At 38.3% G+C, this 144,179-nt stretch overlaps 1 protein-coding gene across 1 annotated transcript; it reads right to left on the minus strand.

Annotated features, from left to right (window-relative positions):
• Window positions 1-19,603: 19,603 nt before the first annotated feature.
• Window positions 19,604-119,368, minus strand: SEPTIN7 (septin 7). Its single transcript, XM_052638397.1, has 14 exons — window positions 119,194-119,368; window positions 118,987-119,150; window positions 78,566-78,668; window positions 66,253-66,359; window positions 53,397-53,497; window positions 52,438-52,572; window positions 45,559-45,676; window positions 39,159-39,251; window positions 38,044-38,140; window positions 36,743-36,794; window positions 32,010-32,135; window positions 27,493-27,628; window positions 21,666-21,805; window positions 19,604-20,659 (listed from the first exon to the last, which is right to left on the minus strand). The coding sequence occupies exons 1-14, from the start codon at window positions 119,366-119,368 to the stop codon at window positions 20,620-20,622; spliced, it is 1,587 nt and encodes a 528-aa protein (XP_052494357.1). The 3' UTR covers window positions 19,604-20,619.
• Between the last annotated feature and the right edge of the window lie 24,811 nt (window positions 119,369-144,179).

The following is a 144,179-nucleotide window of genomic DNA, read 5'->3' on the forward strand; positions in this document are numbered from 1 at the left end:
GAGGAAATCATCAGAGCCATGAGAGCACGTTTGTCCACAAGAATGCACACTGGAGCATTATTTGTATCAGTGAAAACAAACTTCAAGTCCAATAAGAAAGGGATGGTTAAGTTATATATAGTTTGTACACATATCCAGATTATAATAATTGTTAAGCTCTATTGAATGCTTACCAAATGCCACTCATCGCTTCAAGGGCTTTACTGGTGTTAACTCATTTAATCCATGTGATGGATTACAGAGTGATCCTTAAAATAAGACTGCACAGGAATACTTATGGATAAGGAATACTTATCTTTTTTGTTTCGGCTGTGCAGCTGCAGGATCTGACCAGAGATCGAACACACACCCCCTGCAGTGGAAGCATAGAGTCTTAACCACTGGACCACCAGGAAAGTCCCATTCATGATCTGCTGTTGAATGAAAGAAGCATATTACCAAATGATATTTAAAAACTATAAGTTTATAGCAGTTTGGTTCATAATTGCCAAAATGTGGAAATAACCAATATGCCCTACTGTAGATGAATGAGTAAATACAGTAAGGTACATCAAATAATGAACTATTACTCCGTACTAAGAAGTAATGAGCTATGTGTGCAGCCATGAAATGACATAGACGAAACTTCAATGACTATTTCTAAGTGAAAGAAGCCCATCCGAAAAGGCTACATACTATATCATTCCAACTATATGACCTTCTAAAAAAGGCAAAACTATAAAAATGGTAAAAACATTAGTGATTGATTGCCAGAGGATATGGGGTTGGTGGGAAGGGATGCCAGGTGGAACGCAGAGGTTTTTAGGGCAGTGAAAATACTATAAATGATACCATAATGATGGACATAGGTCACCATACATTTGTCCAAACTCGTTAAGTATTAAGACACCAAGAGTGAGCCATAATGTGAACTAACTATGGACTTCGGGGAATAACAGTATGTCAAAGTAAGCTCATCCATTATAACAAATGTCCCATTCTGGTGTGGGATGTTGATAACATGGGAAGCTATGCATATGTTGGGGGCAGGGAGTATTTGGGTAATCTGCACCTTCCCCTCATTTTTTCCATGACCCTTAAACAACCCTTTTAAATAGTCTTTAAAAAAAAAGATACAACGACATAGTGAAAGTAAAATGACACTAATAGGTCTAAAAATGGAATTACTGTTTTTATTGTCTTCTTTGTAATTTGGAGACTATTCCGAAATAATAATCATTTATTTCTTTTTTAAAAACTGGCTTTAAAATAAACACATTAAAACAAATACATAGTTTAGGTATTAGATGACATCTGAAGGCCTGATGGCCAGAGCATCAGGTGAGGTCACTGATAAACAAATGGGAGAGTGAGCCCAGCTGGCACCACGGCCAGGGAGCCAATGACCCTGGGGCTGACCACAGGGGCCCTCAGCAAAGTGACCTGGCCAGGGCCCCTCTCTGCTGTGGGCCCCTCCTACTGCCCTATTTGCTCAGAAGTTCTGCTGCTGTGAGGTGCTGGCGCTGGGTCAGGAGGGAAGAATCCAGTCACTCTGGCCAGCACTAAACACAGAGTTCAGGGCCTGACATTCTCGGGACCAAGATCAAAGGTCTTATTCTAGCTGTGAGAGGACTTCACTGACTTCTGCTGGTTTCGTGGACTCAGTTTCTCATGGTTCTCTGTCACAGAACTTCACTCCAGAAAGACCGTTTTCTCCTAACTTTCCCCTGGACCCATCACACACTTTCCTTCTCCTGCACATTTTCCAAACTTTCCTGTCCTCAGCTCCAAAAATATCCTTCTTTGTTTCATGTCTATGGATGATGCTGATGAAACATGGTAATGTTGATGCAACTGCTCTAAACTTCGGTGTAATCACAGTAATAATAGCTACCATTTATTTAGCAGTTAGCATGCATTCTTTAAACACATTGAATCCCTCTTAATCTTTACAGCTTATCTGTGGGCAGGTACCAGTGTCCTTCCTTACAGATACTGAAGATTCAATGAGGTGAAGTAACATTTCAAAGGTCCCATCATCAATAAATGATAGAAATAAACCTCAGTTCCAGGTCTGTCTGTGTGACTCACAAAGTGTTTCCACACTTGTGACATTATTTGATCCTCCCATAATCTGTGAGGGTGGCTGGGCAGGTACAGTCATGCCCATTTTACAGATGAGGAAACTGCCAGCAAATGGTCACGGGGGTTTGGGTCTATGAATTCCGGTTTCCTAAATAAACTGTGGAAAATTCTGAAAGAGATGGGAATACCAGACCACCTGACCTGCCTCTTGAGAAACCTACATGCAGGTCAGGAAGCAACAGGTAGAACTTGACATGGAACAGCAGGCTGGTTCCAAATAGGAAAAGGAGTACGTCAAGGCTGTATATTGTCACTCTGCTTATTCAACTTCTATGCAGAGTACATCATGAGAAACGCTGGGCTGGAAGAAGCACAAGCTGGAATCAAGATTGCTGAGAGAAATAGCAATAACCTCAGATATGCAGATGACACCACCCTTATGGCAGAAAGGGAAGAGGAACTAAAAAGCCTCTTGATGAAAGTGAAAGAGGAGAGTGAAAAAGTTGGCTTAAAGCTCAACATTCAGAAAACGAAGATCATGGCATCACTTCATGGGAAATAGATGGGGAAACAGAGGAAACAGTGTCAAACTTTATTTTGGGGGGCTCCAAAATCACTGCAGATGGTGATTGTAGCCATAAAATTAAAAGACGCTTACTCCTTGGACGGAAAGTTATGACCAACCTAGACAGCATATTGAAAAGCAGAGACATTCCTTTGCCAACAAACGTCTGTCTAGTCAAGGCTATGGTTTTTCCAGTGGTCATGTATGGATGTGAGAGTTGGACTGTGAAGAAAGTTGAGTGCTGTAGAATTGACGCTTTTGAACTGTGGTGTTGGAGAAGACTCTTGAGAGTCCCTTGGACTGCAAGGAGATCCAACCAGTCCATTCTAAAGGAGATCAGTCCTGGGTGTTCATTGGAGGGACTGATGCTGAAGCTGAAACCCCAATGCTTTGGCCACCTCATGCGAAGAGTTGACTCATTGGAAAAGACTCTGATGCCGTGAGGGATTGGGGGCAGGAGGAGAAGGGGACGACCGAGGATGAGATGGCTGGATGGCATCACCGACTCGATGGACGTGAGTTTGGATGAACTCTGGGAGTTGGTGATGGACAGGGAGGCCTGGCGTGCTGCGATTCATGGGGTTGCAAAGAGTTGGACACGACTGAGCGACTGAACTGACTGACTGACTGAAACTCTCTTAGGTGAAGAAAACATTGATTATGCTGATGGACTAGTCATGCTGCCTTATTCTGAATTCAGTTCAGTCTAGGAGTTAGATTTTCATTTATTCTCTGAAGTACAATTCTGAAATCATCAATCCTCAGGAGAGGCACCAACGGAAAAGTCTCCCTCTGGATGGAGTATCAGATATGTGTGCTTGATGTGAATACAAACAGTCTTTTGAAAAAGCACTGCCAACAAACCAGCATTAAGGAAGAGATGTGAAGTTAAATTTAAGGAGAAATGAACAATTATGCTAGAAGATGGGACAAACGAGAAAGCAGCACTGAAACATATACATTACCATATGTAAACGTGTGTGTGTGTTAGTCACTCAGTTGAATCCAACTCTTTGTGAACCCATGGACTGTAGCCCACTAGGCTCCTCTGTCCATGGAATACTCCAGGCAAGAATACTGGAGTGGTAGCCATTCTCTTCTCCAGGGTATCTTCCCAAGCCACCATACGTAAAATAGATAGCTAATGGGAAGTTGCTGTATACCACAGGGACCTCAACCTGGTGCTCTGCGACAACCTAGAGGGGTGGGATGGGGTGGGAGGTTGGAGAAAGGTTCAAGAGGGAAGGAACATGTGTATACCTATGGCTGATTCAGTTGATATATGGCAGAAACCAACACAACATCGTAAAGCAATTATCCTCCAATTCAAAATAAATCTTTGAAAAATAAACAAACAATCTAAATAAGTAAAACCCACTCAAGTCCTAAGAATGGGGAACAGAAATTTACCTATAGTAAAGGTGTGCCTTTGACCCCTATTATTTGGAACTAAAACCACACTTGTGAGGAGCCCTGCGTTCCAGAGCAGATATGCTAATAAGCCAGGGGACTGTGATTATTTTGGGGTCTCAATAGTTTGTCCCCTACCCTGCCACTCGGGATCATCATACAAAATATTTGACCTATTTCTTCCTTACAAAACACTTCTTGGCCATGAATTTGTTGGCTGAACCCAGCGGTTCTCCTCTTCCCTACATCTCTGTACAAACATGTTTTGTTGTTTATTTGATCAGGGCGACTTATAGTCAATGTCCCAGAGGATGCAATGGGTGGCCCAGGAGTGGGATGAACATTTAGGAAGCCCTCAATGCATGACTTCCATCTGATTTCACTTGTCCTCAGGACTGCAGTCTGAGTACACTCTGAGTGGCCCTGGGCTCAGCCAGGCCCCCATGACCTGTTTAAGGCTTGGCAGAGAGGAAGACTGGTTCAAGAGTGTGAACCCAACTTGAGGAGCCGCATTGAAAAGATCACCAGAAATAGTTTCTTTACATACACGCTAATTTCTGCAATCCTTTCCTTAGGACAGGACAGGAGCTGAGCACAGCACATGTGTGCTTAGTCATGTCCCACTCTTTGCAACTCCATTGACTGTAGCCCACCAGACACCTCTGTCCGTGGAATTTTCCAGGCAAGAATACTGGAGTGGGTTGCCATTTCCTACTCTAGAGGATGTGGCATTTTTCTTGGGGATAGCATTTATGAAAGAGTGTATGAGTTGCCGGGGCCACTTGGATTTCTTTGGCTTTTTCATCTATCCAAATGTCTAGTTTTCCTGATTCTCTTTACCACAAGCGAGGGTCCTGAGACTGCACCTGGGCATTAGGGCCACAGCAAGAGCAGGAGGAAGGTACAGCCCTCAGGCACACCCTGCTGGGGAAACACCTGTGGTCCCCAGAGCAGGACACTGCTGGGTCTCCAGATCATTCAGTGGTTTGCAGGGCTGAAGCTCTTCTTCTGTGCCTGCGATCTGCAACAGTGAAGTTTATGACCCTGGGGTGATCTCTTCTGGCTCAAGAGGTCTGAAAAGCAAGTCAATTAGCTATGCGATGGAAAACAGCATTTTTTTTTTTCTGCCAAAGAGAGCTATTTCCAGTAGATTTCTATCTGGCCTATTCCCGCTTCTGCTCCTCTCTAATCAGATGACATTTTGCCACAGAGGTGTCGTTGTTGTGGTCTGTTGCTGCTGCTGCTAAGTCGCTTCAGTTGTGTCCGACTCTGTGCGACCCCATAGACGGCAGCCCACCAAGCTCCCCTGTCCCTGGGATTCTCCAGGCAAGAACACATTGCCTTCTCCAATGCATGAAAGTGAAAAGTGAAAGTGAAGTCGCTCAGTCGTATCCGACTCTTAGCGACTCCATGGACTGCAGCCTATCAGGCTCCTCCATCCATGGGATTTTCCAGGCAAGAGTACTGGAGTGGGGTGCCACTGCCTTCTCCATCCGTTGTGGTTTCGTCACCTATTATTTGAATGGATGTGGCATTAATAATTTCCCATGTCAATAAGAATGGTTCAAAAGTAGCATTTGTATCCAAGCAAAATATTATAATGTCTGGGACTTCCCTGGTTGCCCAGTGGTGAAGATCCTTCACACGGGTAATGTAGGGGGCCCAGGTTCCTTCCCTGGCCAAGGAACTAGATCCCATGTGCCACAACTAAGACCTGGAGCAGGCAAAGGAATAAATAAATATTTTTAAAAAATTATATTGTTTGATTGTATCATGATTGAAGTTTAATCATTTATTCCAGGAAGAGGCTGGGACCTCTGTGGGGGCACAGGCACTCAGTTCCTAACAGACCTCCCTGGATGAAGCCGTGTATCATTAGCATTGGTCTATGTCACCAGCGCTATAGGCAAATCCCATTTCCCCAACTAAGACAATCCAGAGACAACTCCCATCACTTCAGGGTCAGCAGACAGGTGTTGCCTGGCTCTCAGTTTGGGTTCTTCTATAAAACAAAAAAAGCCTGATAGGCTTTAGTCTACAGAAGGAGAGTTTTCCCAATGGGGTATGTTAAGAGTCTATGCTTTAAGTAGACCAGTTTACTTTTAATGTCAATCCTGAAAGAAATTAAATGGGAAGTTCCTGTTAGACATAGTGTTTATGGAAACCCAAGAAACTGATGGGTGAGCCCGCATGAATTCACCCAGGTGTCAGGGTCTGAGTGAGTCAACGCCAGACACTTAACATGAACACAAGGGCAGACACAGGTCTGGAAAGCTCCCTGTGTGCCGAGCAGATGCCCTGAAGCCTCATGGCATTGTCTGTAGGTTGATGGCATCTGTGGCAGGACCCCCAAGGTTCAAGCCCATTGTTTTTGCCTGTCTCTCACCCTGTCGGATGGCCCCTGCAGAGCTGTCCCAGTCACCCTCCCAGCCTCACGACCCAGGCATCGCTGCCAGTGCAGGTAGCCCTATGTTCATGTGTTTTCTTTACCTGTGGATCCCCTCTGTCCCCACATGCACCTCCCTTATCACTGTGAGACAGACCCTTGAATGGATGACACGTGCAGTGCCATTGTGTGTTCACATGTATTTTAGTTAATAGGAATAGTAGTGGGCTTGAGACCCTACTCTGTTTCTTACGTTTTTCCCTCTGCCTTGTATTGTTGCTGTGTCTGTATGGTTTGTTGTTCCTCAGGCCTCTATCAGTTTGATGCCAAGAAAACCAAAACCACCAGATGAAAAACACACGTTTCATCAGTTCTGTCTGGTGCTGACTTGCTGAGATTCCAAGACCCAAGCAAATGTTATCCATTTTAGCTTTGGATTTCACTCACAAGGAATTAATCTCAAGAGGTAAACAATATCAGATTTCCCCTCACCTAATTTACTGTAAACCACCCTCTAAGACTGGAAGACATTTAAAGTCAGGTTTCTCCTTTGGGTCCCACAAAGACTCTGAGTGGAGCTGGGGGTGTTACATAGCCCCAGAGGTCCCCTAGGGGTCCAGGTCAGGGCGGCTCCCACCTCTGGGCAGTGCTGTTGTCTCACCCCACAGCACATTCACTGGCCTTCTGTCTTCCTCTGGTAGGACCCTGAAAGGAAGGGGCCCCCAGGGCAACCCCATGATCTCTCTGCTGGGCCTGCTCAGGGCTTGCCACAAGGGCCCACCATGCCCTGCACCCAGCTCCCCCTCACAGGTGAGCACAAGGTGCTTCTTCCCAGACCCTGAGAGATAGAAGGCAGACTCAAGCCACTGTTGCCTTTTCAAATCTCCAAATTACTTGCATTCTACCCCTTTGCACTATGACAGGACATCAGCCTTAAAACCACAAATGTTTTCTGGATGTAAGGAGAGATCAAGATCTTAAGAACAGCAAAGTCTGGTTCTTTTCCTGGAAGGAAGGTTCTTTTCCTAGCTTTCATTTCTTCCTAATTAGTCATAAGCCCACCCTCTCCCCACCCGACAAAGATGAACAGAAATACTTAAACAAAATATCCACGAAACTAAACAACCAAATTTCTCAACCTCTCACTCCGAATCCTGCTACATTGATATTTACTGGATGCTTATGCACTCTGGATGCTCACTGCACTCTGGATGCTCTTCTGAGAGAAGCAAGCTCATTTAATCTGCTCAGCAACGCAGCAAGGAAGAAATAACAGTCTCTGTTCTCCAAATGATGAATAAGACTTAAAAAAAAATGTCAGGGAACTTGCTCAGGGTCAGGTAACAGAGTCAGGACTGGCACCTACCTGATGCTCACAGTTGAGATTTGTGTACATGCTTTGGGCTGAATGGACTTTTAAACTCTCTGCCTCTTAGAAAACTGCATACCAGCTGCTAAGCCTTCCTTTGTCTAATGGCAAGGATGACTTGCTGGACTGCTGTGCATTCTGCCTGCCCTGGCCCGGGCTCTGCCAGCTACAGAAATTCACCCCGTCGTGTCTTGTGCTGCCCTAGCTTCACTGCCTTCCTGGGATGAGCTGGGACAGGCTCTTTCACAAAAAGTTGATAAGAAGTTCAGCCACAAGGAAACTGACCTCTAACTCATTCTCCCTCTTCTCACTTTCAGGAGGATTGTTTACATCTGGGGAAAACAAGACAGCAAAAGGAAGATCTTGTAGTTGGATGTCCAATAGTGGGTACCACAAAACCTCAAACACACATCCCAAAGAGAGGCTTTCACTTGCTGTGAGGTCTCCACTGGCCAAGTCTGACCTTGACTTTGTGGATTCTCCCTTCTTTTGAGGCCAAACAAGTCTGTTGCTCTGCCAGCCCACCCATGGCCCCTTTGTTACGTCAACTTGCAGAAGCAGGAAGCATCATTCATCTGCCGCATGTTTCCAACTATGGAAAATTAATTCCAAAGGACAGACTCATGAATCTACTTGTAAAGGAGGGACACTGGCACATTTCTTCACTGTAGGAACGCCCGTGACTGTGTGCCAGATACCTCGAACATGAGGAAATCGTTTCTCACCAATTGCACCTTTTAGCACAACAGTTTCTTAAGCTGTGGGTGCAGAAGAGATTGTCCCAGTCTGACAGATGGAGAAACTGAGGCAAAGAGAGGACGAAGGGCTTGTTTCTCATCAGAGCTAGAGAGCAAAACCTGTTTCATTTTTTTTTCCCCTCAGATTAAGTTTTTCCACCTGCTACTATAAGGACCCTCACCAAGTTTATGACTCTTAAAAAGCATTTTATTTCTTAAAATCCAAAAATAATAATTAATAGCCCCAAGCACTTAGTGCCACTGCAGCTGCTGAGGCCAGGAACGGTTATTCGGTAGAAGGAGCCTGATGCTGGAGCAGTGCTGCCCCCTGGTGCCTAATGGGAGTATTCCCAGGTTTCCCTAGGTGGGGATCCTGGCGCCTACTTGCTCCCCACTTCATCTTCTCCAGAGAAGTGGGCAGGGCACTGGATGAGGGCAGATCATCCCCCATCCACACATCCATTCCTATAAATTCACCACTTGCTAGCCAATGTCAGCAGGCTTTTCAAGTGGCCAAAATAACCCTGTGAGGGCCCACTATGCGCTGCCACAACCCCTGAAGGAGCACATGAGTGTATGTCTAACTCCTTTTCCAGAGAGGTCCCCCATCCACCAAGAACATGGTAATGCCACTGGGGACGCCTAGTCCTGTGTCCACTCCGACCTGGCCAAGCTGATACTCCAAGTAGAGGTCAGTGTCTCCCCTTCCCCAGCCACCAGAAAGCTGATGTCCTGCTGTCCTGGACCACTACCCAAAACGGGCACCCCTAGAGTGATCACCCTACCCTGAGCCTAGCTTCTCCCTGGCCCAGTCCCATTCCTCCTAAGCATTTCCACTGGGCACTCGAGTTGCTCCACACCACATCACAAAGATAGCAAACTCCTCTGGTACAGGCTGAAGGTTCCTTCCACCTCCTGCTCTCCCAGCTCTTCTCAGATCTGGCCTCTTTGTGATGCTCAGGTCCCCATGAGAATAAGCAAGAGAAAGAAGACCCACCATCAGGCAGACTGGGCAGGGCCAAATCAAGATATGTAGAGGTTGTAAACCCTTAAAGCCTAATGCTCCCGCCTTCCCACTCATCTATCCAATTCAAAATAAAAAAAAAATAAAACTGTAAACAGTGCAACAAAATTTAGGATTCTGAAAAAAATCTTGGTTTCCCATGAAAAGTAATTTGATAGCTTTTTAAAAAATATCACTTCAAAATTTCCCCCTCCCCAACTTTTATAAGCAGAAGTTTGCTATACCTGTTGGGCAGAGCACACAGGGTTGGGGAGGGAGGGAAGTGAGGCAGACTGTGGCATCTCTGAAGTAAGAATGGGAGTGGGTGGAGACAGTGCTGGGATGGGGAGAGGGAACTTGAAATTTCAGAGGGACAGGGCATGAGGAGGGAGCTGCAGGAGAGGGGAAGGGCCCTAGAGATGAGGCGGCTATGGTAGCCCCAGTCATGGGGCCTAAGGAGGACAGAGGGGTCTCTGGGAGGCCACCAAGATCTCCTGCCCATTGTGCTAATCTGGGCTTTGAATGGGTTACACTGTGTTCAAGAACAGTCTTAGTCATTTTATGTCTTGGGGTAACTTGGAGCCAGTATGCTAAAGGTCCAGGTCAAGGTCAGTCCCCCTGGAAATCAAAGGGAGAAGAATGAAGTGGTGATGACTCACCAACTGGTGCTCCCAGGGAGATGAGATGCAAGGCTGCGGAAGGCACCTGATCATGGCTGCTGGCTGCTTAGAGACAGGCAGTCTGTCATAATCTTGCGTGCTTTGCAATCAGTTCAAACCCTAGCCCTTCCATTTACATGACTCCAGACTCCAGTTAAGTTAACTTGAATGCTCCTGCTTCAGGGTGGTAGAATAGTAAAGAGGTAAATCCAATGTTTTTTTCTCTTACCTAGCTTTTAAATTATAAAATACATATTTGTATATAATTAAAACTTCCATTGAAACCATTTTTAAGTGTACAATTCAGTAACATGAATTACACTGACAATGTGCAGCCATCACTACCATTTTCAAAAAATTTCCATACTCCAAACCAAAACTCTGCACTCACTAAACAGTAACTCCCATATCTCCTCCCCCAAGGGCCCAATAACATCTGGCCTTCCTATCCTTATAATTTGCCTATTCTAGATATTTCATATAAATGGAATTACATTTGTCTTATTGTGTTTAGTGTCTTTTTTTTTTTTCATATAGCATGTTCATCCATATTGTAGCCTATGTCAGAATTTCCTTCCTTTTCATGGTCAATGAATATACCCCATTGTATGTGTTGATATTACACCATGTTCTGTTTATCCTTACATCCGTCCATGGACACTCAGGTTGCTTCCTTGTGGCTATTTGTGAATAATGCTGCTGTGAACACAAATGTTCACATCCCTGCTTTTACCTCTTCTGTATATATACCCAGAAGTGGAATTTCTGGGTCAAATGGTAATTCTATATTTAACATTTTAAGGAACCTTTTAAACCGTTCATGCTTTGTTTGGTTGTAATGTTTTGTTCGAGTCTGAGTTACTTCTGTAACATTCTTAAAACTCTTCCCATTAAATAAAAATAATAAAAGGTCTTGAAGTATTTCTGAAAACAATATAAAATCCAACGATTGAGTGGTGTGGAATTCAGGGGCGCCGGGCGCTCTGGAAAGCCACCTCCTGGCACAGGTCTCAGCGTGCATGGGCATACTGCCACGTTCTGTCCCAACAGCCCCTATCCGCCACTGATGCTCGAATGGGAGAAAGAAGGCAGGGTCTGAGGGAAGAGGCTGCATCAACTCGGTGCTGCCTTGAGGAGCCAGGCCCTGTGCAGGTGTCTGCGGCCGCCAGGGGGCAGCAGGGAGCCTGCCTTCCACAGCACCGGCGAACTGTGCAGGGGCTACCACCTTCCACTGCTTTAATCTTCCAGTGGCGGCGGGATTCCCGTGTTGGAAATCTTGCTGCAGGGTGGGAAAAATCGTGGCTGGCCGGGGCTCAGAGATCGGATGGAGAGAATGAGAATGAATGAATGAGTCCATCCCACGTGGCAGAGATAAGTGACACCTAGGTGTCAACCTGGCCACTTGATCCCATCCAAGCAGTGTACATAATATGAACACAAAAACATATATATTTGAAGATAAGGACACTCAAGCAGGTCCATGTAGCAAGGAACTGAGGCCTCCTGACATCAACTTGTCATTAACTTGACAAAGAGGATTTATGTTTTTGATTAAAAGCTCATTAAATTGTTTTAATTATTATTATGAGGATTTGTTTCTAGGAAATACGCACCAAACAACTTAATACAAAGGGCACAGGGCTGCAAATGATTCAAAAATGGTTCAGAAAAAAGTATTTTTTGCCAAAAATGAAAATCAGCAGGAAAAAATTCCTTGAAAATCTAGAAATGGGGAAGAATTATTTGAGCCTCTGCTGGAGGTACCAATAGGGAGCCAACCCTGTAAGCGGGGAGTGCTGAGATGTGGGCTTTGGGTGCATTCATGACACAAGCAGGAGGGACCATTGTAAACCCTGGCCCAGGGTGGGCAGCAAGGAAGGAGGGAGAGAGTTGAAGCCTCATGAGGGTCAAGGTTCAGGGGCTGCTTGGGTGTGGGTCAGAAGATTGTGGGCCAGGTGGAGCTCCCACAACAGCCAACACAGGCAAAGACCCAGAACTGGAGTGTGGGATATGCACGGGCTGACCACAAATGCCCAGGTTGGCTGAAGAATCTGTAACTCATTTACCCACAATCCCTAGGAGAAGTCTGTGGGGGAGCAGCAGTGCTGTGTGGCTCACAGTTATCTCTGTGACCACAGCTCCGCCACCCAGCCTACTGGGTCTGCTGTAGATCGTCCCTTTTTCGCACTTTCAGGCAGGGGGAGAACTCCTCCTCTCTTTTCTGATTCAAACTGTAAAGATGGAGTTAACTAAGGCCCTGGGTTGGGTCTATGGGGACATCTGATCTGAGTGGGGATGGGGCCAGTGGATAGAACATTTTACATGACGAATCACAGAAAATTTGACAGAGGCTTGTAAACCTAAAGGGACAGATTTGCTAGCTTTGTTCATGACACGTAAGCCTACAGAAACTCCCATATTTGGGCAAGATGTGTACAGAAATGTTCACAGCATTATTTGTAGAAGTGTTTATTAAAATATTTAAATAATTTTATTAAACTAAAATTTGAAAAAATATTTAGTAAACGAAAGAAGATATACTGTAGCTGCGGCCTCCTGGCACTCAGCTTTTGTACAGCTGCCTCCCACACTGAACAGGGCTGAGCTGCATCAGCAATGGCATATTGCAGAAAGGGCATTAGGGGACCTTCAAAGCTAGATCATAAAAGGCATCGTGGCTTACACCTTGCTCTCTCTTGGATCATTTGTTCTGGGAAAAAAACCAGTCACCATGTCACAAGGACATGCAAGGAGCCCTATGGAGAAGTCCATGTAAAGGACTGAGGCCTCCTGAAAATCCACTTACTAGTGACCCAACTAAGCCATCTTGAATGCCAGCCCTCCGGACACCTAAATGACAGTCCCCAGCCAGAACTACCCAACTAATCTCTGACCTGCAGAAACTAAGAAATGTTATTATTAAACTGTAGTAAACTATAAATGTTACTAAGGTTAGCAGGTAGTTATTGCTTTGTATACAGCAATGGATAACTAATAACAACATTAAATTTTACAATGAAATTTTTTTTTTTGCTTTCTCTTCTTTTACTGAAGCACAGATTCACAATGTTGTGCTTGAAGTGATTCAATTTTTTATGTATTTCTCAGACTCTTTTCCCTTATAGCTTATCATAAGATATTCAATATATTTCAGTATAGCTATACAGTAGGTCCTTGTTATTTTATATATAGTGTGTATCTGTTAATCACAAACTCCTATTTCTCCCCGTTCTTTCCCCCTTGGTAACCATAAATTTGCTATGAATCTGTTTTGTAAATATGTTCATTTGTATCATTTTTTTTAGATTCCACACAGAAATGATATATTTGTCTTTCCCTGTATTGACTATGCCAAAGCCTTTGACTGTGTGGATCACAATAAACTGTGGAAAATTCTGAAAGAGATGGGAATACCAGACCACCTGACTTGCCTCTTGAGAAATCTGTATGCAGGTCAGGAAGCAACAGTTAGAACTGGACATGGAACAACAGACTGGTACCAAATAGGAAAAGGAGTACATCAAAGCTGTATATTGTCACCCTGCTTATTTAACTTATATGCAGAGTACATCATGAGAAACGCTGGACTGGAAGAAACACAGCTGGAATCAAGATTGCCGGAAGAACTCTCAATAACCTCAGATATGCAGATGACACCACCCTTATGGCAGAAAGGGAAGAGGAACTCAAAAGCCTCTTGATGAAAGTGAAAGTAGAGAGTGAAAAAGTTGGCGTAAAGCTCAACATTCAGAAAACGAAGATCATGGCATCCGGTCCCATCACTTCATGGGAAATAGATGGGGAAACAGTAGAAACAGTGTCAGACTTTATTTTGGGGGGCTCCAAAATCACTGCAGATGGTGATTGTAGCCATGAAATTAAAAGATGCTTACTCCTTGGAAGAAAAGTTATGACCAACCTAGATAGCATATTCAAAAGCAGAGACATTACTTTGCCAACTAAAGTTCATCTAGTCAAGGCTATGGTTTTTCCTGTGGTCATGTATGGATGTGAGAGTTGGACTGTGAAAAAGGCTGAGCGCCGATGAATTGATGCTTTTGAACTGTGGTGTTGGAGGAGACTCTTGAGAGTCCCTTGGACTGCAAGGAGATCCAACCAATCCATTCTGAAGATCAGCCCTGGGATTTCTTTGGAAGGAATGATGCTGAACCTGAAACTCCAGTACTTTGGCCACCTCATGTGAAGAGTTGACACATTGGAGAAGACTCTGATGCTGGGAGGGATTGGGGGAGGAGGAGAAGGGGACAACAGAGGATGAGATGGCTGGATGGCATCACGGACTCGATGGACGTGAGTCTGAGTGAACTCTGGGAGTTGGTGATGGACAGGGAGGCCTGGCGTGCTGCGACTCATGGGGTCGCAGAGTCAGACACGACTGAGCGACTGAACTAACTGTATGACTTACTTCACTTAGTATGATTGTCTTCAGGTCCATCCACGTTGCTACAAATGACATTAATTCATTCTTTTTATGGCTAAGTAATATTCCATTGAATAAACATACACCACACTTCTTAATCCATTCTAGTATGCTCGTTTTAAATGGGGGGTTAAAATGGCCATGTCATAGAATTCTACTGATATTTGAAATTTATGTGAAGTTCGTATCTGGCACATAGTTGGTGCTCAACAAACATTTGTTGCTTCACCTTTTGCTGATTTTTGTTCCCTTGCTTCAATTTCCAAGTGAGTTTTTTCTCCTTTGGTAAGTAGGAATTCTCCCCATTCGGAATAATGTCGAAATGCTCCCACTTGGTCGGAGAAGGCAATGGCACCCCACTCCAGTACTCTTGCCTGGAAAATCCCACGGATGGAAGAGCCTGGTAGGCTGCAGTCCATGGGATCGTGAAGAGTCAGCCATGACTGAGGGACTTTGCTTTCACTTTTCACTTTCATGCATTGGAGAAGGTAATGGCAGCCCACTCGTGTTCTTGCCTGGAGAATTCCAGGGATGGGGGAGCCTGGCGGGCTGCCGTCTGTGGGGTCGCACAGAGTCGGACACAACTGAAGCGACTTAGCAGCAGCAGCTCCCACTTTGTAGGGTGAGTTCACCAGTCCTCATAGCACAAGTTAGAGAGAAAGCCCGTCTCCTCTTCTGGACATGGATTATACCTGGGCCAATCCCATCTGAATGAAGACACCACAGAAGTGAGCTTGCCTCAGTGGCCTCTACCCCTCTTCCAAGTATGACTACAAGGGATGAGGCCTAATTAAGAACTAATGAAGTAGCAGTTTGGGAAAGAAAGTGAAAATTTGAGTTTCTTCTACCTGTACCCAGCAAACTAAAGGTCTAAGGAGAATTTTATTTTGGTATCTGAGAGAAAGAACTGTGTCCCATTAATTATTTTTTTGGTCTGAAAAGCAAACCACGTTAAGCTATAGATTTGTATAATCACAAGATTTATTCCTAGCAAAAAAAAAAAAGACCGCTCCCCCACTCCCAATCAGACAAAATATATGTTCTTCACTTCTAAATACCAAGGGGAGAAAACACATTAATTCCAGGGTGTGTGTCATGGCACCCATCACTTCACCTGCCATTTGCCAAGTTGCTTAAATAACCAGCTTACACAAAACAGAACTTTTCCGGGCCTGGGGCATACATTTAAATATGAAAGACTCCACCGTGAAATTCAAAAACAATGGAGCTAAATGAAGGGAAAAGTTGTAAGCCCCTGCTAGACCTAGTTCAGTACTCCACACTTGGATGAGAGCCAGCTCATGGGGCCTCTGTGGTCTGCTGTTTCCTTGTAAACATACAGGGTGAGACATTATTCCCTGCAACACACCTGTAAGCTAAGAAGGCCTCACTTTGAAGAGGAACAGAACAAAAACTAGACACTCGTTGGCAGAGTCTTACCATTTCCCCTAATTAGCCTCTCCCCTTCTGCCAAGTTCTTACGGATCCCTATTCTCAGAGGTGTCAACTACTACTCCCTGTCTCCATCCCAAAGGATTTCAGAAAGCCTGAATGGCATGAGGTTTCAGCAGGTCCAAAAACACTGCATCTAAAACTGGGTCTGGGTGGCCAGTGTGGTTTCAGGCTGCCCTTTGAGAGCCTGGTACAGAACAAGGTCTCCTTTCACTTGACCCCCCTTTGCTAATACAATGCTGTTTGGCTGGGCCCAGCACCCCATGGGGTAAATGGTTCAGGCCAAGAATAGTCTTCATTCTTCCTGTGAAGCTTTGAAAGTCTTCTAAAGAACACAGGAAATTGTCAGTCCCTATTTTTTGTTGAAAATGGCTGACACTAAACTCTGAACATTCTATGGGTTAATCCCAAATCATGCGAACCAAGTTTGCTTGAAAAGCAGCAATATTTTCACCAGAGATGAGATACTGATAAACCAGCTCAGCATTACTTATTAAGGAGGACGTATTTTTTAACTCTTGTTACTAGTACTGTAGAAAACCTGCTCTTAACCAAAATCAGCTTATTTCTATGGTGTACCCTATTATTGAAACATACCTCATTTAGTAATTCCAAAAAGGCTCTGTGTGCAAAGAAGCATGTCTGGAGGCTTACCATGGCACCATGCAAACTTACCTAAAAGTAGGAAAAAACAAAATTCTTGGTTTGTCATGGTCCTGGCATCACCACATCCTTCAACATTCTGGGAGGGAAGGAAGGTGTTGAACAGTTTTTCAGTTCAATTGAATTTCTTAAAACTCAAGAAAAATCTCTCAAGGTTTAGGCACCTTTACTTGTGCAGTCACAATGTAATCTGCACTCAGATCTAGCAAGGGAGGTATGGGCCTTATTTTAGGGCTGAAGAAACAAATATTCAGAAACAAAAAGTAACATACCTAATTTATACAGATGGGATTTGAACCGAGGTGATTAGTCAGTGGGTTTAGTGTTTTCCGGCACACACCAGGTGGTCTTATGGCATAAGATTGAAGCACACAGGTCCTGCTGTTGCCAAGACCAGTTCACACTCCAGCTTCACCAGTTACCACCTCTCTAATGGATAAGTCACTAACCACCTCCAAAGCTGTTTCCACATCTATGAAAAGGATGACACTGGTATCTATTAAGGATTAAATGAAGATAATGTACACAAACAAGTTGACTGTCTGGGGTAGGGTAAATATCCTGAATGAAGTACACCAACTTATGTTTTTATTTGCAAACTATTAGAAAGGATTTCAATTTACCAGACAATTAGTCTTCCTTTTACATCAAGTAGGATACCATGGCAGGACTTCCTTAGGGATTCAACAGTATAAGGATCTACATACTACTGACTACCATATTAAACCAAGGGCTTCCAAAGTAGAATATATTAGATAATTTATTGGGGCTTGGGAAGCGCTAAACTTTTTTTTTGAGTTTTAAAAATTGTTTCATAATGTTCATATTAACATACTGCTTGCTTGCTTTGCTTCAGTTGTGTTCAACCCTTTGTAACCTCATGGACTAAAGGCTGCCAGGCTCCTCTGTCTATGGGATTTCCCAAGCAAGAATACTAGAGTGGGTCGCTATTTCCTTCTCCAGGGGATCTTCCCTACCCAGGGATCAAATTCATGTCTCTTGTGTCTCCCGCATTGCCAGGTGGGTTCTTCACCACTAGCATCACCTGGGAAGCCCTAACATAGTGCTACCTACATATAATTTACTATATAGGTATAATCACACATACATGCTCAAAAATATTTTCACAAAGAAACAGTATCACGTTTGGAGACAGTGATCTAAATGACTTGCTAAGTCAACACTTTGCTACTGTTGCAGTCTTACATTCTTTCCACCTTTTTGCTCACCTACTACCCTGACCTCCACATTCCTAGGTCTTTTTCCAAGAGAATAAAAGGCATGAAAGGTGCAGAATATGTCAGAATATGTGGGTGGGGTGTGACACTAAGCTAATGAGTCTGAGAAGCAGAAGTCTGTATCTGCTTAGCTTTCAAAATTAGAACCTGAGCTCCACAGAAATAAGCCTCTGCTCCAAGGTGAACTTGATAAAAACAATTAGCTCTCACTTCCACTAGGTGGCAGCACAACTCTGCCATGCGATGTGCACTTGGATTAGGGCGTCTCTGGTCTCACTTAAAGAGCGCAGTGGTTAGAGTTACTCCAATTTATAATGTCTCTCACAATGGAGACTAGGTATTGTCCATTTTGCTGTTTACAAGCTAGCCTTTCCTTATGCTTCTTGAATGTTGTATGTATTGTGAATAATCACATAGCTGTTCTTAAAACTCTACAGGCCATATAACAAAAAAGCCCTTGATAAGCTTGAAAAATAAAGCCAACCATCAAACCACCTGGTCGGTCAAGTTCTGTACGGGTCCTACATCAGATTCAGATAAACCTTCACCATGATACAGACAAAAACTTCCGAAAGTTTTCACTAGGGTAATAGAATAAAGGTGACTTTACAAAGTTATCACAATGCATATTGAATTTTTAAACAGCACCTATGAGAACTTGTTTCTAGAGGCAGTAGTACTTACTAGTTAGACAAGTGGTCAATATAAACTTTCTGATTTTGCAGTCACCAAATTCATTAAGTTATTTTTCCTAAAACCAAACTTTTCTGGTTAAGGGCGTTAACCAAATCTCTATTATAAGAACCAAACCAAACAAAAAAATATCTCTGCATATTTACTTACAATTATTCCTGAATGTCTGATTCTGGTCTTGGAGTAACAGCCAATTAAAAAAAGAAAACCACACACAGCAGAAAGCACTGTATTTTCAAAGACAATCTTTAGTGATGGCCAACAAATAGTTACTGCAGTAATCTTAAATCATGTTTTTAATGCCTCATAAGATCTGCTTTAAAAATAGGATCCCAGAATGAACTTACATGTGAAGTCAAGATTTTCTGTAAAGTGAATGATCTTCCTAACATGCTCTACATACACTTTATATATCTTTGAAAAGCAACAAGGCTCTTTTAAGCATCCTGTTTTATTTAAACCCTTCAGCTTCTAGTGTCAACAAAAATATTGGGTAATCATAATAATCAGTTACTTCCTTTTGACAGGATCATCAAAAGATACGGTGAAACTTTTTAAAGTAATAAACTGTATTGCATTAATCATTAAAATGTCACAAAGCATTTTGTTAAAATCTCTTATCATTTGACTTTAGTGAAAAGAAATTATACCACTCTCTTTTTCAGTTAAAAAATTTCAGTCCAAGGATTTGAGAGTTCACCTGGTAAGCTGAAATTTGTTCTCAGAGAAATGTGTTAATAGGAGACAGTAGTAAGTAGATAAGATACTATATTCTGTAAATTAGAAAATCAGCACAAGTGCATTCTAAATGAAACAAACAAGAGTTACAATCATGGAGAAGGCAAATTCAAATTGAAAAGTTTCTTCTCAAACACACTCCTATCAACTGCAGAATATTTAACACGCCACACTCAATTACATCACAACATTGTTTATTATGTGAATTTTTTACAATACAAACAAAAAAATACAGAAATGCAATAAATGAATACAGCTAAATGCAGAATGGTGACTTTTTTTTCTTTTCAAGAGGCCATGATTCCCATTTCTAGTAAAATAAAAGAGACTGCACATAGGTAGAAATAGGTTGGTTGTTAGCTTCACAATTTTGCCTAGAAATGATCTATAAATGCATTTTCCCCCCTGCTACTTACCATAAAGTGTAAAAAGGGAATTAAAGGAAAGTTTCTTTGTTGGTTCCTATCATATGAAAGATGCTATATTCTATTTTTTAGCAGGGCCAATATATGGAAAATACCTAAATTAAATGTTATTACAAAAATGAAGCAGTAATGAGATTCTGGCTAAAGAGGGTACTAAATGAAAATAATATATATTTAAAGAATTCAAAACAAACAAAAAAAAGGTTGTTATAAAAAAGCTCTAGGTGCATTGTAAGCATATAGGGTTTTTTTTTCCATGTGTATTTTTAAACAATGGAAGTGTCAAAAAATAGGGTCAACTGTGTTAGACTAAATTACATTATTGTATATGCTGCATTGAATGGAACCTCTGTATTATAATTATCATAAAGAAGCATAGTTTGCATCATATTATGGCAATTTATCCTCAATGAAACCTTTCAGAGTCCTTTTATTTTGGAATATCCTGTAAACAATCAAACCACCAGAACATGATTGTACAACAGTAAAATGTTTTCTTGCATTAAATTGAAGACATCTGTTTAATAAAAAAAGAAAAGAAAAATGTAGGAAAGGTACTTAGAGCTGTTAGTTTCTAAGTACACAATAACCCTAGACAATTCAAGGCATCTTAATCTCCATCAAGAACAAAAAAATAATAATAATAATTTTTGTCATGCTGTTAAATCCATCATTAAGGATAAAACCGGTGCAAATTGGTCAAACGGATCCAACAAACACTGATGTCCAAGCTGGCATATTGGCAACTAATACGTAACTGGTGGTCAATAGAGGGTTTAAAAGATCTTCCCTTTCTTCTTGTTCTTTTCCAAGGTTCTAAATGAGTAAACAAAAACAATCAAAATGAGTAACTACTTTATAAACCTAGAAAACATATGGTAGCAATAGCTAAACCAACTACAACTGTGTTGGATTTTCAACTGTGTTACATTTTTATTTTAAAATCAGAAGATTTAGAAGTTAACAATAAGGACAACGCTAATCTATACTATTTTCTTGGACAAATATTTGACAAAATTCCAAGACAAACAGAAAGAAATATGACAAAATCCCATTTTTTTATACAAAAACAACTTTTCCTAAATGAAATAGTACAAATCGAAAAAGGTCAACTGACATCAAGTAAGGTATCCTTTTCTCCTACAGCCATCTGCATTCTGAAATGCTTTTTTTCTCACAAATAAATTTTCGTCTTTCTTAAGGGAAAAGTTAATAGATGCATAGTGTTACTGAACAAATGTCTAAACTTTTGTTCAGCAGTGAAGTTAAATTACAGAATCCTTACAGGGATGCAACTTTTCAGTTTTAAATGGGACTAATGAGGAAAAGAAGACCAAAGTACAAAGACTACCCGATTTTTGAGTAAATTATGAGTAACTAATTAGCTGCATTAGAAACTAGGTATCTAAAACTCTGTCTTAATGAAATAATCCAACACAATAAAAATATACCTCTAAATGTATAAAAGAGAACACTGCAGCAATGCTCTCTATGTCTGTCAAGAATTACACACAACCATTATGTTTAATATTTGACAGGAAGCAGTAAACAACTAATTATGGTGAGTCAACTGAAGAGAATGTTATGAAGGTACTAAATTATAATTATGAAGATTATTAAGTCATAAAAATGTTTGCAGTGGAAAAAATACTATTATAATACAGTGCATCAATCTATGTAAAATATTCATCCATGAAAATAATTTGTGCTTGGGATGTATGGTAATGGACAATGTCTTAAAATATTAATGTTTTTAAAATAAACAGGACAATAATTCTTTAAAACTAATACACATATTTCTTGGGAATCTGATATTAGATACCTTGAAGAGTTCTGTTGTTCTAAAATACGTTGTTGGGCTTCCCAGTTTGCTTTCTCATCTTCAAACTGACGACGTTTTTCCTCTAATTCTTTGTGCTGTGCTTCCAAATTCTTTTTCATTTGCTCATGGCGCCGTTGGAGCTAGTTCAAAGCACAATACATAAAACAAAACTGAGAAATCAGAAATAGATTTCATCCAGGCAGTCTAATGTTAAAAGCTGAGCATTCAGTTCTTATGCTGTAAATTCAGAGTACCACGTGGAAAGCACTGTCTAAAAATCCTCTTTCTATAGGACTTACCACCCAAAATGCCAGGGACCAAAGAGAATAATCTTGGGAAACAAGGGGTTTAAAAAAAAAAAAGTACAATAAGCTACAGTTGTATAGCACTTTATAAGGGGCATACGCATATTTTTATCATCTCATTTTTCCTTACTCACAAACATGTAGGAAGTTGGGCAGAGGAGACACCACTGTTCCCACTCCTAGATGAGCAAACAGTTGTAGCTGCAGAGTTTATGTCACTTGTACAAAGTCATTAGCCAAAAGTGGCAGAACCAGGATCTGAACCTGTCTCATAATTTCAAGTTTAAGAAAGCGAGACAAGTGAAAAGAAAGCAAATAGGTAAGAATGTAAGAGTTACAAGATGAGGAGATAAGGTCCCTGGATTCTTATAAAGCAGCGGTTCTCAAATGTCAGTCTTTGTATGAACCACCTAAACACTTGTTAAAAATAAAGAATCCTGGACCTAACCAGACATACTGAATTAGAATTTCTGGGTTTTTAAGTCTAGACATCCACATTTTCAATAAGCCCCCATGATTCTGAAACAGATGGTTCTTTCTATATTGAGAATTAATGCTGCAAAGAATGCTGGCTGAAAGATAAAAAACACACATGCAAAGTAACTGAAGAAACAAAGAGCTTATCTAGTCCATTTAGGCACTAGTCAATCCATTTCTGTGGAAAACAATCACAGCAAAAAATTAATAAATCTATCTAACTACATCAAATAACAACTATTTATTAAAAACTTTCAGATGTCCAGGAATTATGTTCCGTTAAAGACTGTATTACATCAATTAGTCAACATCTTGAATTTGGATTATAATTTTGCATACAATCTGTTTTCTTTGTTACTTCATAAACCCAAAAAAGTGACTTCATATTCATTTCTATTCCAAATATCTCATGCAGTTTCTACAAAACGAAACCATCTAAGATATATTAAAGCAAATATGAATCAAATTTGAAGTAACATCTTCCTGATGATAGCAAACACATTACTAAGAACATATCAGAAAACAGGAACACAGAGAAATGCCTTTAATTATTAAAAAGAGAAAATGCAAGGGAATTATATACACACAATCCAGCATAGTTACTTCTGAGAAAGAGAGAGAGGGATACAACAGGGGAGAGAAACAGAGCTGCCTCAAATGAACTGATGATGCCTTATTTTTTAAACTGGGCCACAGGGTTACAAGTGTTCATCATTCTTTATCTGTACCTTTCTGTCACATATACATTTTCTTTTGTGTTAACTGCCATGTAGGTTAAAAGTGCAGGTCACAATCCTTCCCTTTGTAGAAATTCTTAGGGTTAGATGTATTACACAGTTCAGAATTTTTCAGATTTCTGAAAGCCAATTCTACTTAGAAAGGTCTATTTACTGTATTTACAAAACAACACCTGGGCTGTCTAAGGTAGCATCTAGCACATTTTTTATTTTTGCAGCAAAGTATATAACTATTCACATCAAGTGGGGATAAAACTGTTAGTTCTGTTTCCGGCTTTGCAGTTTTCAGAGCTTTTAAAGATTCGAAATTGTGGATACATGATTGTAGACTTGTCTAGGATTAAGAGCACAGTTCAGTGCATTCAAATAATGACTTACAGATATGCAGCACTGACCAAGTTAATTTATCATGTAAAAAATGGAAATGAGACAATAATATCCACCTTGTAGGGCTGTGGTATGGACTAAATAACATAATCTATGAAAGATGCTTAGTACTGTGTCTAATACACTGTGCTGCAGGATATTAGCAGCTATGTCCCACACAAATATATCTAGCACTTGAGAAAACATATTATACAAGGTTAAATAGACTTCATATTTATATACTTATATGACTTACAGAATTAGGGCAAACTTGGCCCACATCGCTTTACAGTTTCTTTCAATGCTAATAAAGACTATTCTTCAAAGAGTAGCTAAGTATTACAAAACTCTGTTTTCACCATTCACAGTAATCATTAAAACTCTCAAAAGTTCTATAATTGCTTATGGAAATAAATGCTTAACATAATTGCTTATGACATTTACTCTTAGGAGGAGACCCTAAAATATGTCTTTTCAAATGTAAATTCAACTCCTTTTAGATTTTCACCGAAACCTAAGTGTGGAGATAATGCAGACTCTTGATTATTCCTATTTTTATTTACCTTCTGATAGGGATTCATGGCACCCCACTCCAGTACTCTTGCCTGGAAAATCCCATGGACGGAGGAGCCTGATAGGCTGCAGTCCATGGGGTCTCGAAGAGTCGGACACGACTGAGAGACTTCACTTTCACTTTTCACTTTCATGCATTGGAGAAGGAAAGGGCAACCCACTCCAGTGTTCTTGCCTGGAGAATCCCAGGGGCGGGGGAGCCTGGTGGGCTGCCGTCTATGGGGTCGCGCAGAGTCGGACATGACTGAAGTGACTTAGCAGCAGTAGCAGGGATTCTCCAGATTACTTATTAATTGGTGAAGGGGTAGAGACTCAAATGGATAGATTTAATAAAAACCTAATTAATAAAAAAAACTTAATCTCCTAAATGTCATCTTAATAACAAGTGCTCAGGATATTAGTTTTGCAGAGTTGGCAATCTTAAACCTGGAGAAGCTATTCTGTATCTGCACTGAATTAAACACATATTATAAATGTAACAGTAGTGGAAGTAAGTTTTTTTGTGATAAGAGATTACATGAAAAGCTCAGTAATTTAAGAGAAGTCTAATGTGGAATAGAAACACTTCCTCAAAACTACTGAATACTCTGCATTCTGTCTACTCAATGGATTAGAGTACTTTTGTCGTAATATTAGAGTAGGACTTCCATGGTGGCTCAGACAGTAAAGCGTCTGTCTACAATGTGGGAGACCTGGGTTCGATCCCTGAGTCGGGAAGATTCCCTGCAGAAGGAAATGGCAATCCACTCTAGTACCATTGCCTGGAAAATCCCATGGACAGAGGACCCTGGTAGGCTACAGTCCATGGGTAGCAAACATATATTTAGTCAAAGAAAGCTTATGTATTTTATGCAGTAATTAATTACAAAAGCAAAGAGACCAACTGTAAGGATGTAACAAACTAAATCTGAGTCTTTTCTTAATATGTTTAAATACAAATATTATTATATTAGTGGATCCACATTTAGCCACTGAATTTTATCATTAAAAGTAATTTTTAAAATATTTCATATTGTATGACTGATTCATGTTGATGAATGGCAGAAACACAACACTGTAAAGCAATTATCCTCCAATTAAAAAATTGTTTAAGTATTTCATATTAATGTCATCCTACATATTTAAAAGTAATTTTCAGCACAATGATAATAAATCTATGCTGAGAAAACATCATACTGAAATTGTTGATTTGTGTTTACCTATAGTTTCTTCTACTGTTCTTGGACATCAAGCCAAATTTACTCTATAGATTATTGTGTTAAGTGTTTTTTTCCTCCATCTTTTATTTCTTATCACTTACAGATGGATATGTCTTCATGATCTTTTTGATTAACAGAAACTAAATATATGCTTCAACATGTAGAGGGATTCTAAGGTTACAGCAGAACAGCTTGATGGAATGCTTTGTCACTACCCTACCTGATTTTTGCAACTGAATTACACTGACACTAGGGTCACATAAGGCCCAACTCATCTACAAAATCACAGTCCTTCATTTCTTTTTGTCTGTAATTTATCACAACATGCCCATAGTTTACTTAAGGTTCTTTCTTTCTCCATTCATATGCAAGTAAGTCTGGTCAATTATTACTATCCTAAAACTAGTTTTTATTCTTGTATCTGCCCAAAACTCTTTCTTTCTTATACCGACTATATGGAAAGGCTTAAAATTTCATTTCTCATAATTTGTTAACTATAGCTAATAAAATTTACTTTAGGTATTCTACTATGTCTTCCTACCAAGTATACTTGTATCTAAACAGATTATTAAAATATGTATTATTGTAAATCACACACCAGTAAGGTGATGCTTAAAATTCTCCAAGCCAGGCTTCAGCAATATGTGAACCGTGAACTTCCAGATTTCAAGCTGGTTTTAGAAAAGGCAGACAAACCAGAGATCAAATTGCCAACATCCACTGGATCATCGAAAAAGCAAGAGTTCCAGAAAAACATCTATTTCTGCTTTATTGACTATGCCAAAGCCTTTGACTATGTGGATCACAATAAACTGTGGAAAATTCTGAAAGAGATAGGAATACCAGACCACCTGACCTGCCTCTTGAGAAACCTGTATGCAGGTCAGGAAGCAACAGTTAGAACTGGACATGGAACAACAGACTGGTTCCAAATAGGAAAAGGAGTACGTCAAGGTTGTATATTGTCACCCTGCTTATTTAACTTCTATGCAGAGTACATCATGAGAAACGCTGGGCTGGAGGAAGCATAAGCTGGAATCAAGACTGCAGGGAAAAATATTAATAACCTTAGATATACAGATGACCCCATCCTTATGTCAGAAAGTGAAGAACTAAACAGCCTCTTGATGAGAGTGAAAGAGGAGAGTGAAAAAGTTGGCTTAAAGCTCAACATTCAGAAAACGAAGATCATGACATCTGGTCCCATCACTTCGTGGGAAATAGATGGGGAAACAGTGGAAACAGTGGCTGACTTTATTTTCCTGGGCTCCAAAATCACTGCAGATGGTGACCATAGCAATGAAATTAAAAGACACTCCTTGGAAGGAGAGTTGTGATCAACCTAGACAGCATATTAAAACGCAGAGACATTACTTTGCCAACAAAGGTCCATCTCAAGGCTATGGTTTTTCCAGTGGTCATGTATGGATGTGAGAGTTGGACTATAAAGAAAGCTAAGTGCCAAAGAATCGATGCTTTTGAAGTGTGGAGTTGGAGAAGACTCTTGAGAGTCCCTTGGACTGCAAGGAGATCCAACCAGTCCATCCTAAAGGAGATCAGTCCTGGGTGTTCATTGGAAGGACTGATGCTAAAGCTGAAACTCCAATACTTTGGCCACCTGATGCGAAGAGCTGACTCATTTGAAAAGACCCTGATGCTGGGAATGATTGAGGGCAGGAGGAGAAGGGGACGATAGAAGATGAGATGGTTGGACGGCATCACTGACTCAATGGACGTGAGTCTGAGTGAACTCCAGGAGTTGGTGATGGACAGGGAGGCCTGGCATGCTGCGGTTCATGAGGTCGCAAACAGTCAGACACGACTGAGCGACTAAACTGAATGACTTCCCAGGTGGCTCAGAGGTAAGACTGCCTGCCAATGCAGGAGACAAGGAGTCGTGGGTTCAATCCCTGAGTTGGGAAGCTCCCTTGGAGGAGGAAATGGCAACTCAGTCCAACATTCTCATCTGGGAAACCCCACGGACAGAGGAGCCTGGCAGGTTACAATCCTTAGGGTTGCAAAGAGTTCGACTGAACACACACAGACACATTAAATTTGCATATTACATGTGAAAAAATCGATAGAGCAGTTACATTATCTATCAGTTTCATTTAAGACATTATTTTGAAAAGGAGTATTTTGTCAAAGGTGAAAATCTATGGTTAATTACCTCAGCTTCAGAGTCCTTCAGTTTTTGAACTTTTTCTTTGACCTTCATCTCAAACACCTGTTCCATCTCCATCTCCATCTTCTTCATTTTAGCTACATGTTCCCTTCTTTCTTCTTCCATTTGTGCAAGAGGGCTCCTATTATGAACATTAAAGATAATCATTATATGTCTAAAAATAAAAAGTGTAATACAAAACTGAAACAGTGATGAAAACAATGCTGTATGCCATTACTAAATTCTCTGCTTTCTGTTTTTTGAAAACAAGCTTCAAAAGAAGCTTTTAATTATTCTGACACCATCTTAAATAACACAGAACACAGGTTTGAAGTTTTATGTATGAACATATGAAAAAATTCTTCAGAAACTTTAAAAATGTATAAATATTTATAATCTACAACTTCCTTCCATGAAGTTTCATGACTTGAAGTCTCCCTAAACCTAATGCATATCAAATCTAAAGAAAACACATAAAACAGACTGTATAAGGAAAATGGAAAAGACACATTCCCTAAATACATTCTCAAAAAGAAAAACTAGAAGAAAATTAATTTTTAAACAAAATTTTAATATGAAAAAATGGTACTGAGTTAATGGAGGAGGAGGATGCAGGGAGGCAGAAAAAGACAGTATCAGAAGCAAATGAATATCCTGACATTTCTGACATGCCAGAAAACAGACATCAAAAAGTAGTTCACTCTATTAAAGTCCACAGACTCAAATCTCTGCACAATGTTTTCCAAGATTTTATGTTGAAAAATACTACAAATACGCTTTATGTGAAGGCTAGTATACTTATGGAGAAAAGAGTACGGCAAAATATCAGCAACCTACTACAGTCCCAGAGAAGAAAGAAAAGTGGGCTCTGTGGCCTTCGGGATCTCTAAAAACCTATTCCAATACACTGGGACAGCTTAAAAGAGGCAGGCTCTTTTCTGACTTTGTTGATTAAACACGTATATTGTGCTTCCACAAAAACAAGCTTTGACCATTTAATTACAACCCTAAATGAATAAAGTGGTTAAAAAAGTTAAATTATGGCTTAAAAACAAAATCAGGCTTTGTATTTCATCTATAACTTCAAGGCTAGTCACTTTAATCTTGATTTGACACACTGATTATAGTGACTTCTCTCCTTATGAGGCTGAATACTTCTGACCATCGTAGCACTATTCTTTCCTATCAAGGAGAACAAGAGACTGAGATGGAATGTATTAAATGAACAACAGGACAGAAAGAACACTGTCTACTGATTTTTCTTAGCAAAAAGGAAAGACAAAATGTGATGTAGCATTGTGACCAAGAGGATTTGTTTTTGCAATTAGTGCAAGTTAGAACAAAATGTTACTTAACTAAAGGATATTTCATCAAAAGAATAAACCTGCAGCATGTTTTAATAATTAAACAATTAATCAGAAGTTCTGAAAATGAAAATAAACCAAACATTAACTTAGGAGAATCAACATTCAAAAAGCCAGGTAAACTGGAATAAATTTTAAAGTGTAAATATCATTATTTCACTAAAAGCTGATATATTTATGGCAGGTATTTTTAAGAGGAGCCTCAGATCTCTTGGGTTCTGAAATCACACAACAAACGTGTGTGTGTGTGTTGTATGTTCATACAAGTGTTTTTTCTAGTAAGGGTTCAAAGCTTTTGTTTGATTTCTATAAAACTCACTTCTGCCATACTCCAAAACACTTTTAGGCTCTAGGAAAAAAATACTCATAAAAATGATTTTTGAATTGGCCATCTTAAATAACTGAGTATGTTAAGCAACTTAAGATTATCCAACAACACTGCTGCAACTTGAAAATATATTGTAAACATTAAATAAATTAAGTAAACACTAGAATTTAAGAAAATAAATTAAAATTCAGATGGAATTGTGATTTTAAAGTTAAATATATATTCTTACTAATAATAACCTATCTATAAAATACTCTTTAATTTCATCCTTGGGAGGAATAAGCCAATCCATATAAATGTGAAGAATTTGTAGTATACTTTGCACATGAAAAGGCTACCTACCACCTTACCAAGAGTGGAACACTGTCACCTAAATTATCATTTAAATAACTCTTGGAGGAAAACAGAAGATTGTAGAGCTTTGATGTTTTAAAATATTAAAAATCTTTACATACTAAAAGTGCTTATGTCTTTGGAAAAACAAATGAAATGTCTTCAAGTGTGCCACATCTAAAAGAACAAAAAATACAGAGACTTATTAGCACACATAAATGGAGAAGAAAAAGGTAACCCTCTCCAGTATTCTTGCCTGGGAAATCTCATGGACAGAAGAGCCTGGAGGGCTACAGTCCATGTGGTCACAGAAGTGGGACATAAGCGACTAAACAACAACAAAACACACTTAGAGTAAACCACAATAAAAACAGCAATTAAAAGCAAATCCACAGATTTTACAGTAAAGGGGCTCAGCTGGTAAAGAATCCACCTGCAATGCGGGAGACCTGAGTTCAATCCCTGGGTTGGGATGATCCCCTGGAGAAAGGAAAAAGGAAAGGATCCTACCCACTCCAGGATTGTGGCCTGGAAAATTCCACGGACTGTATAGTCTGTGGGGTCACAAAGAGTCGGACACAACTGAGCGACTTTCACTTCACGTTCCTAAAACAAAAGTTTATGGCCAAATTTGTTGAAGATAGTTAATTTCTTTTCCAAATTCTGTTAATAATCCCTATACCAAATCATTATGAAAGTAAATATGCTATGCAACTATCTTCTGACAGTCTGCTCAAGTTTCTAAACCTATTTACATATGCACACTTTCAAAGAGATGTTCAATATTTCACACTTGAGGTACTTTGTCTTTCAACCTTGTAAAAATACTTGCCTCCTAACCAAGAGTGCTATTTCAGTATTATAAGAAAATGGTCACACATATAAAAAATTAATTTTTTGAAGACTCTTACCAGTCAAAATGATTTTGTAAACCTCTCTAATTGTTAAATTAATTAGCATCTCAATTCTAGTCATCTTTATTAAAGTGCTATTTAGAAAACCGTAATACAAAAATGTGTTTATAATGCAGAAAACAGGAAAAAGGATAACTTTTTGTTATCACAGTTTTTTAAATGAAACTTTATTAGATAGCTAGAAAAACCATTTAAATTATTTCATTGTCTGCCCACCTTTTAATGAAAATGCTTGTTGACACACATCAACAAGCTAAAGCTTATAAACTTAAACTTGTCAGAGAAATTCAATGTAACTCAATCAAAAAAATAAAAAGACCCGGTAAAAGATTTTTTAAAAAACAGGCCAACATAACCTGAACATCATATTAAATCCTCAAAGATGCAACTTCGCTTCTTTTAGGGATCTTTTCAAGGAGATCCTGAAAAATGACTTACCCTTTTCATGTGACCAATAGCAGAATCACAGCAAGGACCACATTTAAGGCTGACCTAAGACCCTACTGTGGTTGTGTCATACAACCTACATTTTGGTTGTATAAATGTATAAATGCTGAAATGTATTACATTTTGAGCATAACGAAAAGAACCAAATTTCATTTAAATTATATGTGGTCTTTCCTGAAGAATTCATTAAGCAAGTACATTTACATACTTTTGCTTCTTAGTTTGGTGGTTTGGCAGGTCACTACGTATACAGACATGTAGCAATTTTCATACAGCATTATCCAAAAGAATTTCAGTTAAATTAAGGATTTCAAAGAGCAACAAAATTTTCCAAACATTTTGGGAAACAATAGTTACTAACATTTTGCCAAGTGAGAGTGCTAAAACTAAACATAAATAAAACAATACCATCATCATATTTTCACGAAAGGACACATGAATAAAAGATGTAATTGAAAAAAAAGAGGGGGGGGGAATTTCAGAAAACTGTCTTTATGTATCTTTAGATCAATGAAAATTTTGTCATGTTCCAAAAGAGTTATGAGGATTACCCTTTGAAAACCTGTATTTTCAGCCATTTCTATGCATTCAGTTACTGATAAAGATGGAGAAGGCTATAGAAAACAAAAATAAAATTAACATATGGGAAAAAGGTAACCACAACTTAACCATCTCAATAAAGCGAAACAAATACAGAAACAGAGTGAATCACACAAGTTTTTTGGCTTCCCAGGGCATGTAAGTTATATTTATACTATACTTTATTAGATGTGCAATTGCATTATGTCTAAAACAATCAACGTATGAAAAAGTAAAAGTGTTAGTCACTCAGTTATATCTGACTCCCTGTGACCCATGGACTGTAGCCCATCAGGCTCCTCTGTGGAATTCTCCAGACAAGAATACTGGAGTGGGTAGCCATTCCCTTCTCCAGGGGACCTTCCCAACACAGGGATCAAACCTGGGACTCCTGCACTGCAGGCAGATTCTTTACCATCTGAACCACTAAGGAAGCCCATAAAGAACACTATTCCAATTTTCTATTGAGTAGCCAAGAGGAATTTGATGGCGACGAAATAATATGATTTTTTACTAAATAAATAATGCCATTCCTGGGAGGAATCGATGTATACTTACTTAGTAAGTTGCCCTTTATTCTTGTTGTTATCAACTCCATTATAAGTCACAGCTGCCAGTTTTCTGCTCCGGTAGTTCTCATAGTGTACATTATTAGTGACATCTTTCAAGTCCTGCATATGTGTTCTGTCATAAATAAAAGACACGTAAGGAATTTGCTTCTATTAAAAAAGCTTTGGTGTAAATTCAAAATTTTAGCAAACAAAAAATTCAGACGAAACTTTTCAAGGAAGACAGCATTTATCTGTCTTCACTTACATGTAAGGGGGAGCAAGATACAATGAGCTAACTTGACATTAATGGAAATTTAAGTTCCAAATTAAAGTTTAGAAACCATAAATTCTCTCAAAACATTTACTAAACAATGACATTGCTAGAGAATAGTATTCACCTTTATAGTATATATTTTATTTTACTAGAGAAGGAAAGGTAGATTAGTTCCTACTGAAGTTCACAAACCTAAAAGAAATTGCTTTCCTTAATATTTCCTTAATATTACTAATATTAGAGTTTTTATTCAGGTTAATATATAGGAATACATAGATTACACATCAAGTTGGATTCAAACTGGGGAATTTTAATTTGGAATAAATTCCTATTTATTCCAACTGTCTGGTAAATGTGCTATTTTGGTTAATGAATGTCTGCTCATAGCAGACATTATCTATGATACATAAAATCAATATATAGGAGATACCTATACATGAGACAATTTTACCATTCCCTAGTGTTTCAAGATGCTAAAAGACTCCTGTGAGCTGCTCTATTGTATCCTTTACCAATGCAATGTTCTTGGATATACATGGTGTGGGAGTACTCTGTATCATTTTATCCTCCTTTTTCTCATCATTCATTCCTGCACTTCTAATCCCCTATCTTTCATCTCCACCACTTTACCAAAACTCCCTTATGAGAGACAAACGTAAAGGTGTTATTCTGTTTTTATTCTGCCTGATAGCCAAGAAACATTTACTATTACTTTTCCCTTTTGTGATGGCCAATTACTATGATTCATCCTCAATTGGACATTTTTGTGCAGTTCTCTGATAGTTTACTCCTATTTCTAACTAAGACTGGGTTTTCCACAAGCCTCATTGCCCTTTATACTTTGCCCCTTGATGAATATACACTTTCTATGGCCACTGGAATTATCTAAAACTCTATCCCTCTCTACTTCTGTCAAGTCAGACAGTTTCTTACTCTGAGCATATCCAATGATGGGGACTGAATTTGTCACTGACTCTCAAACTTACTTCAGAGTTCTTCCAGTCTGCTTTGGGAGCTCTCCTGGCACTCTTGAAGTCAAGTCACTCTAACCCAAGACAACCTTCTCCTTGGCTGCCAGTCTTTTCTATGGTACCAGTAAATGCGACAGGTGACAGCATATAAACTCTTCAACTATACTATAAACATCCCCTTTTACAAAAAACGTGCCATCACCTTTTGCACTCTTGCCACAGAGCATATAATGGGCCCTGCAAAAAACTGATTTGGAGCTGAGATGTGATAAACATTGTTCATTTTCTAGGACACATTACTGTTTTCAATTTCTCTAAGTAGAGAATAATAAAAACAAATAACCGTGCCAGTATAAAACAATCTTTTTGTAATTTTAAATATCATATATTACCTCATCAATGCATCATTAAAAAATCATTAAAGGACCTGAGGTAAAGTACATAGTAGCTGAAATACAAGATATATAAGGTGGACTTATTAACTAGCTATTAAATTATTTTTGTTAATGTCATTAAACACTTTAGATAATGAAAGATTTTTCCCTTTCACTAAAATAACCTTTTTTTATGATTACTTGGTTCTGGTATTTTTCAGGTTATAAAAGTCTCTATTTCCACTTAAATACGTTTTATTTTACTCTTAAAAATCAACTCATTCTTCCACACTTAAAGTAATTAGTATTTTCTCCACAGTTTCTTGAATTTATTTATCTTTTCCATTTCTGATTGCTGATACTATACCATTCTCTTCTCTCCTTTTGTTTTCCTTCTCTATTTGATTTTGGCACTCTCTACTGCCACATCCTGAAATTATTTTTATCAAATTTTCCTCTTTTCCATTGTCTTCCTTGCTTTGCCTGCAACAGTCAGTTCTCTAAATTAGCAAAATGACATATCTTTGAACTTGGGTCTTTCTTAGGAGCAACCACTACTCCTGACTTTAACCTGCAGGATTTCACTTACTTGGAAGTCACAGACATATGGAATATTGGTATTGATATTTCCTTCAAGTATTTATTAAATATCTACTAGGTACCTTTATCATAAAGACATGAGCTACATAACATATACCTTACCTCTCCTCTGAACTTTGAAGGAAAAGCAGTAAAATATTCCTAAACTTATTTTCAAAGTATATTTATCAAGGATGTTTTACACGTTTCAAAGACTATAAATGAAAAATTATGTTAAGAGGCAAAGTAAACATCTAGCAAAAGTGTAAGTGAACATTTATGCCTTAGGAAAGAAAAAAACAAGTGTGCTAAAACAAATTCAACAAATAAATGAAGTTTTTATTAAGCAAAATTGCATAACCATCTACCTCAAGAAGTTGAAGACAATATCTTCATTCTACTTGATAAAAATGTTAAGTAGGATCACTCCCAACCCCACAGATAAACATCTGATGACTCTATTTATCTTAATCCATCTTAAGGCAACTATTTTCATAAATCCTTCTCTATCTGGTTCCGCTCCAAGAAAATATACCACTTAATACTTACTTTGAATTTCTTTAATACATGTAAATGTTCTCATCATAGCATATATCTACTTATATATATTATATATAAAAATTATGTAATATTACATAATTTTAGAATTTTTAGTATTTCCACACATGTATGATTGTCTTATTGCTTTCCTGTAGGAATGGTCCATTTGCTTGTAACGCTTGTATACTACTGAGTCCCACTCATCAGGGGAGGCTGCATACTTTCAAATGTTCAAAGTCTGGCTAGTAACTAGCCTTCCTTTCTATAGTATTTTAGGTACATAGGGAATTATTGATTGCATATGTAAATAAAACACGGTTAAAGATTATCATTGCTTCAAGCACTAGGTAAATAGCATAGATTTAAAATTGAGGAAAATAATAAAATGATAGGGAATGCACTGGCAGTTAATATTTATGAAACATTCTTTACATATATAAAATCATCAGAGATTATTAGCTCTTCTGAAGTCACATTTTCAAAATGGAAGAGAAAGCGAAGAAATGGTAATAGAACCTGAAGCATTGTTTTCTCAAAACCAAGGGAGATGAACATCCTTTCATGTGCATTTGCTCTTCTCCCACTGTGTGAGGCCTGGCAACCGCTGTGGCTGAATTAACACCATCATCTACTTTCTATCAGAGCATCTAGTCATGAGTTCTTTTGAGAAAAATCAATTACATGGCGATCTCAATTTCAAAATTCACTCCCATCTCTTATATTTCTTGAGGTAGCTGCTGCTGCTGCTGCTAAGTCACTTCAGTCGTGTCTGACTGTGTGTGACCCCACAGACGGCAGCCCACCAGGCTCCCCCGTCCCTGGGATTCTCCAGGCAAGAACACTGGAGTGGGTTGCCATTTCCTTCTCCAATGCATGAAAAGCAAAAAGTGAAAGGGAAGTCACTCAGTCGTATCCAACTCTTCACGACCCCATGGACTGCTGCCTACCAGGCTCCTCCGTCCATGGGATTTTCCAGGCAAGAGTACTGGAGTGGGGTACCACTGCCTTCTCCTCTTGAGGTTATCAGTTTGACTCAAATTGTCCCCCTCACTTTTAAGAATGATCTTGTTGCTGTTCCATGATTTCCAATTATCATCAATATTCCTATTACTTCTACATAGCTAAAGAAATTCTTGTATACTGGGAAAGTGCAGAGTAGTGTGAAACTGAAGAGACATCAACTTAAGATGGACATCTAAAACTGGAGGCTGAAAAGAATAGTATGTATTGAGGGTCTGGAGAAGCAAGCATGATGAGAGGAAAAAAAGAGCAAAAGGGTATAGAATAGCATAAAGAAGGAATTTATCTCTCCATGAAAACAATGAGGTTCATTTTGATCCTCTTTTTGTTCCCTATCTCTGGGTCTTTTCAACTTTTTCTTCAGAATTTCCTCTCTGCTGTTAGTTTTCTAATTAAGGTCCTGGTTCCTCTAACCAGAATTAATCCTGTTTTCACATGATTTCCTTCTCCTTCATCAGATGTACAAGGTACAACTCAGGACTGATATTTTTCCCTCCTGGGAGGAAGATCAGTTTTTCACAGTGTTTCAGTAACAAAAGTGCTCCACTCACCAGCTACTAAGCTGTGTATCTTTTAAATATTTGAAGTTCAGTTTCTGACCTAAAACTTAAGCCTTCTCTTCCAGTTTCCATAAGCTTTTCACATTAAAGAGAAGCAAAAGCCTGTTCCTTTCTACTTTCATACTTCTTTCAGTATTAAACCACAACACAAAATACAATGATTGAAAGACCCACTTTCCTATGTATCCCTAGCCACACAGCCTATTTTGTATTTTTCCTCTAGAGTTCAAAACCTTGGCAAAATAATCCAAATTTGTCTCTAGGCTTGCTTGAGACAATTTGTCTCAGTGCTTGCTTCAGTGCTAGAATGAAGATACCAGTTTAAATTAGCTAAATTTATAGAAGACAAAAAACTAAATCTGAGACTAATTTTATTTAGGGAAAGTATAATCTGTGTTATTTTCATCACTGCTTACACTTACCTTATCAACATATTTCTTAGAATTGTAAAATCACAATGTTCACCGTTTTCAACTACAAAAAAAAAAATCAGACCATATGTATTACTTCCACTAAACTCATTCTTTTAAAAGGAAACTGGGTGTTAACAATGAGAGAATATACAAAGTATTAAATACCTTAGGTCAATGTTTCATTAAGACTTTAACCCTATAAAATAGTACTTAATGTTGTGGGTCAAGGGTGGGTGAGGAATCAACTTTAGAAAAACTACAAGTTAACCAAAATGAAAACCTAAGCCAAGAAACTTTAATGTTCTTCTTTTTTTTAATGTATCACTAAAAGAATACTCTTGAAGGGGGATAACCTAAAACTAAAGATACAAAGCAAGTTCCTCTGTGCAGATTTCTAAGGTCTATACCAGTTTTAAAGTCTCAGCTCAGAAACTAAAGGTTACATGGTGATGAAAAGAGCTGAGAGTGACCACAGTATCTCTAGTTGGGAAAGTCACTCGTAAGAACATTAACTTGGAAAATATCCTAAAAATTATGTATATTTTCAAAGTAGTATCAACAAATTATAATCATGACTCAATCTTCATTCCAAGTTACTATAACACTGAAGATTAAGTATTAGTATAAACCAGTATAATGAACACAAATTTCGGGAAATGTATCTAATGCCAAGAAGGCTTCAAAGAATTGACTCTATAACTAAGATTATACTGCTGTTTAAAACTCCTTTAAAAAATTAGTATAGAAGATCTCTTAATAACAAAATTTCTTGCTCTAAAGATATGATGCCAAGAAGTTGACTTCTGCCCTGAAGAAAGCAAAATACAAATCTTTTAATTGGGCTTCTGACAGTTCTCATTCTTTAGGGTCCCAGACCCAATTGAGACTCAGATAGAAATGACAGGCCTTTTCTCCAAAATTGTTTTCAATTTCAGAAGGTTTATTAGATCCCTTGGGAGCAATCTGTGGGCCCCAGGTAAAGAACCCCTGCATTGTAAGTGTGTTTTCAAACAAGAAAACAGGAATAGGCTTAATGGTAGGGCAGAGGTGGGAGGATGAATACTGACAAGTGGCTTCTAAAGTACTACAATGTTAAGATTTAACACATACTTGCCTGACACAGCAGGACATAAGGTCTGAGAAATGTGAATGTATTTAATAAGGAGATGAGACTCAATGAAACTGAATTCAGATCTTTGAAAATCTAGACTATATCAATGCAGCATGCATATTATACTACTTACTAAATACAAATTTTTTATAACATTTGTGAGATCTTATAGAAAGCCATTCACTGAAGAAAACCTTACCTTCCGCAACACCCCAAGGATACTGCCTTCCTCTGACCCTTTTTCCATTAACTTCAATGATAGTATTACTACCTACCACAGCAAGAGGTAAACGGTCCTATAAAACAAAGTATTCTTGTTCAAATACATCTCTGTAGTCCTCACAAATTCAAGAATAAAGAAGTTAACCTTACTCAACAGGTAAGCAAAAAACATTATCACCCTAATAGTTTTTGCATTCACTTTCATAGGTCATTCAATTAATATTTAGTAAATTGCCATTGTATGGCATTATTACCAATGTAAACAATAAACAAAATTATACGTTCACTAAAATTTAAGAATACTAAGGCATATACTGATCAGATTATTTGTCAAAGCATCATTCCAAAAAGAAGTGTCCCATACTGGAAAAATTTTAAAGGGTAAAAAATACATTGGCAGCTACAAGGAAAAAAATGAGACTTGTGGCTAGTTTGCCTACTTGATAATAAATCAACCTTAAAAGCTCTAGAAGCAGACAATGTTATTAATATATCATTTTAAAATCCAGGGTACTTAGGAAACCACTATAAGTTAAAAATACAAAAAATTATGTCGGAATAGATTTTTGATTGATTTTTATAAAAGAACAAAATAAAACATGTTTGGCTCTTAAAGAATAAGCATAATAGTGCTTAAGAGCAAATCCTTTGTCTTCTCATTATGCTTCCCCTTTCATTGCCATTACCTGTTTGTTTCTAAGGCGGAAAATTATAAAATATGAAATCAGTTAATTTAAAACCATCTGAAAACAAGAACTGTTACTTATCTTTCTATTCCATATAATGCTTTATTATACTAACAGTCAAACAACAAAGTTAATCATAAAGGTGAACTAAACAATCAATAATCTCATTTATTTTGTTAAGTCAATTGTTTAAAAACATTTATATATGTATATGCCACATGGCAAGTGGGATTCTTAGTTCCCTGACCGAGGACTGAACTTGGGCCCCCTGCAGTGGAAGTACAGTCTTAACTGCTGGACCATCAGGAAGTCCCTATAAACACTGCTATTTCTAGTCTTTACAGCAGCTATTATAGTATTGCTAAGGCCCTAAAACATGTCAGTATATGTATGGGAATGAACCTACCTTTATCTTTTTAACAAGCTTATTTTCTTCTTCATCATCTGTCTCTGGGAATTCATATATTTTAATTTTATGTTCTTGGATTTCTTTCATTATCTAAGATGAAAGAGGAAGTTAGTAAAAGAGCACCACATATAATTTTAGACATTAGCTTTATTTTTATTATACTCTTCTTAAATTCCTGAGTCTTTAGCTCCAGTTCCTTTACTGTTTTTCAACAATGCAAAATGTAATTTAAAACCAAAATAGTATGCTGCTGTTTTTTTTTTCAATAAAGTTTGTATATAAGTACCATTCTCTAAATCCAATTGCTTCAGAAATGTTAAACTTATAAGGTTGTAATACCCAAAGAGTTCTAAAAATGAAGTAAGAGTCCATAAATGGCTTCACTAGTTGATTTCTATTCTAGTGGTTTTGGGTCATTTATTTATAATGACTGAGATACCTTTAGACAAATTCTTACCAACTATTTTATTCAGCTGAATCAACAGAGCTTAAACTCAACTAAAGTTTTTAGTAGAACTGAGCAAAGGTAAATAAAATAAAGTATAGCACTGGCTCTAGGAAAAAAAAATGTGTACTTATCAGGAAGTATCCTTGCATGTACATGTGCATACACATACATCAAGGAACAACAGATAAAAGATCAGGCAAGCACACAGGGAGAAAACATGCCCTGGAAATTAAGAAGCTAATGAGTTTATAATAATAATCAATGAGAATACAGAAAAAAAGAAAGACAACTTACTAGTAACATCAGAAATGACCTCAAATTAATTTATTTTGTCCAAAATCACTCTAAATTCAAATAAGAATACAGACATCCAAATAGTGTTGAATACCTACCCTATTCAAACTTATAACAAACAAACTGATGGCTAATAAACCTAAACCTAGCTCCCTGCCTGTACGGGTAGCTTAATGCTACACTCACTACCAGGGTCCCCAGCAGCAGTAAAGGGACCTGAAACAAAATGTGCTACATGGCTACCAAAGCAGACAGAACCGCCATAGAAATAAATAAGACCACATATCTTTTATAACTGCGTTATGCATCTATTTAGAAAAAAAAAACCTAAGAATAAATGATGAGGTGTCAGATCATGCATCAACCCAATGTTGGCCAAAAAGTTTATTCAGGTTTTTTGTAAGCTTCCTGAACATACTTTTTGGCCAACCTGATACATGACTAGAAGAAAAAAGAAAGACTAGTAGCTAGCTCTAAGAGCAATGGCTTTTAGTCAGAGGTTGTATATTAAAATAGCCTGAGTAAGCATCTTCACAATAACAAATACAAAGCTGTATCTTAACCTACAAAACCAACTAGTAGAGCTATGGTCCAATAATTCATTTTGAAAAAGTTCTCTACATGATTCTGATAAACATCTCTGGTTAAACACTACCTGCCCCTGGCCCCCTGCTTTTTTTTAAAGAATAAATAAAGAAAAAGTAAACTGACAACCACTGCAAGTGACCAATTTAGAAGTAGAGATCACTGCTTATTCATCTTTTTTATTTCTTCATTTTTAGTACAATTCCAAATTAAGATAAAATAGATATATTACTAATACTATATGATTAGTATCTGAACTTAGAAACAGCAAATTACAAAATAAAAATGGAGCTAATAAATGTAAAATAAAAAATTTCCTGGTAGAAATATCAGATACAGTAAAAATGATGTAGTAAAACATTCTAAAAATTTCTACATATTTAACACAATTTCAAAGCAAATTTCCACAGGTTTTTGTTTTTCTAATAGTTTTCAAGTTATTCTAAAAGTCATACTGAAAAAGATGAAGAACCAAAGTACTTTGTTACAAACGACTAGAAGGACAGTGAGAGATAATAAACTCTAAAATCTACTTTAAAATATTATACAACTTAGCCTCAATTTAAAAGACATACAGTGCTAGATGCTCAGTTGTGTCCAACTCCTTGCAACCCCATGGACTGTAGCCTGCCAGGCTCCTCTGTCCATGGAATTCTCAAGAATACTGGAGTGGATAGTCATTCCCTTCTCGAGGGGATCTTCGTGACCCAGGGATCAAACCCACGTCTCCTGCACTGCAGGCAGATTCTTTACTATCTGAGCTACCAGGGAAGCTCTAAAAAGACATAACACTGGCCTAAAATTTAAAAATAGGCTACTAGAATAGGAAAGTAGTTCCAGAAACTGATCCTACATTTCATAAAATACAATATATAATAAAACAAAAACACAACACTGAGGGAAAACTAAACCCTTGCTTTAAAATGTTCAGCTTTTCTGGAAAATTGAAAGTTAAAGAAATTATTAGACATCACCTTAATCCAAAAAAGTATAAAAAAAAATTATGACAATGCTAGCAAGGCATTGGATCAAACATACCTGTCATAAAAGGAATTTTGACTGTTTTATTGAGAAAGCACCATGAAAAAATGGAGAGGGGGTAATACAATAATTATACCCTTTAAAAAGTAATCCTCTCCCCAGGAATTCAGTCTAGGAAAGTAATTTTATAAAGGGTATGGGGAGGGGCAGTGGCACAAGCTATACAGACAATCTAAAATGGGGCTTCCCTTGTGGCTCAGCTGGTAAAGAATCCGCCTGCAATGTGGGAGACTGCCTGTGGGGATAGGTGGTGGTGGAATCCTAACAGAAACATCTAAAATAGCCTTATTTAAATTGACGAAGGATACGGGGCATTATGGTTTCCCAGATGGTTCAGTGGCAGAGAATCCACCTGTCAACAGAGGAGGCAAAAGAGACAGAGATTCGATCCCTGGGTCAGAAGATCCCCTGAAGCAGGAAATGGCAACCCACTCCAGTATTCTTGCCTGGAAAATTTCACGGACCGAGGAGTCTGGTGGGCTACAGTCCACGGGATCACAAACAGGTGGACACAACTAAACAACTGAGCACACACACTGAAGGGCACTATGATAATACTTATGGGCTCCTAGGAGAAATAGTAAGGTAAGAGAAACCCAAGTAAGATGGTAGGTGTTGCAAGAGGGCATCAGAGGGCAGACACACTGAAACCATACTCACAGAAAACTAGTCAATCTAATCACACTAGGACCACAGCCTTGTCTAACTCAATGAAACCAAGCCATGCCCGCGGGGCAACCCAAGACGGGTCATGGTGGAGAGGTCTGACAGAATGTGGTCCACTGGAGAAGGGAATGGCAAACCACTTCAGGATTCTTGCCTTGAGAACCCCATGAACAGTATGAAAAGGCAAAAAGATAGGACACTGAAAGAGGAACTCCCCAGGTCAGTAGGTGCCCAACACGCTACTGGAGATCAGTGGAGAAATAACTCCAGAGAGAATGAAGGGATGGAGCCAAAGCAAAAACAATAACCAACTGTGGATGTGACTGGTGATAGAACAAGGTGCGATGCTGTAAAGAGCAATACTGCATAGGAACCTGGAATGTCAGGTCCATGAATCAAGGCAAACAGGAAGTGGTCAAACAAGAGATGGCAAGAGTGAACGTCGACATTCTAGGAATCAGTGAACTAAAATGGACTGGAATGGGTGGATCTAACTCAGATGACCATTATATCTACTACTGTGGGCAGGAATCCCTTAGAAGAAATGGAGTAGCCATCATGGTCAACAAAAGAGTCCAAAATGCAGTACTTGGATGCAATCTCAAAAATGACAGAATGATCTCTGTTCGTTTCCAAGGCAAACCATTCAATATCACAGTAATCCAAGTCTATGCCCCAAGCAGTAATGCTGAAGAAGCTGAAATTGCATGGTTCTATGAAGACCTACAAGACCTTTTAGAACTAACACCCAAAAAAGATGTCCTTTTCATTATAGGGGACTGGAATGCAAAAGTAGGAAGTCAAGAAACACCTGGAGTAACAGGCAAATTTGGCCTTGGAATGAGGAATGAAGCAGGGCAAAGACTAATAGAGTTTTGCCAAGAAATTGCACTGGTCATAGCAAACACCCTCTTCCAACAACACAAGAGAAGACTCTACACATAGGCATCACCAGATGGTCAAAACCGAAATCAGATTCATTATATTCTTTGCAGCCAAAGGTGGAGAAGCTCTACACAGTCAACAAAAACAAGACCAGGAGCTGACTGTGGCTCAGATCATGAACTTCTTATTGCCAAATTCAGACTTAAATTGAAGAAAGTAGGGAAAACCACTACACCATTCAGGTATGACCTAAGTCAAATCCCTTATGATTATACAGTGGGAGTGAGAAATAGATTTAAGGGTCTAGATCTGATAGATAGAATGCCTGATGAACTATGGACAGAAGTTCGTGACATTGTACAGGAGACAGGGATCAAGACCATCCCCACGGAAAAGAAATGCAAAAAAGCAAAATGGCTGTCTGGGGAGGCCTTACAAATAGTTGTGAAAAGAAGAGAGGCAAAAAGCAAAGGAGGAAAGAAAAGATAGAAGCACCTGAATGCAGAGTTCCAAAGAATAGCAAGAAGAGATAAGAAAGCTTTCTTCAGCAATCAGTGCAAAGAAATAGAGGAAAACAACAGAATGGGAAAGACTGGAGATCTCTTTAAGAAAATTCGAGATACCAAGGGAACATCTCATGCAAAGATGGGCTCAATAAAGCACAGAAATGGTATAGACCTAACAGAAGCAGACGATATTAAGAAGAGGTGGCAAGAATACACAGAAGAACTGTACAAAAACGATCTTCACAACCCAGATAATCATGATGGTGTGATCACTCATCTAGAGCCAGACATCCTGGAATGTGAAGTCACGTGGGCCTTAGAAAGCATCACTACGAACAAAGCTAGTGGAGGTGATGGAATTCCAGTTGAGCTGTTTCAAATCCTGAAAGATGATGCTGTGAAAGTTCTGCACTCAATATGCCAGCAAATTTGGAAAACTCAGCAGTGGCCTTAGGACTGGAAAAGGTCAGCTTTCATTCCAATCCCAGAGAAAGGCAATGCCAAAGAATGCTCAAACTACCACATAATTGCACTTATCTCACACACTAGTAAAGTAATGCTCAAAATTCTCCAAGCTAGGCTTCAGCAATACGTGAACTGTGAACTCCCTGATGTTCAAGCTGGTTTTAGAAAAGGCAGAGGAACCAGAGATCAAATTGCCAACATCTGCTGGATCATGGAAAAAGCAAGAGAGTTCCAGAAAAACATCTATTTCTGCTTTATTGACTATGCCAAAGCCTTTGACTGTGTGGATCACAATCAACTGTGGAAAATTCTGAAAGAGATGGGAATACCAGACCACCTGACCTGCCTCTGGAGAAATCTGTATGCAGGTCAGGAAGCAACAGTTAGAACTGGACATGGAACAACAGACTGGTTCCAAATAGGACAAGGAGTAGGTCAAGGCTGTATATTGTCACTCTGCTTATTTAACTTATATGCAGAGTACATCATGAGAAACGCTGGGCTGGAAGAAGCACAAGCTGGAATCAAGACTGCCGGGAGAAATATCAATAACCTCAGATATGCAGATGACACCACCCTTATGGCAGAAAGGGAAGAGGAACTCAAAAGCCTCTTGATGAAAGTGAAAGAGGAGAGTGAAAAAGTTGGCTTAAAGCTCAACGTTCAGAAAATGAAGATCATGGCATCCGGTCCCATTACTTCATGGCAAATAGATGGGGAAACAGTGGAAACAGTGTCAGACTTTATTTTTGGGGGGCTCCAAAATCACTACAGATGGTGATTGCAGCCATAAAAATAAAAGACGCTTACTCCTTGGAAGAAAAGTTATGACCAACCTAGATAGCATACTCAAAAGCAGAGACATTACTTTGCCAACAAAGGTCTGTCTAGTCAAGGCTATGGTTTTTCCAGTAGTCATGTATGGATGTGAGAGTTGGACTGTGAAGAAGGTTGAGCACTTTTGATGCTTTTGAACTGTGGTGTTGGAGAAGACTCTTGAGAGTCCCTTGGACTGCAAGGAGATCCAACCAGTCCATTCTGAAGGAGATCAGCCCCGGGATTTCTTTGGAAGGAATGATGCTAAAGCTGAAACTCCAGTACTTTGGCCACCTCATGCGAAGAGTTAACCCATTGGAAAAGACTCTGATGCTGGGAGGGACGGGGGCAGGAGGACATCAGAGGATGAGGTGGCTGGATGGCATCACTGACTTGATGGACCTGAGTCTGAGTGAACTCCGGGAGTTGGTGATGGACAGGGAGGCCTGGCGTGCTGTGATTCACGGGGTCACAGTGTCGGACATGACTGAGTGACTGAACTGAACTGAGAAGAAAATTAAAGCAGGAGACTATTTTCAACAGTTATTTTTAATATAGTGTAAACAACCACACATACACAATAAAGTAGCAGGAGGAACACACTGTAACACATTATAATGAAAATATGAAAAACTACAAATTACATGAATAATATTAGAATCCTAAGAATTCCCAAAGTCATTTTACTTACCTGTTTCTTAAACTGTTGGCATTCTTCTGGTGTGAGTGTGTCTGCTTTGGCAATAAGTGGAATGATATTCACTTTTTCATGCAAACGCTTCATAAACTCAATATCCAATGGTTTAAGTCTGAAATACACAATATTTAATATGACTGGATTGACCAATTTGGGAGAACAGACTTCTTACATTCCAATGCTAAAATTACATACATTGAAACTACTTCATTTCCTCATGAGAAACACTCTCTAAACATGTATATTGGGCCAGCAACAGTGAGGAAGAACAGGATTTCAAGAAGCACTGGAATGCCTAAGAAAGCTTTGACTCCTGCATTTTAACACCCTGGTCACAGCATGTGGGCCGGAAAGTAGAACTGGAAAATCCAGAAAGGCTCCTAATAAGCTTTCTTACAAGAGACTCTACTTATCACTCAAATTGGGAAATCTGTCTTGTTTGTAAATGAAAAATTATAGTCCTCTTTTACTTCTTGTTACCCAGTATATTTCTCAGAGAAGGGGCTCAGAAGAACATCTTCTTCATCATCCCTTTTATTCATTACACTCTAACTACTGCCTCCACTTGGCCACTATACTTTTAAGGTCACCAAATACTTTCAGGCTGCTAATATAATTAGCCAGCAGCAGCCAACTCAGAAACACCGTGTTTAATGGTATTTTTAATTTGCCCATTATGCAGCACTGACATTACTCTCACAAGCTGTTCACTTAATTTCCAGGAACCTCTTTGTAAGCTAGTCCCTTAAAAGGTACATGCCTCAGAATTCTCTATTAGGTCTTTTCTTCTCTACATTCTATGAGCTTATCATTAACTACAACAACTTCTAATTATCTTTTATGGCTTAGTAACTCCCAAGTCTTTATACCTAGCCCAGATCTCATTGTTACGTTCCAGGCTTGTGTTCACCTGATGGAAATACTACTCAGACAATCCATTCTGGCACCTCAAAATCAAAAGTTCATCTGAACCCCCAAATACCCCCTCCCCTTCTATGCTTTCTATTTCAGTAAGTAACACTTCAATCCACCCAGTTACTCAAAGCTGAAACCCAGGACTCAGATTGGATAAACTTCCTCTATTTATCCATTCCAAAGATTCACCAGAACCTGCTGAACAAATAAAAATATTTATATATTTATCTCCTTTCCATTACTTTGGTTCAGGCCACCAAACTTCGATAATGACAAGAATCTGTCTGGTTTCCCTCAAAATCATGCACACTGCAGTCAGTACGATGTTTCTAAAATCCAATTCTGATCAAGTCATTCCCAGACTGAAAACCTTACTAAGCCAGATTCCTTGAGTGAGTGTGGCCTAAGAAGCCTGTGAAAACATAACGTCTTCAGCTGTCCTCATTTCTCACCATCCCTTAGCATTTTTTGCTACTTCCGACTTCCAATATGCCAGCCTTTTTGAACTTCTCACAGTATCTTAAAATCACCATACTTTGGTCATATTGCCTTGGTCTGGAACAACTCCATTCCCATCGCCATTCTAGCTGGCTTGCCTAATTCCTATTTGTCCTTTAGGACCCAGCTTACTATTCTCATTTCCTCTGAGAATTCTTCTCCAACCTAAAACTAGAAGCCTAAAGGATCACAACACTGAATCTGTCATATAGTAACCACCTACTTGTGTATTTGTTCCTCCCATCTTCTCACTAGAAGATCCTTAAGAGCAAAGGCCTTTGTCTCATTCATCTCTTCTGTAATATCTAGTACAGTTCCAACACTTGAGAAGGTGTTCAAATATGTGCTGACTAAAAAACTAAGCTGCTATAATTTTCCTTACATCTTTGAATAACTATAAATGAAAATCAGCTATTCCTCACAGGCAGAATACACTAGACTAAACATTAATATTTAACAAAATAAATGAAGGTAACAGCAGTATTTTGCATAGAAATATAGTATTCGTTCGCTTTGATAAAACATGAGGAAAATGGAATAAAGATCTAATTTTATTATAAATTTTACAGACTAATATTTTAAAATAAACAGAAAGCCCTTGTTTGAGTTCTCTTAGCATACTCTAGTTTAATATATATACTGTTGGGTGTATTGGGAGGTTGTCCACATACTAATGGGAGAAGGCAATGGCACCCCACTCCAGTACTCTCTTGCCTGGGGGGTCCCATGGACAGAGGAGCCTGGTAGGCTGCAGTCCATGGGGTCGCTAGGAGTTGGACATGACTGAGCAACTTCACTTTCACTCTTCACTTTCATACATTGGAGAAGGAAATGGCAACCCACTCCCGTGTTCTTGCCTGGAGAATCCCAGGGACAAGAGAGCCTGGTGGGCTGCCGTCTATGGGTTTGCACAGAGTCGGACACGACTGAAGCGCCTTAGCAGCAGCAGCAGAGACTAATGAGATACTCCTTTTTTACTGATGAATAATACTATACTTCTTTGTGGTAGTGATGTGGTGACTGGCAGAAAGACAGGGTAAGAAGGCAGGAAGGCAGATATGGAGAAATGAGACAGCTTCAATTCTAATTCTCATCTTAAATCCTTTGAATTTTGATATTAGCATTCAGAGAACACTACAGAAAGAGTGTGTGGCTGGAATAACACTGTATTTATCTATAAACAGCACCCTTATCTCACTAATGGTAACTGAAAAACCTTTTGATTTTGAGAAAATATTTAAGTTTTTGCCTGTTTTTCATCAATCATTACATAACAACACTAAATATAAAAGTCTAGGCTCAGTCAATCAATCTCGGATTTGGGACTGCCCTGGTATTTCAGTGGTTAAGAATCTGCCTGCCAATGCAGGGGACACAGGTTTGATCCTTAGTTTGGGAAGACTCCACATGCTGTAGAACAACTAAGCCCCTGCGCCACAACTACTTAGCCCATGTGCAGCAACTACTGAAGCCTGCACACCCTAGAGCCCATGCTCTGCAGGAGTAGGCACTGCAATAAGGCGGCCAAGCACCTCAACTAGAGTAGCTGCTGCTCACCACAACTAGAGAAAGCCCACACGCAGCACTGAAGACCCAGCAGAGCCAAAAAATAAACAAATTTTAAGAGAGAAATATGGAGCACATAAAATAAACTTAATTATTCCACTACATATTTTTTTTAAAATCTCACATTTGTAAATTTTTAGAGTTTACCTTCCAGATTATATGGAGGACAAAGTTAAATTACTACCACTACCACCTCATTAAATTGGTGACAGAAAAGAATTCAGTCAATCTATAATTTTAATGAATCTTGCAAGGAGATCCAACCAGTCCATTCTGAAGGAGATCAGCCCTGGGATTTCTTTGGAAGGAATGATGCTAAAGCTGAAACTCCAGTACTCTGGCCACCTCATGCAAAGAGTTGACTCATTGGAAAAGACCCTGATGCTGGGAGGGACTGGGGCAGGAGGAGAAGGGGACAACAGAGGATGAGATGGCTGGATGGCATCACCGACTCAATGCACATGAGTTTGGGTGAACTCCGGGAGTTGGTGATGGACAGGGAGGTGTGGCATGCTGCGATTCATGGGGTCAAAAAGAGTTGGATACGACTGAGTGACTGAACTGAACTGAATATAAAATATTAAATTGTAATCCAAGTTAACAAGATTTTATGCTTAAAGTAAAACAACATTTACAGAACGTTTATTATTTCAACTTTCCAAGAGAAAGATACTTGAAAATAGCCATGACAAGGAAATCAGGGAAGTCAACTTCTCAAACATAAAATGACAGGGCTGAAGAATATTAAACCAGTTTTTACAAAATTAAACTTTAGATATAACCTTTATAAAAGCCCTGATGAAACCCTCTGTCCTTTTAAACTAGAATACAAATTTTAAAAGCTTACAAAATGCCAACAGAAAACACTTATATTTCACAACAGATTACATACTGGTTGAAATTTTTCCTCTATCCATTTAATTTTATTTCAGATCATCTTTTCCAACAAATCTAATTTTTAAGTTGTTTTTTTTTTTAAACACAAAGGAAACTCCTTTATAGAATTTCTAACAGATAAACCCTTCCCTGGTGACTCAGACACTGAACAATCCACTTGCAATGCAGGAGACCCAGGTTCGATCCCTGGGTCAGGAAGATACCCTGGAGAAGGAAATGAAAATCCACTCTGTATTCTTGCCTGGGAAACCCCAGGGAGAGAGGAGCTACAGTCCATGGGGTCACAGAGTCGGACACGACTGAGCGATGAAACACTCACAAAGAGAAAAAACCATTTAATACCTCAAAGCCTACAGCAAAATAAGTAAAATGAATAGAGGGCAAATATTTATTAAACATATATAAAAATACATAAAAATATTTATTAAACATACATACGTATATACATTTCTAAAGGGAAAAAAAAACTCTATAAAACTGACATTTTTTTCAAAGTGGCAATCAAAATTCAAAAGGTTTGTAAAAACACCATTTAAAAATTCAAGTTCCAAGTCAGTTACCAACCACTGAACAAAGGAAATGAAGCAACAACAGCTGAAATCACAAATTAACCCTTTGTTCAGTGATGACACCTGGTGGAGTAAGGGACACAGAAAATACACTGGTGGACCAATCTACAATTACTCCAAAAACAGAACCACTAAAAAGGGAATCCAGGCACTACCCAGGTAGAAAGGTCATAATTCCTCTACTATGCTGCCTGGAATTTCACTCTTTAGTGAGCATGGAATTTGGAACTCTCTACAGAAAATTCAATGTCATATTATGTCACTTAATCCACAGCAGCATATACCAGTGGCAAAACTTTGTTCCACTTCTAAAAATAGTTAAGCTGACAAACTACTCAAAAGCACACTGTTATACTAAGAAATTAAAATCTGGAACTCTCATCCCTTGTGACAAACAAGAAATGGTCCCAAGCCACTACACATAATATCAGAATTTTTTCTTTAAAAAAATTTTATTTCCCACGCAATTTTAAGGAATATATTTTCCCTCAGGGGATAAGAGAAATGTGATTCCATGAGAATTACTAAGTGTTGGAGAGAGTCCAAAAGATCTGAAATAATAAAAAGTGGATATAAACTGACAAATTTCTATTGACTTAACTACAGGTTGAGATTTTACTTTGCTGGCTTTCAGGAAAAAGTCCTAACAAGTTATATTAGAATGATAAATATACACACACACACACACACACACACACACACACACACATATAAAAATTCAAGAAGAAACTAACAAGTTATCAGAAAAAAACTATACAGTATGGTATTTTGAGGGTTTTTTTTTTTTAGCCTTTTAAGTCGATAAGTCAATTTTGGGCTTTAGGCTTTAAATATATAATTTTCTGAGAATACTATAGAAGAATATTAGAAATGAAAAAGAAACAGCTGCACCACTACAATCAGACAGTGCAAAAATGGTAAACTATAAAATTAAGGCTTTCTGCTCAACCAAGATGGTGATAATGGGCACTAGCCTATCTAGGCAAAAGATGAAGAAGAAAGCAGAAAACAAAAGAGAAAGGTATGCTTTTGAAAGTGTGCTTCCCTGATAGCTCAGTTGGTAAAGAATCTGCCTGCAATGCAAGAGAATCCGGTTCAAATCCTGGGTCGGGACGATCTGCTGGAGAAGGAATAAGCTATCCACTTCAGTATTCCTGGGCTTCCCTTGTGGCTCAGCTGGGAAGGAATCTGCCCGCAATGCAGGAGACCTGGGTTTGATTCCTGGGTTGGGAAGATCCCCTGGAGAAGGGAAAAGGTACCCACTACAGTATTGTGGCCTGGAAAATTCCATGGACTCTATAGTCCATAGGGTCAGAAAGAGTTGGACACGACTGAGCGACTTTCACTTTCTCTTGAAGGAACTGGTTTACACTACTGTAATTTTGGTGTTAGATGACAATGCTATTTAGTCTAATGCTATGAAACTGTCCAGTCCCTTTTGGTGGAGAGATGGTGGAATTACAATCATCAGGGGGCGGAGTTATGCTGAGTCATTTAACCAAAGACTAAAGAAGAGGGCTTCCCTGGTGGCTTGGATGGTAAAGCGTCTGCCTGAAATGTGGGAGACTCGGGTTCGATCCCTAGGTCAGGAATATCCCCTGGAGAAGGAAATGGCAGCCCATTCCAGTACTCTTGCCTGGAAAATCCCATGGACGGAGGAGCCTAGTAGGCTACAGTTCATGGGGTCGCAAAGAGTCAGTCCCGACTGAGCGACTTCACTTTCACTTTAAAGAAGAGTAAGTACAAACATCTGCAGTTGACGATGACATGCATATCTCCTCAAAATAACAAAGAAACACAAACGACCAAAACAGGAGTACAGGCTGGCCATACAAACAAACAGTCCAATCAGATACATGTCTAAATACTCAGATCTTAATTTTAACTCCTAATAAGTAGAAGGTTAGTACTGATGATAGGATACTTAAATAATTTGACTGTGACAGCTAAGGTCAAATAGAAGATTAGTGAAATAGATTTACTGAAGAAAGAAACAGCACATTAGAACCTTGGTATTTAAGTTTTTTGGCAATGTTCTCTACCAGATGTATAATAAATAATATCTTTGGAGTTTCTTAGAATATGTCTAAGCTAATTGTTATGGCTGTTTCTCCTTATTTGATTGTTCAATCTGTGGCAGACTGGTCAACAAGAAAGCTAAATTAGCCACATTGAGATGCGAAACCATGATGAAAACAATATTCCTCTCCATGAAGCACAGTCTTACACATGAGAAACTAAGAAGTAAAATCATTTTCAGCGTGGCTAGGACTTACGTTTTTTATAAATCATTTTTATATGGAATTTGGAACTTCACAAGTTGTATAGTTAAACATACTCCACAGAGATAAGGATTACTAACACATGCACCCAAAGATAAGTAATAATAAAACAACGAAAAGGTTATCAGAAGTATTCAGGTACTTACCCATGTCCTGAAGGAGCAATGAAGTATAAACAACACTGCACTCTGTTATCAGGCATCTGACGTCTGTTCACTCTAGATTCTGCATTTAGGTAATCCTCGAACTTACTATCAATGTAGTCAATAACAGGCTGCCAGCTGTAGAATGCAAATAAATAAAATAATTAAGTTGAGATTCCACTTATGAACAGTGCTTCCCAGATGGCTCAGTGGTGAAGAATCCACCAAGATCCCTGGGTCAGGAAGACCTTCTGGAGAAGAAAATGGCAGCCCACTCCAGTATTCTTGCCTGGGAAATCCTATGGACAGAGGAGCCTGGCAGACTGTCCATGGGGTCAACTAAAGAATCAGACATAACTAACTGATTAAATAACAAAAAACACACTTTATAACATGAAAAATTACACCCAAAGAGTTTTAGGTTTCAAATGAAAAGATTAAACAACACAGAAGCCTCATGATGAATTTATTTAGGTATTTCAAAAGTTTAAGAAATTTACTTCAAAAATAATGCAGAACTCAAAGAAAAATAAAAATATTTTTATAAGCTCCTAATATCTTATTTCCAAAAAGAAAGTCATGGATGTTTTCTTCACTTACAACTTACAGAAAAACTGAAGGTCTAAAATCATATTTAAGTTAGGGTGTGACAGAAAACAGATAAAATTAATAGCAGAGAATGAAAAGTTCCAAATTTCTTATAATAATGAGAATTCTTTTATCTATGTTTTAGAGTCTATCTTCAAAATAATTCTATGAAAAGTGTTATCATCATTTTATAGAAAAGGAAATCAGTTCAAAGAAGTTAAGCAACAATGACAAGTGGCAAAGTTGATATATGAACCTAAGCCATATTACTTAAATTTTAGTAACCATAGGTGAGAAGATTTAAAATGTTAAAAAAGTCTAACCAGCCCTATTCCCAAATGCAATGGAAAGCAGTAGGGACAAACCCTTCTTACCAATTACTATTATCCACTGCATCTCCAAATCCTGGGGTATCGACTATTGTGAGCAGCAACTGAACACCACCTTCTTTGATTAAAACTTTGGATTGTTCCACCTGTAAGAGTCATTGTGTACAGATATTAATAACATACATTATATCTGTGGTTTCCTACAAGGTAAGATGTAGGGAGACGAGTGTTAATCAAAACTAAATACGAAGCTTTTTGTAAAGTAAATCTACCCACCCAGCCACTTTCTTTAGAATCAATTACTGTAGATGTTGAGTGTCCAGGTTACTTAAAAGTACATATATATAAATAATGGGTTTATAGCTCATAGTTGGTATAGAGAAGGAAAACAGGAACTGATAAAATATTATTAATTATTAAAGCCATTTAAAATTTAATAAATGCACATCTAATAATACAAATAAACAATGTGCTTGAATGATCAAGTAATTCACAGAGATCAAATACGATTTATCAGAAAGTACATTTAATCTACCATTTGCAGTAAATGTTTTCTGGATTATCTCCATCTACTTTGGTCCCAACCAATTACTCAAGTGAACTTATTTCCATTCCCAAATCTTTCTCAGCATGGCTATAATTATTTACACTTGTGTTTACGTCATGACTAAGAGCCAACTTTCTTCTCAAATGTGTTATTGTCCATTCAGGTCAAAGCGATCAGCAAAATCCAGGCATTGAAAAAAAATGCATCTGGTAGGGTAAAACCCTACTAACTGAGTAAAATCTTCAGTTCTCTTTAGAGTTTGTAAAAATGTTCTATTTAAGAAAAGGAACTGGACTTAATAACAGCATTCTTCCTACAATCTAAGATACTCTGTAACCCCAAATTCTGTTTTAGAATGTAAAAATCATTCATCTTGGGACATATGCTGCTCCTACTTAAAGCAAACATTCATTCAAACAGAAAAGCAGAATCATTCTCCCAGAAAAAGATAGGCTTTCATTTAATTTATATATAGTGTTTACTAAGACTAGAGGTTCCAAGTATGCTGATAGGCTAACTTAAGAGGCACGAATTAAACTTTGAATGTTACATGCCATAGAATGGCACCAATTAAGTACTACTAGACTTAGAGAGGGAAATGTAATCACATGAGAAACAATTTCAACTATCTATGTTGATTAACAGAGTTGGGAAAGGAAAAGCAATTAATTTCTGGGTAGGAAAAGTTTGGTTTACCTTTACAGGTTAAAAAATGGATAATGTCTTTCCATTACCCTCACATTTTCTTACAGATGCTAGCTGATGGATGAAGAGACTGAAGAGTTGAAACTAAGACTGCAGAGCTAAAAGTGTATAGCAGCACTGCTCAACAGAACTTTCTGAGATGATGGAAATGGTTCTATATCTAAACTATCCAATACATACTAGCTGCTTGTCCATGAGGTTAACAAGTTCTTGAAATCTGACTAGAGCAACTGAGGAACTGAATGTTCAATTTTATTTAACTTAAACTGAAACAGCTACACTTGGCTTTGTTGCTATTGTTGTTTAGTCACTAAGTCATGTCTGACTCTTTGCTGACCCCATGGACTATCGCCTGCCAGGCTCCTCTGTCCATGGGATTTTCCAAGCAAGAATATTGGAGTGGATTGCCATTTCCATCTCCAGGGGATCCTCCCAATCCACATGTGGCTTAGTGACTACTGAATTCGATAGTGAAGATTGATAGCAATCAGAAATTATTTTGTTAAAAGAGCATTATCAAAAAAGAAAGTTGCTGAAACTGAAATTTGGACATGCATATTCACAGAAATGCTTCCAATCTTTTAGACAAATAAGAGACAAAGTTCTTATCTTTTAGACCAATGGTTTTTAAACTGCTTTGACCCTAATGTAAACTGTCGGTGAAAATTTTAGATATCCCAAATGTAAGCATATTTATTTATCTACCTAACATATAAAATTGGTTATCTGAACATTAAATAGCAGGAAGTGTCAATTTCTCTGTAAATTAAAAAAAGCTAAACATCAATAGATACGGGCTCTACTATTTTCTGGTCACCTTCAATATCAACGATGGTTGCACACTGCTTCGGAGAATACTGTTTCATACCACATAGCTAAGATAATACAGTCTGTCTGATATTGAGTTACTCTAATAATATAAGGGAGGCAAAATAACTGTGGAAATAATCAGACTCATCAGTGTAGATTATCAAAACTAAAAAAAATTGAGTGATATTACTTCATGTGGCTTAGAAATTCACATTCTATATATCTAGTAGTTGTCTATAGTTAAAAAGGACAATCTGGTTATATGTCAATTATATTTCAATTTTTTAAAAAAGAACAATCTATTCAAATCTAACAGATCTCAATATATATATCATTTGCCTCCATCTCCCTCATAAAAATAAGTTATCCATTTATGGTAACTGTCACTGAAGCAGAAATATCCAAAGTAACCATCCCTTCACCTAAAAATTCTCAAAAATTATTTTAAATGACACAGTATCATGTATTAGAACTGATGTAAAAATCTAACTGTTCTACATGAATCATCTCCTGATTTTACTCCAAACCATTTCTGGTTCTCTCATTACCAAACAAAGAACATTTCTACCTCCAGTACTGGGCTGTATACTAATCACACACCACAACAGCTTAAATTTTAAGATTTTTGCTCCTTTGTTTTTAAAAAAATTAGTTCAACAACTTAATTGTTTATTGGAATGATAATACAAATGAAGATCTGCTTTTCATATGAAAGTTTCTTTCCTTCTTTGGCCTATGAAATTCCGTGTATCCATACATGGTCAAATACAAAGAAGACGGCAACATATGGAAGAAATCCAGAAAACATAACTGTAAACTAGTGCCATTCACAGGACCCAACTGTATCCTATCATCTGGCTTTGCAAGTATCCTCATGGGATCCATGGTAAACAAATTAGTTCAAGTCCAGGAATTTCAAACTTTTCTTAAGAAATCTATTCCAAATGGCCACTTTCCCATGCACTTTACTTAAGCAGGTCACACCAGCATATTTTACGGCATCACTCAGAGTTCTCAAAGATTAAACACATAATTTAATACAAAAGGAATGAATGAATCAAGGGCACTTTCAAACGAGCTTTTCTCTGAAAAATAAAATTAAAGCCTATTATATTGTTTATGTATAATAATGAAGGGCTATTTTGGATTCCTAGATTCCAGAAACTCACACTTTTTCTAATATTTACAGTTTTTCAGTCTGAGAAAAAGTCAAACTTTCACTGTTCATACAGCTTCACGTCTTCCATTTCTGAAAGACTATTAAACACATTACACTTTTCTAACTTAATGTTTGAGATTTTTTAAGATAAAGTATTATAACTATATTAACATTTGAGGAGAAGGCTAAAATTTTCTGTTAAGAGCATACCTCCACCTATACTTGCTCAGGAGATGGCATTACAGCCAAAGCTCTGCAGACTCAGCTAGTAGAAACTTGAACAGTCTGCAATACTCCACTTGGCTCAAACACAAAATCTATTCTAGATTATTTAATAACTCAAAAGACAAGCATCATCATATGTACTTCATTATGTTCAGCAAGATACTTAGAGAGGCAATGACCAACAGAATAGTAATGCTTAAAAACTACTTCCTTCTCACCAAGACTGAGAACGAACTGAGAAGAAACTTGATCCAAGCACTAATTCTGCCTTCTACTCTCCGAACCACTATATACCTCATTCCCCTCTCTCTTTACACTGAAATCTTAATTCCTATGTCCCTTTCATTTTCTATTAACAAACCCCTCCCAAAGCCTTTCTTTTCCTTTCTGGTGAAGATACTTTTCCATAAATTTCATAAACTTTAACTATGACAGGAATTTCCAGGTCATCTGATAGTCTTTTTATTTACTCCTTCACCTCATGTCTCTTCTAGTATGACTCTTCCCAAGTTCTATCTTGGGGCTTCCCATGTGGCTCAGCAGATAAAGAACTTGCCTGCAATGCAAGGAGACTTTTGTGGGTTTAGTCCCTGGGTCAGGAAGATCCCCCGGAGGAAGGGAATGGCAACCCACTCCAATCTTCCTGCCTGGAGAATCCCATGAACAGAGAAGCCTGGTGGGCTACAAGTCCACAGGGTCACAAAGAGCTGGACACGACTGAAGTGTCTGAGCACACACACATGCACACAAGCTCTACCTTACAATCTCTGCCACCATGCTCAGCAAAGTACCTGATCTTCACTGGAAGACAAGAACATTCCCAATTTGTTGTTGCTGTTTATTTTTAAATTTTTTTAAACTCAAGTACAGTTGACTTACAATGTTTCAGGTGCATGGCAAAGTATATAAATATACAATCCTTTTTATTTACATTCAAATGGATATATACACTCTTTTTCAGTTCTTTTTCCACTGTAAGTTATTACAAGATATTGAATATAGCTCCCTGGGCTATATAGTAGGTCCTTGTTGCTTATCTATTTTATATAATGTGGTTCAGTTAAGTTCAGTTGCTCAGTCGTGTCCAACTCTTTGCGACCCCATGAATCACAGCACGCCAGGCCTCCCTGTCCATCACCAACTCCCGGAGTTCACTCAAACTTATGTCTAACTAGTCGGTGATGCTATCCAGCCATCTCATTCTCGGTCGTCCCCTTCTTCTCCTGCCCCCAAACCCTCCCAGCATCAGGGTCTTTTCCAATAAGTCAACTCTTCGCATGAGGAGGCCAAAGTATTGGAGTTTCAGCTTCAGCATCAGTCCTTCCAAAGAAATCCCAGGGCTGATCTCCTTTGGGATGGACTGGTTGGATCTCCTTGCAATCCAAGGGACTCTCAAGAGTCTTTTCTAACACTACAGTTCAAAAGCATCAATTCTTTGGCGCTCAGCTTTCTTCACAGTCCAACTCTAACATCCATACATATAACGTGGTATGTATCTATTAATCCCAAATTCCTAATTAATCCCTCCTCCTTTCCCCTTTGGTAACCATAAGTTTGTTTTCTCTGAGTCTGTTTCTGTTTTAGAAATAAAATTCATTTGTATCATTTTTTTTTTTTTTACATCTTTTTAAGAATTTTTATTTATTTGGTTATGTTAGGTCTTAGTTGCAGCACTCAGGATCTTTAGTTATAGTATGAGGGATCCAGTTTCCTGAAGTGAAGTCGCTCAGTCGTGTCTGACTCTTTGCGACCCCATGGACTGTAGCCTACCAGGCTCCTCTGTCTGTGAGATTCTCCAGGCAAGAGTACTGGAGTGGGTTGCCATTTCCTTCTCCATGTATCATGTTTTTAGATTGCACATATTAAGTGATATCATATGGTATTTGTCTTTCTCCTGACTTACTTCACTTACTGTAATATCTGCTGCTGAAAATGGCGGTTTCATTCTTTTTTGTGGCTGAGTAATATTCTACTATGCACACACACACACACACCCCCCCCCTTCTTTATCCATCTGTCAGCGGACATTTAAGTTACTTCCATGTCTTGATAATTGTACACAGTGCTGCCATGAACACTGGGGTGCATCTGTCCTTTTGAATTTGAGTTTTCTCCAGATATATGCTAAGGAATGGGACTGCTGGATGATATGGTACCTGTTTTTAAAGGAAGCTCCATAGTGTTCTCCATAGTAGCTGCACCAATTCACATTCCCACCAACAGTGTAGGAGGGTTCTCAAGAGCATCCCCAATTTTTCTGAAGCTTTTTTGAATGTTCTCTTCTGTTTAGTGGAATAGATTTCTTTTTTCCCTGAGGCTAATTTCTCAATCTATGGTGGGGATTTGATCAATTTCCATTTCAAAGTCATCTCAACAACTATTTAGACTAGTTCCCCTGTATCTTCAATCTCTCATCTCTTAGGAACTGATTCTCCATAGGATACAAACATTTTCAGGTCTTTTTTAGAAATAAAAACCAAACCATTGTCTCTGCCCCCTACACTGGACCTCTAGGTATTCCCTCTCATCCCTTCCTTCATAGCTATTTCCATCTTCACTGACTCACAAAGTCACGTCCCAACTCACTGTCATCCTGCCCTCTATTCCTATGATTTCACTAAAATATACCTTGCCAAAGTCACCTCTATACCACCCTAGAGCAGCATCTTTCTCACTATATCATGACTTTTTGCTATATCCTTCACATGACTGTGACAACCTTGAGAACTCTATGTCCATCATCCTTGTAGCCCCCAAACCTGGTAAAAGACAAGTATTTAAATACCTGCTCTGTGTAAAACTGCCTCAAAAAAAATTGTCAAAACTGGACCAACATTAACAGTAGAGTTTCCTAACTGGATTCTATAAAAGATGTTTCAAGGAGTCATAAGAAGTTATCTTAGGGATAGGATTCATTGCTTTCACTTCTCACCTCCAAAACTTGTTTCCATCTAATCTAAAATAGAAATTTACTGAACTTCATAAACCAAGAAAAAAGTTTTAAAGATGACCAACATAAGGCAGCCAACTAAAAATCTGGGAAAAATAAAAATAATAAGGACTTCCCTGGAGGTCCAGTGGCTAAGACTCCACACTCCTAATGTAAAAGGCCTGGGTTCAATCCCTGGCTAAGGAACTAGATCCCACATGCTCCAACTAAGACCTGGCAAAGCCAAATAAAAAAAAATAAAATTTTCAAAAAAAAAAAATCTGAAAGAAAAAACAAATCTAGCACTGTCATTTCACAAAAGAAACTGAAATGGACTCAGTCTAAGAATAAAGGATGGTCTTTCCCTATGAAGGTTGCCAACTATCACCTTTCCCTAGGAGATAGCTGGCAAACTTTTGCTGAAATGAAATATGATATAAAAATTTTCAAATGTAAGATCATAGAACTTGCTACCATGTATATAACATTGCATTAATAATATTTTTCTTGAAAATTGTTAATCTAATCATCTATGTTTGAGATGAGACTATGAAGTAGAGCTTAAGTGTTCAAATTTTTTCTATAACTTTAATCAGTCTGTTGGGAAACTATATATATGAATGAAAGTAAAAGTAACATGGTGCCATTTCATTCAATTAGAAATATTCTGGAAGAACTCAGGAAAAACAGTTCACTCTCTTACTTTCTTTCACAGAGATAGGATGAAATCAGTCCACAGCAGGCCAGAAACACAAGGAGTGGTCCACAAAGTATAGTACCCAGACTGGTAGTTGAATAGCTTGGAAACTTAAAAGAAATGCCAAATTCTTTGGGCTCTGCCTCAAATATGGGGAGGGGGACCTGACAGACTGAGCAAGGCTTCCAAGTGATTGTGAAGCACAGTGTACTTTGAAAAGACTAGTATAAAGAACTACAGGACCAGAATGTCAGCTTACATTCAGAAGTGCACAGCTTAGGTTTCTAAGGCCAAAGATAGGATGTTGGGAATTAATCTCAGAAGACTTCTATCTATTACTGAAAAGTTCACTCAGATCAGAACCACTGATACACTGGAAACTCCGAATCATTTGCCTGCTCAGAGTAGATAGTTTCTCCTTTCTCCCAAGACTGTGAATGTGAAGGAATTTCTTCTTTAAGATACAAACAAGCCTCTTGTAAATAAATAATGCTAGAAGAGATTATGAGATTGTGGTCTTTATAGAAGTTTCACTCCCTATTTGGCCACATCACAGGATGTTACTTCTCTTCTTTTTGACAGTTGGAAGTGTTCCAGAAAGCCTTCAGGTCAGGGAAATTGCAGACATTTGCTTTTTGAAACTCAGGATTGTATATTTTTCCTAGTCTAATATGTCTGGGCTAAGATGTAATACTTCTGATCACTCTTCACTGAGAGAATTTAAGAGCTCCCAAGAGCAGATCATCTGCTAGATTATTGAGCTTGGTGAAAAACCACTCAAATGTAAAAGAAAATTACACTCTATTCTCTAACAACTGAATGACTAGGAATAGGCCATGTTCTCTCCTAGGTAAGTGGAGAAAAGAGTTCAGACAACCTTCATCTTGTTTCCAGTGTACCAAGGAATACCTCCATGGTACATCAGGAAAGAGGACTTCCTGGGATTTTAATAAGGATCAATCTAGCTCTCAAATGTTAAAGGTCTTACTTTTGGTAAAAGGAGGAGATTTAATAGTGGTACACAGGCCTTTGTCTTAAAAATGTTACTAGAGATAGCCTTAGTCTAATTATGCCTTTGTTTTAAAAAAAAAGGAGAGCTGGGAGAACATTTACAACAGAAGAGGACAGCTTTGAAGTGTTACCTTAAAAGAAGGTAAAGTGAGTTTAAGACAGCATTATTCTGGAGACAGACCAATATAAATAGAATTCTGACAAATTGAGAGCTTCTCCCATCTTTTACCAGATACCAGCCTAGGAGAAACTACCTGCAATAACTGAATGTAAGGGACCGTTATCTCGGTAAGAAACGTCTGCAAATCTCAAGAAGTTAAAAATAGGACATATTGAGATGGTCAAAACACTTCATGAAATCTGAACAATTAATGAGTATAAAAGACGTTCAATCTTATAAGAAATCAAAGGGAAAAAAATGAAATGTCTTTATGTATACACACAGGTGCATGTACACACACATACACAACAGAAAGGAGTACTTATGTCCACCAAAAGATATATACAAGAACATTTATGTCAGTCAAAAACTGAAAACCCATATGCTTATCTACAATGAAGAGGACAGGCTGCGATATAGTCATATAGTAGAATATTATAAAACAATGAAAACAACTACAGCTATACAACATGAATAAATACCACACACATAATCCTCAGTGAAAGAAACCAGACTTAAGATATAATTAAATGAAATTCAAGAACAGACAAAATCAATCTATGGAGATGTCAGAAAGGTGTTTATTAAGTGGGAGTGGGTATAATATTGAGTGAGAGGAGACACAAGGAAGCCTTCCAGGTTCCTAGAAAAATACTGTATCTTAATCTGGGAAGTGGTTACTTGGATATATGAATTGCTGCTGTTGTTTAGTCACAAAGTTGTATCCAACTTTTTGCGACTCCATGGACTGTAGCCTGCCAGGCTCCTCTGTCCATGGGATTCCCAGGTAAGAATGCTGGAGTGGGTCATCATTTCCTTCTGCAGGGATCACACCCACATCTCCTACTTCAGCAGATTCTTTACCACTGGCCACCAGGGAAACCCAGATATATGAATACATATGTAACACCAAGTTCTATGCTTAAATTTGTGCCCTTTTAGTACAAACTACACACCAACTTAAAAATTAAATGCAAAAAAATTCTGCTTAAGACAAAAATAATCAACAAAATTTCAAAAAAGATCAAATTTAAAATTTCAAAGATTCTCAAATTTGAAATCTTTCCACTTAATCTACGATAGTGTTTTATAAAATTTCACAGACCAAAAAAAAAAAAATAGAAACAAAACTTCAAAGATCCTCAAACAAATTTTAAAAAATTGTTTGTTCAGTCAGTCAACAAATATTGGATGCTAACATGTAACAGATGCCGTGCTAGAAACTTAGCTTGTAAGGGTGAATAAAAAGGAGTCCCTTCCCTTAGAGAGTTTATAGAGTGGTCAAGAAAGGCTTCATTAAGAAAGTAACTTTTAAGCAGAAAACTGATGAAAATTAGGTAGGAAGCCAGCCATGAGGATATTCCAAGGAAAACCACTGCAAGCAGAGAAACAAAGTGGAAGGCCCCTGGAGTGGAAGAGATCAGCCTGCTCAAAGGACAGCAAAGTGGTTGGTTTGGCCAAAGCAGGATAAGCCAGAAGTATAAGAACTAGGTTGAGGAGTGCGGGTCGGGGTGGGGAGGGGGAGAAGGGATGGGGGTAAAGCAAACTCTCCTTGTTTGAGCAAATACTTTGTTGCAAAGTATGTTAAACTAGATTTCCATGTGTTGAATTCCTTAGATTGCAAGTGCCAATACACTTCATCTGTTCAGACACTAGCAAAAATCACTGCACTGGGTGAATCAAAAGAGCTAAAAGTACTGTCCACTTGCTTATTTTGTTTAAATAAAATAAAACATGGTAAGGTATGAAACTTTTATGATTAAATTGCTTCCATCATCCACCAAGAAGTTTACTGGAATTTCAAACCTAGTACATAATGGTCGGTCAATACCCTCCAGAGTCCAGCTTGAAAATTCAAATATAATAAGCAATAATGAACATCATGTGTATACCATTTAAAAGTAAAAACAACACAACACTAGGTATTCCTTACTAGCTAGCATCAGATAGGAGAAGGCAATGGCACCCCACTCCAGTACTCTTGCCTGGAAAATCCCATGGACGGAGGAGCCTGGTAGGCTGCAGTTCATGGGGTCACGAAGAGTCGGATACGACTGAGCAACTTCACTTTCATGCACTGGAGAAGGAAATGGCAACCCACTCCAGTGTTCTTGCCTAGAGAATCCCAGGGACGGGAGAGCCTGGTGGGCTGCCATCTATGGGGTCGCACAGGTCAGACATGACTGACGTGACTTAGCAGCAGCATCAGATAGATCAGCCTTAAGACATAATTCCATTTTTTACCTTCTGACTTAATTTTCCATTTTTTAAAACTAAACTCATATATTACATAACTATGAAGAAATAACCTCACTGATCAATTCAGTTTGTCTAAACTGCCTAACTGGAAAATCTATCTCCATAGATAAGATTTTTCAAGGAAAAGGCAATATAAATAAAAGAAAAATGACAATTTTTTGGACCAAACATCATTAAAAAGTAAAGCTAATCCATTTATTAAGAACTCGCTAATCTACTAAGCTAACACTAAGTTTCTAAAGTATAGAGACAGCATAGTTTTATACAATACAGACTATACCATAGTGCTCAGATTTGTGTCCTAGTTCTGGCACGCTAACTACATGATATCAGGTATGTCATCATCTCTTCCAACATCTGTAAAATAGGGATGATAACACCATTTACCTGAAAAAGTTACTGCAATAATTAAATAAATGTATCTAAAGTGTTTGGAATAGTACCTGGAAGATGTTAATGATTCACTAAGTGTCGTTTTATTATTAATGTTGACCTTGCGTTATGCCAGGTGCTAAAAACTACAAAAAGGACTCAGAAAATTCCCTCACCAGCACTAACAGCCAAGAACACCACTGGTAGATATATGACTATTAATATTTAACAGACATTTTACAATAAATATTCCTGAACTTAGGAATCTACACTGTGGGGTTCCTTAACATTTCTATACAACTAGTTACTAATTCTGGATTTAAATACTTAAATTAAGAAAATTTAAAGTTTATCTTGTTGCTTAGGGTTAAAACATCCAATATATCACAAAATAAATAAGCAATGTAGTATAGTATCAAGTTTTTAGAACACATTTTTTAACAGGTAATTTGAAATCTCAAACTCCGTAAAGGATATTTTAAAAATTCCTGAAACAGAGAAAACTTTAAAGAAGAAACAAAATATCCAGCTCTAGCATCACTGCCTCAATAAGACATGCTTCTGCTACAACTGTTCACTCCACTACTTTTCTGCTTATGTGCTGTGTATTACTGTATCAATCTACCAACAAATCTTTCAATCAACAGTTTAGAGCAGTGCTGCCTAACAAAAATGTAATGTGAACTACATAAATAATTTTTAAAATTTCAGTAGCCACTTTAGAAAGTAGCAACAGATGAAATTATTGAATTTTACTTAACCCAATATAACCAATTAATCATTATTACAAAATGTAATCAATAGAGAACTTTTAATAAAATAATGTTTTTAAAAAAAAAACAAACTAAGACTTCAAAATCTGGGGTATATTTTATACTTGCATCTTAACATAGACATCTCATATTTTAAGACCGCAACAGCCACATGTGGCTACCAGCTATTGTCCTGGACAACATATCACTAGAACTATAGAGAGTCTAGCACTTTGCTAGCAGCATTAGCATCACCTTAGATTTGGTTAGAAATATTGAATCTCAGCTCACTTCAGACTTCCTAGAACAGGAACTAAGTGTAACAAGCTCCTCAGATGATCTGAATGCACATTAAAGATTGAGAAGTACTAAATTAGACCACACATAGCTTAAAGTATTAACAAACTGTTACTGTCATTTAACTCTCACGTGGTATCATGCTGTTCACTAAAACAAATACTAATGGCTTTGACATAAGTCATGTTTTCTGTACCCTGTCCAACAGAATTTTCAGCAATGGTGGAAATAATCTGCACTGCTCCAAATGGTAGCTACTTGCCACATATCACTACGTGAAATATACCCAGTGCAACTGAAAAACAGAATTTTTTGCTTCAATGACTTGTAACTCTTTAAACTTAAATAGCTACATATGGCAAGTAGTTACCATATTGCAGCATAATTCTGAAAGTTATCATTTACTGTATCACAGCATAATCTCTAGGAGGATCCTTAAGACAAATTCTTAAGGTTCTAAATCAAGAAAGTCCCTCTAATTACATGCACTTCTCAATCAATCACTCTCTCTTTTTCAACAACAACCATGTTTACTAACACTTTACACTGGCTAAGGTCAGATTTGAAATCTACCTATATATAAATATAATACAAGTCACAGAATATGTTTTGAGGGGAAGTACAGGTGGCTCAGTAATAAAGAATCCGCCTGCCAATGCAGGAGACACAGGTTGGATCTCTAGGTCAGGAAGATCCCTTGGCATAAGAAATGGCAACCCGCTCCAGTATTATTACCTGGGAAATCCCATGGATAGAGGAGCCTGGCAGGCTACCATCTATGGGGTTTCCAGAGCTGGACATGACTTAAGAGACTTAAAAAACAGTAACACAGAGAACATATTAAGAGATCTTACTTAACCAAGTTCGTAACAAAGCAGATGGACTGTATAACAAAGTATCTATAAAAAATAATTTATAGAATGTGTTTTGTATCTGTTAATATTACCCCATCTTATCATCAATTAACAATACACATACCTGTACAGTCTTTTTTATTCTATGGGAAGGACCTGGATACTCTGGAGAATACAAATCTGTGAGGAATAATGAGTTGATTAATGTTGACTTTCCCAGTCCAGATTCACCTAAAAGAAACAGAGGGGGAAATCTGTTAAAATTCAGTCAACTTATCACGCTTAAATATTCAACCAGTGTTATAATCAAACTTGCTTTCATCCAATTACTTCTTGGAGGACAAGGAAGTGACATTACAAAATATACTATACTCTCTATTACAGTAAGTTCTTAGCCCTAATTTTCTTACCTATCAAGTCAGACCTGTATTTGAAAAGGATTTTTGGCTTCATAATTCTACAATCTGTGTTTTTTAAAAGTAATGTAAAAAAACAAAAGTAATGTATCTGATACAATAGTCACCAGTTTTTTTAAAAAACAGTGATATACTCCTAGAGATGAAAGTCATGAAGGAAACATCCCACTTGGATTATATATTGCTGCTTCAGTGCAATAAAGCATAAAAGAAGTATAAATGCTTTTTACAATTAATGAATGACCAAAGCAAGAAATCAGGTAAGTACAAAAAAGTAGTACTTTTGTACTTTTACTTTTACTTTTTTGTCTGCTGACAAAAAAAGAAGAAAAATTAATCACAATGTATTTTAAAAGCAAACCACAAAAAAAAACCCCACTTCTAATTTACCCATATACCAATCAATTTAAGTATACTCTATAAACTAGATTCCAAAAAGTCATACTTTTCATACTTCTATATACTTTTTATAAAAATGCTTCTGTCTAAACTGAGAAAGGAGCGAGGTAAGACAATTTCCACTAAGATTCACATACTCTTCTCTATCCCTTCATGTCAAGTCTAAGAGACCATACCAAATGTACAGCTAATTTTTACTAAAACATCAACAACTTTAGAATACATGTAATACAAAGTCAAAATAAATTAACAATCATTTAATAATTATCAATTAACATGGCACCAGTTGTTAGTAGTTCAGTTAGTTTAATAGGCATCTTTATCCAATATAACTGATATGACAAGTTTTTTATGAATACTATCACTCTTTCATATGGTAGGGGAAGGATTAAACTTTCCCTCTAATTTTCAACTGTGGCTAGCATTCACTAACAAAAATAAAGTTTTCATCTGGAGGGAAACAGCTAGTTTTAAAATATGTGAATCATAAAAAGTAAAGATTTTGTCAAAATATCAGAGTGGATACCAAGGAATCAAAAGTGTAACGTGATTGGTGGTTCATTCTTAACTAAAATTTTTATGATAGAAGACTAGGAATTGTTAATTTTGTTACAGATGGTAACATTTACAGTGATAACATGATATGAGATTTCCACAGTATTTCTGTCATACTCCTGAGAACAGATTTTAATTGAATGATCAGTAATTTAGCTGACATACACTGACCTGCCTCTTGAGAAATCTGTATGCAGGTCAGGAAGCAACAGTTAGAACTGGATATGGAACAACAGACTGGTTCCAAATAGGAAAAGGAGTGCGTCAAGGCTGTATATTGTCATCCTGCTTATTTAACTTATATGCAGAGTACATCATGAGAAACGCTGGACTGGAAGAAACACAAGCTGGAATCAAGATTGCCGGGAGAAATATCAATAACCTCAGATATGCAGATGACACCACCCTTATGGCAGAAAGGGAAGAGGAACTCAAAAGCCTCTTGATGAAAGTGAAAGAGGAGAGTGAAAAAGTTGGCTTAAAGCTCAACATTCAGAAAATGAAGGTCATGGCATCAGGTCCCATCACTTCATGGCAAATAGATGGGGAAAGAGTGGAAACAGACTTTATTTTTGGGGGCTCCAAAATCACTGCAGATGGTGACTGCAGCCATGAAATTAAAAGATGATTACTCCTTGGAAGGAAAGTTATGACCAACCTAGATAATATATTCAAAAGCAGAGACATTACTTTGCCAACTAAGGTCCGTCTAGTTAACGCGATGGTTTTTCCAGTGGTCATGTAGGGATGTGAGAGTTGGACTGTGAAGAAGGCTGAGCGCCAAAGAATTGATGCTTTTGAACTGTGGTGTTGGAGAAGACTCTTGAGAGTCCCTTGGACTGCAAGGAGATCCAACCAGTCCATTCTAAAGGAGATCAGCCCTGGGATTTCTTTGGAAGGAATGATGCTAAAGCTGAAACTCCAGTACTTTGGCCACCTCATGCGAAGAGTTGACTCATTGGAAAAGACTCTGATGCTGGGAGGGATTGGGGGCAGGAGGAGAAGGGGACGACAGAGGATGAGATGGCTGGATGGCATCACGGACTTGATGGACGTGAGTCTGAGTGAACTCCGGGAAATGGTGATGGACAGGGAGGCCTGGCGTGCTGCAATTCACGGGGTCGCAAAGAGTCGGACACGACTGAGCGACTGAACTGAACTGAACTGACTAGGAGTTATGGACTAAGCTAATGATATGAAAATGAAAATGACTACTTCAATTCTCAAAGGCATTTCTAGGGTAATACACACTACTAATTACAATTTAATTTAGTAAGTGTTTCAGTAGTACACATTTAGTGTGCCATGTAAAGAGTCAAGGAAGTTATTATTTGGGCTTAATGAAGAAAACCTCTTCATATCATCCACTTACTTGAGAGTTCTGGGCAGAGTAAGAACAGAGCCCCAAAATCTAAAGCTTTCTCCCTTTTAAATATTAATCTATTAGTTTCAACCATTAATAAATTTGGAGGCTATTCAAAGTTTTTACAAACACTGTTTATCAAAATACATGTAAATGTAACGACTGAAACACTATACACCTCTGCAAGTACATTTCGTTTCCAAACTAATTTTTTTCCACACTTTTATCTCCTTTTAGTCACTTTTTTCCTATTGCAGCCCCAAACTACAATTTTATCAATTTTTTTAACCTGTGTTACGTAAGAATAAAAAGATAATTTCTCCTATTCATATGCCAGTTAACTCTGTAACAGTTAAATATTAGTTTTTAAACCCTTCAAACTTATTTCAGCTCTTTCTCTTCCACTTTCTTCCTGAAAATTCAGTCCAGAAATCATTATCTGAGGCTGATGATACCAGGTGAACATGCTAGAGGGAAGGCACAGTGGCCCAGGGCAGGCTAATAGGCGTCTACAAGATAAAGACCTCTTCCCAAAGAGTCTGGGAGAAGGCCTGAACTCAAAAACGATGAAGAAGGCATGAAGAGTGGCTTGCCACAAGGTGTCACAGCACTTGAAAGGGGTGAGTAGGGATACTCCACCACAGGGAGGAAGAGAAAAGTCTGGACAAAGATTAGTTTCATACAGGAAAACTGATCAAATAAGTAAGCACAGTTAAAAAATTATGAATCATTATATTGTATACCTATAACTTATATTGTACAGAAACTATAATTCAATTTTTTTTAAGTAAACATATGCTGTGATAATGAACTGAAACTGGAAATACCAGTGTAAACATGATGATTTTCAACAAATATAATAGATGGAGATACACTATGGATACAAAAGTATTTGGTTTTGTTTCCATATATATGTGGGGCTTTTCTGGTGGCTCAGACAGTAAAGAATCTGACTGCAATGCAGAAGACTGAGTTCAATCCCTGGGTTGGGAAGATCCCCTGCAGAAAGGAATGGCTATCCACTCCAGTATACTTGCCTGGAGAATTCCATGGACAGAGGAGCTTGGCAGGCTACAAATCACGGTGTTGCAAAGAGCTGGACACAAATGAGAGACTAACACTTTCACTGTCTCTATATACGTATGTATACAAACATACATTTGCTATTTTCTGATTCTGATGGTATATTAATGGCTATGCAGTAGAAAATCCTTGAGGAAGAGAAATACACAAGTATTTAATGGGCAATGAGGCATTGTGCATTCCAAATGTTACAGAGGGCAAAAACCTGTGTACTGTACTTGTAATTTTTGTCTTTACAAATGTTACAAAATTAATTAAAACATTATCTCAGCACAAGAATCACAATAAATCAGTGTCACACACTTCCAATTATGCAGAATACTTTGTACCTATAGTTCTCAATTTTTAGGTGAATTAACAACCTCTCTGAAAACCCAAATACACAATCTCTCCCCAGAAAATAAATGATAAAAATCTCAACTGTATTTCAGGAAGCTCAGTCAGTGAACCCATTTAGAGCCCCCTCATGCTCAGTTGTGTCTGACACTTTTCGACCCTACGGACTGTAGCCCACCAGGCTCCTCTCCATGGATTCTCCAGGCAAGAACACTCTAGTGAGTTGCTATTTCCTCCTCCAGGGGATCTTTCTGACCCAGAAATCAAACCTACATCTCCTGCGTCTCCTGCATTGCAGGCCGATTCTTCACTGCTGAGCCACCGGGGAAGCCCTAGTCATCCCTATTTTCCCCTTAAAAAGTCAGCACCATAATCTTTAGTATCTTTGTTGTTGTTAAGTAACTCTCTGCCACCCATGGTCTGCAACATGCAAGGCGTCCCTGTCCTTCACTACCTTCTGGAATTTGCTCAAATGCATGTCCATTGAGTCGATAATGCAATCCAACTATCTCATCCTCTGTCTCCCCTTTCTCCTTCTGCACTTAACCTTTCCCAACATCAGGGTCTTCCAGTGAATCAGTTCTTCGCATCAGGTGGCCAAAGTATTGGAGTTTCAGCTTCACCATCAGCCCTTAGGATGGACTGGTTGGATCTCCTTGCAGTCCAGGAGACTCTCAAGACTCTTCTCCAACACCACAGTTCAAAAGCATCAATTCTTCGGCACTCAGAATTTTTTATGGTCCAGCTCTCACATCCATACATGACTACTGGAAAAACCATAGTTTTGACTAGATGGACCTTTATCGGCAAAGTGTTATTTCTGCTTTTTAATATATGCTGTCTAGGTTTCTCATAGCTTTTCTTCCAAGGAGCAAGCATCTTTTAATTTCATGGCTGCAGTCACCATCTGCAGTGAATTTGGAGCTCAAGAAAATAAGTCTGTAACTTTTTCCATTTTTTCCTTATTTGCCATGATGTGATAGGACCAGAGGTCATAATCTTAGTTTTCTGAATGTTGAGTTTTAAGCGGCTTTTTCACTCTCTTTCATCTTCATCAAGAGGCTCTTTAGCTCCTCTTCACTTTCTGCCATTAGGGTGATATCTGTGTATCTGAGGTTATTGATACTTCTCCTGGCAATCTTGATTCAAGTTGAGCTTCATCCAGCTACCACTTCTTATGTTGTACTTTGCATATAAGTCAAATAGGCAAGATGACAATATACAACCTTGATGTATTCCTTTCCCAATTTGGAACCAGTTGGTTGTTCCATGTCTGGTTCTAAGTGGTGCTTCTTAACCAACATACAGGTTTCTCAGGAGGCAGGTAAGGTGGATAATATCACTTTAATGATTCATGGTGTAGTTAACTTGGACTTTTGTTCTTCTCTACTATATTCCCTTACAGTGTTTTCACCTATCTTTACATTTTCCCATTAAGCATCTGTAACAGTTAGAGCATACATGGAATGGGGATATCCTCAACATACCATAAATCTCCTAAAATTCAGGAAAAATATATTTTATCTTTGAAAAAAATATTTAGTAGCACAAACTTTTAAGAAAATAATTTGCTAATGTTTCTAGAGCCACAAAATATTCAAACACTTTGCTGCAAAAATCCAACTTCAGGGACTATAAACAGTGATACTGCCCTCTGCTCCCAATACATATACACAAGTCCTATGTGTTTAAAGATCTCCATTGCCCTGTCATTTGTAACAAGGGTAAAAACAAATTTAAAGTCCACTAATGGAGAAATAAGCTATAAAAACTATCATATATTCTGTCACAAATTAGAATACAATGTAGTCATTAAACATCTCAGTTAAAATGTTGACCAAAATTTCCATTCTCTAAAATTTTTACTGCAGCATTATTACAAAATTAAATACACAAATCATTCAAAAGTCAAATGAGAGTCTAAAATTTGATACAGCCACAGTTGGAAATATGCAGCTGTTAAAAGTGAAAGATTGAGGATAAACATAGCAAAATGTTAATGATAATTATCTCTTTCTGGTAAGTCATTTCATTTCTTTAGTATTTCTTAATTTTCACAAGTTTCAAGTATCATTATGGAAAAGTCTCCTTTCTGAGAGATGCATCTTACTGAGGCCCTAAACAGATCCCACCATGTTTACTTCCTTCCTAGAAAATAATACAATATAATTATTTTACATATTGTTTACTTATATGTCTATCTCCCTAAATAAGCATAAACTCCAGTGATCTTCTCATAGAAGAAACAACATAATTACTGTAATTTATAACTGTAATAATGTAATATAGTATTTATATAGGAAGAACTAGAATGAATTAAACCAAAGGGTTGAGTAAGAGAACCAACCAAGCACATATATCTTTAAGCTTGTAATAAATGGTTTTAGGAAGACTAATTAACCATTTGAAAAATAAGGTAAAATAAACATCAAATTCCTGTCTCACATCAAAAAAATTCACATGGATGTAAACTGCAAAATAAAGAAAGTAAACCTTAGTCTATATACTTATATACAGTGCAATTCCTAATAAGACTGAATCAAGCAAGCAGGTATCAAAGACAAAAGCCAAAAGAAAAAAAGACTACACGGACAATATAAAAATCAGGTTAATATATAACATGACACAAGAAAAATTCTGACAGAGTCAATGCCCAACCACAACCACAACAACAATACCCTTAAAGCATCTATACAAGGAAAAAAAGGAATATAGCTTTTAAAATTAAACTAGAATATGATTTATAAAACCAAAGATAAACAGAAATAATTAAAAAGCTAACCAGCAACAATACTATGTAGAATGAAAATAAGACACCAATTTTTAGGTATTAAATTGACAAAGAAACACTGTAATATCCACTGATGGTAGTATGCTATCAACACCTGGTTAGTGTGCAAAGTGGTATACAATCTATCTTAGGTCAATTTGGTATTAATATTAAAACCCTTAAAACAACTCATAAGCTTTCATAAAAAAATACCAATTCAAACTTACAAAGCTTAATCCTAAAGAAGTAAATAAAAATGCAAGGACAGATATAACTACAACCATGTTTACTCTAAATACATTGATACTGGACAACAAGGCAAATTCTGGTATACCCAACCTACAAAAGCCAATGAAATCTGCATCTCAATCATAGCTAGATTATCAAAAAATATCTATTATTAAAAGATGATCATAATTTACTGCTAATTTTATAAGACAATCACAGACATTACAGATACATACAAACAGAAACACTGTATGTTTCTATGCTTAAGAGTTACCACTGGATGACAGATTATGGTAATATTTATTTTCATTTTGCTTTTCTGCTTTTCCCAATTTCTACAATGAAACACATTAACTTTATTACAAAAGCACTTTTTAAAATATGTAGCTGAAACTCCTAGAAGGAATACAAAAATCTAAATAGTAGGTAAGTTTTTTCCCCCTAAACTTTCTCTGCTTTGGCTAAATTAGTTCTCTGAAATAAAATTAATATAACAAAAATGCACTATTTTAAAGTGTACAACTCAGTGGTTTTTCTGTATTCACAATGTTGTGCAATCATCATTGGTTAAATTACTTTTATTACTAAAAGCAAAATAAAAATACAGAGCTCAGGGCAGAAAATTCTGAAGTATTAAAGCATTTCAAGTAGTCAACATATCTTAATGTCAGAATTAAGCATAATTCCACTGAATGCCCAATAACCTAGATACAAAATGGCCAATACTACTTTTCAATTTCTTCAACTAACTAACTACATTAATATAAACACCAACAAGAAGGTGGGGGAAGATTATCTATGACAGTCATTGTTTATTCTGTCACTCATTAAATACCCCCTAAACTTTACTAATAAGTCATACATAAAATACACATTATGATAAACTCTGAATCCCCAAAATGGCTAAACCACCATATTCTACTGCTAAGCTCCTTTTGCCAACAAAAAGGCCAGTGCTACTAAAGACATTTGATATAGGTCAACTAAATTATGACAATTAAAAAAAACCTCTGCTATAAAAATTTTGCAAAGCTTAGTCTCATAGAAATGATTAAGCTGAATTTTATCTTCAAAAAATCCAAAGTAACAGATTTAATGCCATTTGCTTTTCAAAATATTTTCTGGTCAGATAAAGCAATCTACCTTAGTTCTACCTCTTTGAAAGACTCTAGTAAAATCAGGAATTTACAATTAACATTTTATTCTCAGAGCATGCTTCTTTTTAAGTGAAATCACTCAGTCATGTCCAACTCTTTGCTACCCCATGGATTGCAACATTTCAGGCTCCTTCATCCATGGGATTTTCCAGGCAAGAGTACTGGAGTGGGTTGACATTTCCATCTCAGAGCCTAGGCAAGTCTAATTAAGAAGCACACAAAAAACTGTCAAGTTCCGAGCCCAAACAAGTTTGACACTTTGCTACATTAAAGACCTAACTGGCTTCATTATTTAATATTGCTGACATTGGGTTTTAAACTAAATTTTCAAATAAAGATTCAAAATCAAGAATTCCAATCTCATCCCAGAGGCAAGCAAGGTCTTTAAAATCTACGTTAGCCTACCCTTCCAGCCTTATTTCCAACTATTACAAAGTGAACTCTTCAAGGTAGGATCCTAAAATCAATGTACAATGCCAATTAATCTTAAATCTCCCTCTGCTCCTCCATATCATCCATAAAGCACAATTACATACAACCTGACAACTTGTTTTCTTCCTGCACTGAAACAGATACCTTTTTCTTGAGCACTTAAGAAGTAACTAGTTTATATTAAGGCACCTAGACTAACTGAGCAAAGTGACAGCCATACACTATGAAAGTATGTGGAAGCTGGAATGACTAGGGGAACAGAAAACTCACCTCTCCCACTTGATGCTGACCCTAGGACAGAAACTACTCATTTCAGTAGAATGGCAGGAAAAAACTGCTTGCACTATTTAAGTTATCTACAATTCTCATTTCTTTTTCTCTCTGTCCCTCTCGTCTCTTTAATTTTTTTAGGGAAAACAGAATATCTAGTTGAAATCATACAAGTTCAAAGCATAATGGATGCACTATATCCAGTATTTCCAAATGAGCCTCTGCATCTTGCCTAGAGAATCCCGTGGACAGAGAAGCCTGGTGAGCTGCTGTCCATAGGGTTGCACAGAGTTGGACACGACTGAAACAACTTCAGCAGCAGCAGCATAGTGCTTAAGAACACACCAGACAGAGATAGACTGGGTTTGGTTCTGGCATCTGATAGCAGTGTGACCATGAGCAAGTAACTAATATCTCCATGCCTCAGTTTTTGCATCTTTAAAATGGAGAAAACAATAATACTTATATCATATGATTACTGTTAAGGACTGTATGAGTTACAGAAATAAAGTGTCAATACTTTATATACTTGAAATATTGCCTGACATATAGGTGCTGATTTTTGTTGGCTATTGTTTTTCCAACTGGACTGCCCACTCAATGTCTATCCCAATTCTATTCTTCAAAAATCTGCCCTAATACCTCTTCCTCAAATAAAGCAGTAATAATGTCCAACCATGGATAAGCTCTCCTATACCTTTAAACATCTGTTCTTAATTTCTATATGACTCTACTAACTTGTATTTACTTCCCGAAAATGTTATCTTTTTATGTATATTTTATATCATTATGTAAATTATAAGCTCCTTTAGGCAAGAAAATACAGGAATACCAACAGGCCTCTTTTATACAAAAAAGTCTCTGAGGTAAATAATAAATATTGCTTATGAAGCAAGGTTACTGGATAAAGGTTTCCCAACAAAGGGTGAAGAGATTAAGAAATCAACTGTTAAATATAGATTCTCAGTTTGTATCAATGTATAAATCTCAAACCAAAAACTGTTTTAAGAGTCGAAGTTGCTCTGAGCATAAATCACAAAAATGAGGACTCAGTTTATAAGGAATAGCTTGTAGTCTCTAAGTCAAGAATGTTACAGCAAGATTAGCTTTAGCTTTCTATGATATATACACAGTGCTGTCAGATATGGCCTGCAGTCTGAAAAACAATGTATAAAATACTTAAAAGGTGACTTTTACGTGTCACACATTGCAACTATGTACATGAAAAGATTCAGACCTTGTACTCAAGTCTACACAAAGACAGTTAATTAAACAGTAAGGTATGGGGGGGAAGACAGAATAATAATATTGATACCCATTCTCTTTTATTCTCATTTTAAGTCTTATCAAACAAAAAAAACAAGCTATAGTTGACAAAAGGTCTAACCAAAAAAACTAGTAAGAATCAGCATCTTGTTCCCATGGTGGTAACACTGATTAAATATATCTATGAGGGCATGTATTAGTTAAGTGGAAAAAATACAACACTAACAATACATAGTTGCAACATGTACAATGGTTACTAACTACTACTACTAAGTCACTTCAGTCGTGTCCGACTCTGTGCAACCCCATAGATGGCAGCCCACCAGGCTCCCCTGTCCCTGGGATTCTCCAGGCAAAAACATTGGAGTGGGTTGCCATTTCCTTCTCCAATGCATGAAAGTGAAAAGTGAAAGTGAAGTCGCTCAGTCGTATCTGACCCTCAGCAACCCCATGGACTGCAGCCTACCAGGCTCCTCCGTCCATGGGATTTTCCAGGCAAGAGTACTAGAGTAGGGTGCCACTGCGTGCTGAATATAAAATGTTCAAGTGTTAAATGTGGCAACAACAACAAAAAAATTAGTAAGTTACATTCAGAGATTCCATATTTCCTTTAAAAGTCAAGATCAGCTGATTATTATGTATCTTTCACCTGGAAAAATGTCACAGCAATTTCAAACCAAATATCTGGCCTTGACTCCCAGACATTACTAAGCAGACACTCAAAAAGTCACTCTTTAAGTTTTAATAATATAAATTTTTTGAAAACTGTTATGGTTCTCCTAATGGACCTAGGAGGTTTTTTTACAAATTAAAAAATGATCTTTTATTTGTCTACAGTTTGTCACTTAAGATCACTAACATTACACAGTAAATGTAAATGTAAGATGCAGTATTTCTTCACGTATAATGATTTATGTTACCAACCTATGAACAGGTGTGTCCTGCATATTTTATGCACCTATCTAGACCCACACCTCTGCTCTACAGCAGCAATTTGCAAGCCAGGTATACCATACTTTTTATTCAGCCAGAGGCAGACAAGTATCAAGTTTGCAGATTTTGTACCACGTTTTTGTGCGTGTGTGTGTACCACGTTTTAACTATGAATTATTACAATGCAGATACTTCCAAACAGCCACAAACTGACCCTCAGGAAAAATATTCTGGTCAGTTGATAAAATATTCTTACCTTCAGTGAAGGAGTATTTCATACCTAATTCAATAATCTAATTCAGCACCAAAATAAAATACCAGGTATGGAATATAATTAGCAAAATTTAATGCACAATACATAAAGATCCAGCATCAACTCAGTTTTCTTTGTCAAGGATAGTTAATCCAATAATTCTGCCTTCCATCTTCTTAAATAGAGAAATATAATAAATTGCATCAAATTGAGGAGCCAAGTTATAAAGTCAGCCTATATGAGGTGAAAATAGTATAAAGTCATTTAAGATTAAGACTGTCATTTAAGAAAACTAATCTTACACATGGTAAAGTGTCTTTTCATATATGATGATGTTACTAAACTACAGTTAAAATAACCCCTGACAATCTCTCAAAATCGATTACAGGCAGGTAAAGGTGTTCACAGGATGAAACACACGCAAGAGAAAAATAAGAGTGAACTAAAGAAGGAGAGTCATCTTTCACTTATTCCAGAGCTTACACTCAATGAATGAACTCCCAGGGCAATCACTGCATGATTATGATCCTCTACCCCATCCTTCTTTTTCAGATTTAGAGAACATATGTTTAAGTTAAACACTTGGATGATATGGCTTCAATGCACTACATGAGCCAAAGAATAAAACTATCCTGGAGTAATAAGTAACCACCAGATGCTATTTCCTTTTGTAGCATCAACTGAGGAGAACTTCTCCAGTTTTCTGTTCCACTAGCCACCTCCCACTGCTTTTCAACTTCTACTTCCTTTCCCTGCAGTTTTCAAAACTGCACCACCTACAAAAAAAACAGGCAAGAAAATACTTAAATCCCACTATGCTACCAAGTTAAATTTTAAAGTGTATCTGCTTAACAAAAAACATATAACATTGATTGCTGCAGTTATTTGGGCTATTGTTTTCTTAAAACATTCAGAGTTCATTAAACAGTTTGAAACTTGGATCAAAATTCAGCTTTAGTGAGAAATTATATCTTACCCACAACCATAAGTGTGAATTCAAAACCTCTCTTCACTGATTTTCTGTATACTTGATTTGGGAGATTTGCAAATCCCACATAGCCTTCAAGATTCTTCTGTTGCTGAGAAAAGTAAAAGAGGCTCAATTATTAATAAGTCAACAAAATGCTTCTATCATACATTTTAAATTCTCTTCATTAACTTAATTTTAGAAAATCATACAAACTCTTACTCCTGGTAAATCAAACTGATTTTATAGTATTACCGATAAAAGTATTAATCGAAGAAATGGACAAAATAAATTGAGCACAAGTTGATTAACAGTAGTCAACTATAAAAGTCAATGAGATTGTCAGATGACATCACTGATTCGATGGACATGAGTCTGAGCAAGCTCCAGGAGTCGGTGATGAACAGGGAAGGCTGGTGTGCTGCAGTCCATGGGATTGCAAAGAGTCAGACATAACTGAGCAACTGAACTGAACTGAACTGAGTCAATTATAAAAACCCAAGGGAATAAAATAAAAATTAAAAAAACCTGCCTCAGAGCAAAGATTTCAATTTATAGTAAGTTACTGAGATTCTGATCAAGCAAGGATTTTTCACAATAAAAAAATTCAAATCCCCTTAAGATTATATTCAGTTCAGTCATTCAGTCATGTTCAACTCTTTGCAACCCCATGGACTGCAGCATGCCAGGCTTTCCTGTTATACTATATATTATATTATATAATTAATTATATATTTTATATTAACAATATGTTATATAACATATATTCCCTGTTGTATTATATATATAATCTTATGTAAGATTATATTAAGGACTCTTTTAATTATTCCCTTTGCTCATACTAAAAACCACAGGCAGGAGTTTCTTGAAATTCACCTTCTTATTTATGAAATAAAATCAAAATGTGGAGTTTAAAATTTTTCATAAACTCTTAAAAGCTCTCATGATCAATGTCAACCAGTAAACATTATCTTTCAAACTCTTATACTAGGTCCAATAATGTCACCTCAATGTTTTTACTGGACATCAGATTTATCCTGGTTTTAAAGCAAACTTTAATTTCGTTTTCTGTATAGCTTTTGATTCTTTGATAAACGCACCAATAATTTCATGAGTAATTCATACAAACCTACTTCTAAATTGGCACAGAAAATCAGTGTTACTTTCAACTTACCCATTGGTGAGAAATACTGTCCATAGTTCAGACCATCTGAGTGAGTAGTCTTACTGATTAATTTACTTAGAGGCAGGTCTTATTCATCATTAAAACATAATGCCATTCATCATTTAAAAAGAGATACACATTTCTCTTAAAGGTTTTTGCCACATTTAAATTCTCATCCAAAAACACTCATATGGGATCAAAGTAATAATTCAATACATTTGGATTTAACAAAGAACAGCACCCTGCATTCCTCACTAGTATCACATATATAACTAAATATTCCATCCATAATCTTTTACCTTTTTTTAAAATTCATATAAATTAATTTTAAGACAAATGTTGAGCAGATAAATAAGCCAATTAAATTAGAGGCTAATTTTAAATATACTAGTTAGGACACTGAACAGAATATTTTAAAGTCAAATATTTGAAAGCCTACTATGTGCAGAGCTAAGACTATGTATTAAATTTAAAGCTTCCTTGATTCATATTTCATCCAATTGTAACTGAAATTTAACTTAGACCAGAAAAAAGCCTCTGTATTAATTATGTAGTATACTCACAGCTACTTTGTAAAGAATATATTTCCATCATTCCAGTGTTCCAGATTCCAACAGAACAGATCCACAGAGGAACAGTAAACGAGGAATTCCAAGAATCATTCATGGCACATTCAGTCCAAACAGGGCAGAGAAATCCATTGGAACACAGTAAAATGAAGGGGGGGGGGAAATCAAAGTTACTTACATGTAACTCAACAAATTAAAGGTAAATTACAAATATACTGAAAGTAGACTTTTTTCTACTCACATCAAGGAAATATTTTTTTGTTGGATATAAGGCCCAGTGAGTCCATTTTAGCAGCTTTCCTGATAAAACACAGAATCAAAGACCTCCTGTCTTTTCATAAAGGACAATCACTATGCTTTGCACCTGAAGTCTTACAAGAAATGATGAAAAAAGTGTAAAGTATGAAATTTCAAGAAGATATACAGGGACCAACTTTAAATTCCAAGAAGAAAAAAAAAATGTAAATTTCATACAATTTTGCTTTGTCAGTCACTGGATTAAGACAGACCAGATCAGATAAATGCCAATATTTTCGCTAGGATCTTTATACAGTATTACTATATTTCAAGTAATTAAACTAAAGTTCAGAATTGGAAGAAACTGGGATATAGGAAAGGAAGCTAAAAACAAGCTAAAGACAAATGGAAAGATGAAGTAAATGTGACCTATGAAAACTGAAAGGCAACCAACAGAACACAAAGAAGAAAATACGACTATCTTTGGACAAAATGTCCGTAAAAAGGGTATGTCTTTTTTTCTATATTGAACAAATCTATGAGTTATATCACAACCTAGAAAAGACAATGATTATTCAAATGTCACCTCCACAGAGAGGACTGCTCTGAATACCCTAACTAAAACTACAATCTACTCCTCATCTCAGCACTTTGTTGCTTTATGTTTTTTTTTCCCTTTAGCACCTATCACCATCTAACATACATACAAATCTTGTTTATGGTGATCTCCACCCACTCTACCTCCAACTAGAATGTAAACTCCATCAAGGTACAGATTAAAGGAATTACAGAAGTTGTGACATCAAAAAGAGGAAGCCATCTGACCATCTGAGAGAACTGAAGAAGTTTTCGAGAAAATATTTTAGGTTACATATTCAAGAAACCCACCATACAAAAGGTGTAGAAAAATGTCTCAGTCTACCCGTGTCTTATTCATTGCTTTATCCTCAAGTCACAAAAAAGTCTTAGGGACAACTGGGAGACTGAAGTAAGAAAACAGGGAAAAGCATTCTAGGGCAAAGTGGTGGGTCCTAAAGTGGAGGTGAACCTGGTACTTTCAGGAACAAAAAGAAAGCATATGAACTCCACAGAAGTAAGGTAGCAGACCAGGGGACAAGTGATAGAAAATAGGTCAGGGAGGCAGGCAGGGGCCAGATAACGTGGGACCCAGTCAGAGCAGGAAATCTGAGTGTTATTTTAGGCATGATGGGAAGCCACTGGAGGGTTTTACACAGGCAAGTGACCTGACCTGATTTGTGTTTTAAAGATAGTTCTTACTGCTAAGAGAAGAAATGGAAATAAGAAAACTGCTAAGAAGCCTACTACAATAGTTTAAGAAAGAAAGGGTATACTGAATTTAGATGGTGTCAATGTAAGGAGAAAGATTCAGAACAGGTTTTGAAGGAAGAACTGTCAGGACACTTCTGGTGCATTACATGTGATCAGTAAAAGAGACAAAAGATACTCTCACTACTTGACTTGAACAACTCAATGGCTAGTGATAGCTCCACGGAAAGAGGGAACAAAGACGAGGAAAAGAGTGAGTGGTGAGGGCCAAAATCACCAAAATCAAAAAAAGCTTTGAATGTGTTGAAGACTCTATTACATATTCAAGAAGAAATGGTCATAAGCAGTTAAACATATGAATTCAGAAATTCCAGGGTTGACTGTTGCTGAAAATACAGATTTAGGAAAAACAAGCATATAGATAGTACTGAGAGAGGATTATACTCTCAAAGAGAGATTATAGATGAAAGGGGTTCTAGGCAGTTTCCTGGGGCTTCCCTGCTGGCTTAAGAATCCGCCTGCAATGCAAGAGACCAGAGGGTTGGATCCCTGGGCTGGGAAGATCCCCCTGGGGGAGGACATGGCAACCCACTCCAGTATTCTTGCCTGGAGAATCTCCATGGAAAGTGGAGCCTAGTGGGCTATAGTCCATGGGGTCACAAAGGGTCAGATACTTTGCTGAGCGACTAAGCACAGCACAGCACACAGGCAGTTTCCTGGAGCACTCCAACACTGAAATGTTAGGCAGAAAAAGAGTAAGAAAGATCAGTCAGTGAGGAGGAAAGAAAACTAGAAGGGCTAAAGGTTACTCAACTGTGTAAAATGCTACTAAAAAGTCAAATGAAAAATACCAGAGATGTGACCATAAAATCTGGAAATAAGATTACTGGTAATTCTACACAAGAGCAGTCTCAGTAACTCAGGAAGAAGACTGACTAGTTTGAGAGTAGATAATTCTCTGTATATGTTAACTAACATAATTTTTAAAATAATTACATGTTATAAATTATTTTAAAATTAAGCATGTCATTTGCCAGTTTCCCCATATGACTGAATTCCCAGAGGAAGAAAATCATGTCATATTCATCCCTACATTCCTAACAAGAGTGCTGATACACAGGAGTTGTTTAAAAAAAATAAACAAAAATACACTTTCAGGAAAATTTCTCCTGAGAAAGAAACTGTGTCTAAACACAAAAAGACAGATTTAGGGAATATACTAAAATATAACATTGGCTGACTAAAACACATAAACTTTTCACATTTCATAAGAATCTTGCCTTCCCCAAATTCTAAAATCAACCACAGTCTGTAATTCAAAAGATTTAACCACCCACTGATTCTTTTTCTGGACAAATATAATGCTCACAGTGCCAGTGTGAAATATAATCTCTGGATAAAGAAACATTATTTATAGACCTGAGTGACGTAACTGTGACACTTATAAGCATGCAAATGTAGATAAAAGTATATTCACCCAGGCTTCACCCAAAATACCTTAAGAGTATTACTTGATTTCAATCATCAGTTATGTAAGAAGAAACAGTTATCAAATCATCTTTTCTAAAAGCACATGTTAAATCTTTTGGTAACTAAAAGATATGGCAAATCTCTATGCCAAATTCACATTTAAGAAAATCAAACTACAATTCCATTGCTTGCTATTTCACTACCTGTGGGAAAACCAACTCAAATACAACACCCAGTAATTGTAGTCATTAACTTAACTTAAACTTACTTCTAGAAATCAATTAGATTCAAAGAACAAGATGCCTCAAAATGATTTCAATAATAGATTATTGGAACTCAAGATTTGTTTATATTCTCTACCATTTGTTCTTATTTCAAAGTAAAGTTATCAAAACCTTGGCATCTGAAAACCCATTATCATTTTTAACATTTGAATATTAATATTTATAAATTAACATATATTTTCCAAAGGAGAAAACAGCACCTTATTCTGAAAATTGCTAAATATGCTTTTGGGGAACAACAAAACTGAGTTGTAATAGGAATTTGAGGGAAAATTAAAACATTTTTATAGGATCTACTATAAACCCTCAACTCTCTCCATCACTCACATAGAGCCAGACATCCTGGAATGCAGTCAAGTAGGCCTTAGGAAGAGTCACGATGAACAAAGCTAGTGGAGGTGATGGAATTCCAGTTGAGCTATTTCAAATATCCTAAAAGATGATGCTGTGAAAGTGCTGCACTCAATATGCCAGCAAATTTGGAAAACTCAGCAGTGGTCACAGGACTGGAAAAGGTCAGTTTTCATTTCAATCCCAAGGAAGGGCAATGCCAAAGAATATTCAAACTACCACGCAGTTGCTCATCTCACATACTAGCAAAGTAATGCTCAAAATTCTCCAAGCCAGGCTTCAACAGTATGTGAACTGTCAACTTCCAGATGATCAAGCTGGATTTAAAAAAGGCAGAGGAATCAGAGATTCCAACATCTGTTGGATCATAGAAAAAGCAAGAGAATTCCAGAAAAACATCTGCTTTATTGATTACACCAAAGCCTTTGACTGTGTAGAAGACAACAACTGTGGAAAATTCTTTAAGAGATGGGAATACCATAACCACCTTACCTGCCTGAGAAATCTGTATGCAGGTCAAGAAGCCAACAGTTAGAATCAGACATGAAACAACAGACTGGTTCCAAATTGGGAAAGGAGTACGTCAAGGCTGTATACTGGCATCCTGCTTATTTAACTTATATGCAGAGAACACCATGCAAAATGCCGGGCTGGATGAAGCACAAGCTGGAATCAAGATTGCCGGGAGAAATATCAATAAATTCAGATACACAAATACCACCACCCTTATGGCAGAAAAGTGAAGAGGAAGGAACTAAAGAATCTCTTGATGAAAGTGAAAGAGGAGAGTGAAAAAGCTGTCCTAAAACTAAACATTTAAAAAACTAAGGTCGTGGCATCCAGTCTCATCACTCCATGGCAAACAGATGGGCAAACAATGGAAACAGTGACAGACTTTATTTTCTTGGGCTCCAAAATCACTGCAGATGGTGACTGCAGCCATGAAATTAAAAGACACTTGCTCCTTGGGAGAAAAGTTATGACCTGCCTAGATAGCATATTAAAAAGCAGAGACATTACTTTGTCCACAAAGGTCTGTCTAGTCAAAGCTATGGTTTTTCCTGTAGTCCTGTATGGTTGTGAGAGTTGAACTATAAAGAAAGCTGAACACCGAATAATTGATGCTTTTGTTCTGTGGTGTTGGAGAAGACTCTTGAGAGTCCCTTGGATAGCAAGGAGATCCAATCAGTTCATCCTCAATGTTCTTTGGAAGGACAGATGGTGAAGCTCAAATTCCAATACTTAGGCCACCTGATGTGAAGAACTGACTCACTGGAAAAGACCCTGATTCTGGGAAAGATTGAATGCAGGAGGAGAAGGAGGCAACAGAGGATGAGATGGTTGGACGGCATCACGGACATGAGTCTGAGCAAGCCCCAGGAGCTGGTGACGGGCAGGAAAGCCTGGTATGCTGCAGTCCATGGGGTCGCAGAGTCGGACATGACTGAGCGACTGAACTGAACTCACCAACTTTACAAAAGAGATAGATATTCAGCCCCAAATTACTTAATATGACCAAGGTTCTATTTCTCCACTTAGTAACTACAATAATAAAAAAGGGGAAAAAAATCCCACTATAAAGATTCAAGGAAGGTTTACATCAGTAACTTAAAATTCCAAAGGTAAATTTGGTCTTTTCTATATAATTCAAATTCAAGCTGTATCAACTTTGAATTTTAAAACATAGATAAACTGCAAGCTTTCTCCTAAAGTTTATGTAATTCTAAACACAAAAACAACCACTCAATACAAAAGACAAAGGTACATAAATTTAGTTGTCTACTTATTAACTTTAACAGAAGCCTTGTATCATACACATAGACGAAACTATCTAGCACTTGAAATCCCTACCATCTCTTACATAACTCAAGGGGAAAGTTACAGAACTTCACTACTGAAAAGTCTTAAGTATTTTAAATATAACTGGTGCAAAAGTACCTAGATTCTAGATTTAATATAACAACACTACTAAGATGTTACAGGATCACATAAGTGTTTCCTAAATATTAGCTTTACTGTCCCCTCCTCAATTTTCTTTGAAGGTCATACGTTAGTTTGCATGCCCCTAGCTCCTCCGTTTTTACTGAGATGAACAACTGTGTACAAACAGAACCAACTTTCACTTTCTTAATCTTATTCTGGATGCTTGGTTACTCTACCTAAAAGATTTAATATCTGTATGAATACGTGTAAGAGGTAACTTTAAAATAATAAAATTTTTTCTTTGCTCTGAACTTGGAATTTAAATTTCTTCTTATAGAATTACTGGCCACACTCATTTAACATAGCTACTGGATTCACATAATGTATGTATCACAAATTAGGGATATAGAAGCTAATGAAAACAAGGTCCCTGCTTATGAAACTAAGAATCTGAGGTCAGAGAAGTTAGAAGGCAATTCTATTAATACAGTGATAAACACTATAATGGAAGCAAGCACAGGAAGACAGCTATGAGAACAAAAACGACGGGTGCTTTCTCCCATCCTGTTGTCAGAATCTTCAGATTCTAAAGGACTAGCAGGCCTCAGTCTGATGAGAAATTTGGGTAGGTGCTGCACAATATGGACAAGCAAATTGGCAACTGTAAAGGCCCAAAAGCAAGAGAAGAAAGTACAGATCTTTTTGGTAACTAGAAATAGTTCAGTACACCTCATAATCAAGGTCTAGGAGATGCAGAGTTGGAAGTCAAGCAAAATCCAGATCACAAAGGACTTTGTAGGCCACAGTAAAGAACTCAGACGAGGCATCATCTTGAAAACTTATGAAGAGTATTAAAGAATTTTAAGCAGAAAACTGCACTATCACATTAATTCACAAGCCAAGTCACATTCATATTTTAGAAAATTACAACTAATAAGAATATTGAGGAGATACTGGTAGCAATTTCAAGATCTGCTGCAGTAGCCCAAGGAAGAAATTAGGACCTGAATCATGACAGAAGTAGCAAGGATTAAGAGAAATTAAGTTAGAACACTACTGTTCATTACAGTAGCCACTAGCTCCATGTGGCTACTGACCACTTGAAATTTAGCAAGTCTGAACTGGGATATGCTCTGGCTCCATTGGTAAAGAATCCACCTGCAATGCGGGAGGCCTGGGTTCGATTCCTGGGTTGGGAAGATCCCCTGGAGAAGGGAACAGCTACCTACTCCAATATTCTGGCCTAGAGAATTCCATGGACTGTATAGTCCACGAAGCTGCAAAGAGTCGGACAAAACTGAGCCACTTTCACACACATACTAAACATAAAATACAAACCAGGTTTTTTTATATATACTTATTTTTATTTATTTATTTGATTGTGCCGGGTCTTAGTTGAAGCATGTGGGATCTAGTTCCCTAACCAGGGATTGAACCCCGGGCCCCCTGCTCTGGGAGCATGGAGCCTTAGCCACTGGACCAGCAGGGAAGTCCCACAAATCAGGTTTTAAAGACTTATTATGAAAAAAAAAGAATAAAATATCAATTTTTATACTGATTACTTATTGAAATAAAATTTTAGCTATATTGGGCTATATAAAAATGATACTAAAATTAAACTCATTCTTTTCAACTTTTTAACATGCCTGCATGCAAAGTCACTTCAGTCATGTCCAACTCTGTGCGACCCTATGGACTATAGCCTGCCAGGTTCCTCTGTCTATGGGATTCTCTAGGCAAGAAGATTGCAGTGGCTTGCCATTTACTTCTCCAGGGGATCTTCCTGCCCCAGGGATTGAACCCACGTCTCCTGCACTGCAGACAGATTATTTACCATCCGAGCCACTAGGGAAGCCTAGGCTACCAGAAAAGCTTAAATTACATATGTGACTTACATCAACTTCTAATGAACAATGCTGGGTTAGATATTAATGAGCTGAAGTGACAAGCCTCTGTAACTTGTGGGGGGAACAGCAAGACATAAATTCTAAATTTATGAATTTAGACTGAGCTGGATTAATGGTGGTTCCAGTCACTAAAAGCAAAATTCACTTGAGTTTAAGGTGCTAAAAAATGGGCTTTAGGAAAACAAGTATCTACTAGGCAGCTATATATATACAAGTTAGAAGTTCTAGAAATGTCTAGGTTAGGCAGATACTAACATTTTAAGGCAGATATGAACATTTTAAGTCATCAACATTTAAATGGTATGAAGGCCATGGGTTATGAATCCAAGTACAGTATTCAAAGTAGGAAGCAGGCCACAACCAACAACAAAATCCCAACTCTATGACCTACACAACCTAGGAAAAGGTGAAAAAAGAAGAATGAGGAAAACAGTTTTTAGAAGCAGTTCAAGGAGGTCAACTGTAGTGGCTTCCTTCAAGAAGTGGTCAACTGTACCACATGCTCTGGAGTGGTCAATACAGAGATAGAAAAGAATCTATTTAACATTATCAGGGACCATTGTCAGAGCAGTGGACTGATAAGGGAAAGACGGATGGAGGCATAATGGAAATAAATAAGTAGTAAGTAACTGCAGACAGTGAGCGTAAACAAGTCAATTTTTTCTGAATGCTTATCTGTGAACAGAAGAGCAACAGAGTAGAATTTAGAGAACAACAAAGGGTTAAGGCAGGGTTTTAGGAATTAAAAAAAAAAGGATGGTTGCATGCTTAAATGCTGCGAGTTTGGGGTCAGTAGATGCAAGTTATTACATATAGAATGGATAAACAAGGTCCTAGTATATAGCACAGAGAACTATGTTCAATACCCTGAGATAAACCACAATGGAAAGGAATATTAAAAAGAAAGCATATGTGTATATTAACGAGTCACTGCTGTACAGCAGAAATTACACAACATTGTAAATCTACTATACTTCAACAAATAAATTTTTTAAATAAAAATAAATTTAAAAAAAAGCATTACCTAGACAAGTGGCTAAAGAAATGAAGGTAAACTAGGATACAGATAACATTTTGGAGTGAAAGACAGGATTTTCTTTAAATATCAGACAGAAAAATCATTTGCTAATCCTAAAGGGACTTACCAGGGAATTTTAAGAGAAAAAGATTTGAATCTGCTGCTGCTGCTGCTAAGTCGCTTCAGTCGTGTCCAACTCTGTGCGACCCCATAGACAGCAGCCCACCAGGCTCCCCCGTCCCTGGGATTCTCCAGGCAAGAACACTGGAGTGGGTTGCCATTTCCTTCTCCAATGCATGAAAGTGAAAAGTGAAAGTGAAGTCGCTCAGTCATGTCTGACCCTCAACGACCCCATGGACTGCAGCCTACCAGGCTCCTCTGCCCATGGGATTTTCCAGGCAAGAGTACTGCAGTGGGGTGCCATTGCCTTCTCCAAAAGATTTGAATCAGCAACCATCAAAACAAAAAGAAGGGCTAGGAATACACAGCAGGCATCCAAGCAATTCTGTCCACTAGTTTAGGATAAATCTGTGATGGACAAGGAAGCCTGGCATGCTGCAGTCCATGGGGTCGCAAAGAATTGGACACCACTGAGTGACTGAACTGAACCATGTGATCTTTTACTCCAGTAGCAATCTGTAACTGAATGTAAGCCAAGACTGGTATCTGAAGCTGTTATTTTGCAGAAAGGGCACACAAAAACGACAAGGCATCATGAGAGCTGACAAGTATGGTTGAAGTGAATCACTGAACAAAATGGAGAGGGTCAAGGATCCAAGGGAGGAAGTAACGAAATGAGACAGCTAAGAGAATATGAAGCTGTAGACAGAAAAAGCCATATACTTAAGTCTTCAGAGGTGGGACAGAAGTTCCAGATGATGATCACATGGAGCCGTTAAAATGATGGCTTAACAATAATCCCAGATGTGTAAGTTAAATTATTGAACAAGTTTTATATATGGTCACTAAATATGCCCCAGAATAATAACAAGGCTTGGAGTAGAAAGAAAAATTGTTTGGTGCCATCTTTAACAAATAAAGAGAAAACAGGGATACGGTATCTGACAAATTTAAGAAGAGTGAGAAAATACTGTTATTAAATAGCATAAGCTTTAAAGAAGCAGGGCTTTTTTAAAAGGAAGAATGGTCTACAATCTAGACAACTACTGATAGAAATATAAGATGAATTATCTATGTAATAAATATTACAACAGACACATGAGTAAAAAGGTGAAATTAACATTTTATTTCACCCAATGTATATATAATATCAACATCTCAACATTCAGTCAATATAAAAAGTTATTATGACTCACTTTACATTATTAATTTTTCTATATGCTTTTGCTTTGTAATAATCTTTGAAATATAGCACACCTTATTTAGGACTAGCTACATTTCAAGTGCTCAAGAGCCACATGTTGGTAGTGATTACCCTACTCGATATAGAAATGGAAATTTCATAGATATAGAACATTTTCATAATTACCAAAAGATCTACTGGAGAGCACTGAATTAAATGAACAGTAGTACCCAGTAGTGTGAGGATGTGGGAAAACAGGCACTTTCACACATTACTGGTGAAATATAAATGAAACCACTTCCCTAAAGATCAACTTGCCCACATGCATTGAAAACTTAAGTCTTCATGCTCTCACACTCAATAAATTTCACTTCCACAAATGTATACCTTATAGATTTATAAAGTTTAGATAAAACAACATTCAACAAAGCAGTGTTAAGGATAATGAAAAATCATAAAAACCAAAGTTTCAAAGACAAGTGAAACAAATATTATGTTACTCCCATGTGTTAAAACACCATGCAGAAATTAGAACTTTTAGAAGACCAGACATGACAAATACCAATATCCTGAATGGAAAAACTATTATTAGACAGCTGGCATAGTAATATTTACTTTTAAAGATTCTCTTATGTGTACACTGGAAAACAAAAGGATATACAGTGGAGTGACATTAAAGAAATCAACAGAGTAAAGACTTAAGAAAATTCTCTCCTTCATTAAAAGCAGTAAGAGGCAAAATTATCAAAATCAATTTCTTCTGAACTCTGGAAATGAACAAAAGGGTTATAGCAATTCAAAGAACACTTACTCAAGAAAAAGGGCTGGATGTCAGTAAAAACAGCAGTTCTTGTTGCATTTTAACTTGCCCATTCGTATCTTCCCTCACCTGTTTTACAGTAGTCTTGAAAACCAACAGCATGCAATCATGGCAAAAATCAGCATAAAAATCATGGCAAAAAAAATAGGCTTCTTCAAAGCTCCATTCCCCAAAAAGATTATTTGACCTGTCTGACTCCTTGCAAGACCCCACAACCAACCAATAGGATAATTAAAGACTTCAGTGACAAAACAAGACAAAGAAAACACTTTACAGAATTAGTTCCTCTAAAGTCTCTAAACAACAAAAAACAATAATAAATCCTGGGGTGGAGGAAAGAGGGGAGATGGACAATTTGACCACAGCTGTCACGCTGTTTTGCTTAAAATGCCCAGTTTTCAACAAAAAATTATGAGATGGAAAAAAAAAAAAAAAAAACCCCAAGAAAGTACAAAAGTATAACCCACATTCATGGGGAGAAAAAAGCAATCAACAGACGCTAACTCTGAGAAAACTCTAACATAGGCAAAGACTTTAAATCTGCTATTTTGAATACATTGAAATAACTAAAGGAAATCATTTCTAAAAAACTAAAAGAAAGTATAAGAACTACATTCACCAAATAGAGATGATTAATAAACAGAAAGAAATTATTTAAAAGAACCAAATAAAAATCCTCAAGTTGAAAAGTGGAGGGCTACCTTGGTGGCCCAGTGGTAAAGAAAATGCCTGCCAATGCAGGGGACACAGGTTGGATCCCTGGTCTGGGAAGATCCCACATGGCACAAAGCAAATAAGCTGGTGTGTCAGAACTCCTCAGTCTGTGCTTCAGAGACTGGGAACTGCAAATACTGAGCCCACGTGTGGCAACTATTGAAGCCAATGCACCCTAGAGCCCATGCCCCACAAGAAGAGAAGCCACCACAATGGGAAACCTGCACACCACAGGGGGAGAAAAGCCCCCACTCCCGAAGTGAAATATCACTATAGAGAAAGAGGTTCAAAAACTGATACGAGCTAGCAAAATAAGATCGTCAAATAACATTTACCAGGCTAAGGAACAGAAATAGTAAGGGAGGGAATAAAAAACTACACAGCCAGAAAGTGTGGAACAAAATCAAGCATACCAACATACACATATGGGAGTCCATGAAGTACTGGAAAAAAGGACATACGGAAAAAGACAACAAGAAAAAGAGGCAAAAAGTATATTTGAAGAAACAATGGCAGACAACATCCCGAATCTGAAGAAAAACATGTCAACACAATAAAAGCTCAGCAACTTCAAACAGAGAAAAAGCAGAGATCCACAGCTAGAATCATCACAATCAAATTGCCAAAAAATAGACAAAGAATCAGGAAAGCAGCAAGAGACTTAAATGACTCTACATAGGTGACTCAATATGAATAATGACAAACATCTCATCAGAAACCACACAGGCCAGAAAGTAGATGGATGACATATTGAAGACACTAAAACAAAAAGAATGTCAACCAAGAATTCAGTATCTACCAAAGGCATCTTTCAAAAATAAAGCTGAACCTAAGACATTCTCTGATAAGCAAAAATTGAAAATTCCTCACAATCAGATAGAAACACTACATAATAAGCAAACACAAAAGACAGTACAAATGTAATTTTTATTTGCAACTCTCCTATATGATTTAAAGGCACACTTTACACAGCAATTACCCTTATGGCAGAAAGTGAAGAGGAACTAAAGATCCTCTTGATGAAAGTGAAAGAGGAGTGTGAAAAAGTTGGCTTAAAACTAAACACTCAGAAAACTAAGATCATGGCATCAAGTCCTATCACTTCATGTCAAATAGATGGGGAAATAATGGAAACAGTGACATACTATATTTTCTTGGGCTCCAAAATCACTGCAGATGGTGACTACAACCATGAAATTAAAAGATGCCTGCTCCTGGGAAGAAAAGCTATGACCAACCTAGACAGTGTATTAAAAAGCAGAGACATTACTTTGTCAGCAAAGATCCATCTAGTCAAGGCTATGGTTTTTCCAGTAGTCATGTACGGATGTGAGAGTTGGACCATAAAGAAAGCTGAGCGCCAAAGAATTGATGCTTCTGAACTGTGGTGCTGGAGAAGATTCTTGAGAGTCCCTTGGACTGCAAGGAGATCAAACCAGTCAATCCTAAAGGAAATCAGTCCTGAACAGTCATTAGAAGGACTGATGCTGAAGCTGGAGCTCCAATACTTTGGCTACCTGATGCGAAGAACTGACTCACTGGAAAAGACCCTGATGCTGGCAAAGAGTGAAGGCGGGAGGAGAAGGGGACGACGGAGGATGAGACGGTTGGACGGCATCACCAACTCGAAGGACATGAGTCTGAGCAAGCTCCTGGAGTTGGTAATGGGACAGGGAAACCTGGCATGCTGCAGTCCATGGAGTCACAAAGAGTCGGACACAACTGAGTGACTGAAATTACAAAGCAATAATTATTAAATTTTGTTTTGGGGTTTATAAACCAGAAAGAAGTAATTTGTATGACGTTAGGAGCACAAAGGAGGTAAAAGGAAATGAAAAGTACAGGAGCAAAACTACTGTATTTTACCGAAACTAAGCTGGTAGTAACCCAAATTATAATGTTATAAGTTATTAAAGGTAATCTCCAGAGCAATAAATGAAAAGATAAATAACCTAACTAAAAATTGGGCACAGCACTTCAATAAACATTGCCCCACAGAAGATGGGTTTCCCTGATGGCTCAGATGGTAAAGAATCTGCCTACAATTTGGGACACCAGGGTTCGATCCCCGGGTCATGAAGATCTCATGGAGAAGGGAATGGGAACCCACTCCAGTATTCTTGCTTAGAGAATCCCATGGACAGAGGAACATGGCAGGCTACAGTCCATGGAGTCACAGAGTCAGACACGACTGAGCAACTAACACTTTGGTTTTTCCACCAAAGATATACAAATTGCCAACAGGCACATATAAAGATGTTGAGCATCATTAGCCATTGTGTGCTTGCATGCTAAGTCACTTCAGTCACATTCAACTCTGCCTGCCAAGCTCCTCTGTCCATGGGATTCTTTGGGCAAGAATACTACACTGTCAGGCAGATTCTTTACCACTGAGCCACCAGGGAAGCCTTACTGTATAAATAACACATAATTTTGTTTACAGATTCACAATGTTTTCATATGGACTTATGTTTCCTCTTTTGGATATATATACGTAGGGATGTAATTGCTGCATCTTAGGGTAACTTTCTGAGAAACTGCCAAACTGTTTGCTGAAGCAGCTGTGACATTTACATTCCCCCCAGTAATGTGAGAGGGGTTCAGTTTCTGCACATCCATGTTCACACTTGTTATTAGTCTGTCCCTTTAAACTATCACTGTTGGAGTGATAGTATCACTGTGGTTTTCTTGCAATTCTCTAATGGCTAACGGGGCTTCCCAGGTGGTGCTGGTGGTAAAGAACCCACCTGCCAATGAAAGAGATGTTAAGAGACACTGGTTCAATCCCTGGGGCTGTAAGATCCCCTGGAGGAGGAAATAGCAACCCACTCCGGTATTCGTGTCTGCAAAATTCCATAGACAAGTCAGCCTGGTAGGCTGCAATCCTTAGGGTCTCAAAGAGTCAAACATGACTGACCACATATGTACATGAACAGCCATGCAATAAAATATTTAATAATAAAAAGGTATGAAGTACTGGTGGATGCTACAATATGGTTGAACCTTAAAACATCATGGTAAGTCAAAGAAGCTAATTACAAAAAAAATTCTATGATTTCATTTATATGAAATGCTCAGAATAGGAAATTCTATAGAGATGGGAAGTAGATTAGCTGTTGTCAAGACCTGGGAATGGGAGGGAGCGGGAGTAACTGTTAATATACACGGTTTCATTGGGGTTGATGAAAATGTCCTCAAATAAGACATAACGATGGTTGCACAACTCTGTTAATATACTAAAAATCACAGAATTGTTCAATTTAAAGGGATGAATTTTACAGCATGTGAATTGTATCTTAATAAAGCTGTCAGAGAATCAAGTATGTAGTGTCTATAATACACTACTTTTCATATATTGGGTTGGCCAAAAAGTTTGTTTGCATTTTCCTGTAACAGCTTACAGAAAAACCCAAAAGAACTTTTTGGCCAACTCAATATAATTTTTATATCTGTTTTCCTACATGTATCTTCTTATCTGTGAAGATGATAGGAAGAAATTAAAAACTAAGAAAGAAACTATTAAGACTGGTCACCAAAACAGACGGGTGGTTAAATGGTAGAAAAGGAAAATGAGATGGGTAAAAGTGTAAAAGAGATAAGACATGGAAGGGACATTTCCAGACATACTGTTTTACAGAACTGACGATTAATACCACAGTAATGTTTTACCTAGAGTTGGACATCACAGAGTGTCAAGTCAAGTGGGCCTTAAGAACGTTACTACAAACAAAGCTAGTGGAAGTGACGGAATTCCAAAAGAGCTATTTAAAATCCTAAAAGATGATGCTGTTAAAGGGCTGCACTCAATATGTCAGCAAATTTGGAAAACTCAGCAATGGCCAAAGGAATGGCAAAGCCAGTTTTCACTCCAATCCTAAAGAAACGCAGTGCCAAATAATATTCAAACTACCATACAGTTCAGTTCAGTTGCTCAGTTGTGTCCGACTCTTTGCGACCCCATGGACTGCGACATGCCAGGTTTCCCTGTCCATCACCAATTCCTGGAGCTTACTCAAACTCATGTCCATAGAGCCAGTGATGCCATCCAACTGTCTCATCTTCTGTCATCCCCTTCTCCTCCTGCCTTCAATCGTTCCCAGCTTCAGGGTCTTTACCACAAGTTACTTCTTTATATCAAGTGGCCATAATATTGGAGCTTCAGCTTCAGCATCAGTCCTTCCAATGAACATTCAGGAGTGAATGCCTTTAGGATGGACTGGTTGGATCTCCTTGAAGTCCAAGGGACTCTCAAGAGTTTTCTTCAACACCACAGTTCAAAACCATCAATTCTTCAGCGCTCAGCTTTCTTTACAGTCCAACTCTCACATCCATACATGACTACTGGGAAAGCCATAGCTTTGACTAGATGGACCTTTGTTGGCAAAGTAATGTCTCTGTTTTTCAATATGCTGTCTAGGTTGGTCATAGCTTGTCTTCCAAGGAGTAAGCATCTTTTAATTTCATGGCTGCAATCACCATCTGCAGTGATTCTGGAGTCCAAAAAATAAAATAAAATCAGTCACTGTTTCCATTATTTCCCCATCTATTTGCCGTGAAAGTGATGGGACCGGATGCCATGATCTTAGTTTTCTGGAATGTTGAGTTTTAAGCCAACTTTTTCACTTTCCTCTTTCACTTTCATCAACAGGCTCTTTAGTTCTTCTTCGCTTTCTGCCGTAAGGGTGGTGTCACCTGCATATCCGAGGTTATTGATATTTCTCCCGGCAATCTAGATTCCAGCTTGTGCTTCCTCCAGCCCAGCATTTCTCATGGTGTACTCTGCATATAAGTTAAATAAGCAGAGTGACAGTATACAGCCTTGACATACTCCTTTCCCAATTTGGAATCAGTCTGTTGTTCCATGTACAGTTCTAACTGTTGCTTCTTGACTTGCATACAAATTTCTCAGGAGGCAGGTCACATGGTCTGGTATGCCCATCTCTTTAAGAATTTTCCAGCTTGTAGATGTTTTTCTGGAACTCTCTTGCTTTTTCCATGATCCAACAGATGTTGGCAATTTGATCTCTGGTTCCTCTGCCTTTTCTAAAACCAACTTGAACATCTGAAGTTCACAGTCCACATACTGTTGAAGCCTGGCTTGGAGAATTTTGAGCATTACTTTGCTAGTGTGTGAGACGAGTGCAACTGTGCGGTAGTTTGAGCATTCTTTGGCATTGCCTTTCTTTGGGATTGGAATAAAAACTGACCTTTTCCAGTTCTGAGTCCCCTGCTGAGTTTTCCAAATTTGCTGGCATATTGAGTACAGCACTTTCACAGCATCATCTTTTAGGATTTTAAATAGCTCAACTGGAATTCCATCACCTCCAGTGACTTTGTTCACAGTAATGCTTTAAGGCCCACTTGACTTCACATTCCAGGATGTCTGCCTCTAGGTAGGTGATCACACCATCGTCATTATCTGGGTCATGAAGATCTTTTTTGTACAGTTCTCTGTGTATTCCTGCCACCTCTTCTTAATATCTTCTGCTTCTGTTAGGTCCATACCATTTCTGTCCTTTTATTGTGCCCATCTTTGCATGAAATCTTCCCTAGGTAACTCTAATTTTCTTGAAGAGATCTCTAGTCTTTCCCATTCTATTGTTTTCCTCTATTTCTGTCGTTCTAAGTCCAGTTCTAACTATTGTGAGAACTACAAATACAACTCACTGCTGAACAACCATCAACAGGAGAATGCTGGATCCCACCAAAAAAAGATACCCCACGTCCAAGAGCAAAGGAGAAGCCCCAGTAAGATGGTAGGAGGGAGTACATAAAGGCTATATTGTCATCCTGCTTACTTAACTTATATGCAGAGTACATCATCTAAAATGCCTGGCTGGGTGAATCACAAGCTGGAATCAAGATTGCCGGGAGAAATATCAACAACCTCAGATATGCACAGGCTGCCGCTGCTGCTGCAAAGTCGCTTCAGTCATGTCCGACTCTCTGCAACCGATAGATGGCAGCCCACCAGGCTCCCCCGTCCCGGGATTCTCCAGGCAAGAACACTGGTTGCCATTGCCTTCTCCAATGCATGAAAGTGAAAAGTGAAAGTGAAGTCACTCAGTTGTGTCCGACTCTTAGAGACCTCATAGACTGCAGCCTACCAGGCTCCTCCATCCATGGGATTTTCCATGCAAGAGTACTGAAGTGGGGTGCTATTGCTTTCTCCACAGATTTGCACGTAATACCACTCTAATGATAGGAACCAAAGAGGAACTAAAGAGCCTCTTGATGAAGGTGAAAGAGGAGAGTGAAAATGCTAACTTAAAACTCAATATTCAAAAAATGAAGATCATCTGGTCCTATCATTTCTTGGCAAATGTGTACATGCTAAGTCACTTCAGTTATGTCTGACTCTTTGCAACCCCATGAACTGTAGTAGCCCCGCGAGGCTTCCCTGTCAGTAGGATTCTCCAGGCAAGAATACTGGAGTGGGTTACCATTTCCTTCTCCAGGGTATCGACCCATGGATCAAACCCTTATCACTTATGTCTCCTGCACTGGCAGGCAAGTTCTTTACCAATATCACCTCCTGGGAAGCCACAGATGGGGCAAAAATGGAGTAACAGTGACAGACTATTTTCTTGGCCTCCAAAATCACTGCAGATGGTGACTGCAGCCATGAAATTAAAAGACACCTGCTCCTTGGAAGTAAAGCTACGACAAACCTAGACAGCGTATAAAAAAGAAGAGATGTAATACTTGGCCAACATAGGTTCATACAGTCAAAGCTATGGTTTTTCCATAGCTTTTTTCCATGTGTGGATATGAGTGCTGGACCATAAAGAAGGCTGAGCATCTAAGAACTGATGCTTTCAAATTGTGGTGCTGGAGAAAACTCTTGAGAGTCCCTTGGACAGCAAGGAGACCAAAGTAGTCAATTCTAAAGGAAATCAACCTTGAATGTTCATTGGATGGACCGAGGCTTAGCTGAAGCTCCAATACTTTGGCCACCTGATGCGAAGAGCTGATCACTGGAAAAGACCCTGATGCTGGGAAAGACTAAAGGCAAAAGGAGAAGGGGGCAGCAGAAGACAAGACAGTTAGATAGCCTCACCAACTGAACAGACATAAATCTGATCAAACTGCCAGGACTGTCCTCTGTGGAGGACAGAGAAGCCTGGTGAGCTACAGTTCATGGGGTCACAAAGACTCAGACATGAGCTAGCAACTAAACAACATTTCGTATATCCCAATGAAAAAAAGAACCAAAACCTGCCAGAATGTGAGAAGGACTCAAAATGGATAAGAAGCAGTAACAAAACTATATTTCAAATGAGTAACATAACAGCAATGAACAAAACAGGTAAGAACAGAACACTGGACACCAGTATGGTGCCTGTACAGTATGAGACTAAAGACAAAAAGAGGTGTATACAATACCACACTCTAGGAAGTAAATATATTTATAATAGTAATTCTGAAATTACATTTACATGTACACCAGAACTGATCAAATAATAAATAAATTGTAGATAAGAGCCAAGGTTTCCACTGTTGGAGAAAGGAGTTACAAATAAGGAAAAAAGAAAGGCTAGACTGAATCTGGTGTCAGTAGATTAAAACTGGTTTATCAGTATGAATTCATGGTTTTTAATATATATGAACAAATACATTTACACAGAGATTGGTCAAAAAATACAAGTTCTTAGAACTATTTGTTCAAAACACCTAGAAGTAGGAGCAACTAGCACTTTTAGAGCTGAGACCTTGGCTTCTAAACAGTATTCTGAGATAAAAGGTACCTGAACTCCTTGAAAAATGATCAACTCCAGGCCTGAGGAGGAAAAATAAAAGACAAACCAGAAAATAAAGAAGTGCTCCAAAACAAATGATGAGGCATGTTGAAAGATGAATACGAGCTAACAGCAAAGAGCTTCCAATAGTCAGATTCAGGATAATCTGAGCAATAAACAATGACAAAATTAATATTTATGTGTCCTACAGTATTAATAAATAACTGAATGAATGAATGTGTGAGACAGAACAATTATTTCTTATAAAAGAATTCCATGGGTTCATCCCTGGTCAGGGAACTAAGATCCTGCAAACCATGCAGAGCAGCCAAAATAACCCCAGAAAATCATTACTAAGGAAAGCAGTACAGCAGTATTTGTGGCAGATAAGAATTATTGATAGTAGATAAAGATATGATGAGAAATAAGTTATTTGCATAATGCAACAAAAAACTAGTATCTAAAATATACAACTCATTAGACAATACAACTTAAAAATGGACCAAATATTTCAACAGACCATCAAAGACATATAGATGGCAAACAAGCACATGATAAGATCCTCAACATCATTCAATTCAGTTCAGTCGCCCAGTCATGTTCGACTCTTTGCGACCCCATGAGTCACAGCACGCCAGGCCTCCCTGTCCATCACCAACTCCCGGAGTTCACTCAAGACTCATGTCCATCAAGTCGGTGATGCCATCCAGCCATCTCATCCTCTGTCGTCCCCTTCTCCTGCCTCCAATCCCTCCCAGCATCAGAGTCTTTTCCAATGAGTCAACTCTTCGCATGAGGTGGCCAAAGTACTGGAGTTTCAGCTTTAACCATCATTCCTTCCAAAAAACACCCAGGACTGATCTCCTTCAGAATGGACTGGTTGGATCTCCTTGCAGTCCAAGGCACTCTCAAGAGTCTTCTCCAACACCACAGTTCAAAAGCATCAATTCTTCGGCACTCAGCTTTCTTCACAGTGCAACTCTCACATCCATACATGACCATGGAAAAACCATAGCCTTGATTAGACGGACCTTTGTTGGCAAAGTAATGTCTTTGCTTTAGAATATGCTATCTAGGTTGGTCATAACTTTCCTTCCAAGGAGTAACTGTCTTTTAATTTCATGGCTGCAATCACCATCTGCAGTGATTTTGGAGCCCAAAAAATAAAGTCAGCCATTGTATCCATTGTTTCCCCATCTATTTCCCATGAAGTGATGGGACCAGATGCTACGATCTTCATTTTCTGAATGTTGAGCTTTAAGCCAACTTTTTCACTCTCCTCTTTCCCTTTCATCAAGAGGCTTTTTAGTTCCTCTTCACTTTCTACCATAAGGGTGGTGTCATCTGCATATCTGAGGTTACTGAGATTTCTCCTGGCAATCCTGATTCCAGCTTGTGCTTCTTCCAGTCCAGCATTTCTTATGATGTACTCTGCATAGAAGTTAAATAAGCAGGGTGACAATATACAGCCTTGACGTACTCCTTTTCCTATTTGGAACCAGTCTGTTGTTCCATGTCCAATTCTAACTGTTGCTTCCTGACCAGCATATAGGTTTCTCAAGAGGCAAGTCAGGTGGTCTGGTATTCCCATCTCTTTCAGAATTTTCCACAGTTTGTTGTGGTCCACACAATCAAAGGCTTTGGCATAGTCAATAAAGCAGAAATAGACGTTTTTCTGGAACTCTCTTGCTTTTTCGATGATCCAGTGGGTGTTGGCAATTTGATCTCTGGTTCCTCTGCCTTTTGTAAAACCAGCTTGAACATCAGGAAGTTCACGGTTCACATATTGCTGAAGCCTGGCTTGGAGAATTTTAAGTATTACTTTACTAGCGTGTGAGATGAGTGCAATTGTGCGGTAGTTTGAGCATTCTTTGGCATTGCCTTTCTTTGGGATTGGAATGAAAACTGACCTTTTCCAGTCCCGTGGCCACTGCCGAGTTTTCCAAATTTGCTGGCATATGAGTGCAGCACTTTCACAGCATCATCCTTCAGGATTTGAAACTGCTCCACTGGAATTCCATCACCTCCACTAGCTTTCTTCCTAGTGATGCTTTCTGAGGCCCACTTGACTTCACATTCCAGGATGTCTGGCTCTAGGTGAGAGATCACACCATTGTGGTCGTGAAGATCTTTTCTGTACAGTTCTTCTGTGTATTCTTGCCATCTCTTCTTAATATTTTCTGCTTCTGTAGGTCCATACCATTTCTGTCCTTTATCGAGCCCATCTTTGCATGAAATGTTCCCTTGGTATCTCTAATTTTCTTAAAGAGATCTCTAGTCTTTCCCATTCTGTTTTTTTCCTCTATTTCTTTGCATTGATTGCTGAGGAAGGCTTTCTTATCTCTTCTTGCTATGCTTTGGAATTCTGCATTCAGGTGCTTCTATCTTTCCTTTCTCCTTTGCTTTTAGCTTCTCTTCTTTTCACAGCTATTTGTAAGGCCTCCTCAGACAGCAATTTTGCTTTTTTGCATTTCTTTTCCATGGGGATGGTCTTGATCCCTGTCTCCTGCACAATGTCACAAACCTCCGTCCATAGTTCATCAGGCACTCTATCAGATCTAGTCCCTTAACTCTATTTCTCACTTCCACTGTATAATCATAAGGGATTTGATTTAGGTCATACCTGAATGGTCTAGTGGTTTTCTCCACTTTCTTCAATTTAAGTCTGAATTTGGCAATAAGGAGTTCATGATCTGAGCCACAGTCAGCTGCTGGTCTTGTTTTTGCTGACTGTATAGAGCTTCTCCATCTTTGACTGCAAAGAATATAATCAATCTGATTCTGGTTTTGACCATCTGGTGATGTCCATGTGTAGAGTGTTCTCTTGTCTTGTTGGAAGAGGGTGTTTGCTATGACCAGTGCGTTTTCTCGGCAAAACTCTATTAGCCTTTGCCCTGCTTCCTTCCGTGTTCCAAGGCCAAACTTGCCTGTTACTCCAGGTGTTTCTTGACTTCCTACTTTTGCATTCCAATCCCCTATAATGAAAAGGACATCTTTTTTTGGCTAAAAGGCCTTGTAGGTCTTCATAGAACCGTTCAACTTCAGCTTCTTCAGCATTACTGGTTGGGGCATAGACCTGGATTACCGTGATATTGAATGGTTTGCCTTGGAAACAAACAGAGATCATTCCGTCGTTTTCGAGATTGCATCCAACCACTGCATTTCGGACTCTTCTGTTGACCATGATGGCTACTCCATTTCTTCTAAGGGATTCCTGCCCACAGTAGTAGATATAATGGTCATCTGAGTTAAATTCACCCATTCCAGTCCATTTTAGTTAGCTGATTCCTAAAACGCCGACATTCACTCTCACCATCTCCTGTTTGACCACTTCCAATTTGCCCTGATTCACAGACCTAACATTCCAAGTTCCTATGCAATATTGCTCTTTACAGCATGAGACCTTTCTTCTATCACCAGTCACATCCACAACTGGGTATTGTTTTAGCTTTGGCTCCATCCCTTCATTCTTTCTGGAGCTATTTCTCCACTGATCTCCAGTAGCATCTTGGGCACCTACCGACCTGGCGAATTCCTCTTTCAGTATCCTATCATTTTGCCTTTTCATACATTGGGTTCTCAAGGCAAGAATACTGAAGTGGTTTGCCATTTCCTTCTCCAGTGGAAGACATTACTCATTAGTAAAATGACAATTATAATCACAATGTTTTATCCACTAGTTATTCCACTAGAATGGCTAAAATTAGTTAAGAGTGGCCATCCCAGGAGTTAGTATGTGAAACTACTAAAAATTTTTACAAACTCTTGATGGGAACATAAATGTTAACATTTATGTTACAAAATGGTTTAGCAATTTCTTAAGAAGGTACATGTACACCTACCTATAACTTAGGCTAACTATTTACCCAAGAGAAGAGTAACCATGCACCACTATCAAAATTTTTTAAGCTGACAAAGTAAAAAGCCAAAAAGAAGCTACATACAAATTTTAACACTGGTTATATTTTGCTAACTGGATTTGGGGGTAATTCACTTTTATATTATTTCTATTTTCCAAAGTTACTATTAAGAAACCTAAAGCATTTTCATAAAAAAAAAAAAAATCAAACAGAAAGCAAATGAAGTCATTCACAAGTTAGTGTGAGTGTTTCTTCTTTATCAATCAGATCTTATTTTCCATTTCTGACATATTCATTAGACTGGAAAGAAAGAAATTATACGAGGTAATTCAGACAAGATTTCAATCATGATGTGAACAGGGGCAAGGCAGAGAAATAAAACCTGGAGGACTAATAAAATAAGATGAATTAATAGCTGATTAGTTGTATATCAACTTCAGAAAAATTATATACCACAAGACTCCATCCTTAATTAAGCCCAGATGCTGGGAAAGATTGAAGGCAGGAGGAGAAGGGGACAACAGAGGATGAGATGGTTGGATGGCATCACCAACTCACGAGTTTGAGTAAACTCCAGGAGTTGGTGATGGACAGGGAGGCCTGCCATGCTGCAGTCCATGGAGTCGCAGAGAGTCGGACCCAACTGAGCAACTGAACTGGACATTATTTAATATTGTGATGAAAACAAAAGATACACTTTAAGTATACACATGATAAAAGCTGAAAAAGTTAATAAATACTTTATATGACACATTCAGAACCCAAATGAAATCTGCTTCAGAAATACATGGATCCAATTGTGCCCTTTTTCCCACCCTCAAACCACAATCTAAAGGATAAAGTTTCAGTTAAGGACACAACTATAAAATGGACTGCAAATGAGGAGGAGGGACACATTTCACCCACTCAATCAAGTACGTCTAATTAAAAAAAAAAAAAAATCCTGAAGAAGCAAGATAAAATACTGGCAGCACAAGGGGGAAAGGTAGAGACATCTGAGTTGACAGTATACTCTCTAAGTCAGTATAAGAATTAAGGTTTCCCTAAAAGGTAACTTAACTTTATGCCTCATTAACAGATTTATATAGCACGTAGAAGGTCACAAAAGATAGATTCAATCTGCAATTTTAAGATCACAAGATATTCATTTCAGTCCTGGTATTAGCAGGGTTATGTACCAAATGAAGTTCAAAGGGGAGTAAAATTGGCTGGAGGGATATGACTCCCTACCATATAAACGCTGTTAAAGAAAATGGAAAGACTAAAAGTCACAACAAAAGATAGCTGTCTTCAAACTACAAAGCAATAATATTAAAAAGAGAAATCAGACTTATCTTTTTGGTCCTAGGGAGTAAATGAGAATATCTGAATGCAAATATCAAAGACCGATACATATAAAAATAGGAAGAAAAAAATTAATAGTGACATCTATTCAAAGATGAAATGTGTTATCTGAGAAGGCAGCTGAGTTTAACAGACTAAATCAGCTCTGTTTGTTAGAAATATAACACAAGTCATATATGCAATTTAAAATTTTCTAGAAGCCACATTTAAAAAAGTAAAAACAAATAAGTAAACTCAATTGGATGGCATCACCAATGGACATGAGTCTGAGCAAACTCCAGAAGATAGTGAAGAACATGGAAGTCTGGTGTGCTGCAGTCCATAATGTCACAAAGAGTCAGACACAACTTAGCAACTGAACAACAAAAACTCCACTGTAATAATAAATTTTTTCTTTAACTCAATATATCCAAGACATTATTTCCACATGTAATCAACATAAAAATGAATTAGATATTTTATATTCTTTAAGTCTTTGCAAAATCCTCTGTGCATTTTACACTTATATCAAATGTCAATTCAGACTAGCAATATTTCAAGTGCTCAACAGCCATATATGCTTGTCGCTATAATACTAGTCAGAGTTACAGTCACAGGCATGTTGCAGGGGGAATTAAGAGTATTATTTGCATAATTAGGTTAAATGACAATACATCTTCCAATCTTGAGATCTTGTGAAAATAGAAGGATGAAAAAAAACAAGTTTTAATAACATAGGCAAAATTTTTAAAGGATTAACTTTGGTCCATTTTAATCAGTCACTACTGTACCTTGTGTACTCATGATATATATGCATTCTGTACATAACACAGTTCTAGCAAAGAGTTCAAATTATTTCCAGCATATACCTCTCAAGTCAGCTTCTAAAAGATTTTAAAGCCATTTCCTGCCAAAATACTGATTCCCATGACTCATAAAATGTTCAACTGATATTCATCTTAACATTACTTGCCTAATAAAAAGGTAGGTAGAAACAAAGAATTTATTATCTGATTTTTTTAAAAAATTCCTATAGCTAGTACACCACCATACACAGGAAAACAGAAATTCAATTCCTGTTACAGGCCAAACTGCATACACCCAAAACTCTTATGATGAAGCCCTAATCCCAATGTAATTGTATCCGGGAGACAGGGCCTTAAGGGGGGTAACTAAGGTTAAAGGAGGTCATAAGAGTAGGGCCCATCATGTGGAGCCAGTATCCTTACAAGAAGAGGAAGACACACTGGAGATAACCCTTTCTCCTCTAGAGGATGCACAAAGGCCACATGAGGACACAGACAGAAAGTGGCCATATGTAATTCAGGAAGACCCTTCTCAGATACCAAATCTGCCAGCACCTTAATACTGGACTTCCAGCCTCCAGAACTGTGAGAAAACAAATGTCTGTTGTTTAAGCCACCTCATCGGTGGTTTTCTGTAATGGCAGTCCTAGCCGACTAATAAAGTTCTAAGAAAATACTAGTTAAAAAATTGTACTGCAAACTAAATTACATTACTGCTGAAATTATTAATTTATTATGATAAATGTTGCTGTATGTTTATAAATTTACTCTACAACAGAAGATTTGAAAAGCCTGCCTTGTAGAGCTACTGAAGCAGCCAAAGTAATCTGAAACCTCAAAACAGAAAATTCTAACTTTTTCCATAACCTAGGTCTGTTAATTTATTCCATTATAAAAATAATGGTCTCTCTTTCAGCCATCTTGGACCCTGTGGAGGCCTGCTGGGAACAGGACTTCTAAAACAACAAATATGTCTGGAAGGCTGTGGCCCAAGGCCACTTTTGCTGGCTATAAGCAGGGTCTATGGAACCAAGAGGGAGTACACAGCTCTCCTGAAAATCAAAGGTATATATGCTTGAGATGAAACTGAATTCTATCTAGGCAAGAGACGTACTTATGTATACAAAGCAAAGAACAACACAGTAACTCTTGGCAGCAAACCTAACAAAACCAGAGTAATCTGGGGAAAGACAACTCATGCTCAGGTAAACAGTGGCATGGTTTGTGCCAAATTCCGAAGCAGCCTTCTTGCTAAGGCCGCTGGACACAGACTCTGTGATGCTGTACCCTTTGAGGATTTAAACTCATTGAAAAGCAAACAAATAAAAGTACGGATTTGTTCTCTTGTGTTTCTGCTAACCACACACACACACACACACGCACACACACACACACATACAAACAACAGTCTACTCAAGAGCAGTACAATACGTAGTAATGCCAGAGATCAGTAAAGGGCTCAGAAAAGCATGCTACCCATCACAATACTGCAACTAACTACGCCCCCCACAATATTTGTAATATTAGCATAAACAGTAACTGAAAATATATTTTTACAAATTGACAATGCTGTTACCTACTAGGAGAGTAGTCTTCAAGAAGTTTAAGTTAGGGAGAGGATCAAAGATGGGAAAAGCTTCCCAGAATGAGTAGTTTTGAGGTTAGCCTTCGTTAATGGATGGATGTGACTTCAAGATAGGTAAGAACAGCATAAGCAAAGAAAGAATACAAAACATGATTTGATCTAAATAGAAGGAAAAAGCCAAGCAAAGAGACCCTAAAATGACTACCCAAGTTTTTAATTAAAAAATATATAAGATAATCGTACATCAATAAGAGTCCCCCTTCACCTCAAGTTTTGCTTTCCAAGGTTTCAGCTACCAGCTGTTAACTGTGGTCTGAAAATATTAAATGGAAAATTCCAGAAATAAGCAATTCATCAGTTTTAAATTGCGTGTTGTTCTGAATAGCATGATGACATCCCACACCTTCCTGTGCTGTCCTGCTCTGTCCAGCCTATGATGTGACTCATCCCTCTGTTCTGTATATCCTGCCCATTGGTCACTTAGCCTTCTCAGTATAACCAGATCACCCGTTATGATATTGCAATGCTTGTGTTCAAGTAACCCTCACTTCATAATTTTACTTAATAATGGCCCCAAAGAACAAGAGCTGGAATTCTGCCAATTTGCATATATGAAAGAGAAGCTATAAAGTACTTCCCATAAATGAAAAGTGAAGGTCTTGATTTAATAAGGAAAAAGAAATTGTACCTTAAAAGGAATCTTCTATCCATGAAATTGAAAAAGAGGAAAAAAAATTTATGCTACGTTTGCTGATACACTTCAAACTGCAAAGTTACAGCAACAGTGCCTGATAAATGGAAAAGGAAAAGCCATAGTGCAAGATAAATGGAAAAGTCAGGATGGAAAAGGCATTAAATCTATGGGTGGAAGACATGAACATAAAACATGTTACAAATGATGGCAACAGGTCACACCAGAAAGCATGCAGCCTGTATGACAACTTTAGCAAGCAAGGGATCCCCTAAAATGACACCAAGCCATTTACTCCAATATGAAATGGTTACATAGACTCAAGAATAGATTTCAACTGAAAAATGTAAAAATTGTTGGAGAGGCTGAGTCGGCCAATGAAGAAGCCACTGCCACATTTCTGGCAGAGTTGAACTTGAAAGAGAGACCACATTTTTATAACCACCTTTACTACAGTATATTGTTACAACTGTTCTGCTTTATTATTAGCTATTGTTGTCCATTTCTTACTGTGTCTAATTTATAAGTTTAACTTTATCCTAAGTATGTATGTATGTATAGAAAAAAACAGTACAGACAGGGTTCAGTATTACTATCTGTGGTTTCAAGCATCCACTGGGGACCTTGTAATGTATTCTCCATAGATAAGGGTGTTCAGTTCAGTTCAGTCGCTCAGTTGTGTCCAACTCTTTGCAACCCCATGAATCGCAGCACACCAGGCCTCCCTGTCCATCACCAACTCCCGGAGTTCACTCAGACCCACATCCCTCGAGTCAGTGATGCCATCCAGCCATCTCATCCTCTGTTGTGCCCTTCTCCTCCTGCCCCCAATCCCTCCCAGCATCAGAGTCTTTTCCAATGAGTCAACTCTTCGCATGAGGTGGCCAAAGTACTGGAGTTTCAGCTTTAGCATCATTCCTTCCAAAGAAATCCCAGGTTGATCTCCTTCAGAATGGACTGGTTGGATCTCCTTGCAGTCCAAGGGACTCTCAAGAGTCTTCTCCAACACCACAGTTCAAAAGCATCAATTCTTCGGCGCTCAGCCTTCTTCACATCCATACATGACCACAGGAAAAACCATAGCCTTGACTAGACGGACCTTAGTCGGCAAAGTAATGTGTCTGCTTTTGAATATGCTATCTAGGTTGGTCATAACTTTCCTTCCAAGGAGTAATTGTCTTTTAATTTCATGGCTGCAATCACCATCTGCAGTGATTTTGTGTGGACCACTGTAAAAATATAGCTAGAAATCTGAAATCTACTATCTGCTGTAACTTGGAGCTATACTCTGGATGGGTAAGCTACATACCCTTTCTGAGCCTTAGACTGGGACAACGTATTTATGAGGTTATCATAAGATATATATGAAATACTTGAAATATTTGGCACTTCAGATACAATAAGCACAATAAATGACAGTTGTTACAGTGGTTGTGCAATAGACAACAGCTATTATCAAGGCCTCTGGACTGTTATCTTGCAGTTAAATGATTTCCAAACCTGGCTATAATCAGAAACATCTGGGAAGCTTGATAAAAACAAATACCTAGGTCCTAAGCCTAGAAGTAGGGAATTAGAATGTTCTGGTAGGGCCTAGGAAATAAGTTTTTTTGTTTTTTTTTTTAAAACAAGGACCTTAGAAGGCTATATTATAAATAGATATTTAAAGTTCTACAATAGGTCGATTATTTTATGAAAGTAATATTTTAGTACAATAATCTGTATTACAGAGTCATTAAATGAAATGAGAACAGTCTTTTATTCACCCTAGTTAGATTCTAATTTGTTAAATGGCATCCACTAGTGACACTAGTTAAACGGAATCCACTCGTCCTTCAATTGAAAAGCACTGGAATCTCCAAGCCCTAGCCAAAACCCTTCAACATAATTTCAAGTAAAAGGTGTCTCCATCAAGCATCAAACTTTCCCCTTTTCACTTGTTCCTAGCCAGTACTAATGTTGATGGCCTATTTATCTCACAACATCGTACATGCATGTTTTTGGTATTATCTTTGCACTTCCTCCATGTTCACCAAACACTTAAGTTTCAAAAGGATAGAGGCTGCAACTTTTCAGCAAGTCTATGATTATTTCAAACTTTCAGAAATGTAAAAAAAAGAACAACATCTGTGTAATTATCTTTTTAACAGCACAGCACCATGATCAAACACAAACAAGTATTTTTGGTGGGTCTACTTGCCAAATTGCCGGGAGAAATATCAACAACCTCAGGTACACAGATGACATCACTCTAATGGCAGAAAGTGAAAAAGAACTAGAGAGTCTCCTGATGAGGGTGAAAGAGGATAATGAAAACGCTGCTGTGAAATTCAACATTAAAAAAAACTAAGATCTGGCTGATTCATGTTGATGTTTGATAGAAAACAACAAAATTCTGTAAAGCAATTATCATTCAATTAAAAATAGATAAATTTAAAAAAAAAAACTAAGATCATGGTATACGGTCCTATCACTCCATGGCAAATATAAGAGGGAAAATGTGGAAGCAGGGACAGATTTGATTTTGTGGGCTCCAAAAATCACTGCGGATGGTGAATGCAGCCATGAAATTAAGATCCTTGCTCCTTGGAAAGAATGCTACGACAAACCTAGACAGCGTATTAAAAAGCAGAGACATCACTTTGCCGACAAAGGTCCACACAGTCAAAGCTATGATTTTTCCAGTAGTCATGCATGGATGTGAGAATTGGACAATAAGAAGGCTGAGCACCAAAGAACTGATGCTTTTGAACTGTGGTGCTGGAGAAGACTCTTGAGAGTTCCCTGGATTGCAAGATCAAACCAGTCAATCCTAAAGGAAATCAATCGCTGAGTGGTTCCTATTGGAAGGACTGTTGCTAAAGCTGAAGCTCCAATACTATGGCCACTTGATGCGAATAGTCAACTCTGGAAAAGACCCTGATACTGGGAAAGATTGAAGGCAAAAGGAGAAAGGGGTGGCAGAAGATGAGATGGTTAGACAGAACCACCAACTCAATGGACATGAATTTGAGCAAACTCTGGGAGATAGAGGACAGAGGAGCCTGGTGTGCTACACAGTCCATGAGGTTGCAGAGTTGGGCACAACTTAAAGATTAAAAAACAATAACTTACCAGATAAGTCATTCTAGTCATTTTGTAGGCTCACACCTGAATTAAGCAACTGGTTAAGTAACTCTTACTTTTCTGTATTAGATCAACTTTTATATTCTAATACAAAACATGACAGGATTGACTACAGTTCTAAGATTGGGGCTTCCCTGGTGGCTCAGTTAATAAAGAATCTGCCTGCAATGCAGGAGACCCAGGTTTGACTCCTGGGTAGGGAAGATCCCCTAGAAAAGGAAATGGCAACAATTTCATTCTTTCATGCCAAGTTCTCATGTTTACTCAATTTGCCCTTCTCAGCAATCAGAAAACAGACTACAAGTTGTACTCAGAGCAAATTTGGTTTTGCAAATTATACAATGAGTATGTATTTTGGTTTCCTTAGTTGTTTTCTATTTGCACATTATTTTATACATCCATAAAACAAAAATCATTTCTACTTAAATGTCTTCCCTTTTCACTCAGCTGTCAGAATACACTGTACAAAATATAGCTGGGCATTAACTTCCCAGAATACTTCTCGCTGGCATCCATATTGGCTGAGCAATGGGAGGGCCACCAGGAAGGACTCTTGAGTCAGAATGACTGGCCAAAGACAATCTGGAAACTAATTCCATCACCATAAAACCTGAGACTGACAGCCAGGAAGCAGAGCAGTTCTCCTGGGGTTCTTTACCCTTCTGCTCTCCACCTGGGCGCCCTTTTCCAGTAAAGTCTTGCTTTGTCAGCACGTGTGTCCTCGGACCATTCATTTCCGAGTGTTAGACAAGAGCCCACTCTTGGGGCCTGGAAGGGGTTCCCTTACCTGCAACAAAAGCACTAGCTAAGGCAGAAATGAAATACAAGCTGTAAGTTCAGAGCTGCCTCTAGGGAACTATGGCATTGTGTTTCCAAACCTGACACTGCTTCCATCTTGCTGTCATGCCTGACCTGTTAGTCACCATATCTGGGCTGCCATGTTGTTGTTTTTTTTTTAATTAAAAAAACAAACAAAAACAGAATGTAGCTGGGAATTAAAATGGAAATCTAACCCAATACTTAACAGAGAGCAGAACTTCAATAAAGAAATGAACCAGGAAATAATGACTGAGCAGCTAAAATACAAAGATTATTAACAGCAAGCTGAACAGCTACAAACTTCAAGGACAGAAGTTAGGTACATTCCTGAGAGCACAAAAATGTGAAAAACTATGTGTAATTTAAAAACAAAAATGACTCTCATATTGCATTATTTAACAGTCCCATATATAAGTCATAGCACAAAACCAAATATTCCTGACAGTGATTTTAACAAGTTCAGTATATTCTTATGAAAGTAGAGAAGCTAACTGGATTATACATAACAAATGCCTTTCTCCAATAATATGAAAAATATAAATTAAAAACAAGTTTAAGATACTAAACTAACAAATGCCCTAGGAAAATAATTGGGGAAGGCAGAGGAGGCTTAAGGATAACTCTTTTCATACTATTTATAGTTCTAAAATAATGAAACTAAACATCTTGAAATAATAAAATGGCTAGACAATTAGAATATCAATATTAGAAACACCATATACATACTTAAAATAACCTATATATAGATTAATAAACCAGGGTTGAGAACCACTAACCACTAATATACCACTAATCACAACCATGAAAAAAAGTATGTAATTAAGAAAACAAATCAAACTTCAGTGATTGAAATATTAATAATTTAGTGGCTTTTTTCCCCTCTTGGTTAATGTATTTAATCACCAAAGAACTAAATATACCTATTAAACTTTTTAAAATTAAAAATGGTTTAAAATGTTGATGCTTTAAGGTAAGACTAGTTACTGAAGAAAATTTTCCTTGTATAGACCCAAAAACATGTAACAAATGAGGTAGTACCCTAGTCATTATAATAGAATAACCAGAAAGCACTAAGATTGCTATGAAGATTTTGCCTCCTCTTGCACAAATAATTACCTCACTCAAAATATTTCTAGTATTTTCGAAAACTGATAGACAATATATACCAAAAGCTTCCTCAAAAAAGGAAGAACTCTGATTATAATCTGAATGAACAATTTAAACATATAAGAATAAAAAAAAGTCACTCATATAAAGAAATACTAGCAGTTTGAAACAGCTACTGCTTTGAAAGTACCAGTAAAAATTTTTAATAACTAGACATTTTAGTACTATTTAAGAAATTATTAACCTCAGTCTGTCTAGCTGTGAAGAACACATAAGTTTCACAAAAATCACTTTATTCTAATTTCCCTCAAGTTTGCTCTCCAAAGTAAAACTACCAAGTCTTATAAAAATATAAAAAAATTTATTCACCAAACTAGAGTATGGCTTTTCTTCAATACAGACATTCAATTACTAAACATAAAAATTCAAAGCACAGATGAATAAATTTACAAAAACCTTAAAATGTTTATTTTCCATCCTAGATGTCTCTCCTGGCATTATTGAGACTCTACTATGCTCATTAGCTGTCCCACAGGCCTCTTAATTTCATGTTTTAAATTACCTATTCAAGAAATGATACCTACTCCTCTCTATCCAAGGGACTCGCAAGAGTTTTCTCCAGCATCACAATTTGGAAGCACCAATTCTTCGGTGCACAGACTTCCTTATGGTTCAACTCTTACATCCACACAGGACTACTAAAAAAACCACAACTTCGACTATATGGACCTTTGTCAATAAAGTGATATCTCTGCTTTTTAATGTGCTGTCTAGGTTTGTCATAGTTTTTCTTCCAAGGAACAAGAGTCTTTTAATTTCATGGCTGCAGTCACCACCCACAATGATTTTGGAGCCCAAGAAAATAAAGTCTGTCACTGTTTCCACATTCCCCCCATCTATTTATTTGCCATGAAGTGATGGGACCAGATGCCATGATCTTAGTTTTTTGAATTATGAATTTTAAGCCAGGTTTTCACTCTCCTTTTTCACTTTCATCATGAGGCTCTTTTGTTCCTCTTCACTTTCTGCCATTAGAGGGGTATCATCTGCATATCTGAGGTTGTTGATATTTCTCCTGGCAATCTTGATTTCAGCCAGGCATTTTGCACGATGTACTCTGCATGCAAGTTAAATAAGCAGGGTGACAACACACAGACTTGACATACCCATTTCCCAATTTTGAACTAATCTGTCATTCTATAACTGGTTTTAACTGTTGCTTATTAACCTGCAAATAGGTTTCTTGGGAGACAGGTAAGGTGGTCTGCTATTCCCATCTCGTAAGAATTTTAAAGTATCCACACAAAGAATTCAGCATAATCAATGAAGCAAAAGCAGATGTTTTTCTGGAATTCCCTTGCTTTTCTAAGACCCAATGAATGTTGGCAATTTGATCTCTGGTTCCTTTGCCTTTTCTAAACCCAGCTTGTACATCTGGAATTTCTCCATTCAGGTACTGCTGAATACTAGCTTGAAGGATTTTGAGAATTACCTTGCTAGCATGTGAAATGAGCACTAGCTACCTAGGTGATTCTGATTTCTAAGTCTGAGAAATACCAAGTGGCAGGAGTTCTAGGAGGAAGAATTATGAACCAGATGTTTAACAAAGACTTTTTTTCTTCTCCATCTGCTATAATCTTTCAAGGGTTCTTCATCACCTAGTATGGTGGTTCTCAAACTGGCTCTCCCAGGTGACATTTGGCAATGTCTGGAGACATTTTTTTTCATTGTCATCACTGGGGAGGATGAACTGCTACTGGTATCTAGTTAGTAGAGGCCAGGGATGCTGGTCAACATTGTACAATGCACAAGACAGTCCACTCCTTCCAAATTAAAAACGCCAAACTGCACTCTTGCCCAGCCTGAGAAACACTGATCTGAGCCCCATCTCAAATGAAGCTATCAAAAGTACTTAGTTGTGGCCCCAGAGGTAAACAAAACAATAGAATTAACAAATCTTCAGTAAAGTCAATTTTTAATCCCACACTGGTGAGGAAGAAGGAGGGGGGGATTATCTTTATATTGTATATGGGTCTTCCCTGGTGGCTCAGATGGTAACGAGTCTGCTTGCAACACAGGAGACTCAGGTTCAATCTCTGGGTTTGGAAGATCCCCTGGAGAAGGAAAATGGCAATCCACTCCAGTATTCCTGCATGGAGAATCCCATGGACAGAGGAGCCTGGCGGAAAACAGTCCATGGAGTCACAAAAGAGTTGGACACGTCTGTGCGAGTTTCATTTGTATACAAGTCAAACAAATACAGATAAAATGCAAATGTCACAGGAATATCTAAAATAAATGTCACATAAATACCTAAAATACACTTCAGAATAAAGTACGCAAGATTAGGCTTTACTCCCAACCTCAGAGGATACTTATGTACTCTCCTCAATCTGCAAAGTACTTCTGAAATTAAAAAACATTGCTTAAAATAAAATACACAAACTTCAGGACAGGCATGACCACATCTTTAAACTACTGCCACTAAGATTTTTAGGTCTATTTGTTACTGCACCATGGTTTAACCCAGAACTATTCGAAGTATAGTCTATAGAGGAACCAGTCTGATTGTTCAATGGTTTACACCAGAGAAGTACAAATGTAGAACACAGAAATGAAAATTTTTATACCAGAATAACTTTATGTTTAGTGGATCTTTAAAAATTGGGGCTTGTATTTTTGCTCTTTAAAATTTCATCTGCATTAGTAAAAATAACTTGCAATAACTTGTACTTTACAATTGTGTCAGTCAATAGTGAATTGGAAATTTAAAAAAATAAAAAAACACTGTTTGAGCAGCAGTAACCTAAACCTATCATTGACTTATACATCTAGTAAGTGGCAAAGCCAGGATTTGACTGCATGTCTGTCTGACACCAAAGTCTTTTTTCTTAGTCCTTATACTATACTTCTGTTATTATTAATACTTTGAACTCAAATCCCCATCTGTAATCCCTATCTCTGTAGAGATACACTGCACCAAGTATGAATTACAAGGACCTTTTGTGTGTCTCACCTAAGGCCTTCAGTGCTGAATGCTAACCAAGGTGCCTTTTTGGTCCCTTTTACCCAAGCTCATGCTCAAAATCTGGCTCTCCACATCTTCCATAATGCAAAAGGACAAGACCAAAAACATTTTTTTCTCCTCAAAGTCAAGAGCAGAGACATTTAATGATATAATACTATCTTCTTTTGCAACCCACCCTGCTTTCTATATAACTGTGGGAGATGACCTCCTCTAAAGGAAAAGTAGATCTCAGATCTTTCTAACCACACCAGCTACATAAAGTACACAATAAATGAATCAGAAATAAGACAATTTCATTTAGTCTTACATCCTCACACTAAGACCTCTATCATAAAGTTTAAAGATCTTCAACTTCACCAATCCATACTGCACATCTCCCTAAGTGTTTTTACAAACTTTTTTGATCACAGTTCTCAATTAAAAAAAAAAAGTTATGTCTCAACACAATATACAATACTTACACAACAAAATTTACCACTCCAAATTTTTACAATGTACTGCTATTTTTTATTTCTTTACTACTTTGTGAAGTATTGGTAGAAATCCACAAAACTGATTTCAACATCCATTTGTCTCAACTCACAGTCTGCAAAACACTGCTGTAGAGACCAAATGTAGGTCTACATTTAACAGTGTGCTCTCATCTGGCAAGCCTAACCTATAATCACACTACCTTAAAATTCTACTCCTCAAAAACACATTTTTTATACATCAGTTTCATTGTGCAATAGATCTTGTCATTTAAAGTCCAAACTCTGTACAGAAAAATAAAAGTTTTGTCTCAAAATTTAGTAAAATGTATAAATGTTAAATTAAGTTTCTACTTCTGATCAACAACTGAAGCTAATAGTTTAAGCTAATAGTTTACTAGCTTAAAATGTGAAACATGCTCTCAGCTGATAATTTAATTAGATAATAACACTCTATTGGCAAATACAAGAATAGAGTCTATAGTAAATACATATACCATCAATTTATAACAAGTCTGAAACCAACTTAACCCACTATCTTCACACCAAGTGGTCTACTCATCTGACCACTCCCTATTATTGAGATCTTGGAAATCTAACTCTTCCTCCTTATCATTTTTTGTTGCTGTTTAGTCACTAATCCATGTCCAACTCTTTTGCAACCCCATGGACTGTAGCCCGCCAGGCTCCTCTTTCCATGGGATTTCCCAGGCAAGAATACTGGAGTGGATTGCCATCTCCTTCTCCTGGGGATATTCCTGACCCTGGGATCGAACCCTCCTCTTCCCTATCTCAGGAGGATTCTTTACCACGTGAATTGTCATTTTTAACCCTCTACAACTGCTCTAAGGTCTTTCAGGGGTCCTATCTTGTCTCAGAACAGCTCAGAAGTCCTGACATGTAGTTATTTAAGATTATTTCTTTGGGAAAATATGCAAATCCAAAGAATCAATTATATAACAAAGTTTTGAAACAAACTATTGGTAACTGATATGTATCTGATACATAAATTACCTTTTCTGTAGTTATGTATCGAATATCTCTAAAGCAAAATCAGAAACCAGACACTTTTACTTTACACAATTGTAATAGTTTCTGCAAATTAAAATCTACTTGCCATAAACACACAATAAATTTTTCAGTTATGAGCTTCAATTCTGTGAGCCTAAGAGCACGTGATATTTTTAATAACTGTATTGAGAAGACCTGGCTCCGTCATGCTGTCCAAACACAGAAGGACACAATGCTACCATACAACCATCTACGGAGCTTCCACATTTATTTCATAGTTCCACTCAACCCAATCTCCTCTAGCCCCACCCACTGAACAGCTGGGTGGGATGAAAGATTGTTTCCTGCCCCCGTTCCCCCCTCCTCCCTGCTCCTCCTTCCCCTGCTATTTGGAGGAATAAGAGATACAAGAAACATTAACTAGATTGGTAATTGTTTATACACTGCTAAGGCAGTATCCTTCAGTCTATCAGGATTTCATAAACTTCATCTCTACCTGTGCACCTAATGCCAAAAAACTTCCCTTCTAAACTTGCTTATAAACAAGTTTTTATAAAGGGTAGGGAATTGACTTTACTCATCACCTTAATAAATACATAAAATGCTTTAGAATCTAGATTACCTGTTGATTTCGATTACCAAGGGTACTCAGAAAAATATCCTTCCATTTCATCAAAGTAACAACACCAAGAGAAACCACAGTTGAACTAGAACAATAAAGTCGCAAGAATAAACTAATTCAGTATCTAAACAAACACCTGGACCTCACAACCCAGATATGAAACAGTGCACTCTAAAATGTAACTCAGCAAATGGAAATGTGTTAGAAAAATTTCAGTTGCTAGTTCCTACTATATACACAGTATGAAATGGAACTCGGGAGTGGAAAATGTGAATGAAATGGCCTCGTTCTTTTTCCAATACGTGGAGGAGAAAAGGAAATGAAAGGGCTTCTTAAGGGAAGAAATGAAAATACTTAAATATTTTCAAAACTTAATTTCCTTAAACATCGCCAATCCGTATCTCCAACTCCCTCCCTTTTCCAAAGACCCTTCCCAGCCCTTCGGCTCCTCCGGAGGGCGCCCTTACTAAACGTTCTCTTTTCCCCTTTTCTTAAAAATTAAGCCCAAACCAGGCTCCTCATCCTCCTTATTCAAGCTTTGCCCGCCATCCACCGGCCTCCGGGGCCGCGCCTGGGGAAAGGAAGCCCCAGAGCCGGGGAGGGGGAGCAAGGAGGCGACACGGTCGCTGGAGCCGCTGCAGCAGCCGCCGCCGCCTGCACCACAGCTTCAGCCTGGTGCATCCCTCTTCCTCCCTCCCCGCCGCCGCCCTCCCGGGGCCGGCCCACACAGCACCCTCACCCGGACGCGCACACACATTCCCACCCTCCTCGCCAGGCCCACTCCCCCACGAGGGGAGCTCCGCCGCGGGAGCTGCGGCCGCCGACGCGAAGAAGCAGGGCCGCGGAGCCGGAGGCCCGGCAAAGGAGACCCTGCTCGGGGTCCGGCGGCGGAGGCCGCGGCTCACGTCTCTCCACTCCCCGGGCCCGCCCGCCGCGGCACAGGAAATGCCGCCGCCTCGGTTCTCCACACATTCAATTCAAACTGTCACTGCCGCCGCCTCCCCTCCCCCCGGGTCCGCCGCCGCCACCGCCGCGCCCCGGGCCCGCCGTCGCCCCCCACCTCACCTGCTTTCGCCCCAGCGCCTCGCCTCGCCTCAGGGCGTTTCCCCCACCACCACCCGATCGGGTGGCCGCAGAGCCCCCCAGCGTCCCGAGCCGCCGACCCGAGTCGCGACGGCCCAAAGCTGAGACTCACCCATGGTGCTGCTGTTGACGCTCCTCTCCTCAGCAGCAGCGGATCTCGCACTGACCGACATCCCCTCCCCCCTCCGCGACCAGCCCGGGCGCAGCGCAGCCCGCCGATTCTCCAAAGCCGCCTACGCCGATTCCGCGGCGTAGCCGCCCGGAGTCGCTGCTCCGCTTACGCAGGCAACAGCGGGCGGACTCCTCCACTGGTTCTTGCCGGACTCCCGCTCCCTCCTCCGCCCCTCCGCCCCCTCAGACGAGGCTTCCGGGCCGAGCGGAGGCTGGCTTCGATCTCGCGAGATTACTTCATCGCTGCCCCGCCGACTTGCTCGTTTTTCGAGCATGACTTCATTGGCGTCAGCGCTCTTTTGCTGCTCGGGTTTAGCCGCCATGTTAACATTGGCAGGATCTGGCACCTCCGGGGTCATGGATAGTCAGGCTTCTGTGCGTGTTTCTTCAACACCGCCGCTAAGGTTAACGCCTTACGTTTGTGGGTGAAAAGCCTGGGGACGCTGAGAGGGAGTGGCCCGTGGGGTGCGAGGGTGTGGTTTTGCCCTAATCAAAGATGGCTGCCGTTTGTGCAGCCCCGCGCGTTTTCACGTCAGGTTTCGGAGCTGGAGGAGCCTCTGGGTTGGTCTCTGCGCTTACTTACGAAATTGGCGTAAGGCAAAGAGGTGCCACTAAAAGAGGCCAGACTGGGAGGCAACGCTTTGGGTAGGGGTCGCCTGTATGCCTTGGCTCCAGGTTTACTGGCCTGGCAGTAATGTGAATGCAAGTGGAGAGATACTTCGAGGCGGGTGTCTATACCCCCATCCGTCCCCGGTTCCTCAGTTTCCTTCACATTCGGAATGAAAAGTGAGGTTAGGCCCTGGTTACCTCGACATTGCCCTCGCGCTGTCACTTTCCAGCGGCCTGGCACAGCGAAGAGGTCCACTGCTGCAGCTTCCACTGCGGACTCTTCACGATCACACTCGTATTGGCTCAGCCTGTTGGGGCCCGGTTTTGTCCTCGTGGTGCTCACACCATAGTTGAGGAAATGAATGGACACACGTGAAACTATTGGGTATCAGTTAAAAAATAAGGGTTAAAGTGTGTGGTCGCCTACTGTTAATTAGCAGTGAATGTTGCTCAGTCGTTGGCGCCTTCCCCAGCTATTTTCTAGTGAAAGTAGCCTCCTTTTGCTCAGAACAACACGTGATCTTTTGTACCTTTCATAAAAATTAATCGCTGTCTTCATTGTATAGTTCATGCACACGTATTTTGTTTCCTGTTAAACTTCATGTTATGGAATTGTATGCATATGTAATTATCATGAGCTAACAAAAATGTTCATAGCATTCTTATATTAGTGCAACAATTTAAATATTAACTTACAGGAGAATGGATGAACAAGTGACATTATTGGACAAACTGAAATACATAGAATGCAAAAAAACGGAAATTAATAAACGAAAGCTACTAGTATTAATTTAGAGTTCATTAATATAATATTGAGGAAAATAACTTACAGAAAGATGTATACGGTGTATCATAAATAAAAATTTAAGAAACTGTGAAGATCATATAAGGAAATTATAGATACCAAATTCAGAATAGCGATTAGTTCCAGAGAGGAGGAGAAGAGAACGTGATAGGTTTCACTTAATAGGATGTTTTTTCTACCAAAAATAATTTGCAGAAAATGTGGCAAAACCTTAAAGGTGGGTGAAGGATACATGGATGTTAAATTGTAATTATTTTCTGTACTCTTTTCTATAGTTGAAATGTTTCCAAGTAATTTAATAAAAATTTTATCTAAGAAAACAGCTCATTTTGTATCTTGATACTGTTTCTTAAGTATCCGTTTATACTAAATTGCTTATATATATAAAGTGTGTTACAACTTGACTGGTCAACCAATTTCTGAAACTTCACAGGAGTGCTTTATTAGAAAACTTTGTTAAATTTCTTCTGTGGAGAAGGCAGTGCAGCAGATAATTTAAATGTGTGACTTATGGAGTCAAACTGCTTGGGTTCACATCCCATCTCTACCATTTACTAGCCAAATGCCTGAGAGGGCAAGTTGCTTAAATTTTCTGTGATCCAATTTCCTCACCTATAAATGGCAATAATCCTTGTCTAATTGAGTTTTTGTGAGAGTTAGATGTGCTCAGTCCATAGTACAGTATATGCTTAATAAATTACCTACAAATGGATTATTTTAAAATATAAAATATGCTGAATACTGTTATTGTTTAATAAAATCTAATAGTTTATAAAGAAGAAAGTCTCCCATCTCTATCGAGCAGATCTCTTAATAGATGTGAAAGAGGTGAATTTTGTTATTTTGCTCTCTGAAAATGGATAAATTATTAATATAAATAATATTAATAAGTTATTTGCCTGGGTTTGTTCATACTCTCCTACAAATTCCATCACACACAATAATTTCCTTACCACTTTCCACTGAAAATTAAAGGGAAGATTATAGGCAGTGAGATGATGACATCTTTTGGAACTTTCTCTCTGAGGAGTTCTAATAGTAAATGATAATATAATGTGTATGTGTACATGCACCTGTGTGTTAGAAATTATATGGGGAAGGAGGGAATGGAGAGAGAAAATTATAGTATTAGTTTCATGATCTCTACTGCACTGTCTGCAGTATTATATTTGTAAAGAAAATTTAGTCTAGACCTTAACCTTCTGACTCAGAAATAGTCTTTTAAAAACAAAGAACTGGAACTTCCCTGTGATAAAGAGGATAAGAATCCACCTGCCAATGCAGGGGACAAAGGTTCGTTCCCTGGTCCAGGAAGATTCCTCATGCTTCAGAGCAACTAAAGCCCATGCGCCACAACTGCCAAGCCCACACGATGCAGCCACTGAAGCCCCTGTACCTGGAGCCTGTGCTTGCAGCAAGAACAGCCACACCAGTGAGAAGCCGTGAACTCCAACAAAGAGTAACCTCTGCTTACCACAACTAGAGAAAGCCTGTGAGCAGCGAAGACCCAGGATAACCCAAAAAAAAGCGCAAAACTATAGGTTTGCCAACGTAAAAAAAAATAAAAACCAAAAACTCATCTGAAATTTGGACAGACTATGTAAATTGTTTTCACTGCATATTTACAATGTCCAGTCTCAGCTTTGCCAAGCAATGCTTGTTTCCCTAGTTAGCACTCTTTTCCACAACAGCCGCTTCAGATTTGCTCCATTGTTTTCAGACCATCTCCCTCATTTACTCTCAGCAAAAAATAGAACCCGTCAGAGAGGAACTCCAAGAACCTCTTGCCCCCACATTCATAAGACTACATGTGTCTACATCCACCTTTCAGATATCACAATGGATCAGGTGCCCTTCCCCATCTGAGATACATATTTCTACATATTCCTTGTATTCCATCTCTTTAGCTTATTCTTTGGATTGTCTCTTCCTACCTTCCCAGGAACTTCGCTCAATGGATTATTTATTTACTCAGTAAACTTCTGGGTTCTGTCCCTATGACTCCACTGAAATTCTCAACAAGGTCATGAACAACCTTTTCATTCAACCAAGTGGACCCTTTTTAATGAATTTTTGCTTGAACAGTTGACACTATTGCCTACGGCCTGCTGTACTTATGTCTCTTGATTTGTGAAACCACACATTCCTAGCTTTCACCCTGGATCTCTGGCTTCTCTATTTTATCTTCTAGGATCTTCATCTTCTGCCTGTCACTTATGTGTCCATACACCTCAGAGTTATATCCTAGTCAATTTATTCCTATCTCACTTTTTATACTCTCCTTGGGTGAGCTCATTCACTTCCATGGCTCAGTGACCATGTATATGCTGATAACTCCTAAGAATATATTTCTAGTCCAGTTCTCTCTCCTTACTATTCTGCACACCTGACTGTGCTCAAAATATATGTCATGATGTTCCAAGATATCTCAAAACAGTATATCTGAAATTAAACCCTTCATTTTCATTATATGTGCTTTCATGTTCCCAGTCTCTAAATGATATCATCGTCAAACTAACTGCCTAAGCTAGAAATGTGGGTATTAGATTCAACCTCTCCCTCTCTCTCACCTACAGCCATCACAAAGTCCTGGCAGTTTTCCTTTCTCGTATATCTCTAATTTATTTCTCTCCATCTCCACTGCTACTGGCATAGTGGTAAAGAACCTGCCTGCCAGTGCAGGAGATGTAAGAGATGCAGGTTCAATCCTTGGGCTGGGAAGACCTCCTCATGTAGGAAATGGCAACCTGCTCCAGTATTCTTGCTTGGAAAATTCCATGGACAGAGGAGCCTGGCAGGCTATAGTCCATGGTGTCAAAAGAGTGACAGCAACATACCCACACAGTTTGAACACAACTGCGCATACCAACACACACACATACTACCAGGACTATTATTCCAGCTTGACCAATATAATTAATACCTCCTGCAACAGTCTTATCTGCCTGTTACCCTGTTCTACTCCAATTTATTCTTCATATTGTACCCAGAGTGACCTTTCTAAACTTTAACTATGTCAGTCCCCTGTTTGAAATTTTCAAATTATCCTTCAGGAAACTTATGTGATACATTTTCTTATTAATGGCCAAACTACCATGCCTTTCTCTAAACTCTAGCAAGTCTTGCTTCTCACTATCTTTGGGCTACTTTACTCTCCCTTTTATACTTGGATTGCTTACCAAGCTTTCTCCTTTAAGCGTCATCATTGTTTCTAAAAGCCTTCCTTGATGTACCAAGATTGGACAAGCTACCCTCTTATCCCCATTTTTGTTGTTGTTCACTCTCTAGCGGAGAAGGCAATGGCACCCCACTCCAGTACTCTTGCCTAGAAAATCCCAGGGATGGCGGAGCCTGGTGGGCTGCCGTCTATGGGGTCTCACAGAGTCGGACACGACTGCAGCGACTTAGCAGCAGCAGCAGCAGCGGTCTCTAAAGTTGTGTTTGATCTTTGTGCCCTATGGACTGGAGCATGGCAGACTTCCCTGGTCTTCACTATCTCCCAGAATTTGCTTAAACTTATGTCCATTGAACTGATGATGCCATCCAACTATCTCATCCTCTGTCACCCTCTTCTCCTGCCCTCAATCTTTCCCAGCATCAGGGTCTTTTCCAATGAGCTGTCTCTTTGCATTAGGTGGCCAAATTATTGGAGCTTCAGCAATAGTCCTTCCAATGAATATTCATGGTTGATTTTCTTTAGGATTGACTGGTTTGATCTTCTTACTGTCCAAGGGACACTCAAGTGTCTTCTCCGGAACTACAGTTTGAAAGCATCAATTTTTCAGTCCTCAGCCTTATTTAAGGTCCAACTCTCACATCCATATATGTCTAGTGGAAAAACCATAGCTTTGACTATATGGACTTTTGTCAGCAAAGTGATCTCTCTGGTTTTTAATATGCTTTCTAGGTTGGTCATAGCTTTTCTTCCAACAAGCAAGAGTCTTTTAATTTCATGACTGCAGTCATTGTCTGAAGTGATTTTGGAGCCCAAGAAAATAAAGTCTGTCACTGTTTCCATTTTTTCCCCATCTATTTGCCATGAAGTGATGGAACCAGATGCCATGATTTTCATTTTTTGAATGTTGAGTTTTAAGACAGCTTTTTCACTCTCTTCTTTCACCTTCATCAAGAGGCACTTTAGTTCCTCTTCGCTTTCTGCCATTAGGGTGGTATCATCTGAATATCTGATGTTATTGATATTTCTCCTGGCCATATTGATTCCAGCTTGTGATTAACCCAGCCTGGCATACATAGAAGTTAAGTGAACAGGGTGATAATAGACAGCCTTGTTGTACTCCTTTCCCAGTTTTGAACCAGTCTGTCGCTCCCAGCCCAGTCCTAAGTGCTGCTCCTTGACCCGCATGCAGCTTTCCCAAGAGACAGATAGGGTGGTCTGGCACTCTCATCTCCTTAAGAATTTCCGCAGTCTGTTTGACTGTGATCCACACAAGGAAGTAGAAGTAGATGTTTTTCTGGAACTTGCTTGCTTGCTCCATGATCCAATGAGTGTTGACAATTTGATCTCTGGTTCCTCAGCCTCTTTGAAACCCACTTTGTACATCTAGAAGTTCTTGATTCATGTACTGCTAAAGTCTAGCTTGAAGGATTTTGAGCATAACCTTGCTAGCATGTGAAATGAGTGCAATTTTATGGTAGTTTGAACATTCTTTGGCATTGTGCTTCTTTGGGATTGAAATGAAAACTGACTTTTTCCAGTTCCATGAGGCTTCTTTTGAATTTCCCAAATTTGTCAACATATTGCATGAAACACTTTAACAGCATCATCTTTTAGTATTTTAAATAGCCCAGATGGGCAAAAAAAAATATGTAGGCTAATTATCTGGATATACATAACTGAATATAATTTTTAGGTGAATGTGCTTTGTAAACTATGGAATGTTATATGAATTTAATTGTTTTGGTAATTATCTGTGATAAATATGGACCAACCTCCTAGCTTTGGTATTAGAACCAGGACTACCTATCACAATCTGATAGCTGACTTGAAGGTAAGAATTTTTATAGCTGTTCATTTCATATCACTCAAATTTAATCAATAAAACAGTGTGAAATAGACATTACCCTTATTTTTTAAATGAGGAAACCAATGTTCAGAAAGGTAAAGTGATTTACTTAAGGTCTCAGAATTTGGAAGAGCCTGAGACAACTTTCAAATACTTCATGGCTTTCCAATACACAAGACCTCATATGAAGAAACTTGTTCTTCTGTTGTCCTGAACCCTATTCTCATTTGTTAGACATTCGGTCTGGTGCAAGGGTAAGAAGGCATTTTATTTGTTTGTTTTTTTTATAATTTTCAGGTACTTCTACCTTTAATGCAAGAAGAAAGACATATGAATGATATTAGGTCTGTCCAAAGATTTTCCTGAAGGACCAACTCAAAAAGTGACAGTATGGGGCTTCCCTGGTGGCTCAGTGATAAAGAATCCGCCCACCAACGCAGGACTCAAGTTCAACTCCTGATCCAAGAAGATCCCACATGCTTGAGCCTGTGCTCTGCAATAGAAGAAACCACTGCAATAAGAAGCCTGCGCAACGCAGTGAAGAGTAGCCCCCGCTCACTCCAACAAGAGAAAAGCCTGCAGAGCAACAAAGAGCTAGTGCAGCCAAAGGTAAAGAAATTTAAAAAATTATTTTAAAAAAGAAAGAGTATGAGATGGCACTTCTTATAGAACAAGTTTTTCCTGTTTACTACACTGCCCAAACTTAGCAGACATAGGCAGGCTGGGTTGTAGGAGTGGAGCTTGAAATTTCAGATGTGTATTTTATGAAGTGGGTCAGGCACTCTGTAATATTTGTTTGTTAACAGTAATGTCCAAATACCCAAAAAGCCCTTGAGTACTTTTATTTCCTCCTTTGAAGAAAAGTGGAAGAGCACTGAAAAGTGATAAGCCTGGCATGGTACAGTCCAGAGTCTGGGGTTGCAAAGAGTCGGACATGACTGAACGGCTGAAGTGAACTGAGAAATGATATGTAAAATAAAGTCATTAACTGACTAAAACTTTTTTCTTGTGAAAATTAAAAGCATAACTTACAAAGGCTGAAGCTAGTTTAGTTTCATATTGTTAATGAATATGGGAATATATTTTGTTCAAGTCAAATTTTGAATATGAAGCCTTGTAATTCAAGGTATTTCTCAAAAGGAATATTCTACCACCTACAAAATCTCTTTTAAGTGTAATGAAATACAAACACAGGGAATCAAGGTGAGTATGCTTTAAATATTTTTGTATTTAAATTTTAAATATTTGAAAAACAATAGTTTTAGTGTTAAATTCATGATTAAAAAGCATAGTTATTAGAGGAAAGTTCTGTTGAGGTCAAATAATGTAACTAAAATGATTGATTGTTAATGTTTTGCAAACAAAGCGGAATAGATATTGACATGCTCTTTTATAGATTAAAAATCTACACAGTACAGGAAGTCAAGTGACACTTGCAAGGTTATACAAGGAGTGAACAGAAATTAGAAAAAAATAAAGCCTCATACTTCCTCTTTCTTTGTAAAGAACAAACTTTACCTCACAGAGGAAGAGGAGCCAAAAGACATAGCAGTGATAACAAAACAAAAATAAGATAAAATAGAATGAGAGAATCATGTAACTTGAAGACCAGAGATTTAAAAAACAGCAAACAGCTCTCATTCTTGAATTCTTTACCTTAGAGGGTAAGGAGGGAGTGGGGGAGAAAGCAGCACAGAAACAGGATGTCCGGATCCAGACTGCCCCAGGAGGCCTGATTCACCTTGACTTATCGCTGGTGCCTCAGAGAATTTTCAAATTCCAGGGCTCTCCTGGAAATTTGCTTCTAATGTTGATGAGAGTCCCACTTTCCTCTTAGGACTCCATGGTCCTGATAACAGATCTGCAGCACGGTTGCCCCTGGGACTGAGGGAAAAGAGGAAGCCATCTACCTTGAGGCTTTCTTGCCAGTCATCACCTTGTTGTGAACCATCCAATCTGATTACACGGTAGAAATACCACTGAGCACAATATTGGAGAAAAATCCAAAGTACATTAAAAAATCTCTTACAAGTGGAAAATGCCATTGTTGCCAACTCCCTTTGGCATTTCCTACCCCTGAATCATAAACTGACTGAAATAGGAAATAGGAACACATGGTTTTATGGGAAACCAGCTGCCTTCAACAACCAGACTTAATATATTGACTTTGGCAATGATTGAATGCCTCCTGCTATATAAGAGGTTTGTGAAAGTGAATTGAATAGTACTTAAGTAAGTTTGTGTGGATGGAATGTGTTACATTAGAACAAGGCTGTCACTTTAAGCAGTGGGAACTTATCCTCTCAAAATCACTTTTCCTAGTAGACCTCTGAGTGACTGACTGTTTCCTGAAGGTGCACCTCGGAGATCTCACATCCAGGAAAACAGGAAATTCAGAGAGGAAGCGAATGCCTGTGCCAGACTAATGTGCTTGCTTTATGTGAAGCAATCGCATTGGATTGCCATGGAGATTTACTGGTGGAGGACAAATGCTTAGTTAAAACACTCTGTCATTACTTCCTTTATGAGGTTTCCAACAACCAAAAGACTCTTTCTTATACTAAACTTTTAATCATTTGATGTTCATTTGATCCTATTTTAGATATGTATCTGATAAAAAAAAAGATCAAATATTAATGTTTGTGATTTTTACCACAGGTATCATTCAATTCATGGAAGGAATTATGATTAAGATTTATTTATAGGTTTTAGCTGATACTCTTTTTTCTTTGATTTGCTTCTAGAAATTTGGCAATAAATGATAAATCTTGCCAGTCAACCACTAAAAACAGATAAACAGGTTTTATGAAACAAAAATAATGGCCATCATTAGCATCCAAAATAGTAGCAACACAGCAGTAAACACAAATGCTTAATTATAGGTATTTCCCCCAAGAATTCTTATTTCAAAAGGCTATATTTGTGTCTTAATAGAATCTAGTATCTTAAGAACTGGAAGAATCCTAACTACATCTGCTGCTGCTGCTAAGTCGCTTCAGTCGTGTCCGACTCTGTGCGACCCCTTAGATGGCAGCCCACCAGGCTCCCCTGTCCCTGGGATTCTCCAAGCAAGAACACTGCAGTGGGTTGCCATTGCCTTCTCCAATGCTGCTGCTGCTGCTAAGTCGCTTCAGTCGTGTCCGACTCTGTGCGACCCCTTAGATGGCAGCCCACCAGGCTCCCCTGTCCCTGGGATTCTCCAAGCAAGAACACTGCAGTGGGTTGCCATTGCCTTCTCCAATGCTGCTGCTGCTGCTAAGTCGCTTCAGTCATGTCTGACTCTGTGCGACCCCATAGACGGCAGCCCACCAGGCACCACCCCCCCCCCCCCCCCCACCGCCATCCCTGGGATTCTCTAGGCAAGAATACTGGAGTAGGTTGCCATTTCCTTCTCCAATGCATGAAAGTGAAAAGTGAAAGTGAAGTCTCTCAGTCGTGTCTGACTCTTAGCGACCCCATGGACTGCAGCCTACCAGGCTCCTCCGCCCATGGGATTTTCCAGGCAAGAGTACTGGAGTGGGTTGCCATTGCCTTCTCCCCTAACTACATCAGCCACCTACAAATTCAGGAACTTCCTCAAGTATTATTTTTTTCGTGTTATATATAAGGCCACAACACCAACTACTGAAACTATAAATGTTAGAATCTGCATTTAAATGAAGCAGATGTATTGCAGATGATATTATATTTTTTACAGCCTACAGTTCACATATGGCATGAGTGTAACTCTTTTCCTTTTCAAATTTATAATACACAAATGAGTAAACTCTTCTGAAATCCTTCTTTCTGATAAAAGCATTCATTTAGTTGTTTATTACTTCAAAATATGTTTTTGGTTTGAGCTCAGTGTCCATGACATTTAAATGCTGTCAGTGAGCATCAGACAATTAAAATGTTTTCTCTTGTAAAATGTAGCTGCTTTTACAAATCTGTGAGCAAACATGACCATGAATTACTTTTGCTATGAGACTGCAGACCGTGAAGATGGACTAAAACTTAGCTATCTTTTCATCTTATGTAAACCTAGCATAATGCCTTGCATATAGTAGACACCCCAAATTTTTGGAAAATATGAAAACATTTTGGAAATAATTGCATATGTTTTTAGGATTTGCATATGTCTTAGGAAACTGAATAGAGTAGAAAAAGCAACACCAAAAAAGGGTCAAAAAAAAAAAAAAAGAAACTTGAAAATGTTGTAAATAGGAAGAGATTACTGTCTCATCCTCATGTTTGCTCTTTATCCTCAATTTCTATTACACACAAACACATTGAGGAAAAAGTCATGCAAAAAACAAAACCAAAAAACACTTTCCTACACAATTCCCCCCTCCTCCCAGATTTGACAAGGTGGAAATTTTTCTGGGTTTGTTTTTTTTTTTTTAGCTTCACCATGAGATTTCTGAGTTTGTCTGTTTTCTTTTGGCATCCTTCTGAGATTCAAATGAAAAGCTTAGCCGACTCTGCTATTGGTAAAGTTGAGCAGAGAAAAAGAGGTCCACCTTTCCTTCTATCTCAGTCCTGATCAGTTCTGAATAGAGGCAGGCCTGACTCTTTGCTTCCTAAGATATACTAACCTGTTGAAGAAAAGTTAGGTCAAGTTCCCCAAACCTACAGTTCAGTGTGGTGTATAAGCAACTGACATGTACTCTTGGAAAAAAAAAAAGAAGAGAATGAAGAGATCACAGAAGTAAAAGCCTCTTTTTCAGTCACAGGCAGGTACTCTCTCTCGTCCTTTCCTTTAGTGTCTAACATGCAGCAGTCTCGAGCGAAGCAATCTCTCACTTTATAAGTAAAAGGAATTGCTGAAGAAAGAAAGAAATATTAGGAGATCTAGAGACCAATTATTCCAGCTACTGTGGCTGTGTAACTCTGGGTGAGTCACTCTTCTTCAGGAAATTGAAACTATGTCAAATATGTGAGAGTTACTGAAGTTGGCTGCAGAGGAGAATGTGGATCCTCGGGTAATTTCAAGTTTCCTCCCTACTTCTTTCTCTGAGAAGCACACACATCAAATATAATGAAGGCTGAGGGGGAGGGGATGGTCAGGCAGAGGGAATGTGTTAAGATACAGTCTCAAGAAATGTGTGAACTCAACCTAGCCACTAGGCTAATATAGGGTGATTTAATTATCTTAATCCAAATATTTATCTAATGAACTTAAAATACTCTGCAAAGGTGAGCTATTTATTCCCCTCAGTCAGTGGAAGAAATCTGAGAGAAATTAAGTGGAAAAAAATTTGTTTTGTTTCATGGTTCACATAATGAAAATGGAGGATAATTCAACAGGAAAATATCTTATAATAACTTCTTCCTGTTAGTGCCATACCAGAATGAAGGTGAAGGTGAAGGTGAAGTCGCAGTCGTGTCCGACTCTTTGCAACCCCGTGGACTGTAGCCTACTAGGCTCCTCCATCCATGGGATTCTCCAGGCAAAAATACTGGAGTGGGTTGCCATTTCCTTCTCCAAGGGATCTTCCCGACCCAGGGATCGAACCCAGGTCTCCCACACTGGAGGCAGACACTAACCTCTGAGCCACCAGGGAAGCCCAGAATGAGGTACATCAAAAAACAAATTGTTTACAAACATCCAAAGATCTTTGAAATCCTAGACATTGTTAGGGACTAACGTGTATTACATCCAGTCCTCAAAAAAAAAAAAACTGTTTGAAGCAAGTTTTACCATTTTGATTTTATCATGGCAGAAATCAAGGCTCTGTTACATATTCAGGATACAGAAAATTATCTTCCAGCTTATTGTCATCTTACCACATTTACAGGTCATTACTATATTCTTTCAGTAAACTACCACCTTTCAATATACTCTGTCTCTGTATCTATCCATCCATCCACCCATCCATCCATCTCTCCATATTTGATAGTCACTAATCAGAAATATTTGCCAGAACATTTTTGCATTTACAAGTGATTTTGATAAGTAAAGGAAAAAATTCCATAATTTTGGGCTCTCCTTAACAATGATCAAGAGGTGGTGGGGGAGTACCAGGAGAGCCACTCTTGTTTACTCTGTTTATTGTAGGGTAGGGCAGTACTGGTATTTGGAATACTAATAAAGCAGAGTCTGGGTCTATAACTTCAGTTATCAAAAGAAAGAGGCTTTGATGGATTGTGCCCCCTGATTACAATCTCTGTGAGAAACACACACATACGTATTGTTCCCTGTAAAATGAAGACTTTGTACAAATAGGCTGTACAGTGGGATGAAAAGTGCTTCAAGAGAATCTCTGGAGCAGCAGGACTCTTGATCATCATACCCCCTGAAATGTTTTCATTTCTCTTCAGATAGCAATGGGATCAATTTAAATGTGCTACCACCTACCTACAAGCGTGATTTCAGGGAATTCAGCATATCTTCCGAATCCTTCCTAGCTCCTTCCTCTGATATCAACATCATTCCTCTAAGTGCCTGCTCTTCAAAAGCAGTAGGTCCCCAAAGCACAAGACTTTCATCTGTCATCAGACATGTACTACTTGATGTGAATGGAGATGAAGACTATGAAAACAATAGTCCCCTCTTCAAGCACTGAGGAAGAAACAGGTAAAACTGGGGAGGCTCGGGACACAAAGGCAAATTTGCCAATTTCACTATGTTGCCCAGGACATAATCTGGGGATAATGAGAACCCTGTCGGTCAGGAGTCATAGGGAATTTATTTTAACCACTAGTGAATAAAGTGAGTAGGAAATAGATGCCTAATGCCTCATGTTAGCAGAGTCCTTTATAGTCAAATGATCCTCCTAGCTATCACCCCTGGGTGAGCCTAGCAAGCCTCTGCCCCAGTTTCTGTGCATACCATGGATAGACAGAATATAGGGTTTGCATTCAGAACAGACTTAGGTTCAACTACAACTCATCCACTTATTGGCCATTTGACCTTGGGCAAGTTAACCAGTCTCACAGGGCAGTCAGGAGGATGTAATGCGATTTTGTAAGTAAAGATCTTTGTACAGTGCCTGTTACACAAAAGGAATCAAATACACAATCAGTTCTTTCTGGGTCTCTGCTGAGAATCACACCAGGACAAAAGCCCAGCCTTGAACCTAAGCCCAGTCAACTCTGAGTCCTAACTGCTTGCCCAAATCCTGCTGAATTTTTATCTAAGCTTGCACCCTCTTTTCTTATACTTTCCAGTAACAGGATGAAGCTTCAGGTACATATCTTACCTGCTTTATATCTACCAACTACACTCCATGGATGGCAGTACCAGTTTTAGTCAGACTGGAGGCTGCTCTGGTCCCCTTCAGACTTGGTGATTTAAACCAAGGGTTCTCAATACTTCTGGAACCACCCAGACCTAAAACTTTACTGTATGTAGAGCAAGAGAATATGCATTTTTAAAAAAGCTCCTCTTCCCTCACTGGAAGGGCTATCTCACTAATCTTCACCCATTATTGATTCCATGCAGAAGTTGCCAGCATGATGTGAAACCAAGACTGAAGTATTTACCTTGCAGATAGTGGGTGCTTAATACATGTTTATAGAACAAAAGAAGGTTTGCTGTTGGATGTTATTTTTTTTCCTTATGAAGATATTTAGTCATGGAATTTAAAAATAATGGCACATACTATATGTGCAATGAAGACTGGTTTCTGAATGATTAAAGCCTGTTTTCTTTTGGGATGTATTTTGGGAAGGCAACTATTTGGGAGAATGCCTGTGAGTACAGAAGTTCCATGAAAGTCAACGAAATGACAGTGTATGGAAGAGTTTTATGAAGCACGAAGGAATATTTGAAATAATAATGATGTTATACCATTCAAATCTTAGGGTTGGGTAGTACATTCTAATTTGTTCTAGAAAAAAGGGAACTGGGGCAAGCACTTTCTGATAGGTTACAGTGTATATCAGCAGGAAGGGGAAAAGCAAGAAAGGGGGGTCTTATTTCTATACAAGCACAATAAAAGGACCTATGTCCTTTTTTCCTTTTAAAACAATTTTGTTAGTGTGGAGAATTTCAAGCATATCTAAAGTAGAGAGAAGAGTTGTAAATCTTCATGCCCATCACACAGCTTCAACAATTTTCAACACTTTGTCTATATTGGACCAAGCTACGTGATACAAAATAAGGTTTCTGAGTTTGAAGATCATTTGAAAAGAATGTGTAAATAAATACTTTAGGACTAGGTCAACATTCTTTGGGAAGATTCAGAGATAACATGTACTCCCTGAGCCCATATACATATATTTTTCAACATCTGGCTAACAATTCAACTTTGAGTTGGATGATTACAGCATCCCAAACTCCACACAATCTCCTGATGAGTGTATATAATAGAGTACTTGCCTCTAAAAAAACAACTTATTTATTTTTAGAACTTAAGAAAATTGTGAGCATGTTTCCCCATCTGGGCTACAAAGAACCAGTGAGCCTACCTTACTGTGGTTTCCACATTTGTGGCTACAGATATTCCACCACCAAGCTAGTATTATGACAATCCAGAGCAAGACAGGCTGGAGGTCTGGGTTCATCGACTGAAGACAGTCTCTGAGTGTGAAAGTTTATACTCTAAGGCAAAATATTAAGATGAGTAGTTTTATGTTGAAAACAAGTAATTTCCTGGGAATCACTATTACTTGATTCAACCATTTATTTAAGTATATGGTAATGTGTCAAGGTTTAGCTTTTCTACCATTTCTTTTTCCAAGTAACCAGTCTGTATTTTCAATTTTTAGTACAAAGTCGTTGAGTCCTATGTTATACTCTTCGACAGTGGAAAGTGAAGGCTGAATCTTAGTGAAACCGTTGTTTGGGAGGAATCTACCATATCATGCTTATTATATATAGTTTCATGTTAAGCACACAGATCAATATGTATTTGTTGAATGAACAAGATTGAGTTGTTCAAAAATACATATCTTCCTTCCAAGTATTCTTCTAGCTGCTCATGTGTTTTATTATCACATTAATGTGTTTTAGTCATACAAAAAACATTACCTATCTCCAGTGTATTTTCCTTTGGGATTCAAATTCCATGTTGATAATCTTTCTCTCTGGCCTATTAGTCCCTTTACCTTGAACTCTGTGACTCCATCTCATTCTGCCTTAGATATTCCTTAGTGTCACTTCATCTTAGTTTTTACCACCATCCATAACCCCTCCACATCTGAGACTTTCAAATTTGAAGCTTCCTCTGACCTCTACTATTTATCTCTTCTATTACCTCACTTTCTCTGACCCCCGGCCCCCTTCAAATTTTCAGGCCCAATCCCTTTGCTCTTTTTCCTTTAGTCAGCCTTCCTGGCCTCTCAGGATGTCCCAAGGCACCTACTTGAGGACAGCTTTTCTCAGGGACAGTTTTTCCACTGTGCTCGCTGCACCTGCATGCCAGTGACTTACGTCACTTATCTTGGGTCAAAACAGTCCTGCCAATCTCCAGCCCTGGTTAGGCCAGCCATCTGTTTCTTATTCCTTTTCTAGGCAGCTGAACAATTCTGGAGAAAATGGACATAACTGGGTTGATTGGATGGTCTAACATATATTTTTTCAATTTGCCTGGAAATTCAATAACCCTGGGAATTCCCTTTCTTACCTCTCATCAATTCACCCTTAAAATACATGTGGCTGTTGGACTTCTCTGGCAGTCCAGTGGTTAAGATTCTGCACTGTCAATGTATGGGGTACAGGTTCGATCCCTGGTCGGGGAACTAAGATCCCACCTGTTGTGGGGCACATCCCCCCCAGCAAGAAAAAGAAAATAAACATAGCTGTTGTTCCAACCTTTCATACTTCCTTTAAATTTCTGCACCTACCTCCACCCTCTTTTTGCTACCGTGGGAAGCTGGAGATCATCTGATATGAATGCTACATAGATTTCATTCTGTTCAAATTATCACCCATTCCTTTTGTCTTCTTTCCAACCTCTGAAGACTTTTCCTAATTTCCTTCTAAGGCTAGCGTTTCCATCTTTCCTATCCTCTCCTCCCTCCCTAGGTCCTTCTTGACTTTGAGCCCCTTCCATCTTCTCCTCTTCATCTACTCCCCTTCCATTTCTGTGCCTCCCTCAACACCTACAAACCTTTCTCTCCTGGGTTAATCCTCTCCCTTGATTCTAATTTCTACCTTGGTTTCTTCTCCCTCTTGATCCTCACAGCATCATCAGCCTATGGAAAGTCCTGAAGCCAAAAGCTTTTAGATCTTCTGTTCAAACTCTGTTTTTAGCAGAATTTGACAATATTCACCACCACCTTCTTACTTGAACTGTCATCTCTACTGGAGCCCACATTATATTGTTTTGGTTCTTCTGTCTCAAGGACTGCTTCTGTTTAGCTTTTTTCCAAAATTCCTAACCTGCCCCACACCTTCCCTACCTTAAAACAAGTCTTTTAAATATAAACTTTCCGAAGATTCAGTGTTCAGTCCTCTTAAGTCTTGACAGTCCCTTGGCAGCTCATAGTTTGATCTACCTAGCTACCCCCTTTATAAGACTGACTCTCAGCTCTGTACCTTTAGCCCTCATCTGTCTTCCCTTAATCAGACTCTGTTCCTAACCATATGCTCATGTATATATGATCGATGTATAATACACATTGATGTATTACAGACATCTTAAAGTCTGATCTAAATTAAACTCATCACTTATCATTCCTGAGTTTTATCTTCTAATCAATCCAATGAAGTCTCTTTCCACCATTATCTTTCAAGTCAATCTCTGTCTACTACATTCTTTCAGAAACTCATTTTCTTTAATTCTCCCCCTACTCATACCCTAAATGTTAGCTTTTCTGAACATCACTGCTGGACTCATCTTCCAAATCTTCAGATTTAGGTGGGTCACTTTGGGCTTAAAGATTTTCCTTTCCTCCCCGCTGCCTTCTGTAGTCAAAGTTTTCTGTGATTTGGTCCAAATCCATCACTCTAACCTTAAATCCCACTCAACTCTTGCACCCCAGTGTGTGACAAGTCATATGTACCCCCCTATCCCCTCGCCTCGCCTGTGAAACAGGCCCTGCGCTCAGTTGCCTTTCATAAAATTATTGCCTTTGTCACTTGCCCTTCCTTCCAGATAAACTTTTGCAGGTTTACCTGGTTGCCAAAGCCTAATTCACATCATTCTCCTTGAAAATGCTCTTTCCCCAACACCAAAGTCAAAACAAGAGCCTCCCCACATTATTAGTTCAGTTCAGTTCAGTCACTCAGTTGTATCCGACTCTTTGCGACCCCATGGACCGCAGCATGCCAGGCCTCCCTGTCCATCACCAACTCCCGGAGTTCACTCAGACTCACGTCCATCAAGTCCGTGATGCCATCCAGCCATCTCATCCTCTGTCGTCCCCTTCTCCTCCTGCCCCCAATCCCTCCCAGCATCAGAGTCTTTTCCAATGAGTCAACTCTTCGCATGAGGTGGCTAAAGTACTGGAGCTTCAGCTTTAGCATCATTCCTTCCAAAGAAATCCCAGGGTTGATCTCCTTCAGAATGGATTGGTTGGATCTCCTTGCAGTCCAAGGGACTCTCAAGAGTCTTCTCCAACACCACAGTTCAAAAGCATCAATTCTTCGGCGCTCAGCCTTCTTCACAGTCCAACTCTCACATCCATACATGACCACAGGAAAAACCATAGCCTTGACTAGATGGACCTTAGTCGGCAATATAATGTCTCTGCTTTTGAGTATACTCTAGGTTGGTCATAACTTTTCTTCCAAGGAGTAAGCATCTTTTAATTTCATGGCTGCAGTCACCATCTGCAGTGATTTTGGAGCCCCCAAAAATTAAATCTGACACTGTTTCCACTGTTTCCCCATCTATTTCCCACGAAGTGATGGGACCGGATGCCATGATCTTTGTTTTCTGAATGTTGAGCTTTAAGCCAACTTTTTCACCCTCCTCTTTCCCTTTTCATCAAGAGGCTTTTTAGTTCCTCTTCCCTTTCTGCCATAAGGGTGGTGTCATCTGCATATCTGAGGTTATTGCGATTTCTCGCGGCAACCTTGATTCCAGCTTGTGTTTCTTCCAGTCCAGCATTTCTCATGATGTACTCTGCATAGAAGTTAAATAAGCAGGGTGACAATATACAGCCTTGAGGTACTCCTTTTCCTATTTGAAACCAGTCTGTTGTTCCATGTCCAGTTCTAACTCTTACTTCCTGACCTGCATAGAGGTTTCTCAAGAGGCAGGTCAGGTGGTCTGGTATTCCCATCTCTTTCAGAATTTTCCACAGTTGATTGTGATCCACACAGTCAAAGGCTTTGGCATAGTCAATAAAGCAGAAATAGATATTTTTCTGGAACTCTCTTGCTTTTTCCATGATCCAGCGGATGTTGGCAATTTGATCTCTGGTTCCTCTGCCTTTTCGAAAACCAGCTTGAACATCTGGAAGTTCATGGTTCACGTATTGCTGAAGCCTGGCTTGGAGAATTTTAAGTATTACTTTACTAGCGTGTGAGATGAGTGCAATTCTGCAGTAGTTTGAGCATTCTTTGGCCTACTACTGTGGGCAGGAATCCCTTAGAAGAAATGGAGTAGCCATCATAGTCAACAAAAGAGTCCGAAATGCAGTACTTGGATGCAGTATCAAAAACTACAGAATGATCTCTGTTCGTTTCCAAGGCAAACCATTCAATATCATGGTAATCCAAGTCTATGCCCTGCCCAGTAACGCTGAAGAAGCTGAAGTTGAATGGTTCTATGAAGACCTGCAAGACCTTCTAGAATTAACACCCCAAAAAGATGTCTTTTTCATTATAGGGGATTGGAATGCAAAAGTGGGAAGTCAAGATACACATGGAGTAACAGGCAAATTTGGCCTTGGAGTACAGAATGAAGCAGGGCAAAGGCTAATAGAGTTCTGCCAAGAGAGTGCACTGGTCATAGCAAACACTCTCTTCAAACAAGAGAAGAGAAGACTCTATACATGACATCACCAGATGGTCGACACCAAAATCAGATTGATTATATTCTTTGCAGTCAAAGATGGAGAAGCTCTAGTCAGCAAAAACAAGACCAGGAGCTGACTGTGGCTCCGATCATGAACTCCTTATTGCCAAATTCAGACTTAAATTGAAGAAAGTGGAGAAAACCACTAGACCATTCTGGTATGACCTAAATCAAATCCCTTATGATTATTCAGTGGAAGTGAGAAATAGATTTAAGGGACTAGATCTGATAGACAGAGTGCCTGATGAACTATGGATGGAGGTTCGTGACATTGTACAGGAGACAGGGATCAAGACCATCCCCAAGAAAAAGAAATGCAAAAAAGCAAAATGGCTGTCTGAGGAGGCCTTACAAATAGCTGTGAAAAGAAGAGAAATGAAAAGCAAAGGAGAAAAGGAAAGATATACCCATTTGAATGAAGAGTTCCAAAGAATAGCAAGGAGAGATAAGAAAGCCTTCCTCAGCGATCAATGCACAGAAATAGAAGAAAACAATAGAATGGGAAACACTAGAGATCTCTTCAAGAAAATTAGAGATACCAAAGGAACATTTCATGCAAAGATGGGCTCGATAAAGGACAGAAATGGTAGGGACCTAACAGAACCAGAAGATATTAAGAAGAGGTGGCAATAATACACAGAAGAACCATACGAAAAAGATCTTCATGACCCTGATAACCATGATGGTGTGATCACTCATCTAGAGCCAGACATCCTGGAATGTGAAGTCAAGTGGGCCCTAGAAAGCATCACTACGAACAAAGCTAGTGGAGGTGATGGAATTCCAGTGGAGCTCTTTCAAATCCTGAAAGATGATGCTGTGATAGTGCTGCACTCAATATGCCAGCAAATTTGGAAAACTCAGCAGTGGCCACAGGACTGGAAAAGGTCAGTTTTCATTCCAATCCCAAAGAAAGGCAATGCCAAAGAATGCTCAAAATACCACACAATTGCACTCATCTCACATTATTAAGTACTTGGTTTTATTTGGAACACGGGATTTACTACAATCAGTCTTAGTATCCAATTGTTTGTTTCTCTTCTCCATTACACTATGCACTTAGAAGAAAGGGACAGACTAATTCATTTCTGTACCCAATATAATGAATACAAAGTGCTCCTACAGTGAGTGTTTTATTATTTTTTGAATTGTTGAATTCTATACAGCAAGAGTTGCTTTGACTTAATTTACAGAATAAAATTTATCTTATTTTGATGAGGAAAATTTTTGTTTTGTTCTTCATTGATTTGGTCTTTATTGTAATATAAATTTTCCATTCATAATAGAACTTCTATAGTTGGAAATAGTCAATGGATAAAAATTCATGATATTCATAATATAGTACTGGAGTGGATCACTATTTCCTTCTCCAGGGTATCTTCCCAACCCAGGGATTGAACCCAGGTCTCCCGCATTGTAGACAGATGCTTTACCATCTGAGCCACCAGGGAAGCCAGTCATGGACTAGTGTAACATGTTTAAGGATAGCACAGTGTAGGTGAAAGAACATATGCAAATGTTAGGGGAGATTGACTATAATTTTAAAAAAGACAATGCATGTAAAATCCTTACTCATTCTCTGGTACAGACTAAGTGTTCGATAAATGTTACCTAATACTATTAAACAGCAAGTAATAAGTGGCTGGAAAAAAATAATTTCCTTTTCTCCATGTAGTCTACATAGTTTTGTGTGACAGTTGATAGTAACTTTGCATTTTGTTTTAAGTCAGTAAGATATGTTGTTTCATGATTATTTTGAGAGCAAGTAACAAAGATTAAGGCATGTGAGGAGAGAGAATGATGTAATTAACCACGTGCACTATTGATGAAGACTTGGCTTCTCTCTGTACCACTTGATATTCAGTGAAACAAATAATGGTGATAATTGTCACATTCCTAACAAAGACATCTGCTAAACCAGGCTACTCAAGCAAAGCTGTTTGCTACTGACAGCTTGCTTCAAATGTGAATGTTGCCATTAAGAAAAAATAGAACTTCTGTATTTATCACATTACCTAATATGTTGTGTTGGCAATGCTTCATCTGGAAACCAAAAGAAGTATAGATGATAATTAAATTTAGCACTAAAACTTCTAAATTTGTTTCAGGAACTATTAGAAGGTCTTTAAATCTTTTAGTTGTTGTTTCTTTCAATGCAAATGCAATATATCTACATGTTAAAAATAAAAAATCCAACAGGGACTTTCCTGGCAGTCCAGTGGTTACAATTTTACCTTCCAATGCAGGGGGTGCAGGTTTGATCCCTGATGGAGACCTAAGATCCCACATGCCTTGTAGCCAAAGGACCAAAACAAAACAGAGGCAATATTGTAACAAATTCAATAAAGACTTTTAAAATAAATAAACATTTAAAAATCCAACATTTAAGAATGGTACCAACTGAAGGGTAAAAGTCTCCTTCTTTCTCTTTACCTTCCCACCCTCCTCTCCAGACATTACCTTTGAAATCACACACTATGTTAAAAACTGCACTAAATAGTAATCAAAATCAAACAAAATCAAACAATCAAAAAGCTCCATTGCTAAATGATATTCAAAAATACCCAGAAAAATGAAAACTTTACTCTCTATCCCCTTGTCTGATGACTGATTACTAAGTAGCATCATCCTTAGACTAGGATGAGAAAAGATCGGGACTCTGAGCTCCAAACTTTTGAAGAGCCTACTCTTGCCTTCCTGTCAGCGACGAAAATACATCAGTAATATCTACAAGGGAGGCATTCATCAGGTTGTAGCAAATATTCTGCAAAGGAAGAGTGGTATAATTGTCCAAGGAAGCAAATTAATTCTAAGAGCTTTTGAAGGAAACGATCGCTATTTACTTTTCATCTTCATGGAGGACCTGCATGTGCGTCTGGGAAGATTTTATAAAGGATCTGAATAATAAGCTTTTCAAACACAAGTGAGGACAAAATCACAGCTTCAAGGATGACAGAAAATCATACAGTTCTTTTCTTCCCCTCTAATTTCTGTAATTTTCTTAATTTAATAATTCAATAAGATGTTGTGGGCCTACTGTCTTGTTAGGTACTGCTAAGAGCTCTGGAGATGTAAATATTACACACTCCCTGATGGCCTACATAATTATAACTTAAGTGAAGTTGACAGACTTGGAAAAAATAATGATGAATTTATATTTTAAGTGCTATTAAAGAGGTATGCACTAAGGAGTGTTACAAAAACTAAAAATAATTCTATAGGGGATTAGAGATAGAAATGAGATGCAAGCAAGAAGAGGAAGGAGACCACAGAAGAGAAGAGGTGACATTTAAGGCATGAAGATGGTCAAGAGAGACTGAGTTGTCTAATCTCATATTGAACCGTCACTCGATCGGTCCGTTTAGAACCGAACCATCTTCCCCAAAGAACGGTCCCTTACGTTGGTCATGTGCAAATTGACACAACTTTAGATACAGCCAATTTACTCAGAAAAGTAGTCTCTTTGCCATTCTCATTGAAACTTTCTCATTAAATCAAGGAGAATGTCTGTAACTGGTATCCTTTTTAATACTTTCTAATAGAGCCTGGTGAGCTACAGTCCATGGGGTCGCAAAGGGTCGGTCACGAATGAGTGACTAACACTAACACTAATATGCGTTACCTTTTTCCCCCCTTGCATTACTTTTTAAATATAGAAATATTGGGCCTCAAGTCCAGAGCAATCAGGAAGCAACAACATTTAATAACACTGTATTATTCTCATTGTATTTATTTTGAAGATTACTTTCGGTTTCTAGAAAATGATGCTGCCTTTCCATTTACAGTTATCATATAAAGGTTTTATATATTTATTTACTTATTGACAGTGCTGGGTCCTCGTTGCTGCATGGTCTTTTCTCCAGTTGCGGGGAGCAGGGGCTACTCTCTAGTTGCAGAGTGTGGGCTTTGCATTGTGGCGGCTTCTCTTGTTGTGAAGTGCAGGCTCTAGGGCGCGAGGGTAGCTCTGGTTCATGGGCTGAGTAGTTGTGGCTCCTGAGCTCTAGAGGACAGGCTCAGTAGCTGTGGCGCACTGGCTTAGCTGCTCTGAGGCTCGTGGAATCTTCCCAGATCAGGGGTAGAACCCGTGTCTCCTGCATTGGCAGGCAGATTCTTTACTACTGAACCATCAGGGAAGCCCTCCTTTGCACTACTTTTTAAATATAGAAATACCAAGCCTCAGGTCCAGAGCAACCAGGAAGCAATAGCATTTAATAACACTGTACTATTCTCATTGTATTTATTTCGAAGATTACTTTCTATTTCTGTAAAATGATGCTGACTTTCCATGTACAGTTCTGATATAAAGTTTAAAATTCATTCATTCAATACATTGGTATTGAGTATCTTTAATATCGCAAGCACTGTTCAATGAACTTGTGGTACATCAGTGGAGAAAACAAAAATTTCTATCCTGAGGACCTTATAACATAGCTTACCATTTTGTTTAATTATTATTTTTAAAGTTTGAAATAAACTGGGTCAATTCTAAAGAAGCTACCAAGTAAATAATGATACAGGTGATAGTAGTATTAGAAGGTAGTCTAGAGAAGTTAACATAGATTGCTTAAGCTTAAAAGTGAATCCTGATTCAATGATCTGTTTGTTCTGTGATGCTGAGTCACTTACTTCACTGTGCCTCAATTTCCTCCCCCTGTAAAATATTGTGAGAAATCATTAAATGTTGGGAATATTGGTGAGAATTCTGAAATGGTACTCAAATGACTGAATCTGGAGAAACTGGAATAGACAGTTCAAACAATTGTTTAAAACAATGCAAGATCAGGGCTTATGTTTTGTTTGTGACTTCTTGTTTTGAAACAATTTGACTTATAGAAAAGTTACAAACATAGAACAGAGTTTCTGTGTACCTTTGATCCAGTTTCCCATAAGAGTTCAACAGTTTATGTGACCCCTAGCATAATAATCAAAATTAACAAATTAGCCTTGTTATAATACTTAATAATAGCAAGTAACGAATCTGCAGACTTCCTCTGGGATACCCTATTTACCCTATGGTCCTTTCCCGTGATGCTTTTCCCAAATGCCATGCATATGTCAGCTCTGCTTAGTCTCCAACTATGTGGACCATTCCCCAGCCTCTCCTTGTCTTTCATGACTTTGACACTTTCGAAGAATATTAGTCAGTTTTTTGTACAATTTGCTATGTTTGCTATTTTCTCTTGATTAAGTTGAGTTTTACGTATTTTTTAATCAGAGTTCACTGAAGTGATGTACCCTTTTCAGGACATCATAATTCAGGACTTCACAAAGTTGGTATCTTATGCCAGTGATGTTAAGTCCCGTCACTTGATTAAGGTGCTATTTGCCAGGTTTCTCTATTATAAAATTACTAGTTTTACCTTTATAATTAATAAATATTTGGGGGAGACACATTGAGATTATGAAAATATCCTATTTCTATTCCACTGATTTTAGTATCCACTGAAGGACCTTGCCTGAAACAAATATTAGTGTGGTGTTCTGTGTTCAGTTTTCTATTTCCTCACTTCTATTTTCCTTTTTTTTTTGTAAGATAGTCTTTTCACCCCCTACTTATTTTAAAATTCATTTGTTAATATTAGTAAGATTCATGAATATTTTATTCTATGGATCATAATCCAGTTCTATTGCTATTTTATTTCTTATCAGGTTGTTTCATCCTTAGTTATTGGTAGTCCTTTCTGGTTGGACCCTATGTCTTTTTGATATGGTGCCACTGGCTTTGAGTGGTTTTGAGTGCTTTCTTACTGTTTGGTCATCACAAGATGCTCCAGACTCACCTTTTATTTTCTCTGCCCCAACT

Source organism: Budorcas taxicolor, chromosome 4 (genome assembly GCF_023091745.1).
Source record: "Budorcas taxicolor isolate Tak-1 chromosome 4, Takin1.1, whole genome shotgun sequence".
NCBI classification, from domain to species: Eukaryota; Metazoa; Chordata; class Mammalia; order Artiodactyla; family Bovidae; genus Budorcas; species Budorcas taxicolor.

What these genes read in the sequence shown, in the direction of transcription:
- SEPTIN7 (XM_052638397.1), bottom strand. Translation starts at nt 119,368, where the DNA reads ATGGCGGCTAAACCCGAGCAGCAAAAGAGCGCTGACGCCAATGAAGTC. An exon ending in GAGGAGGGAGCGGGAGTCCG is followed by an intron (nt 119,151 to 119,193) that starts GCAAGAACCAGT and finishes TGCCTGCGTAAG; the next exon opens with CGGAGCAGCGACTCCGGGCG. An exon ending in GAACAACAGAACTCTTCAAG is followed by an intron (nt 20,660 to 21,665) that starts GTATCTAATATC and finishes TTACTCATTTAG; the next exon opens with AACCTTGGAAAAGAACAAGA.